This window comes from Chiloscyllium plagiosum, unplaced genomic scaffold (genome assembly GCF_037043375.1).
Source record: "Chiloscyllium plagiosum isolate Xiang-an unplaced genomic scaffold, Cpla_swu_hap1 HiC_scaffold_31, whole genome shotgun sequence".
NCBI lineage: Eukaryota > Metazoa > Chordata > Chondrichthyes > Orectolobiformes > Hemiscylliidae > Chiloscyllium > Chiloscyllium plagiosum.
Genome location: NW_028270169.1, coordinates 18,374,674 through 18,518,852, shown reverse-complemented (window position 1 = coordinate 18,518,852; position 144,179 = coordinate 18,374,674). Strand labels below are relative to the sequence as shown.

Here is a 144,179-nt window from a genome sequence, read left to right as displayed (position 1 = left end):
CTAGTTGGGGATAAACCAGCCATGGTTATCCAAGGAAGTTAAAAATAATATCAAATTGAAAGGAAAAAAACATATGTAATAGAGATTAGCAATAAAGGATTGTGAAAGTTGAAAAAAAAACAAAAGATGACCATATAAGAAAAAATGAACTAGGAGCCTCAACTAGTAAGCAATGTAAACATTGATTGTAAGAGCTTCTTTAAACATATATTAAAAAAAGAGAGGCAAAAGTGAATGTAGATCCCTTAGAGAATGAGGCCAGAGAACTAATAATGTACAACCTGGAAATAGCAGAAGAGTTGAATAAACACTTTCTTCAGCTTTCACAATGGAAAACACTAAATATAATTCTAAAAATATTAAATCAAGGGAGGCTGCATAAGTTCTTTGACGTGATGAGTTGTGTTCCAGAATATTAAAGGAAACAGCTACAGAGATAGTGGATGCAATGGTTGTAACCTTCTAAAAATGTTTAGATTCTGAAGAAAACCCAGAGGATTGGTAAACTGTCAGTGTAACACCCTTTTTCAAAAAGGGAGACACCTCCCTTTCTGCTAAAGTGCAATGAGTACAGACTGAACCTACTCAACCTCTCCTCATAATATAATCGTTTCATACTTGGGATCAATGTAGTGAATCTTCTTTGAATTGCCTGTAAGATACCCTGTAACACCCTTTTTCAAAAACTTGTAACTAAAGGCCTAACATCTGTCACTGGGAGATTGGCATGTTATATTTTACCTCGGAGAACTAATAGATGTAATATATTCAGATTTCCAAAAGGCATTCAATAAGGCACCACATATAAGGCTACTTCATCAAAGGTCAGAGCACATGGCATTGGGAGTAGTTATTAGCCTGGACAGAGGATTGGCTGACTAATTGAAAATAGAGTTAGGATAAAGGAGACATTTTCACAGTGGCACCTTGCAACTAGAACAGTGCCACAGGGATCAATGTTGAGGCCATAATTATTAACAAAATATATGAGACTTGGATGACGGAAGTTAATGTAACTTTGCTATTTTGTGGATGGCTCAAACATGGATGGAAAGGCAAGTGGTGAGGATGACACAATGAATCAATGGAAGTTTATAAACAGGTTGATTGGCCAAAAACCTGATAGATTAAATATAATGTGGAAAGATTAGAGGTTGTGCACTACGGCAGGAAGAATAGAGCTGAATATTGTTTAAATGAAGATGGCTTACAGAACTCTACGGCAAAGAGGGATCTAGAAGTCTTTGTGCATGAATTACAGAAAGCCAACACACTAGTTCAGAGGGTAATAGGGAAACCAAATGGAATGTTAGCCATTATTTTCAAGGAAATGGAGTATAAAAATAGGAGAGTCTTGTTAAAACTATACAAGGCACTAGTTAGACCACACCTCGATTATGGTGAATAGTGTCAGTCTCATTATATGAAGAAAGATACACTGGCACTGAAGGCAATTCAAAGAAGATTCACTACATTGATCCCAAGTATGAAACGATTATATTATGAGGAGAGGTTGAGTAGGTTCAGTCTGTACTCATTGCACTTTAGCAGAAAGGGAGGTGACCTTAGGAAACATACAAGAATCTTAGATGGCTCAACATGACTGCAGTAGAGAGGTTGTGTTCATTTATGGGGCAGTACAGAACCAGAGGGCATAATCTCAGAGTAGGGGGTTGCCACAACATATAGGTGAGGAGGAAAGTCCTTTCTTTGAGGGTAGTAAATCTGTGGAAGTTTTTACTCCAAAGAGCTGTTAAGGCTGGGCCATTAAGAGTAGTCAAGGCTGAGATAGATTTTGATCAATCAAGGAATCAAGGGTCTTGGGAAAGACAGGGAAATAGAACTGAAGATTATCAGATCAGCCATGATCTAACTGAATGGTGAGGCAGACTTGAATAGCTAAATGGCCTCCTTCTGCTCTTAGTCTTATGGTCTCATGGTCTTAAATCAATGAATACCCACTGTCGCATGAAGAAAAATTGAACAGTTTAGGCCTAAACTTTCTAGAATTTAAAGAATGAAGGGAGATCAAATTGAGGTATTTAAGGTGATAAAAGGTAAGTATAAAATAGATGTGGAGTGGATGCTTCCGCTTGTGGGCACTCTAGGACAAGAGGACGTAGTCTTAGGATAAGGGGTAGCAAATTTAAAACAGAGTTGAGGAGAAACTACTTCTCTCAAAGGGTTAGTGTGTAGAACATACATCATGAACCTGTAGTGAAGGAGGAAAAATTTATCTCTGAAAATATAGCAAATTACATATCAGCAAAATAGAGATAGAGAAAACTAATTCTGGCCAAAATTAATATTAATATTATGAATCTGTGGAATTTGCTACCCAAAGTGCAGTAGATACTGGGAGAGTGAGTAAATTTAAGGAGGAGTTAAAAAGATTTTTAATTGGTAATGAGTTGAAAGGTTATGTGGAGAAGGCAGGAAAATAGGGGTGAGGAGCATATCAGCCATGATCATAAGGCAGAGCAGACTCGATGGGCTGAATGGCCTAATTCTGCTCCTATATCTTATGAACTTACAGTTGGATGTGCAGTTGTCAAGATCTTGACAAGACTCTATCATGTGAAAATGCTGCAGATAATTAAATTGTTGATGTATACTAGACTAAAACATAGGCATTGGCCCAAGACAACAAATAAAATTCCTTATATCACAAAAGAGTTTCTTAAAACTCAATGATCCAAATGAGACAGAAGAAATATCCTAGAGCTTCATAAAGTCAAGTGCTGAAAGATAATTAATCAATATGTGGTCTTGGTGTGAAAGGAATTCATTTGTTTTACCTTGATTATCTGGGTGAGTGTCTGTGGGGAGGATTCTGCTACTAGGGCAATGAGCAGACATCTATGCAGCTCCCGAATGTTGGAAGCCAATGTTGCAGAGAAAGGTGTGAAAGCTCTCCGATGATCATTGGTGTCCTCTGCAACAGACAGGAACTGCTTAGATCCTTCCAAGATGGCTGATAAGGCTTGGAGAGCAGCAGCACGGACCTGACACAAAAACAAAATTAGTACAGTAGCTTATAAATTACTCTGTAATATCCAGACTTTCACCTGCTAGCTATACAGTATTGAAACATGTACCCTCAGGGGCCACATATAACAAGAACCTAGGAATACAGCAGCACATAACTCACCTCCTGACCTCCCAAAGTCTGTCCACCATCTCCAAGGCACAAGTTAGGAGTGAGATGGAAGACTCCCTATTTGTCTCGCTGAGTGCAGGTCTAACACTCAAGATACTTGCCACCATTCAGGACAAAGCAGTTCACTTGATTGGCACCACATCCACTATAACCCACTCCCTCCACCACAGATGCTTAGTAACAGCAATGTACTATCTACATGATGCACTGTAGAAATTCACCAAAGATCCTTAGATAGCATCTTCCAAACCCATGAAGGAATAGTAATATATTTCCAAGCAGATACATAGGAACACTCCCACTTTCAATTTCCCCTCCAAGCCACTGACCACCCTGACTTGGAAATATATTACTATTCCTTCACTGTCATCGGGTCAAACTCCTGGAATTCTCTCCCTAAGAGCATTGTGGGTCTATATACAGCACATGGTCTGCAAATGTTCAAGCAGCTCACCAGCACCTTCTCTTTCCATTAAATTTCTTTTTTTATTATTATATTATCATGAAAGAACTATTATTCTGAATTTTTGTTTTTCCAATTTATTACCATGATTTTGCATTTTTGAAGGTCTGTAACACAGGACTTATTGTTTCTCTTTCTGTACTCAAGAATCTGTAGTAGCTAGGGACCTTGGTACCCATGATGGCTCAGTAAGTGGTGACTTAGAAACTTTTCACTGAACTCATTGGAGTCCATGTGACAAGAAAGCTAATTCAATTCAACAGGCAATAAATGTTGGCCAGCCAGCAATGCCCATGAGTGAATATTAAAAAAAAAATTCCTTTTCAAATTTCATGGGATGTGAGCATGTGGTGGTAAAGGAAAATTATCTTGCTAATCCCATATTTCCCTTGAGAAAATAGTGGTGAATTGTCTTCTTGAGCTGTTGCAGTCCATCTGGTGTAAGGATATGCACAGAGCTATTACGGAAGGGGTTCCAGATTTTGAGCCATCAGTTAAAAAAAAAATGGTAATCTCATTCCAAGTCATTTTCGTGAGCTGAATCACCATTTCTATCAATTTATATCTACATCAACTTGCTTTGATCTGCTAATTTCAGAGTTCTCCAACAATGAAGCAATGGTGCTAAATTAACTGATCTCAAATTTCCAGATACACAGAATTCTAAGAGGACAAGCCAGCAAGGAAGAAATGTCAAGTACAACAAGGACAACACTGCCTTTGAGGATCAAATTGTCAGGGATCAGAGAACACAAATTGGAAATCCGACACTGTGGATGAATGGTTTGCAAAAACCAGGCAGGTCATGAAGGTTTCAGGATTGGTCCTTGATTTGTCCTGAGTCAATTGAACTCAGAGTAGCAGTCACAGCATGCCCGTTACTGGAAAAGAAAAATCAGTCAACGTTCCCACTCTTGAGCAGCATCCAGTGATCTCCAACTGGCGCCTCAGGCCAGCACAGCAAGATGAATATTTCCTCATTGCTCTTCATATCTTGGTATCTACCTTGAGATAGGGTTCAAACAACAGGATATAAAGGCAATACAGAAATGAAGTAAATCCCAAAGCAGTACAAATTGCTGTTCAGCAAATGAATGTGCAAGCCCCTTACCTTTGGTGATGGATCTTTCAAAGCAATTGTCATCAAGGAAACAGCTTGTGGGCTTCCAATGCTAGGGATATCTGCAATGAATGAAGACCAGTAGCCATATAAAACCTTCTTCTCCAATGACTTTATAGTTGAAAGGAAGCAGGACAAAGCCCCCTGGCGAACCTTTGCTTGCAGTGATCTATAATCAGAAAAGGAAAACTGTAGGAATACATATATATCATTTCCTCAATTCCATTATTTCCCCTTACACTTCTTTCTCTCCTGAAGATATGTAATGCTGGAAGCTCAACAGAGCATACGATGAGAATTCAGACATACAGTGCACTGAGTTGTCTGCTACATACTTTCAGCAGGCATGGCTCCTTGTCAGGAAGGCAAAGTTGAAAAATGGTCTGACTGATCGTAAATGATTAGTTGTTGTTATATGCACTTGTGGGCAGAACAGCTTTGGATCTCAAAAGACCTAATGTCCAGGTCATACAGTCAATGAGCTGTAGAGTTATCCAGCACGGAAACAGGCCCTTAGGCCCAAACGGTCCATGCCAACCAAAGTCCTCCTTATAGTCTCTAACAACGTCTGTCATATCAGTGTAACCTCCAACTGATGGTTAACAAGCAATAAACCAGTTCTTGTTCAATTGAGGAACTTCTTCTACTTAGACCAGAAAGTGGTCTTCCTTGACTAGGCAAGGCCAAGAAGGCCCTGTAGATCTTTACACTTCAAACTTAGTCTAAGGTGAGGTACAAACTTGGTTTCACTGCACAACACAACACTCACCTCAGTTTGATCTGGATTCCTCCCTCAGTATCCGAATACTCAGAATCAGAGCTATTTATTTTTTTCCAACTGGGATAGAAGGAATTTGAAAGATCCTTTCCATCTAAAGAAGGCACTATCTGATCAGAATTGTTCCATCCTTGAAGGAGGTTGAAAGTTGAGTCACCTCCTCTTTGCCTCCCACTGTCTGCTCCTTGGAGAACTTCTTGCTGCGTTGTCTCTTTTTGCTCTTCCCTTTGATCTTCCAATTGTTCCTTCTTGTTTTTGGATCGAGATTTCCTTTTCTTATGCTTTTTTAAGAACATAAAATTAAAATGTTTTTAAAATGGAAGCCACACTTGCTGTGCCTAATTGATATATCCTAAAATATTTCTTAAGCAGGTCTCTACTCTTCAGCAGGAATTTAAAATCCCAGCTATGCTTTGCACCCAAATTTGTTTCTCTTAGATTTGGAAAATGGATTTCCCAAGCACAAATAATCCTCTGGGTGGTAATCCTTAATTTAAGTGAGCTGACAAAAAGTATGGGGGAACCTGTTGAATGCTACAGAATTTAAAGTATCCCTGATTTTAAGCAGCCCACCTTTGATATCCACATTTTCATTTGCCCAGGCCTCAAAGTTTTCAAATACTCTCTCTAACCCTCTCCACCACCTTGCTTTCCCCCTTTAAGATACTCCTCAAAACCGACCTCTAACTCAGCTCTTGACAATCAGAGCTCATATTTCTTGGTATTATATTTTGTTTTATGATGCTCCTGTGAAAGCCTTAAGTTACTTTATTGCACTAAGAAGCTACTGTATATAAATATAAACTGTTTTTGTGCTGATTACTGCTATTGTCATTATTGTTGGTCAGCATCCTGATTGAGAATCCAGGCTGATTTCTTTCCCTCCCTCTGGTCTGGGCTTCTTAAAGTTAATTCTAGAGGACTCATTAATGACCTGAGATTGAGATCAACCATCCAAACACAGATCAGGGATCGCCCTGTTCTGTTGCATTCAGTTGAGTTTTTGTTGGTGACCTACCCATGGAGTCATTGGGAGAGCTCTATCATCACTTCTGGAGAAGAATTACTCATTAATAACCTCAGCTCTGATTTCACATTGATATCTTTTGTGAGTTTAAACATGGTTTTCCAATGTAATTAACTTTCATTCTGTACATCTTTTGTCAGATATGCTAAACAGTAGACACTGCCAGTTTAGTAATCCCTTGTCCGTCAAGAAATCCATCATCTGAACAAGGTAATCAAAGCTGACAGCTCACAAACCTTCTAGTTTACGGCACAAGTTTGTCTGATCTCAGAAGCTAAGCAGACTCAGGCCTGGTTAGTACTTAGATGAGAAACTACCTGGGAATTGCCAAGGGCAGTCAGCATTAGGGACCTTGTGGCATACCGGTAGTGGCCCTACACTAGGGCCAGGAGGCCCAGTTTTAAGTCCCACCTGCTCCATAGGTGAGTAATAACATCTTTGCATACATTGTGATTCTATGGCCGTTTCTAATCAATGTGGAAGCAGGCCAGTCAGCACCCTGACCGTCTGAAGAGCATCCCACCCGATCCTTGTAACCCGGCATTTCCCATGACTAATCCACCTAGCCTGCATGTTCCTGGACACTATGGTCAATTTACCATGGCCAATCAACCTAGCCTGCACGTGTTTGGACTGTGGAGGAAACCAGAGCACCTGAAGGCAACCCACACAAACATGGGGAGAATGTGCAAACTCCACACAGACAATTGCCTGAGGGTTGAATAGAATCCAGGTCCCTGGTACTGTGAGGCAAGAATGCTAACCTCTGAGCCACCGCACTGCTCCAAAATTATGTGCATAAAGAAAATTGATGGGTAGTTTAAATAAAGCATGGGGTGGCACGATGGCTCAACGGTTAGCACTGCTGCCTCACACACCAGAGTCCCAGGTTCGATTCCAACCTCAGGCGACTGTCTGTGTGAAGTTTGCACATTCTCCCTGTGTCTGCGTGGGTTTCCTCCGGGTGCTCCAGTTTCCTCCCACAGTCCAAAGATGTGCAGGTCAGGTCAATTGGCCATGCTAAATTGCCCATAGTATTAGGTGCATAGTCAGAGGGAAATGGGACTGGGTGGGTTACTCTTCAGAGGTCAGTGTGGACTTGCTGAGCCGAAGGACCTGTTTCCACACTGTAGGGAATCTAATCTACATATAAAAACTGTAGAATTACTCCCTACATCAATACAAAGTAGAGAGCACTGATACTCTTCGTATGGGCTAGGGTCACATGCAGCCCACTTGCATTTCACTTCTCAAGGCAGCTATAGAAGGTTTGATGATCCAATTGATCTCATCCTTTCAGTTGTTGATATCTGTCCTATCTGTACCCTTTTCATAAGCCTGAGGCCTTTCAATAAAATGGAGAAGTCCCTTCCTCAAAAGTAAAACTAGGCCTGACATTAGTTGAGAATACACAGGATTGAACTATGGGATGCTGCTCTCCATTTAAGGGCATGACACCCATAAAAACACCCTTCCCCACAGGTTCCACATTTCACACCTGCTTGGAAGATGGGGAGGGGGGGGGGGATATTGTGTACGCACAGAAACAGACCCTTTGGTCCAACTTGTCCTTCCTGACCAGATATCCTGAATTAATCTAGTCCCATTTGCCAGCACTTAGCCCATATCTTGTTGAAAAGAAATACCATTCAAGAGAAAAAAAAAGATACTTATGTAGCATCTTCTCATGTTTCTCAGAAAAGCTTCAAAGTACTTCACATAAAACATATGACTTTAAAGTGCAGTGCCTGATAATGTAGGTTCACAGTGAGAGGAGATAATCAACACTGAAAGGACTGACCACTTGTCTCAGGTTCCACCCTCTTTCTTTAAAGCATCAGCTACACATTTCAGCTGTAATTTTAACAATCAGTGACAGTATAAGAAGGGTGATATCATTTTAACCACCCTCACAATCAATCAATTCTTCATTCCATTGAAGTAAAAGGAACACAAAATTAACTTGCATTTATAATAGGCAACCAATTCAACATCATCCATTTTACACCAGTGCCTGCAGCTAAAATCAGCACTCTTGATGTTATACTGCTTAAATTGTAGGGATTCCATGCAGTAGGCACCACTTATCGAGCCATAGAGATATACAGCACAGAAACAGACGCTTTGGTCCAAATCGAACATGCCGACCAGATATCCTAAATTAATCTATCCCGCTTGCCAGCATTTGGCCCATATCCCTCTAAATCCTTGCTATTCTAATGTCTTTTAAATGTTGTAATTATACCAACCTCCTCCACTTCCTCTGGCAGGTCATTCCATACACGCACCACACTCTGCGTGAAAAAGTTGCCCCTTTGGTCCCTTTGAAATCTTTTCCTTCTCACCTTAAACCCTCTCGTTTTGGACTCCTGTACCCTGGGGAAAATACTTGACTTTTCACCCTATTAATGACCCTCATGATTTTATAAACTTCTATAAGGTCACCTCTAAACCTCCGACCCTCCAGGGAAAATAGCTCTAACTTATTCTGTTTCCACTGTATCTCAAACCCTACAATCCTGGCAACATCCTTATAAATCTTTTCTGAACCTTTCCAAATTAACAACATCTTTCTTATAGCAGTGAGACCAGAATTGCACGCAATATTCCAAAAGTGGCTAACCAATGACCTGTACAGCAACAACATGACCTCCCAACTCCTATACTCAATGGACTGACCAATAAAGGCAAGCATACCAAATGCCTTCTTCATTATCTGTGACTCCACTTTCGAGGAACAATGAACCGGCACTCCAAGGTCTGTTTGTTTGGCCACACTCCCTAGGACCTTAACGTTAAGTATATAAGTCCTAAACCTGATTTGCCCTACCAAAATGTAGCACCTCACATTTATCTGGATTAAACGCTATCTCCCACTCCTCGGCCCACTGATCAAGATCCCATTGTACTCTAATGTAACCTTCTTCACTGTCCACTACACTTCCAATTTTGGTGTCATCTGCAAACTTACTAACTATACCTCCCATATTCACATCCAAATCATTTACATAAATGATTTTGCTTACTCGAACAAAGATATCTCAACATTTGTAATGGCTTTCATCTTTAATCATATTATTGAGAAATGTTATTACCCCGACTTGCTTTGAAGAGTTTGTAGCACTTCCTATTTGCTCCTTTATGGGTGAGCTACCTTCATACTGTGGCAGAGGAGCTGGGTAAAGAACAGCAGGAACTTCAATGTTCACACCTGGAAAACCATAGAACATGTACGTCTGCGAGGAATGAAACACAGGAATAATAAGGTGGTAGGTTAGGCAATGCAGTAATTGCAGAGTGCACTGTAGGCTGATCTTCACCTTGCGGACATTCAACAGAGGGTGAAGGTAAAACAGACTTCCCTACAGTCACAGTTTCCTACAGTCACAGTTTCCCAAGAGGCTAACACTTGCAAATGGATAGATTGCAGGAGTCACTCCAATACCTTGGGTCATTCCAATGTGTCAGTTCCTTTTTAGATACAATAATCCTAATTAAGTTGCATAATTAAATAATTACGTGTGCATAAGCAACTTATTAAGGCTCCTCCAACAGCATCTTCCAAACCCACAACTACTACCACTAAGAAGGGAAAGGTGAAGTTACCATTGTCTGACCAGACCATGGGGCTGCTCTCTCATTCGAGAGATATGACTGATGGTGATTTAACTTAAGGATCGCCATACCTCAGATGAAGGCGAAGATGAGAAGAAGAATCCTTCATGTTAACAAGGACAAGTCCAGCAGATATATGGAAACACTACCAACTGCAAGGTCCCCTCAAAGCCACTCACCATCCTGATTTCACTGTTCCTACAGCACTGTTGGGTCAATATCCTGGAGCTCCCTCTCTAATGGCATAGTGGGTCCACTTACAACAACTGGACCATACCGGTCCAAGAAAGTGCTCCCCACCCCCTTCTCAAAGACAACGAAGGGTGGGCAATACGTGCCAGAGATACCCACTTCCTATAAATGAATTTTTAAAGAAGAACTGCCCAGTAATAACAAACAAAAGAACAAAGAACAAAGAAAATTACAGCACAGATAGGCCCTTCGGTAATGCAAGCCTGTGCAGATGCAGATCCTCTATCTAAACCGGTCACCTATTTTCTAACGATCTGTATCCCTCTGCTCCCTGCCCATTCACGTATCTGAAAAATGTGTTGCTGGAAAAGCGCAGCAGGTCAGGCAGCATCCAAGGAGAAGGAGAATCGACGTTTCGGGCATAAGCCCTTCTTCAGGAATGAGGAAGGTGTGCCAAGCAGGCTAAGATAAAAAGGTAGGGAGGAGGGACTTGGGGGAGGGGCGTTGGGAATGCAATAGGTGGAAGGAGGTTAAGGTGAGGGTGATAGGCCGGAGAGGGGGTGGGGGCGGAGAGGTCGGGAAGATGATTGAAGGTCAAGAAGGCGGTGCTGACTCCGAGGGTTAGGACTGAGAGAAGATGGGGGGAGGGTAAATGAGGAAGCTGGAGAAATCTGCATTCATCCCTTGTGGTTGGTGGGTTCCTAGGCGGAAGATGAGGCGCTCTTCCTCCAGGCGTCGTGTTGCCATGGTCTGGCGATGGAGGAGACCAAGGACCTGCATGTCCTTGGCGGAGTGAGAGGGAGAGTTAAAGTGTTCAGCCACAGGGCGGTTGGGTTGGTTAGTGTGGGTGTCCCAGAGGTGTTCTCTGAAACGTTCCGCAAGTCAATGTAGAGGAGGCCACATCGGGTGCAGCGGATGCAGTAAATGATGTGTGTGGAGGTGCAGGTGAATTTGTTATGGATATGGAAGGATCCCTTGGGGCCTTGGAGGGAAGTGAGGGGGGAGGTGTGGGCGCATGTTTTGCATTTCTTGCGGTTGCAGGGGAAGGTGCCGGGAGTGGAGGTTGGGTTGGTGGGGGGTGTGGACCTGACGAGGGAGTCGCGAAGGATGATACGATGTATCTGGAGGTTGGTGGGGTGGTAGGGGAGGACCAGTGGGGTTCTGTCCTGGTGGCGATTGGAGGGGCGGGGTTCATGGGCGGAGGGGCAGGAAGTGGAGGAGATGCGGTGGAGAGCATCATCAACCACCTCTGAGGGGAAATTGCGGTCTTTGAAGAAGGAGGCCATCTGGGTTGTTCGGTATTGGAATTGGTCTTCCTGGGAGCAGATGTGGCGGAGGCAAAGGAATTGGGAATATGGGATGGCGTTTTTACAGGGGGCAGGTGGGAGGAGGTGTAATCTAGGTAGCTGTGGGAGTCGGTAAGTTTATAGTAAATGTCCGTGTTGAGTTGGTCACCCGAGATAGAAATGGAGAGGTCTAGGAAGGGGAGGGAGGAGTCTGAGGCGGTCCAGGTAAATTTGAGGTCGGGGTGGAAGGTGTTAGTAAAGTGGATGAACTGTTCAACCTCCTCGTGGGAGCACGACGTAGCGCCAATACAGTCATCGATGTAGCGGAGGAAAAGGTGGGGGGGTGGTGCCAGTGTAGCTGCGGAAGCTGGACTGTTCCACATATCCGAAGAGGCAGGCATAGCTGGGGCCCATGCGGGTGCCCATGGCTACTTCTTTGGTTTGGAGGAAGTGGGAGGATTGGAAAGAAAAGTTGTTCAGAGTGAGGACCAGTTCAGTCAGTCGAAGGAGGGTGTCAGTGGAAGGGTACTGGTTGGGTCGGCGGGAAAGGAAGAAGCGGAGGGCTTTGAGGCCTTCGTGATGGGGGATGGAGGTGTATAGGGACTGGATGTTCATGGTGAAGATACGGCGTTGGGGGCCGGGGAAGCGAAAATCATGGAGGAGGTGAAGGGCGTGGGTGGTGTCCCAAATGTAGGTGGGGAGTTCTTGGAGGTATGCAGAGATGAGTTCGGTGGGACAGGAGCAGGCTGAGACAATGGGTCGGCCGGGGCAGTCAGGTTTGTGGATTTTGGGCAGGAGGTAGAAACGGGTGGTGCGGGGTTGTGGGACTATGAGGCTGGAGGCGGTGGATGGGAGATCCCCTGAGGTGATAAGGTTATGGATGGTCTGGGAGATGATGGTTTGGTGGTGGGAGGTGGGAACATGGTCAAGGGGGCAGTAGGAGGAGGTGTCCGCGAGCTGGCGTTTAGCCTCAGCAATGTAAAGATCGGTGCGCCAAACTACCACCGCGCATCCCTTGTCTGCCGGTTTGATAGTGAGGTTGGGGTTGGAACGGAAGGTGTGGAGGGCTGCACGTTGAGGGTGAGAGATTGGAGTGGCTAAGTGGGTGGACAGGTTGAGGTGGTTAATGTCATGGCGGCAGTTGACTATGAAGAGATCGAGGGCGGTTAAGAGGCCAGCACAGGGTGTCCAGGTGGATGGAGTGTGTTGGAGGTGGGAGAAGGGGTCGTCAGAGGGTGGGCAAGAATCCTGGTTGAAGAAGTAGGCGCAGAGGCGAAGGCGGCGGAAGAATTGTTCGATGTCTCGCCGTGTGTTGAACTCGTTAATGCGGGAGCGTAGGGGGATGAAGGCGAGGCCCCTGCTGAGGCCTGATCTTTCATCCTCAGAGGGGGAGGTCTGGGGGGGATGGTGAAAATACAACAGGGCTGGCAGCTAGGACCTGGTGTGAGGCTGGAGCTGGGAGTAGGGGTGGGGTTAGGCGTGGGGGTAGAGTTAGGCACGGGGGAAGAGATACATGCGGCGTGGTTGTTGTGCAGGTGAGTGACGTCACTGGGGGCGGAGGTAGATGCGGCAAAAACGGTGTTGTTCCCGGTGGCTGTGGACCCCGCGAAGGCCACGAATCTGTCGGCGATGGTCTTCCTGGCGATCGTGGAGGCGGTTATCTGGGCGGCGATCGCGGAGGCTGCATGGTCGGTGTGGGCGGAAGCCAGCTATTCATGTATCTGTCTAGCTACATCTTAAATGACGCTTTCGTGCCCGCTTCTACCTGCTCCACTAGCAACATGCTCCAGGCACCCACCACCCTCTGCATAAAGAACTTTCCATGCATATCTCCCTTAAACCTTTCCTCTCTCATCTTGAACTCGTGACCCCTAGTAATTGAGTCCCCCACTCTGGGAAAACAGTTTTTGCTATCTACTCTGTCTATACCTCTCATGGTTTTGTAGACCTCAATCAGATTCCCACCCCACAACCTTCATCTTTCTATTGAAAATAATCCTCATCTACTCAACCTCTCTTCATAGCTAGTGCCCTCCATACCATGCAACATCCTGGTGAGCCTCCTCTGCACCCTCTACCAAAAGGATGTGGATGCTTTGGAATGTGGCGACCAGAACTGTACGCAGTATTCCAAATGTGACCGAACCAAAGTCCGATACAACTGTAACATGACCTGCCAACTCTTGTACTCAATACCCCGTCCGATGAAGGAAAGCATGCTATACGCCTTCTTGACCACTCTATTGATCTGCATTGTCACCTTCAGGAACAGTGGACCTGAACACTCCGATCTCTCTGTACATCAATTTTCCCCAGGACTTTTCCATTTACTATATAGTTCGCTCTTGAATTGGATCTTTCAACATGCATCACCTCACATTTGGCCAGATTCTGGGCAAATCTGCCATTTCTCTGCCCAATTCTCCAATCTATCTATATTCTGCTGCATTCTCTGACAGACCCCTTCACTGTCTGCTGCAAATCTTAGTGTCATCTGCAAACTTGCTAATCAGACCACCTATACCTTCCTCCAGATCACTTATGTATATCACAAACAATAGTGGTCCCAACACAGATCCCTGTGGAACACCACTGGTCACAGTTCTCCATTTTGAAAGACTCCCTTCCACTACTACTCTGTCTCCTGCTGCCCAGCCAGTTCTCTATCCATCTAGCAAGTACACCCTGGACCCCATGTGACTTCACTTTCTCCATCAGCCTACCATGGGGAACCTTATCAAATGCCTTACTGAAGTCCATGCATATGACATCTACAGCCCTTCTCTCATCAATCAACTTTGTTACTTGCTCAAAAGAATTCTATTAAGTTGGTAAGACATGACCTTCCCTGCATAAAGCCATGTTGCCTATTGCCTGATAAGCCCATTTTCTTCCAAATGTAAATAGATGCTATCCCTCAGTATTTTATACAGCAGCTTCCCTACCACTGACGTCATGCTCACCAGTCTATAATTATCTGGATTATCCCTGCTACCCTTCTTAAACAAGGGGACAACATTAGCAATTCTCCAGTCCTCCAGGACATCATCCATGTTCAAGATGCTGCAAAGATATCTGTTAAGGCCCCAGCTATTTCCTCTCTCACTTCCCTTAGTAATCTGAGATAGATCCCATTTGGACATGGGGACTTGTCCACCTTAATGGATCTTCTCTAGATCTATCTACTGTTAACATACTCTGTTCAACAATGTTAAACTGTTGTTAATTTAGAAATATTTACCTTTAGAACTGCAAGGAGATTCCCTAGTTGATCAGTTTGCATCAGATTAATCCTCCCTGCATTCAGAATGGAATGGATGCCTTTCAATGCATTTTGCAACAACTGAAACAAGAAATACGACCATGTCAAGTTACTACCAGAGAATATGCAGGTATCCTAATCTTCACTTACAGGCAAAAGTCTGAGTACAGTAGCATGGTGAATTGATACACGAACACTTGATGCAACGGCAGTGGAAACATAGTCAGTGCTAACATTGTGACATTCCCAACTATTACCTTTACTTATGCGAAAGGTCAGGCACCACTCCAGTGAGGGGAGCATAAAATCAGAGCAAACATCACCAATCTGTCAATCCCCAGAAAGTGGCAGGGATCCAAGACTTGTAGAAGAAAATTAAACAGGAGACAAATTCACAAAAATCCTCTGCTTAAAAAGTCTTGAAAGAAATCCTTTCAAAATCTCTTTTGTGGCTCAATGGATAGATGTATCGTATGGTGTAACACTCACCAATATAAACATAGACTGGGAGGGGCAACAGATAGGAAGCCATGCTTCCAGGTCCTGATCACTTTCCAATGGCTTCTCTTGGAGAATGCTCATTCTATGGAAATTGGACTTAGAAAACACCAGACTCACACAGCCTTTGATATCTTCCACACTGTTTCAGAAGATAGAATCATGTAGAACAAAGTCTCCATTTTCATCTCTTCCAATTTTCTTACTGTACAGTGAAAATTCAGATCACAAACATTGGGTTCTTTGCAAACTGAATTTTGTTTAACAGGTTGTATGCACAATTGTCAACAGTCAGGAACAACTTAACTGACTTTGTGACCTGTAAGGTCTTGCTTCCTCACAAAAGCTACTTTTCTGTTGATCACATACAGCAGAACTTTGTTTCATAACAAATTCTGTCACTAGAGTCCTTGTGCATATCGGTAACCACATGATACACTTTGGAACATTATTATACACTAGATGCTTTTCATCACATCATGGACACTTCCCTCAATCTAAGGGAACAGAAACATTGTGACCAGATTGCTGAAAAGAAACAAACACAAAACAAGGGAGTTCACTTAGAACAATGCTGGCTGTTGAGACACTGTGCAATGTCAACTCAAAACCAGGCTGTCACATGGTGAACTCTGGCTGAGCAAAGCTATCACAATGAAATGATAAGCAGAAGGTCAGGTAACATCCCCACAGGAACACAGGTAATAATCAAAGGTCCAGCCACATCCCAACAGTTAACTGCGTGGTCTGTGTCAGAGCCTATGAGCAGGTTGCAGCAATGGGATTAACAATTAATTTAATTTTTATTATATTTGTTTGAATAATGGCAGCAGTCTTAACATTTAAGCTGTGCTACTTGCCAAGATGAAGAGCAGCAGAAAATAATACTCAGCAAGCAATACCCACGTCATTTTAATGGGAGCTAAAATAGGACATTCAAATCCCTGAGTCTGATCCACCATTCAGTAAGATCATCTGTTTGTATTCTGAATTCTACATTCCCCTCTACCCATAACCTTTTATTTCTCTGCCTAACAAAAATTTATCCACCTCGGTCTTAAAAATATTTGAATATTCCCTAGATGTCCCTCATTATCGAACATAATCTGGACATCATGAGCTGTTTGTGGCCATGAAATTGTGAATGTCATGAAAACAGCAACATGAGTTTTCATACTGTATGATATAAGGAAAGAAGAAAGACTTTGTGTATTGCACATATGTTATAGATACAGGGCCTTTCACAACCACAGGACAACCCAAAGCACTTTTCATCTTACAAATACTTTTAAAGTCTACCTGCTATTTTAATGTAGGAAATGAAGTGGCCATTTGGGCACACCAAAATCCCCCTAGCAGCAACAAACTATGGAACTGGATTTATTGTTTTACTTAGAGTCATAGACCTGTACAGCATGGAAACAGATCCTTCGGTCCAATTCGTCCATGTCGACAAGATGTCCTACATTAATCTAGTCCCATTTGCCAGCATTTGGTCCATTTCCGTCTAAATCTTCCTATTCATATACCCATCCAGATGCTTTTTAAATGCTGCAATTGTACCAGCCTCCATCACTTCCTCTGGCAGTTCATTTCATACATGCACCACTCTCCACATGAAGAATTGATTAAGGAATAAAGGTTAGTCAGAGAGAACGCTTTTGCTCTATGAATCATCCTCTGAAATCTTTTACATTCGCCCGAGAGGTCAATCAAAGCCTCAGTTTAACAATTCATCAGACAGATGGCACGTCAATTCCCTCAATTCTGTACTGGGTGTATCAGCTTAGATCATGAGCTCAAGTGTCTGAAACAGGACTTGACCCCACAATCTTTCTGTCGTGCTAAGGAATTAAGTGATAGCCAGATAATTCCCTACAGAAAATGAAATGAAAAATACAGGTAGTTCTGGGATATTGCATGTTTCAGCAGCGCAATTGGCTATAACTTCGCTGAAAAATTAGGGAACGGTATTTTGGTGTACGTTTACCTCTGTTGGCAATAGCACGATTCCAGCGGGGATCGGTTCGTGCGCTTCATTCTGCGCATGTGCCGATGATCTTGCCATTCTGCACATGTGCCAGTGTCTACATATTTGCGACGTTGGTGCCAGTCTGCATGCCATTCTGCACATGTGCTGATGTAAGCTGCCAACAGAGCAGCTTTCTGAGAGAGATACTGTACAAAGAGCAGCTTTCTTACATTTTATAAGTGTACTGTGTTAAATTTACTTTTGTTTCGTTAATAAATATCATTTCAACCTTCATTCAGGCTGTGATATACTTTGCGTTAGACTTCTGGGTGATTTTTGAATGACCATGGGTGATATTTTTGCTGGTCTGCCCCAATTTTCCCATAGGCCCCATAATTTCAATTAAGCGAGGTTTTGCTGGAATGCAACTACCATGTTATCGGAAAACTACCTGTAAAAGTCAAGGTGTTCTGGTTATTTAAATGCACCTCCCAGCAATTAGCTACTTAGCAGCAGGAGCTAAACTTGTATTGTGATTAGAAATAATTGTACCATCACACTTTATTAGTTACCTTACATACGGTGACATCATCAACATCAGGAGACCTTGGGTTCCGCATCACAATGAGAAAGGTTTGTAGAGCCACAGTTTTGTACGGTTCATCCAAGTATGGCTGTCCAGGCATACTATTAGCAAGAAAGTGAAATAATCCTTTAAAGTTTTAGTGCAATATTTGCATTAACAGCTCACATCTATCACAGATACACATTCTCAATTTATAATAAACCAATGGAAACCCATGAAGTGTAAATTTAATCAGCCCTTCCTAAAAGTAGGAGAATGGTTTAATGTACTATTATGTTATGCTTATGCTGTCAACGACATAAGTGCAACGACAAATCTGGCAAATTTACTTTGGCCAACTGCCATGAACACCCAGGGACCGTTGTTCCTCAGCCTTGAAAGGTGTTTCTATGGTGTGTCAGATGAAGGGGGTCACAGGAGAGTGGGGCCTGTGGGTTTGGAATACAGGTCAGAATCATACAGACTCTGGTCTCCATCCTATTGCCTAAACAAAAAGTTTAAGGACCAAAAATCAATATTGGTTGCAAATAAATGTATTTTCTAATTCCCATCAACTCAGAACATTTTGGTCAAACCTCCTTTCAACATTGCCTTGACATGCACAGTTTGTAACAGTCTACTAGATGCCTAGCCATAACTTGCCAAGGCTTCTTCCACAGCACCTTCCAAACTCAAGGCCTCTGCCACCCAGAAGGACAAAAGAAGTAGACGCTTAGGAAAACTGCCATTTCTAAACATCTTGTATCATCTTGATCTGGAAATATTTTGAAGTGTCTTCATCACCACTGGGTCAAAAGCCAGGACGTTCCTCCCAAACAAAAACTGTCGGAGTGTCTACATCACATGGACTGCAGCGGTTCAATATTACAACTTGACAAAACCTTTCCAAGACTAATTAGGGATGCGCAATTAATGCTGACCTCGTCGGTGATGCCCACATCAAATCTGGAAGTGAAAACTAGACTCGGACATAGCAACATGAAACTATCATCAATCGTCAAGAAAGCCCATCTGGCTCACAAATGTCCTTTAAGGAAGGAAATCTGCTATCCTTACCTGGTCTGGTCTACATGGAGAGTCCAGACCCACAGAAATGTAGTCAATTCTTAACTGCTCTCTGAAATAGCCCAGCAATTCATTCAGTTCAAAATGTAATTAGGAATGGGCAACAAACAAACATATCAGCAATACCCACATCCCAAGAAGAGAATTAAACAGTGAATTAATAATCTAATCAAAAAAGATATAAAATTCCATTGTCATGCCCTGAAACTGTAAAACCAACAATTTTTTTGTCATCAAACAATTCTTCAATTTAACTATTAGATGGAAGATTGCATTTTAACAGGACAGAGCAGTGCATTCCAAGTAGTGAACAGGTTGTTTCACTTTGCTACTAATTCATATCCTGTCAGCCTACCAGGGAAAAGCTTTGAAGATAAACTACTCTAAATCTTACCACCCTAGTGTCTTTCTCTTTCCTAAAATGGCACTAGCCAGTGAGGAATATAAAGGAATTGAAGTTTCAATATTTGCTAAACTATGAACAAACCTGGGCCAAATTACTTTATATTTGAAAACTTACCCAAGACAGAGATTGGCCATGCAATACACCGCAGCCCTCCGCAGGTCCACGTCTGGCTGGGTTGGTGTGCTAAGCTGAAGTAAGATTCCTTCTTTCCCCAGCAGGTCTGGAAGGAACTAGAGGAAAACACAAAATACAGACAACACATCTCAAAATTAACTGATTGAAGTTAATGACCTGCATGCCTCTCAGCATCACAGGGAAAAGCAAAAAGAAAATGCATATGAAAACAGAAACGTAGGAAAAGGCAGTGCTGTAGATCTGTCAGTATTTGCAAGGAATAAGTTCAGGTTGTCACTTTAGCCAGACACCTCAGTAGAAAGAAGCTTCCCAGAAGGGTTCGAGGAAAGGACTCTGCTGAGACGCATGACAGAATCTGGAGCAAAATCCAGTTTCACCATGTTCCTGCTCCCATTACTTTGTAAACAGAATCCAAGCTGGGAGCTACAGTATTTCTTGCCCTTTTCCTAATCGGGGCTGGCAGTGGTTTGAGGGGAGTGTCCGGGAGAATTTGTATGGCTTCTCTGGGAGTACAATCAGTTTCACACCTCGATGGGACCAGTCACAAAATGCCTGTGGAGAGCTGCAATATCACAGCATTTCATCACAGCCCCAATTCTTCAGGGGGAAAATAATCCAATTGATCTAATCCCACAGTTTCCCCTCTTAGACAACTGGAATGCTACTCCGAGGTTCTGCTGCCAACGCAGGGCTAAAGACCCAGGAACCTGCCCTTTTTAGCCAGATAGCAACATCCCCAGAGTTTGGAACAATGTCACCATGGAACTCTATCAATAGACAGAGGTTCCACCTCATTTTATACAACATAACAATGTCAGGAAACATAGCTATCTATGACTAGGTCCATTTCAGATAAAAGGCCTGAAACACTGATCTGACCTTTTTTCTCTTCAGATTCTAGTATTTCTGTAATTTTCTGACTTTACTGCAGATTTACATGAGTTCCTTCCAATTTATTTTTTCCATTTCCATGGTAACAGAGCAAAAAAAAAACTAATTCAATGGGAGTTCAGCAATATTCATTATTAACATAACCAAATGAGCTAAAATCTCTGCATCCAAAATGTTTGGAAAAAAAAATTATATTTCTCCCCTCTCCTCTAAATACATTCAAAGAATCACACAGCACAGGAGGCGATCACTTGGCCCAGCCCTTTGAACGAGCGAATCGATTCATCCGAGCAACCAATCCACCACCCACCTACCCTGTCACCCTACTCACACTCCATCACTCTGCACCTTTTTCCCTTGTTAGTTATATATAAATTGCCTTTAGAAAGCTATTTAATCTGAACCCTCCATCTTTTAAGGCAGCACACTCCAAACAGTTCCTCTCAGCATCACAGGGAAAAGAGTGATGTTGTCCCTCTTTGACTCACTTGACTTGCTGTAATGAGGTTTGGAACAAAAACTGAAATTCCTGGAACAACTCAACATGTCTGGCAGCATCTGTGGAGAGAAATCAGAGTTAATGTTTTGGGTTGAGTGACCCTTCCTCAGGCCTGAGGACCTTGAGGAAGGGTCACTCAATCCAAAATGTTAACTCTGATTTCTCTCCACAGATGCTGCCAGACCTGCGGAGTTGTTCCAACAATTTCTGTTTTGTTTTTGAGTTAGAGGATCCGCAGAATTTCCTTTTTTTAAAAAATAGGAAGGCTGAGCTTCCACTAGAGAGATTGCAGAGTAGATTCATCAGGATGTTGCCTGGGTTGGGGCAATTTAGCTGAGAAGAGAGACTAGATGACCGGTGATCTTACCTAAGAGCAGAGAAGGCCAAGAGGAGGTGTACAAATTCATGAGGGGCACAGATGGGGTAGATAGGGAGAAACGTTTCCCCTTCGTAGATGGGTCAATAATCAGGGGCAGAGTTTTAAAGTAAAGATCAGGGAGTTTATAGGGAAAATGTTTTCACCCAGGGACTAGTGGGCATCTGCAACTCACTGCCTAAAAAGGGCAGGAGAGGCCCGAACCCTCAAGATGTTTATGAAGTATTTAGCCAACGACTTGGAATGCCATAGCATACAAGGCTACAGACCTCGTGTTGGACAATGGGACCAGAAATAGATAGATAATCAACGTGGTTATGATGGGCCAAAGAGCCTTTTCCCATGCTATTAAAAACACTGACTCAGATCAAGGATCAAATCTGCATTTTGTATGGTCTGCTTGACTCTGCTCCACACTGAATAACCAACCGATGTGGCCTGCAACACAACATTTTCCTTTAAATAAAAAAGAAAGCAAACGTACCTTTTGGCATCGTGTCCCATTACCATAGACAAGGGCAGCCACTGCCTGTAGTATTTCCACATGGGTCCAGGAGTTACACTGCTGCAGTGCTCGGATGCAGTAGGAAAGTAGGAGATCCAAACTCTGTTCATCCACTGTCACCTTGGGACACAACAAAAATTAATTCCCCAAATGTCTTGACCAACATTCCTCTCTCTAAAAGCTCAACAGAAAACAGACCAGCTGGCCACCTATTACTAACAGTGGCTCCCTAGAAGAACATGTCATGTAATCTTCACCCTGTACCTTTAAAAACAGAAGTCTTAAAATACTTCTCTACATTTCTTTTATAAGCCATTAGGGAATATTTTGCACTGCCCCCAAACAGTTTCTGTTAGAGTATTCAATGTCTCAGCAGCCAATTCAAGCAGACCAAATGTCATTGGATCTCCCTTATCGGGAGATGTTCTTCCTGATTGCTGTTCTCCAGCTATCCTTATCACTTTGATGAAGATGAACTGATCAGAGAGAACTTGTAGTGATTGGTGGAAGGTTATTTTGATGTAAATAACACTCCACAAATCACAACTAGTGATCTAACTTGGTTAATTTTGTTTTGAAGAGTTTTGCTAACAAAGCTTATAAGGCAGTGTCCATTTTTTTAATATCAAATTCCAGAAGCCTTTGATAAGATTCTAAACAAGAGATGCTCACATAAATGAAAGAGTGTGGCATTGGAGCCAACCCTCAAGTTGGAGAACTGCTTAGGAGTCAGGAAACAGAGAGAAGGGATAATGAGTATGTACTCCAATCGGCAGGATGTGACTGATGTTCCCCAGAGTGCTGTACCGGGGTCTGTATTTATCACTGACTTAAATAAAAGGAAGCGAGAACTGTCCATCTAAGTTTGCTAACACCACCAAGTGAGGTGGTGACATGGTAAACAGTGAAGGTAAAGCAGTAAGAATAATTGACAAGTTAAATGAGTGGATAAACTGTGACAAATTGAACTTAATGAAGGGAAATGCAAGGTCATTTTCTTTGGAAAGATAGGTCTGAGTATCTTCTAAACTGTAAGGAACCAGGAACCGTGGAGGAGCTGTGAGGTTTAGGGATCAGTATTCAGAAGTTACTAAACACTAGTGGACAGGTGCAATCTCAACAGGAGACAGTAAGAACTGCAGATGCTGGAAGTCAGAGTCAACAGACGTGAAGCTGGAAAAGCACAGCAAGTCAGACAGCATCAGAGGAGAAGAAAGTCAACATTTCACGCTGAAACCCTTCGTCAGGACTGGGGAGGGGGATGGAAGCACAGAAATAAAACAGAAGGGAGGAGAGTGGGGCTGGGGGGAAGGGTCGGTGGAATGGTGATAGGTGGATGCAAGTAGGAGGTTACTGTGATTGGTCAGTGGGAAGGGTGCAGCGGAATAGGAAGCTGGGCAGGTTAGAACAGGTCAGGGAGGTGAGGAGGAGGGGAGGGGCTAGACATGGGATAAAGCTGGAGGAGGAGGGACTTTGAAACTGGTGAAGTCGATGTTGAGGCTATTGGGCTGTAAGCTTCCCAGGCAAAATACAAAGTGCTGTTCGTCCAGTTTCAGTTTTGCCTCACTCTGATGGTGGAGGAGGTCAAGGATGGACATGTCACTGGGGGAGTAGGAGGGGGGAATTAAAGTGGATGGCAATTGGAAGTTAGAGTTGGTTAGTGTGTGCAGAACACAGATGCTCCACATACTGGTCCCGGAGACTAGGTTCCATCCTCCACCAACTGGTACTCCGAAGCATAACAGAATTTTAAAGGATATGGAATCAAGAGGCGGCATGATGGCTCAGTGGTTAGCACTGCAGCCTCACAGCGCCAGGGACCTGGGTTTGATTCCAGCCTCAGGCAACTGTCTGTGGGTGTTTGTACATTCTCCCAGTGTCTGCGTGGGTTTCTTCCAGGTGCTTTGGTTTTCTCCCACAATCCAAAGATATGCAGGTCAGGTGGACTGGCCATGGGAAATTGCCCATAGTGTTAGGTGTATTAGTCAGAGGGAAATGGGTCTGGGTGGGTTATTCTTTGGAGGGTCGGTGTGGACTTATTGGACCAAATGACCTGTTTCCACACTGTAAGGAATCTAAGCAGGTAAGGGGCATTAAGATAAAGTGGTGGAACCCATTTGTCCAGTTGCAATCATTGTTCCCAGTTTCCATTATTAAAATTCTTCATCTTAGAACAGAAGAGACAATATTTTTCAACACAACAACTTCGTTATGGTTCATAGTGGCCTCAGTTCTGGTGCTATGAAGTGCTGTTCTACATATACTTTTCCATTTTACTACCTTAAGGGCCCATGAAATAACCTCCTAAAGGTCTGTGTTCAAGACCAAGAAGCCCAAGTCTTTCTTTAGTCTTCAGTCTTTGGGTACTAACTTATAACTTCTATTTGAAGCACTTCTGAGTATTGGAATATGGTTTTGCAAATATCCTGCTCATTGATACTTCTATCAAATAGCTATATTTCAAACACAATCTGGAGATGGGAAAGGCAAGTGGCACAACAGCAAAGCCCCATCACGTCCTACTCGACATCTTCACACACTTTCCACTAGGGTTCATAAGAGCAATTTCTTTTTCCTCTTCTTCTGAGTCCAGGCTTTAAATGTTAAACTTCTGCCATCACTCCAGCCGATTCAAGCCCATGGTAGGGATTGAAACTGTGATGTTGTATGTCAGATGGTTTAGTACCCCAATGCTACCTATTCAAACATTATGATACTCTAACTCCATTTCCTATCACAGGAAAAAGACTTAACCATTCAGCCCCTTGCACTTGTTCTCCCATTCAGTTAGTTAATGTTACTTTTTTTTTAAATCAACCTGTTCAGGAATGTTTTGACACATCTCTGGCGCAGGTGGGATTTGAAACTGGACCTCCTGGCACAGTGGTAGGGACACTAACACTGCTCCACAAGAGCTGAACATATTGCTTTATAACCTTTGATAATTGTAACCATTCCATTCACTACTGTTATCTGAATAAGATAGGCATTTACTAGACTTTTTAATGAAACAAATAGATTAGTTCAATGTGTCTGAGTATAAGTACTTGAAAACAGCAGTTGGAAGGGAATTAGAAACCAGTTAAATGCAAACAAAAAGGGACTATAAATAGCAGGGATTATAAATATAGTAGTTTATGTAGGTTCCTACCTGTAAGCGGTTAAGCAAATGATGGATTAGTTGACACATTTTGTTTACGAGGTGCTCCTGGTTTAACTGGACAAGTCGACAGGCTTGGACAAGTAAGGAACATACGTGCTGCAATTGAGATATGAGAAAAATAAGATGACTGAGACTTCTCAAAGTTCATCCTTCATCCAAACAAGCTTTCAATTAATTCATTCTCATGGTTGAAGGGTTATTTATAATTTACAGTGATAAAGATTCAGAAACCTGCCACAATTTAGATAAGGCCTGATCAAACAATTCACCTTACATATTAGTCCTGTAGTAAAGGATTTCTTGCACTTTCACGTTACATTTTGTTGACATCACATTGGGATGATTTACATCACTTGCCTTCCAACAGTTTATACCTGTATTCCATGTCATGATTTAAATTGCAATTTTCTGATTTTAACACTTCCATATCAGTTCCTATCTTAAATACTCGCAGACATAATCCTCTTAATCACTTCCTTCAACATTGCAGCTCTTGTAGTGCGATGACATTTAGAATTTAAAATTTACTTACTTCTATTTAGCCAGCAACAGTGACAAGCCACTTTCTGCTGAGTCTCCAGATATGCCACAAAATCCCTGCCCCCTACATAGCTTACTAATTGTCCTGATTCATTTTGGTGCCCCAGTGTTCTTACACTGGGGTGCAGGTTTGCATTACCAGGCATGGGCTCTCCAGGCCATTGTTTTATTTTAAAGACACAAAATATCGACTTTCCATTACTGCAAAAAAAAAATGCCAGTACGAGCTTCCACTAGTTCAGTGTAGGGCAATTAGAGGATGTTAATTTGAAAAACTGAGATCTGATTTCCCCAAAAGGGAAACTCTCCACTTTCTAAACTGGCATTCTCCAATGGACCTACACCAAACGGAGGCACTGGACAGTATAAATTCACAAACTCTGTATAGTACATGCCCCTGTGGACCATATTCATGCACTGACAGTATATGTTTAGACAAATAGATTTACCTTTTCTAAATTGAAGACCTCTGACTAATCTGTAGTGACATACTAACCACAGATAAGGAAGGACAGTACTCTCAAATGAAGGACGAGCATTGCTCTCTCAAAACCCAGTTAAATATAGAAGTGCCCTTAATAATAAATGAAGACCAGAAATAGATATGAAGTTTTTTTAAAGGAATGGCTTTTTTAATTCTGTGATATCACCAGTTTAGTTACTGTACTGCCATCAAGGCAATGTAGGGAGAAAATATTAGACCCAAACCAGTCCATCTTAAAATCACGATTCTTGCATGATGCTCTCAAATCAATACCGCAACAGTACTGCTAGAAGCAAGCTTTTATTCACCATGTCTGATGTTGCAATTATTTTATCTTTTCATAGGATGTGGACATTACCAGCAAGATCAGTACAGTGCTAAACTCTTCTGCTGTTCGTGCAAAATACTCTTTTCAGGTACAATACCATTTTACAAGTCCAGCATTTATAACTGTACCCAGATTATGTGCACAGTTGACAGGAGAAATATAAAGACTTCACTTGTTGACCATTCACTTTAATGAAATCCAAGTGAAAACATTCCAAGTGAAATGTTCCTAGCTTTATGTGAAATAAGATCTCTGCATTATGTCATTGTCATGTATATTGTTGAATAGTCCTAATAATAATCCTGCTCTTATAAATAAGGTGTTGACCTCCATTCCACACAGCTGAAATACCATGCTGATATGACTTTTATGACACTGGCCAGTGAGTTTAACAGGCAAGCAGTTATTAATCCATGAGCATTGAATTTCAGCACTGTATTACTATGTTAGCATATATCAATAATAATATTTTCCAATACTAATATTATATATTATATGAAAGTGACTGGAGTTAGCTCAGTTAATTGAATGATTGGCTTGTGATAAAGAGGAATGCCAATAGTGTGGATTCAATTCCCGCATCGGCTAAGGTTACTATTAAGAGCTGTCTCCTCTTGCCTGAGATGTGGTGACCCTCAGGTTAAACTCACCATTAGTCTTCTCTCTCTAATGAGAGAGTAGCCTCATGTCCCCTGGGACTATGACGACTTTACCATCATTGCAGAGACCTAAAACTTCCCAAGATCTAGTTGGAATATGCAACTGGATCAAAATGTTTCATGGAACATCTATCAAACTCTTACATGGAGAACGAGAGAGAAAAGCACAGCTATTTTGATTTCACTTTAAACTGGTTTTATGAAATGAGAAAGACCCCCAATTCCTGAAGCATTTTTGAAAGTCAACTGCTTAAGGGGAAATTACACAAACAGGGCAGAAAGTGTTTTTAATATTAAATCCTCTTTCAATAAGAAAAGCAGGAAAGGAGTAAGTAAGCAAGTGTAGAAAAATGTAGAATGCAGAATTTACAAGATGTACTCTCCACGTGCAATATTTCCAAACCCAAATCTGGTGACCCTGTAAAACATTCAGAGATGCCAGAAACAAATTTGAAAACCAATACACTCGAGAGTCTATAATGGATTTTCCACAATTCTCAACTTATTAGTGATATGGCATCTGCTCCTGCTTTATGGCTGTCAGAAATAAATAAGGAGATACAAGCGTACCAGTTGTGTTGCATTTGTATGGCAGGCCATAAATTCATATTTAATTGTATCTAATCATAGTTTTGCTTCACATTGAAGCTCTGGCTAAAATGCAAGTGCAACTAGACGGTGGAGGAAAGCAGAAATAGTCCTGAACGGCAGCACTATAAACATTTCAATCATACCAGGGTGATCATCACCAAAGGCAGGTTGAGTGGTCACTCATCTATTTCTGACTTTTCGTTCAGCAGTTGTTGGTGTCACTTACTGGGTCAGCATCCCATCCCTAATTGCCCCTTGAACTGACTGTTTTGCTAGGTCATTTTCAGAGGGCAGTTAAGGGACAAGCACATTGCTGTGGGTCTGGAGTCACAGGTAAGCCAGACTGGGCAAGGACGACATATTTCCTTTGCATGCCTGCTCCCTGCAGTACATCCCTCTCCCCCACGGCATACACACAATCCACTGGATTGGTCTCTAACTTTTCAATGAGTGGGATCCCATTAAGCTAGTTGAAACTGATACCACCAGAATGCAGGTCAGGTACAGATAATAAAGGATGAGAACTAACAAGAAGTTGCAGTGTTGGGAAAAGATCAATTACAATGAGACAATAAAAACAGCAACAACACCTATCACACTTTTAATGTGGATAATGGCTGAAGCAACAGACCCAATGACAAGGCTCTGGTGACTGTCTGAGAAGTTATACTCAGTAGCTCTCGAAGTCAACAACATATTTAAGAGCCTTGTCATTTGTGAGTTTTGCACTGCTACTTCAGCTTCCTAATATCTTAACATCTTGCTCTTTAGCCGAATTCCATTTTTGCTTTTGCTTTTTTAAAGCACTTGGATCATTTTTCTGCATGAAGTGCAATAGAAACACAGACAGTTATTTGTGGAACATATTTTCCACTGAAATGTATTTGATCTTCTCCTATCACTGCAAATTTCTGATGGACTCATCCTATACCATCTGCACCTGACCCTCAGTCTTAGTGTAATTGTTCCAGCGAGCATACTGGAATTTATTTTTAATTCACTCATACAACTTGGGTGTTGCTGGCTCAACCAGCATTTACTGCCTACCTCTACTTGTCTTTGTGAAGGTGGTGCTGAGCTGCCTTTTTGAACCACTGCAGTAGACCCACAATAATATTAGGTCTAGAGTTCCATAAATTTGACCCAGCAACAGTGAAGGAAGGTTGTTTCTTAAGAAGATGATCATTACCTTTCTTTTGTGTGACATGCATTGAGCATCAGTAAGCAGGTTAGTGTTAAGCAGGTGCTGTTTGACAACACTTTGATAACACTGCTGATGGTACCTTCCATCACGTTACTGATGATTGAGGCTAGACTGATTGAATGGTTGGATTTGTCCTGGTTTTTGTGTATAGACACACTGGGGCAACATTCCACATTGTCAGGTCGGTGCCAGTGTAGGGTACCTGTACTGAAACAGCTTGGTTAGGGATGTGGCAAGTTCTGCAGCACAAGTCTTCTGTGCTATTGCAAAATGTTGTCAGGACCTATTGCCTTTGCAGTAACCGTGCCTTCAACAATTTCTTGATATCACTCAGAATTAAATGAATTGGCTGAAGACTGGTATCTGTGATACCTCTGTAAGGCTCCCACAAAAGATCTAATCATTGATGGACATTTATGCAGAAGATGCTGAATACAGACCACAGGATACATCATGATTTTGGCTAATGCCCACAAATTGGTTTCCAATGCACATTCTCTACGTGGAAAGTATAGGACATGAAAAAAAGCACAATGTTAAAACAAAAATGTTTCTTTTTAAAACTGCACACATACCAACAAAGTGAAAATGAAATACCTTTCCCAAAAACAAATTAAGCCATTCCTGCAATCATTACAGGATAGAAACAGCTAAAAGAAAAATCCAAGATAGGTAGCTTTACTTGGACTGTAATAGCCTTAATCCTCTTTTATATAAAGCATGCTGAAGATTGCTGATGGTCAGTTTCATGTATTTGACCATTAACAGTGTATTTTTCCAGGCTACATCATACAGAGTGTGGTGAGGCAGCACCTGAAGTACAGTAGTCCCCTCCATACCCACAGGGGATACTTTCCAAGACTCACTGCGAAAGCCCAAAACTGTGGATAGATGCGAACCCATTCATTTAAATAGGAAATTTACCTTCCCAGCAGCCCCTGGCCCCTGGTTCTGGAACGTTCTCTATAATATGGTCAGGCCATGATAAACTGCGGATATCTGAAACGGCTTTAACCGGACCCACACTCTGTGCAATCACCCAGTTTGCCACCATCTGTTAATCAGGACTCTAGAAGAAAGATAATCGCCGATAGCTAAAGGAAAAGAATGGCAACAGAAAGACCAGAAATTGAAGGCATGGTCAGGGAACAGCAGGACATCACAGGCAGCACAAAGGGACAGGGGGTGCAAAAATGAGTTCAATTTTAATGCTTATCCTGCTAATATTATGGACTGTACTGTCCTCAGCTTTGATCCCCACATCTGAGAAAGAATAAATTAGCACTGACTGGGATTCAAAAGAGATTCATTGGGCAGATTCCTGGGATTTTATGGAGAATGACTAAATAGTTTAGGCTATTAATCATGAGAGTTTAGAGATATGAGGAGATACCTTTGTCGAAATCTACAAGATTCTGAGGAGGCTTGACAGGCTGGATGTTGAGAAGCAGTTTCCTCTAGTGGGGGAATCTCGAAAGGGGACATTGCCACTTATTCTGTGACTCTCATTTAAAACTGAGATGGAAAGAATCCCTTTTCTCAGGTCGTACTGAACGTCTTGAATTCTCCACTCCATAGAGTTGTGAAGGCTAGATACTAAAATTATTTAAATAGATTTTTGAATCATTAAGTGCGATGTTCTTAAAGGATGTAAAAAGGACGATGAGCAAGAATAAACTAAAATGGTTTATCTGTAAAATTTCACAGATATTTTGATAATATCACACAGGCTGCACAGTAAAATCTCAGTGCTGTTGTGCATTGGAGCAAACTTAAGAAGCTTTGAATCAGCTGCTGACTCGGAATCACCCAGTTTGCCACCATCTGTTAATCAGGACTCTAGAAAAAAAGATATCGCCGACAGCTAAAGGAAAAGAATGGCAACGGAAAGACCAGAAATTGAAGGCATGGTCAGGGAACAGCAGAACAGCACAGGCAGTATAAAGGGGTAGGGGGTGCAATTGTGAGTTCAATTTTAATACCTATCCTGCTAATATTATGAACTGTTTGAAACCCTTAAAAATCAAAATTGTCCACATCTGTAGTCACGAAAGAAGATCAAGGAATGCCAAGTAAAATAAGTCAGGTTTGCTGCTCCGTCCTTAATTGGTAATAATTAACTGCAACTGACATGGAGAAACTACAATCCGGAAAAGTTTCTTTTTTGTTTGAAAATACATTCGCAAAAGGCATATATTATACTAATTATACACAAATACCAGCTGTTATTCTCCATAGAATGAGATCTTGTTTTTGCCCCTGTATGCCAAACTAATTTTGTAAACTGGCAAGCATGAGACAATATTATAAACTATATAAGTCTGACTTGATAAAATTTAAAATAAGGCTTCCTGTTAGGTAATATATGAGGACAGTACAAATTAGTACAAAGTTCTTATAGACATAATGACTGGGTATGATAATCCACCTCATGATGACCCAATTTTAAAGCTAATTTATGCCACACAGAGAGTAGAGACTACTGGGCAATGTCTGTAGCCATCCTTAAAGCCATTTGGGATTAGAATATGGTAAATATGGATACCTAAAAATCAGAGTTAAACAATTATTCAGTAGTGTAGGCAATTAGTCTTATAACCATTTGGAATTGGTTATATTATCATGCAGTACTGAAGTTATAGCTCAAAGATGAAACTCATACTATCTCCTAAAAGTGACAGTCTAACCACTTGTCCTTGATATTCAATTGTACTACCATCAAGCACCACCAACAGTCTCGGAGTTACCACTGTACACGAGCCTTACTGGAAATTCTGCAGTGAATAACTTGCTACCTGATTCTCCAAAGCCTTTTCACCAATTACAAGGTACATGTCAAGAGTGTTATAGACTACTCTCCTCTTACCTAGATGAGCGTAACACCTGCAACACTTAAGAAGCCCAAGAGTTTCAAGACAAAGCAGCCCACATGATTGGCACCCCATCTACTATCTTCACAGGAATTCTCTCCCCACTAATGCACAGTGTTTCTAGCATCTACTATGTACACGGTTAACCACAGCAACTTGTTTAAGATTTGCTCGATGGTGGTGGTGGGTTGTTTTTCAGACTGGAAGCCTACGACCTGCAGTGTGCTCCAAGGATCAGTGCTGGGTCCACTGCTGTTAGCATTTACATAAATGATTTGGATGTGAACATGGGAGGTATGGTTAGTAAGTTTGCAGATGACACCAAAATTGACAGGGTAGTGGACATCGAAAAAGGTTACCTCAGAGTAAAATGAGACCTTGAACAGATGGGCCAATGGGCCAAGGAATGGCAGGTGGAGTTTAATTTGGATAAATGTGAGATGCTGCATTTTGGTAGGGCAAATCAGGGCAGGACTTATACATTTAATTCAAAGCGTTGCTGAACAATGAGACCTTGGAGTGCACGTTCATAATTCCTTGAAAGTAGAGTCACGGATAGTCAGGATAGTGAAGAAGGCGTTTGGTATGCTTGCCTTTATTGGTCAGTGCATCGAGTATAGGAGTTGGGAGGTCATGTTGCGGTTTTACAGGACATTGGTTAGGCCACATTTGGAATACTGCATGCAATACGACAGGAAGAATATTGTGAAACTTGAAAGGGTTCAGAAAAGATTTACAAGGATGTTGCCAAGGTTGGAGAGGTTGAGCTGTACGGAGAGGTTGAATAGGCTGTGGCTACTTTCCCTGGAGTGTTGGAGGCTGAGGGATGACATTATAGAGGTTTATAAAATCATGAAGGGCACAGACAGGGTGAACAGACAAGGTATTTTTCCTGGGGTGTGCAAGTCCAAAATTAGAGGCATGGGTGTAATGTGAGAGGGAAAAGATTTATAAAGGGGCAATTTTTTTTCATGCAGAGGGTGGTGCATGTATGGAATGAGCTGCCAGAGGATGTGATGCAGGCTAGTACAATTACAATATTTAAAAGGCATCTGGATGGGTATACAAATAAGAAGGATTTGGAGGAATATGGGCCAAATGCTGGCAAAGGGGACTAGATTTATTTAGAATATCTGGTTGGCATGGACAAGTTGAACCGAAGGGCCTGTTTTCATACTGTACAGCTCTAGGACGCTATGATTCTATGACATCACCTTGCAAACACATGATCTCTTCCTTCTAGAAGGAGAAATGCAATAGATGCATGGGAATAACACCATCCTGACTTGGAACCATGTCACTTCCTTCACTGATGGATCATGATTTTGGAGCTACCATTCATAAGGTCTGTGTAAGTTATTTAATCATACACACTACAGCAGTTCAAGAGGACAGCTTATCACTAACTTCTCAAAGGAAATTTGGAAAGGGAATCAGCAAAATACACTGGCCCTGCCAGCGATGCCTATATCCTGTGAGTGCTGTTAAAAAATGACTATCAGACTCTGATAAAATCTGACAGTGTTTCAGATGTTTCAGTGAATGATGTGCTGGACTGCAACCAATAAAAAAGGTGATAATGGTCTCTATGGTCAGGTAGAAAGAAGATCCAAGAAGGATATCATGCAGCAGGAATATCACATTTTCACTTCTGTCCTAAATCGACAAAAACACCAACCAAGCCTGTTAATTGTGTGTATTCCAATATTATGCAATCTAACTATGTCAGTGGGTTTCCGAGTGTTCCTGGAATGCATCCAGGCATCAACACCTGCCATCAACCAGATTATGCAAAACATACAATCCCCTAAAGACTCTAGAAACTGATGAGAATGAGCGAGGGGAGGGCAACATCTGCAAGGAGTTAATTGTTACAGACCCTCACTTCTATTAAGAACCTCATGATTGACTCAGTTGATAACCACTGAGTTTCCCTGCTTCTCTGCAGCACACGTTCTATTAGTAACCTCCAGCATCCCATCACCCTTCTTGGAGATAATAGTGGGCTCTAAAATGCAGCACAGTTGGGTGGGAACAACTGACCTGAAGGGAAAAGAAAAACATACAACTTATGTCCTGATATCATACATGCAGGAAAACTGCAGTGATTGGCATTTGGAGAAAAGTCAAATGAAGTTCTGACATACTCGTAAGTAGTACTTTACATCTATCTGCACCAGATATTGCAGTATTTGGTTGTTGAGCAGTCCCTCTACTGGACTAATCTTCATGAGGCTCAGGCTAATAATCCAGGCAATGGGAGTCCAAGAATTTGAATTGAGTTTGAAAAATTTAAAAACAAAATTTCAGTGCCAGTAAAAGTTGGCATTGGCATTAAAACCCAACTGGTTCTCTCATCTCTAGCAGGGAAGGAAACCTGTCCATCCTCACCTGGGCTGGTACATGTGTACTTTAAGTGTAAGCAACTCTTAACTATCCTCTGCAGTGACCTTGAGAGTTACACAGTTGTCTCAAACTTTCCCAGCACAGTCACAGGTAGGGAACAAATACCATCCTTAACAGTGACAGTCTCATCGGGAGACTGATTTGGGTAGACGTGCAGTATTTTCCAATGATTCATATTGCATAAGCAGTGGTTTCATAAAACAAACTACACTTTACACTGACCAAGCTGCTGGAACACCAGTGATAAAATCCCTTTTTCCCTCAGGGGGTATGGTTAATTCTGCAGTCATCCTCTCCTGGGCCAGATTAATAGTTTACATTATACATAAAAAGGTATCTCAGAGCCTTTTTATCTTTGAGAAACTAGTTTCATTTCTCCTTTGTCACCATTTTGAGATTCCTCATGTATCTCTTGCAAGCTGGTAGCAATCAATGAGTTATGGTTTTTTTTTAAAAAAAAAAAAATCAAAAAGCAAGGCTGCTTCAAGATTGATCACAAGGATTTCCGATGAATACCTCAGTCATACCTTGGTTTCAGGCTGGATGGACAGCAGTCACTTTTAAATAGCAGAAATTATCCAAGTACGTCATGTGATTGTGACAATAGTTCATGAAACAGGGAATATTAAAATGCGCAAGTCTTATAACCCAGTAGTTAGTGTTCCTGTCTCTAAGCCAGTAGCTCTGTGTACAAGTCCAGTTCCAGGACTTGATAGCCATGGAAGATGTATTCATGGTGTAGTCAAAGTAGTTGATTATCAATCCACAAATACTTTCAATATATTTACAGCAGGCACTAAGAGCAGAGAGTCTCATGGTCAACAAGTCATGTGGCAGCCACAGGCTGCCCTCCAAAGCAAGTGTTCCCCTCATTTCTATGTACAACCAGAAGGAGAACTTGAATGCAAACAATATACAAGATGTACCAAAATAGCACACTAGAAAAAAAAAGCCTGTCAGAACTACATAATCAAGTGGATATTCAATGGAAAGTGCTGCAGCTCCATAACAATCCAGCCCAACTAAAATCAGTTCTTCTTTCCCAGTCACATTCTTTTGAAAGTCCTCCTGTAGACAGATGCATAATTACAACAGTTCCACTCCACAAAGCTTACCAAAAGGCTTTGTACAATTATTGCGTGAATACAAATCTTTAGTGTTAGAAATTATTGGACATTTCCTGCAATGTTTTTCCGTGGTGCCAAATCAACAGAACTTCCTTTTTTTAAAAAAATCAATGAAGATATTGGAATATTTATAATCAGTTCTTCTGTGCAGTTTAAATTAGAAACATATTTAAATGGATACCATTATTTTGAAGTTTAGGACGCAAAGTGGGGAATAGGTCAAGTTCATTGGACCTGGCAAAATTACTTCTTGCAAATTGCATTGTTATTACGTCCCATTATGTATATCTGAGGGCAGTGAGCAGAATGAGAAGTTTAAGATTTTCCCCAGATAATAGCTGTTCTGCAGTACATGCCTCTTATTGATCCATCCAAGGTTAACTCATCTATCTCCCTAGAACATTCAATCCCATTTCTAACCAAATGACTGAAATCAATTTTAAGAATCATTAGTACAACATTACCTTTTAAGGAAGTTAATAACAGAAGAGAATAAGACATACTACACATCATGCATGTCACGATGATTCCTTGCTATTTTGTCCCCATATTTCCTGAGATGAACAAGCAAGCATATTGTAAGCATGTGAAACACTTCATATCCAACAAATCACAGTACTGCGAGACAATTTAGTAGGTTAAAAGCGCCATAATTGTTATGTTGTTAAACTGAATTTGTTATGTCAACAAATACAACAGCCTACATCTATGCAGGAACAGAAAAGATCAGGCGATCCATCTCACCACAATTCATCACTTACATACAAAACCTTAAAGATGCTGAGGTACAATTCCTTGGTGCTGACTGCCCTCAAACAAATTGTGCAACTTTATCATTCGTCATTTCTTTCATTGACTGAACCACAGTCAAGTTGACAATGCTTTTGGCACAAGAACAGAAGCTTCGCTGTGTGACATAAGACTTGGGCCATCCAGCCAGTTGTTTTCCAAATGAGCAAACAAAAATTAACAGTGAGTTACTTTGTACTACACAGTGCAGTACTGTACCACAACCAAGGAACCCAAAAGGTTAATCTCCAATTTATACTGCAGTGAGGTTGGTAGTACAGACTCTACAAGTGATCTTGGGAGTTCAGGAAAGCAGAATAAATATTTACCAAGGAACCATGTGACAATACTTTGGCTTTAAAAGATGTATTTTATCCTTTTTTTTTAAATGAAGAAAGGTTGAGACAGGTGACAACCAAAGCCAATAAAGTAAACAGATTGTGAGGCCTTGGGATTATTTTTTAAAGTTGGATCAATAAAAGTAGTCTGAATGGGTAGGGCCAAGCTCCCACAGAACCAGGAGTTTTAGTTTTAACTTTCTGCAGCTGCTGGGGTTCTGAGGCTGGATGTAGAAACTCTTCTCCATCTCTCTGTTACAGCTAAAACCTGGGGCTCTCTTCCTGCTGCATGTGAGACAATCTATTTTGCTGAATTTGCCTTTGCCAAGGGAATGTTTGTGGAATGTTACTATATTGGAACAGTTAATTAGTCATAGTTAAAACATACATCATTTCGTTAAGCATTTTAATAGAGTTACTGTTAAACCAATTCTTATACGAGATATTAGACTAGAAAAGATCGAGGTTAGTTACAAAGAGGTGTTATCAATTCTAGAAGGAGTGAAAGTAGACAAGTCACCTGGGTCAGATGGGATTTTCTGAGGATTCTCTGGGAAGCTAGGGAGGAGATAGCTGAGCCTTTGGCTTTAATATTTGAGTTGTCATTGTCTACAGGTATAATACCACAGGACTGGAGGATTGCAAACGCTGTGCCCTAGTTCAAGAAGGGCAGTAGAGATGACCCAGGTAATTATATACCAGTGAGCCTTTCTTCTGTTGTACGAAAGGTTTTGGAAATGATTTTAAGAGATAGGATTTATAATCATCTAGCAAGCAACAATTTGATTTCCGATAGTCAACATGTTTTCGTCAAGTGCAGGTCATGTCTCACAAACCTCATTGAATTTGTTGAGAAGGTGACCCAGCATGTAGATGAGGGTAGGGCATTTGACGTGGTGTACATGGACTTCAGTAAAGCCTTTGATAAGCTTCCACATGGTACGCTTTTGGAGAAAATGCAGAGGCATGGGATTGAGGGCGATTTAGCAGTTTGGATTAGAAACTGGCTTTCTGAAAGAAGGCAGTGAGTGGTGGTTGATGGAAAATATTCAGCCTGGAGTCCAGTTACTAGTGGTGTGCCACAAGGATCTGTTTTGGGACCATTGCTGTTTGTCATTTTTTATAAATGATTTAGATGCAGGCATAGGTAAATGGGTTAGTAAGCTTGCACATGACACTAAAGTTGGTGGAGTAGTGGACAGTGTGGAAGAATATTGCAGGTTGCAGGGGGACTTGGATAAACTGCAGAATTGGGCTGAGAGGTGGCAAATGGAGTTCAATGCAGCTAAATGTGAGGTGATTCACTTTGGGAAGAATAACAGGAAGGCAGAATACTGAATCAATGGAAAGATTCTTGGTAGTGTGGATGTGCAGAGGGTTGGTGTTGTTAAGAAGGCATATGGTGTGTTAGGTTTCATTGGTAGAGGGATTGAGTTCTGGAGCTGCAACGTCATGCTGCAATTATACAAAACACTAGTGTGGCAGCACTTGGAATATTGTGTACAGTTTTGTTCGCACCATTTCAGGAAGGATGTGGAAGCATTTGAAAAGGTGCAGAGGAGATTTACCAGGATGTTGTATGGTCTGGAGAGAAGCTCTTATGAGGAAAGGCTGAGAGACTTGGGTCTGTTCTCATTAGAAAGAAGAAGTCTAAGAGAGGATTTGATAGAGACATACAAGATGATCAGAGGATTAGATAGGATAGACAGTGAAAGTCTTTTTCCTAGGATGATGACGTCAGCTGGTACGAGAGGGCATAGCTACAAATTGAGGGGTGATAGATTTAAGAGAGATGTCAGAGGCAGGTTCTTTACTCAGAGTGGTAGGGGGGTGGAATGCCCTACCTGCCAATGTAGTTAACTCAGCCACATTAGGGAGATTTAAACAATCCTAGGAAAGCACATGGATGATGATGAGATAGTGTAGGGGGATGAGCTTAAAATATTTCACAGGTCGGCGCAACATCGAGGGCCGAAGGGCCTGTTCTGCGCTGTATTGTTCTATGTTCTATTTTTATTTCGTCTCTATTTTAAGTACACAATCCTTTATGTAAAATTCTGAAATCTGAAGTGTCTTTCATGAAGTTCTTTTCTATATAACAAGGTTGTTTTGGCATACAAAAATGTGACCCAGCTCCACACCTACTCAACTCAAATCACTCAGATGTGATGTGGCGGCGTGGCCCCAGCACCAGCAGGAGTCAATTGTGTCTCAGAGCTTGTACTAGTCAAAAGTGGGTCTGCTGTTTGGTAATACGTTTTTTATTTCACTGTGAAAATGTCATTCATTCTGAAATCTGAAAAATTCCAAAATCCGAAAAACAACTGGCCCCCAAGGATTTCAGATGAAGGATTGTGCAACTGTTGTGTAACAATAAAGTGTGTTTTGCTTAAAGTCGAGTAGTTTGACCAATTGAATTATATCTGGAATGCAAACTCTTACACTTACACTGAAAATAAGAAAAAGTTAGGGTTTGGGCTATCTTCTCAATATATTTTGAGGGGGTTTGTTCTGGTCCTTAACAATCCATTCATAATTATCAAGCAGACCTTGTTTAAAAACATGTGTACTCGCAGACAGTGGATAATGATGAAGTGGCATTCACCTTCTCAACATCCAAATCATTCTAACAACACTCACCGTCAAAGACACAATGGCATTTGTATAGTGTCTCCAGATATTCCAAAGGGCTCTCCAACAGACGAAGCATTTCTTTTAAATAAGTAGTAACTGTGAATAAGTATGGCAGATTCGACCAGGTTTTGAGCAGTGAGTTCAGCAAGAAATGGGATGAAAAACTTGTGTTTGAAATGGGGGAGGATTACAAGATTGTGCCCCTTTAAATATGCCAACCAATAGACCAGAAGGACAGAGTTATAGAGATGTACAGCATGGAAATAGACCCTTCAGTCCAACTCCTCCATGCCAATCAGATATCCTAACTTAATCTCATCCCATCTTCCAGCATTTGGCCTATATCCCTCTAAACCCTTCCCATTGATATACCCATCCAGATGCCTTTTAAATATTGTAATTGTACCAGCCTCCACCACTTCCTCTGACAGCTCATTCCATACACGTGCCACCCTCTGTGTGAAAAGGTTGTCCCTTTTAAATTTTTCCCTTCTCACCCTAAACCTAGGTCCACCAAGTTTTGGACTCCCTTACTCTGAAGAGGGGAGAGGCAATGCTTTTTTTTTTAAAAAATTACCCATTTTTCTAATCAACCTGTTGAGCAATACTACTTCACACCTCTGGAGCAGGCGGGCCTTGAACCTGGGCCTCCCGGTCCACAGGTAGGGACACTACCACCGCACCACAAGAACCATTATACAACTAAATCTGAACAGTTGCTTCCCAGATGAAACGATTTGCAGCAAGAGGTTGCGACATGACTGTATTTTGGTGGCTGTGGCTGGGAGTGACTGTCACTTACCCCAGACCAGAGGCAGCAGGGCTCTGCCCCCACGCCTGTTCCTTACCTCGCGGCTGATGCTGGGATCGTTGAGGTAGTTTTCCGAGATGAGCTGATCGAACACCAGGTTGACCTCGGTTTTAAAATTCTCGTCGTCCGAGGCCCTGATGGTGGAGAGCTTGGTGTAGAAGCGGTGGAAGCCACAGTCTGGCTGAGGGTAAACCGCTGTTCTTCCCCTCTGTCCTTCCTCAGCAGCCATGGCTCTTCCCATTGACTCACTTCCTTCAATTTGAACTCTTCTCTATGGCAACAACTGTACACAACCAACGACTTCCTCCGGGTTAAAGGGCACACCTACATCAACAACTGATTGCTAAAGGTCTCTTTCTTCTCTCGATTAAGAGGGATTCAGTGCTGTGTTTGTGAACCCTAAGTGTTCTTCCTGGCAGAGTTAACGAGATTATTTGAGTCAAGATTCGAATCATTTGGGCGACTTTGACAAAGGGGAAACTTAATGGAAGATTTTTTTTCATGACTGTGAAGAGTTTTTGATTGTGAATAAGGATTAGTTTTTCTGTTTGGGAACCTGAGTTAGTAACAAGGTTTACTAATAGATCATTGTCACTTTTATTCTGTTAGGCCTTTCTTTTTTAAACCTTTCGAGTTTCGGTTCTTTAACCATATTTTTAATAATATAATTCCAATTGTTTTCTGGTTACAAAAGTAGTTACATTTATAGTATACACTATATGTATACACAGTGGTAACAAGTAACCTTTACTGAGTGGTTGGCATTGTGAATTACTCCAGGTGGAGATAGTGGTGTTGGTATGCGCTATGTTTCCTTACAGTTACACTGTACGAAGCCAGATAGATTTGGATTGTTACTCTGTAGCAGACGAGATGGCGTGTGTTGAGTGCTCGGCAAGTAACTTATATGGAATGATAATTTGATCTATGAAAAAAACTTAATTGTACACCAGAAAAGGGGATCTCATTTTGAATCCTTTCCTGTTCAATTTTGGAAAGTACATTTGTTTTCACAAATTTTAGCTATTTTTCATCTTGGAAGTTCATAATGTCTTTAGACAAGCTTCCTTACAGTCTTCAATTCTAGCAAAGACTTATGTCAAAATGTAACTCTGCTTTTTACTTTACTGTTGGAAAAGCTGTGTTTTTTCAGCATTTTGTTTTAAATCTCTAGAGATTTGTGTTTTTGTTGCCTTTTGTCAGGCCATCTCTCATTAATTACATTCAGCATCCAAACGTGGATAGGGTCAACATCTTGGAATTAGCAACCTAACGTTATCATGGGAACATATCAGCATAAAGTCACCACCAACTTTAAAACTGCACATTCAGATGATGGTGGCTTCAACAGCAGCAGAACTTTATTCCATCAGAATCTGTAACTTCATGGCCTGGCATATATCTGACTCGAACATTATTATTTGCAAGCCATGAGGCTAATCCTGTTTCAATTAAGACGATAGCAGAGCCCATCAAGAGCAGCACCAGGTGCTCTTAAATATGAGCTACCAACATGATGCAGCTACAACGGACTGCAAACGTGGTAAACAACTGAAGCCCCATAGTATAGATATAGCTAAACAATCCCACAAACAATGGATCAGACTAAAGTGTTGTCCTACCATTTCTGGTTATTTTTTTTTATTTTTTTTTTATTTTTTTTATTAACCCCACACTACCGCTTAACTGCGGTAGTGCTTAACGCTTCTGTTTATTTTTTTTCTTTTATTTAACCCCCACACTACCACCTAAATGCGGTAGTGCTTATTTTATCCCCAGCACCCATGGTGTGTGTGTGCAGGTGTGAGACACAGTGAAAGACACAAGGTGCACGAATCTTTATTCAATTTCCACCACCAGGAAGATAGGAAAACACCCGGGTGGCCAGTGACAAGCACTGCCCTTCACATCAAGAGACAGTGCTGTGTGATCAAAACAGTGAAGGGGAGGGTAGGGACTAAATCAAAATAGAATTGGAGGGAGAAATGATGCACTCCACTCCCTGCGGCGCCCACCTCTCCCTGAACAACGCCAGGGTGTTGGTGGACACCGCGTGCTCCTTCTCCAAGGACACCCGGGCTCTAACGTAACCGCGGAAGAGGGGCAGGCAGTCGGCCCTAACGACCCCCTCCACGGCCCGCTGCCACCATTTCTGGTTATTTTTTTTTTTCTTTTTTTTTTCAGTGAAGGGGAAGGTCCCCGTTTGTTTTTTTTTATATTTTAACCCCCACACTACCACCTAAGTGCGGTAGTGCTTATTTTATCCCCAGCACCCATGGTGTGTGTGTGCAGGTGTGAGACACAGTGAAAGACACAAAGTGCACCGATCTTTATTCAATTTCCACCACCAGGAAGATAGGAAAACACCCGGGTGGCCAGTGACAAACACTGCCCTTCACATCAAAGGACAGTGCTGTGTGATCAAACAGTGAGGGGGAGGGTAGGGACTAAATCAAAATAGAGTTGGAGGGAGAAATGATGCACTCCACTCCCTGCGGCGCCCACCTCTCCCTGAACAACTCCAGGGTGTTGGTCGACACCGCATGCTCCTTCTCCAAGGACACCCGGGCTCTAACGTAACCGCGGAAGAGGGGCAGGCAGTCGGCCCTAACGACCCCCTCCACGGCCCGCTGCCACCATTTCTGGTTATTAATGGTGATGGACAATTAAACAGTCAATGAGAGGAGGAGACTCTGAATTTCCCCATGTTCAACAATGGTGAGGGTATCGTGTAAGCATAAAAGGCAAGTCTGAAGTGTTTGTAACCACTTTCAGTCAGAAGCAATGAGTAATTGATCCATCTTGGTCTCTTCCTGAGAACTCCACAATCACAGATGCCTGTCTTCAGTCAGTTTCTCTCACTACATGTAGTATTAAAAAATGGCAAAGTATACAAATGCAGTAAAGGCTATGGGCCCCAATAACATCCCAGGTGCAGTGCTGAATACTGATGCTCCAGAACTAGCTAAGCTGTTCCACTAGAGCTATACAACACTTAGCTGAAAGAAAATGAAAACTTCCAAGGTATAGTTAGTTTAATCAATATTTTGACACACTACCAGGCAGGTAGGATCAATTAACAGTATTTTAATGGAAGGTGTAATCAATATTTTATCAAGTAGCATTTCGTTCAGCAATATTCCATTTGGGTTCTACCAAAGCCACTCAACTCCAAAGCAGTTACAGCCTGAGTCCAGAATGGGTCAACACAACTGAATTCCAAGGGTGAGGTAAGAACAGCCTTTGCATCAAGTGCATTTGACTGAGCGTGGCACCAAGAGGCCTGAGTAATTTTAAGGTCGTTTTTTGTGAAAGAGAATCATTTAATAATTTTATAGCAAATAAGATCCAAACAGGCTTACCAAGTTAATCTCCTAAGTATCTGAATCAGGCAGACCAGCAACGAACCCTAATCTCTGCTCCAGTAGCTGATCCACACAGAATAAGGAAAAACAGACCACAGATTTTGTTCCTAATTGTATTCAAGAACTCATTCTTAGCAGTACATCATAATGGACTTTGAATTAAAACAGAATCTGCATTAGTAACGATGCCTTCACTATTGAATATCCTGCTGATTTCCATTAACATTCATCATCAATGCTCACATATTGAAGATCAGCAACTTGGATGAAGTCCATCACTAGAGGCTGACCTATTCCCTGCATACTATAGCCAAGCATTAGAGCCTCATCACCTTAAAAATAGGAAAAATAATTATGGAAAAGTTGGGCATAGAAAGCACAATTTTCACCATTCCAGTTTTGAATGCCTTTAATCTTGCTGGGGTGTCGTTATATTGGCATCAGTACTTTTTAAAAATAATTTATTCACAGGATGTGAGTGTCACTGGCAAGCCCAGCACTTATTATCCACTACTATGAAATTGTAAAGCTTTCTAGGATGTTTCAGAGGACAGATATGATTTAACCACAAAGTTGTGCGCCTGGAGCCATATGTAGGCCATACCTGATAAGGATGATAAATGTTGTTCTCTTAAGCACCACCTTATTTTTAATTTTTTCGTAATTATCTCTCTGCCTCAATTAATCGGATCATAGGTCATCCCTTCACTTGCAATTCAGCTGTTTACATTTTACTCACACCATCTGACATTTTGATCACTTGCAGCGACTTGCTATTTAGTCTATCAACACTCCACTCACATCATTTGTACCATCTTTTGAACTCTGCCTATAAATTCTGTGCCTGTGTGCTTCTCTTCACTTCACCTGATGAAGGAGCAGCGCTCCGAAAGCTTGTGACTGCAAATAAACCTGTTATAACCTGGTGTTGTGTGACTTCTGACATTCTCTTAAGGACATCATGAACGATAGGAAAAATAATGCAAGCTCAAATGAGCTGAATCTAGTCTTTATTCATTGTCTATGTCTTTCAACCGTGATGATTTGATAGATATGAATGAGCCTAACTCCTCTCTACAACTCAGGGATGCAGAAATTGATTTTAGCATTCCTGCTTCCTCCCTGGCTGAGAACCACAGAGAATGATGATTGAACCTAGAAGCTAGAATGTAACCTAGTCTAATTCTGACCAAAGGTCATTAACCTGCAACATTAAATCTGTTTCTCTCTTGACAGGAGAATGCCAGGCATTTTCTGTTTTGATTTCTGGCTTCCAGCAACCCAAGAATTTCATTTTTGTCCTATCTGGTCTCTTTGGCTTATCTCTACACTTTGTAGTATTGTTGTGTACAAAAGCATCGGAGTTCTGAAATGACCTAAAGATTTTACTATATTTTTCCAAGTTTCTGAATGACAATGACAAGGCAATATTAATTTCCCATCCCGTTGTCCTAGGGTGAGGTTGGTGTTACATGTGAGGCCTTCTTCTCAAAGACAGCAGTCCTAATGATGGTGCATTGGAAATCGAAGGAGTATGATTTCTGGCCATTTCCAGGTAGCATGTGAATTGAAGAATTTAAAAGTTATGGTTTTCTCATGAGATTGATGCTTTGGTACTTTTTGGGTAGTACAGTGACTGTGGTTAGCACTGCTGCCTCAACACCAGGGACCAGGGTTCAATTCCAACTTCAGCCAACTGTTTGTGTGGAGTTTGCATATTCTCATGTCTGTGTGGGTTTCCTCCCACAGACCAAAGATGTGTAGGTTAAGTGGATGAGCCATGGGGAATGCAGGGTTACAGGAATAGGATAAAGGGGTGACATGCTCCTCTTCGGAAGGTCGGTATGGACTTGATGGGCCAAAAGGTCTGCTTCCACACTGTAGGGATTCTATGATTCTCAGTAGTCAAGGCTGCAGGGAAGGGAGATACTGTCAAAGAAGCTTTGTTATATTGCTGCAGTGAACCTTGCCAGACTTAGGAACTCTAGCCACAGTACACCAAGTGGTAAGAGGGATGCATATAAATGAAGGTGACCGGGGTGCCTTAAATACACTGAATTATGTCAAACACCTTCAACATAGCTGATGCTGCATTTTTCCAGGTGGGCATTAAATCTCACAGATGGTATGTAGGGATTTATAAGTTCGGAGGTGAATCATTCATTGTGAACATCCAGATTTTGGTGATCTCTGATAACAGTAGAAGCCTTTGTGATGGTTGTGTCATTGAAGGTCATGGAGAAATGTCTGGAACTTCTTTTGATTAACTCATTATCCATGTCCTGCTGACAAGGATTACTTCATTTTTGAAAGAGGTGCGGATGCAGTTGAACACTTGTGGACTCATCAGCACACACCACTTCCGACCTCACAACTGAGTGATGGTCATTGATGAATCAAATCTGGATACATCGTGGTCTGGGGCTGCAATACCATCTTCCTGTTTGACATGTCCTTTTTGTAGCCAGTGGAGGATTTGGCCCTATTGAATTGTTTTGCTTGGTGCCATAGCTGGTTGAATCCTGTCTTAAAGTCAAGGGCAAGTACTCTAACCTCAATATTAGCATTCAGCTCACAGTGCTGGATCAAGACTGTGATGACATCTAGAGCTAAGCTGTATTAATGAACCTGATTTCACCATTAAATCATCCAAACTATTGATGACCCCTTTCCCTATTGGACTGAAGACGGAGAGGAGGCTGATATGGCAATAATTTAGTGGATTAGATTAAATTTTCCTTTTTAAAACAAAGTGTATAACTGGTCAATCATCCATATTGTCAGTAAACCGAAAGAGTGGTTATTTCTGTGTGGATTGTCAACATTAGTGACTGCACTTAATGTTGCATTTATAACATTATGATATGGATGACAAGTCATTGGGATGAGGCTGAAAGGGACCACACACGCTGTCTTTCTGGTTCAAAACAGTTAGAATCATTTCATCTTTGTCTTTCACTCCCAGAGTGCCACATTGGTTGAGGCTATGAATATTCATGCATGTTCAGCTCTATGCCAACTGCCATTTTTAACCTAAACACGATTGGACCAAAAAGGTATACAGCAAACTTTAGAATCCTAAAGCTGTTTACAACATGCTACTTCTGGTGACTAATGGCTTTCTAAATAATATTGCAAGATTATTTTCAGTATAACTAGCACATCCTTCCATTCTGAAACACTATTTCCTGCCTTGCTTATAAACCAAAACAAGGTTGTGCCAAGCTGTTAAAACTGATAGTGGCATACACTTCTTGTGCTGATCCATTAATCCAAGGTGGCCAGTTTTTCCATGAAGATCTGGACTTTCACTAAGGGCATTAAGTGAAGTAAACTACATTCATATGCTGAGAATTTGTTTGAGTCTAGCACCACATCTGCATGACTTGGACAGCAGTAGTACCACTAAACATTGAAATCCACATCTAGTTTCCTCAATGGTGAAGAACATTGCCATATAGAGCAATAGGAGCAGGTTATGTAGCTCTTTCTACTTACTATCGCTGAAGTAGATCATGGTTGCTCCAAACCTCAGCCATCCCTAGGACAGTGATGATGGCCATTGGGTATGGTAGTTTATTCTGGTTTATATTATAAACAGAAAAGTCCTAATTACCTCAGCCTTTTGAAAGGCCACTTTTCTACTGTGATCATTTTAGGTATTATGGGAATTAAGAACTGTAATGGCAGAAGGTGAGATATAAAGTTGGTATTGCTCCTGTAGGTTTGAAGGACCAAATTACTTCCTCCAACAGTTATAGGACAGAAAACTGAAGTACGTTTGCCCATATGGTCCACTCCATTTTTATTTCAATGGGATTTCTACATTCAAACAAACTCACTACAGCACTCGGGTAATTGTGCCTTTGCAGTGCAGAAACACCAATATAAAGAAAGCTAGTTTGTTAGTGCAATTAAGATTTGTTATTAACTGGCTAATTATTAAACTAGTTCTCAAATGCAAATTCATAAACTTTTGTTAAAAACAAAACAAAACTCCTTCTCCTGAACCCCAAATGAAAGAAAAACACTCACCATTAGTCCTAGCTGCTACTGAACAATGTAGTTTTAAAGAAGTTTCCTAAATAGTACAAACTAAGCATGATAGCATCAAACACTGTGGTCTTCTTTCTCTTATCACCCTCCTTCCTGCAAACCTTAATTTCTATTCTCAGGATGTAGAATTTTGTTTTTCCTTTTCTTTGCAAAGCTGGTCATTGTTTGAACAATATTTAAGAATCACTCAAAACCAATTAGATTGACAGGACGTGTTCAATGTTATCTTGATTCTTTGACCCAAAGCTTTGGAAGTCATGCTCCAGTCAGTATATTGGAAAGACTATAGAAAAAAAAGTTAGGAGTTTAACTTATTTTCTTTGCTCTATTCGTATGGACAAGTGAATAACTTTTTTTTTAATATTTAAAAAAAAAGCTTCGAGGCTAGTCCTTCAGCTACTGCTTTCCTTCAAAGTACATTGAGTTACATCACCAAGATGATCCAAAAAAATCCAATTGCACAATAAAAGGCCTTAAAAGGAGCATACACACAAAAATATTAGTTTATAAACTAAGTTAGAAGAGAGCTTTACTCAAAACCTAGGTGCAAGCACAATGGTCCACTTGTGCTCAGTTGTTAAATTTAATACAAATGGATAAAGAGTTACTATATGGCATAGAATTCAGCACAGTCCAAAGGGCAGCTCATTCATAAGATGGTATCCAGATACAGTTGTCATTCCAATGAGCAAAAAGCAACAATGCACTCGTTTGCACATTCAAGCCCTTCATGATCAAAGAAAAACATCAAGACAGCTTTCATAATTGACAGAAGTCTGACACTTTCCATTTATTGGCAATTACATTAACAGTTAGCTCATTGACAGATTATGAACAAGGAGTGAAGCTATTCCATGCTTTAATCACAAGCTATGTAGTCTAAGTACATACACAAGTACAGGTATGGAGGGGGGGGGCTGGGAAAAAAAGTGGGGATCAAAATTCTCAGCAGTTTAGATTTGTTTGACATCATTTGGGAAGACTAGAAAAAAAAAAAATCAATATAAGCACCTTTAAAGTATATAGTTTGCTTATAATAATAAGGATAGCTTATAAAGGTTTAAAATGGTTTTTGTAAGGGATAGGTTTTGAAAATAAAAAGACACCATGTTACAGACACTTTGGAAAACATGCAAACAAAAAAAAACACATGATCATGTACAAACTGCCTGGTAGCATCTGTACATTTTACAGCAAGTCAGAGCAACTTCAGCTGTTGCTGGTTTGATGATGACCTTGCACAGAATTATAAGTATTGAAAGTTTCTCCACTCTTGGCAGATTACAGCACAAGGGGGAAAACACACTGTTTTGCCCTGCTTAAGGTGCAATCAAGCCTTCCTTGTCATTCTGGTAATCCAACAATTTCGTGTTTCTATGTAGCGGATTTTTAAATAAAGTCTTACTTAGCCTCAGAACAGTGGTGAATCAAATTCAAATTACCTTTTTATTTTAAAAAAAAAAGGAACATGTTGCTGATGGAATTCAATGCAATAGCAATTTTGCTATTAAAGAAATATAGCTTAAAAAAAGAAAGCCAATACACCCAACATCTCCAGTACAACTGCCCTCTCTTCCAAATAGAAAGAATTGGAGAAAAATAGGATTGGGGTTGAATTGAAAAAAACCTTTGCTTCTGAAGAGAAGTCCAGTGATCCAATCTTCAAGTAAAACCATTCCAGTTTATTCTTTTAAAGGCCACTGTTAAGCATTTATCCATTTCAAATCGAATACAAAGAAAAGAAAACCTTTCTGGGCAACTAAAGCAAGTTTACTGCTACATATACACAAGATAAAGTCCATGCAGCTGTTTAGCCATTAAAGGGACTGTGGCTCCAGCCGTCAGTGCATTAGTTCATTTTTTAAACCCCTTTCTCCTTTTAGCCAGACTTGAATAGAAGAATTGCAACCTGACCTAGGTAAAAGTAGATGAAATGCTTTGTTTCATGTGTGACATAACTACCGAAGTTTCTGCCAACAATGCAGTGCCATGTTGGATTGTACTTCTTGTCAAATTCCTGCAAGGAAAGAAGGTGACAAGCTCAATCATTCATTCATTGAAAAAAAAAACACGAACATCTTCCCACATCAGTATAGGTCAATCCCGAATACAAATACAAATGTTTATTTTTGTTTAAACCAACAGTTAGTAAAGTTAAAAAATTGAAATAGTACAGTGCTAGAGATACAAATCAATGGAGTCCCAGGTTTAGTGAAAGGGGGTTGTAATGAAAAAAATTCTGGGGTAAAAGTAAATTAGATTTGGTTATATATTACCCATCTTTGGAAGAAGAAGAAGAAGAAGAAGAGAAAGACATTTCAATTGAAATGAGGGTTTTTAGACTATATGGAGCTAAACTAGCATGACTTGATTAAGAATTTAAAAAGTATAAAATGTACACGCTGTCTTAAGACTTCACAAAGTTTCCCCTATTGTTCATTCAGGGTACAAAGTCCATGGTTTGTGTTTGGCAGAGGACTTTTCTGCTCCAATATTAGTTTTCCCAGGTGATTTTAAGTTACACTATACAAGCACACTCCACATTCCTTTAGAAGATGCTGATTTTGTGGACCTCGACACAATTATCTGACACTAAACGTCAAGGATAAAACCCTGCAACAGTTGCACAATATTCACTCTATCTCAAGATCCTGATAAGCCAGGCAAAGTTCTTTTATTGCAGAAGAGCATGAGTGAAGTCTGATCTTATGATTTTGAATTCAATTTCAAATGGTTGAATGTTGTATTGGAATAAAAGCAGAGGAGGAGCGATAAACAATACAGGTGCTGCATTACAACAGCACAAGGGTAACTGCACGTTATTGTTAACTGGCTCCTGCACACAGTTTTGGTAACCAGCTCTTCACCTGAAGGCTATACCCATTTAAAAGCAATTGTTAAAACGGAAAAGAAAATAAGTATACCGCAAGGTACCTTTTTGATAAAGGCGGCAATGTCCTTTTCAATGTTGTACTTTTCCATGGCTTGTGTTGCACAGTCTACTGCATCTTGCTGCATATCTTCAGACATGTCAGCATTTTTGATCACAGCCTTCCTGTCGGACATCGTGCTTGCTTAATAGGGGAAGACAGAAAAAGCAGCACACCGTGATTTAAAATTGTACTAATCTGAAAGCACGATTATAAAAGGCTACGTACGGGACTGTTGGCTTTCAAGAAGAACGTGCATCTAGGAGATATAAAGACTTGATCGTAGTTGAACTTCCAACATTAAGTCGGAATTTTAAAAAAACACAGACACGAAAACACATCCTAAAACTTCCCGCTTTGAAAGAGCGGAAGAATTTAAGAAGTACGAGCACTCTGCACGGATGCAGCTCATTCATCTGGGATTTATAGCGCCCTCTCCCCATTAGACACGCAAGTCGAGACGGGAAAGCCTCCATTTGCACAGAGAAAGAGAGAGACACACACAAAAATAGAAAAATAATTACACTGGTATGACAGGAAGCGTTACCTCCCCCCCCCCCTTTAAAAACTTGGCGTTTCAAGCTATGAAAAAACGAGATTGTCTCGATACAGATTAATATCGGGGTGGGAACGCACATGAAAAAAGGGAGAGCAAAACATCAGAAATAACACTTTGGGTACAAAACAGACTTTTTGAAATATATAGCATTTTAAGATTACTAGAGACAATCAACTCCTCCCCAGCAGGGTCACCATTCTCTCGCACCTCTCTCCCGACACACCTCCCACCATAAGAAAATCCACCGCTATAAAAAAAAAGGTCCGATTAATTATTTCGAGATTAGGCTATGTGTTTGAAGGTGGAGCCCATTTATCTCTGCAGATATTCCAAATCAGCCCCTTACATCCGCGAAAACATAGTCACCATCACGTTCTGCCTAATCATCCACTTTACAAATTATAGGAATGCAACTCCGACTAAATTTATACTGTTCACCCCTTCAAAAGAAAAGCACCAGTCATTCACAGATTGAAAAAAATTATCATATATAAAGCCAATTGGGTTTCCAAACACACAATGTTATGTTATATTTTCCCCATCCCGAATGGGAGCTGCAGCAAATACATGCATTAGCAATGATGCTTTGGAATCGTAGCCACTTTATAAGGGAAAAAAAAGAGCTTAGGTCATTTAAAGGTAACTGAAAATCGTGATGGTATCACATTTTAAAAAATAACATACATATATATCTCTAGCCTTGCAGGAGATGATCTCACCTTCCAGATGTTAATCTGCCAGTCTATGTCCAAGCAAAGCGGCTCGCTTTACCACCTCCTTTTTCCCCTGTAACCGCTTTTCCCTGATGCGATCCGCTGTTTTTTTTGCGACAGTCCTCCTCTCCCCTCCCTGCCTGCCTGAAATACCGCCCAGTCCCCGCAATGGCTGAGCCGCCTGCCACGTTCATTGGCTCGGCGCGGGCCGTGCTCTCCGCCTGTGCATTTTCCTCTGGCCTCATTGTGCCCACATCTTATTTCAGCCCACAATGCAGTGGGCTGAGGGAACCCTGCTGCTCATTACTGATTGGGCTACAGTGTTTTAAGGTACACACACACATACACACTGATAGCAGGGGGGGAATGGCACCTCGGTAACAGCAGGAGGAGGAGAAAAAGAAGAAAGATTAGAATGGGTGCAGTGGATGATGTCTACCCCTTTCCTATGAAGGCTCGACATGTTAACTCTATTGCTTTCTGCACTGATGCTTCCAGACCTGCTGAGTTTCTCCAGCAAGACCTGTGTGTTTTGTTGATTTCTACCCCTCTTCACCCACCCGTCTTTTGTCTGGTCTCTGTTTCTATTATCACAGTCTTTGCATCTAAACATGAGTGATTGTGTACCTCGATTGAGGGAAATTGACGATGCCTGGTGGGAAGGGCGAGCGTTTGGCTTGCGCCACTCCCGGAGCTTCAGTTGCTCTCTGCAGGGGTGTGTGTGTGTGTGATCACTTTGTTAATGTCTCTACTTGTCTATCCAATGGTGATGCACCGAGCGGCGCCTTGTGAAAGTTCACAGCCGAATCCCAGTGTCCCCTTGAAAGTGAGGTACTGAAATTCGATTGGCCAGTACTGGAATTTTAGTTATATTTTTTAGAAATCAGTTTGTATCGAGTGAGGAAATAATATATTCGTCAGCAATACTCCCCCGCCCCATTTTTTTCACCAACTGTTCCCATCTGCCTTGAACACAAGGACTATAAGTTGGCTCCATGCACAGCGTAAACGTCAAGAATAACCTCACTCAAAAGAGCATTTATTTATTCACGCGAGAAATAGACTTCTGCTTTCCACTGGGACTTTAGGAACTTTTAAGGGTGTGCCAGAACACCTCGCAGACAATGAAGTACTTTTACAAGAGTGCCCGCACAGTGGTTTAAATCTTTAGTCATAGAGTCACAAAGCTGTACAGCATGGAAACAGACCCTTCCGTCCATGCCGACCACACCAACACACGCCTTCACAGTTTTCAAGATCTTCATCAGGTCATGACTTCATGTTTTTCCTAGAGGAAAGAACCTCAGCCATTTCTCTCTAAACTCTCAGTTCTGGTTTAATTCTAGCAATTTTTTGTTTTGCAATTCCTAATGCCTTGTTATGCTTTTTACAATATGGAGACCAGACCTGTTCATAGTGTGGGTCAACCAAGGCTTTTACCTCTTCTCATCCTGAGGCAGGTCTGACCCACAGCACCTTCACTATGAATAGGGCAAGGGGGAGGGTCGTGAGTCCAACAAAATGAGAACAGGGATCAAATCCCAATGGCACCAACCTGACCACACTGGTTGTCCAGTTAGCTGAGCCAAATGGCCCTACAAAGCAGCTGGGTGGCTGTGGTGACAAATACCTTTATGTGCATGTTGTAATCTGGAGTTATTGATACTGATGGAAGAAGCTCCAAATTTCATTCCATCCCGGAGCTGACCAGAAATCTCTCCCTATCTTCCTGCTTATAATTGGTATGTTAGGACTCACAAGTTGACTCTCAACTTATTTGGCTAGATTATGAATGCACCTTCTTTGGTAACCAAGTTCCTGCAATCACAGAATTGTAACAGCGCAGTAGGAGGCTATTTGGCCCATTATGTCTATCTGGCTCTCCAAATGAGTATCACATCTTTTGCCATTCTCCCATGTTCTTCCTGTACCCAACACATTGTTCCACTTCAATTAATCATCCAATTCCCTCTTGAATGCCTCAGTTGAACTTGCCTCCACCATGCTCTCAGGCTGTGCATTCCAAACCTTAACCAACTACTGCGTGAAAAAGAGTTTCCTCATGTCACTTTTGCTTCTTTTAACCTGTGCTCTCTTGTTTTCAATCCTTTAGAGTGGGAAGATTTATTCTGTCCATACTTCTCATTATTTTGAAAACTTCAATCAGATCTCCTTATAGCTTTCTTTACTTCAAGGAGAGATAGTTCTGTCCTTCCAATCTATATTCATATCTGAAATTCCTCACCCTAGAACCTTTCTCTTAAATCTCTTCTGCATTGTTTGTAATGTCTTCACATTTTCTCTTAAGTGCAGTCCCTAGACCTCTGGATGCAGTACACCAGCTGTGGTCTGACTAGTGCCTTATATAGTTTTAACAAAACAGCTCTACTTTTATATTCCAATCCCTTTGAAATAAAGACCAACATTCTCTGTGCCTCCCCTATTCCCATTGAACTTGGATGCTAGCTTTTTTGTGATCCTTGAACAAGGCTTCACAATTCCCTTGTTCTGTAGCTCTCTGCAGTTTATCTCCAGTTGAATAAATATTCTTCTAACCTCACATTTTCCCACGTTATGTTCCATCTGTCAAGGTTTTCACCACTCACTTAACCTGACTCTATCCCTCTGCAGACCTTTGTGTCATCTTCACCAATTGCCTTCCACCTATTTTTGTGTCATTGCAAACTTGGTTATAAGGTTAGATTAAATTACTTACAGTGTGGAAACAGGCCATTTGGCTCACCAAGTCCACACCGACCCTCCAAAGAGTAACCCACCCAGACCCATTCCCCTACATTTACCCCTGACTGATGCATCTAACACAATGTGCAATTTAGTGTGGCCAATTCATCTGACCTGAACATCTTTGGATTTTGGGAGGAAACCAGAACACCCAGAGGAAACCCGCGCAGACACGGGGAGAATGTACAAACTCTACACAGACAGTCACCGAGGCTGGAATTGAACCCGGATCTCTGGTGCTGTGAGACAGCTTTGCTATTCACTATCCTCATCCAAGCTATTAATATATATTATAAATAATTGTGGCTAGCACTAATTCTTGTGACACTCTACTAGTTATAGGTTGTGATCCTAAAAAAGCCTCTATTATTCAAACTCTCTGTTCTATTAGTTAGCCAATCCCATATGCATGCTAATATATTACCTCCAACACCATGAGCTCTTACTAAGTAGACTACTATGTGATACCTTATCAAACACTTTCTGTAAATCCAAATATTTACATGTACTGCTTCCCCTTTATCTATCCTGCATGTTACCTCAAAGAATTCTAGTAAAATTGTCAGGCATGATTTCACCTTCATGAAGCCATGCTGACTCTGCTTGATCATTTTATGTATTTATGAATTTATAGTCTATTATAATAGACTAATGGTTTCCCAATAATAGCTGTTAAGCTAACTATAGTTGTGTGATTTTTATCCCCCTCCATGTTTGAAAAATGGTGTTACATTGGAAATTAGCAATCAGATGGGATTGTTACAGAATTTAAGGATTATTACAAGATTATGACAAGTCAATCCATTATCTCTGTAGTTACTTTCTTTAATATCCAAGGGTACATCTTATTAAGTTCAAGGGACATATTGTCTTTAGTTCTATAATTTTCACTGGCACTTTTTCTCTAGTCATACTTGTTTAATTCTCCTCCTCCTTTTACCCCTTGATTGTTTAATAATTTTGCAAAGCTATTAATGTCTTCTACTGTGAAGACTGGTGCAAAGTATTTATTCAACTCCTCTGCCTTTTATTTCCCCATTATTTCCTCAGCCTCTTTCTTTAAGATGCCTATGTTCATTTTGGCTTCTCACTTCCCTTTTATATATTTTATAAGCTTTTGTTGTCTATCTTGGTTTTACTTGCAAGTTTAACTTCAAACATTGTTTTCTCTCCGTTACTATATTTTGGTCATTATTTGCTTGTTTTTAAAACTTTCCCAGTCCTCTGGCTTACCACTAATCTTTGCCATGTTGTATGTTTTTTTTTCAAGTTGTTGCTATCCTTATCTTCCCTAGTTAACATGGTTGGCTTACCCCCTTATTAGTATCCTTCTTCCTCACTAGAATATGTCTTTGCTGTGATCCACAGACTGTTTTCTTGTATCCTACCACTTTTCCTCAACAGCCTTTGCTGGTAAACCCCTTTCCTAGTCCACTCCAGCCAACTCTGCCCTCATTCATAGAGTCATACAGTACAGAAACAGACTCCTTGGTCCAATTTTTTCATGCTATCTGAGTTTCTCAAACTAAACTAGCCCCTTTTGACTGTGTTTGGCCCATATCCCTCTAAACGCTTCTGATTCATGGACTTGTCTAAATGTCTTTTAAATTTTGTAAAATTTAAAAGACATTTTGTAAAATTTTTGTAAAACTTCCTCTGGCAGTTCATTTCGGGTCCCTCTTAAATCTTTCTCCTCTCACCTTAAAATATGCCCTCTAGTTTTGCACTCCCCAATTCTGGGGAATAGAGCCTTGCCATTCCCCTTATCCATGTTCCTCATGATTTTATAAACCTCTATAAGGTCACCCATCAACCTTCTACACTCTAGGGAAAAAAGGCCCAGCTCAATCAGCCTCTCCTTATAACCCAAACCCTCCAGTCCTGGTAACATCCTTGTAAATCTTTTCTGCACCCTCTCCAATTTAGTAATATCTTTCCACTAGAAGGCAACCAGAACTGTACACAGAACTCTAAAAGTGGTCTCACCAATGTCTTATACAATTGCAACATGATGTCCCAACTCCTATACTCGATGATCTTTGCAATGATAGCAATTGTGCCAAACACCTTCCACACCACCCTGTATACCTGTGATGCAACTATGAATTAACTTTGTACCTGAACCCCTTAGTCTCTCTGTTCTACAACACACCCCAGGGGCCGTACTATTAACTGTGTAAATCTTCCCTTATTTGTCTTACTAAAATGCAACACCTTTCATTTATCTTCACTAAAGTCCATCTGCCACTCCCTGGCCCATTGGCCCAATTGGTCAAGATCCCTTCCTTTGCAATTACCATTTTGTGAGCTTAACACAGTTGTTTCTTCCTATCAAGCTGAATGCTGAATTCTACTATATTATGGTCATTGGTTCCTGCAAGACCTTTTACTGTGAAATCATGTATTAAATCTGTCTCATTGCACAAAATAGATTGATCTCCAGTTGGATCCACAACATATTGTTCTAGGAATCTGTCCTATGTATACTCAATGTGTTCTTTCTCATGGCTTTCTTCCATCTTTTTACCAAAAATCCTTTCCCACCACCCTTTCCTTCCTTTTGTCTTTTTGAAAAATCACCTTCACCAAAATTATCTAGTCTGGCCTTCATGGGACTTGAGAGCCACAGCAATGAGGCTGACTCTTAATTGCTCTTGCAAATGGATCAATAAGCCACTCAGTTCAAGGACAATTAGACGTAGGCCATTGCCAATGATGCTCACATCAAAACTTAAGAATAAAGAAAAACGAAATCAACAGCATTGCCCTGATCAACCCTCCTGGACTAGGGCTTGAACCTAGAGCTACTGACTCAGAGGCAGATACACTATCACTGTGCCACAAGACATAAATTTGACATAACGTTTCTGCATTCCAGATCTGTCCCTCCAGAAATGAACTCCAGGTTCATTTAAATGGTCAAATTAACCTGCATCGTATTGTTTAATGCTTTTTGTACCTGTAACCCCAAATCACTCTGTTGCATTTAGAAAATTAAATATGTAGAGTTTATGTAAATGGTGAACAACAATGATCTTAACACTGATGTTTATGGAACATAACTTTCCACCTTTTGCCCAGCCCTTAAATCTGTTTTGTAGCCTCTATGCCATTCACACTCTTACCCTATCCACTGACTCAAGTTCTGAACATTCGCTCATGCAAACCAAAACAGCGTGATCATATTCATTTATAATGCTCTTTCATGTATACTTTGTAGTACAGCCACCAGACAATGGCTTGTTTCTTCTATCTCTAACCCAGGGATGCTGAAGACTACCATACCAAGTCTATTGTCAACCTTCCGAGATCAGTTTTCTCCTAGAATTGAACCTGTGACCTCTTGATCTGTGCTGCCAGCTACTCTTTTGAAATAGGCACTCAGCTGATTGTGAGAAAAAAAGATCTACAACAGTTTGTAAAAGCTTTTAACTAAAATGAATAACTGAAATGTCAAATATTTGGGTTCTCATACTTTTGCCATGATGTGAAGCATTTTAAATAGGAACAATGATCTTAATTGAAGTTAGTGTAATGTTTAATCTGGACAGATTAGATTACTGCGCTGTAGTTCCTTCACGTTTTCTGGCAGCCAGATGCATTTCACATCAATTGAAACATAAATAATGTACACTCTTTTTGTACAGGTATACATGGAGAAAGTGAGAACTGCAGATGCTGGACATCAGAGTCGAAAAGTGTAGCGCTGGAAAAGCACAGCAGCGTCCAAGGAGCAGAATTGATGTTTCGGGCATAAGCCCTTCATCAGCAATTGTGGGGGGGAGCTGAGAGATAAATAGGAGGATGGGGCTAGGGCTGGAGGAAGGTAGCTGGGAAGGCGAAAGGTAGATGGAGGCAGGGGGTGATGGAGGAGGGGACCTTTCTGGGACACATGCACCAAACAACTCCACCGCCCTGTGGCCGACCACTTCAACTCCCCCTCCCACTCCGCCAAGGACAAGCAAGTCCTGGGCCTCCTCTACCACCTGATACCTGGAGGAAGAATGCCTCATCTTCCATCTTGGGACCTTCCAACCACACAGCATCAATGTTGATTTCACCAGTTTCCTCATCTTCGCTCTCCCCACCTCATTCCAGATCCAACCCTCCAGCTTGGCACTGCCCTCTCGAACTGTCCTACCTCTCCATCTTCCTTCCCACCTATCCGCTCCACTCTCCCCTCCAACCTATCACCATCACCCACCACCTCCCTCTACCTATCACCTTTCCAGCTACCTTGCCCATCCCTACATTCACCATCTTTATCCCTCAGCCCCCTTTCCTTCGCTCCCCACCCCCCCTCCCCCAACACCATATTCCTGATGAAGGACTTATGCCCGAAATGTTGATTCTCCCACTCCTTGGATGCCGCCTGACTTGCTGTGCTTTTCCAGCACCACACTTTTCAACCATATGTGTACCTGGCACATCAATGATGTATATACTATGGTAGACTATTATATTTGTTCCTCTGTTCTGCCCCCCGCTCCCCTCCCCAAATTAAATCCTAATATCCATCTACCGGTTGAGGTGAACATAAAATACTAGAGCAGTATTCAAAAAAAGAGCAGGGAACTGCTACTTAGTGCCGTAGTGAATATTTATGCTTCAATTGGTATCACTAACACATAAATCTGGACATGGTCATGCTGCTGTTTGTGAGAGCTTGCTGCATGACTGTGCTTCCTACAGTATAACAGTGACAGCATTACAAAATTACTTAATCAGGTGAAAACTACATAACAATATCCTGAAGTTATGAAAGTAATTTTATTAATATAACGGAACATTTTATTTTAATGGCACTTGAAAGGGTCAATCCTGTAATTAGAACCTCCGTAATCTGGTGGCTGTAATCTGATAATATGACAGGTCCTTTCATGTCACCCAACAAAATTTAGAATCCATTTAAACCATGAAGGGAGAAAAATCTATTGAATTTGCTAAACTTATACGAAACTATAAATACTTAAGAAAAAACAAATTTTTGTCTGGTCATATCGAACTTGTATGTTGCTATAAAGACACGTTTTGACAAAGCTTTTAATCTTCCATTCATCAGGGCAATTTAGAAGAGCATCAATTTAAGAGAAAAAAAAGACATTGTATGAGAGGAGTTTGTGGACCTGGCATCCTTACTGTCATGGACAGATTAAAAATCTGAAGTAATACATAACACTCTATGTGTTTAGAGATGGTTTTAAAAGCACCTTAAATAGCCCACCATAGATGGCTACTATAAGCACATAGCTTTGAGCAGTGAGCGTCCAGACGTTTCGGAAGCCAAAATTAGCCAATCAACACCCCATGTAGTCCCAGATGATACTGGAAGGTTAACTGTTATGACACAATGGGGTCTCTAATATATTTTAAAATTCTATTTAAGTTGAATTGCATGTTTTACCTCTCCTGTAGGAAGACTTATAGAGGTTTACAAAATTATGAGGGGCATGGATAGGATAAATAGACAAAGCCTTTTCCCGGGGGTGGAGGAGTCCAGAACTAGAGGGCATAGGTTTAGGGTGAGAGGGGAAAGATATAAAAGAGACCTAAGGGGCAACTTTTTCACGCAGAGGGCAGTATGTGTATGGAATGAGCTGCCCGAGGAAGTGGTGGAGACTAGTACATCGCAACCTTTAAAAAGCATCGAGATGAGTATATGAATAGGAAGGGTTTGGAGGGATATGGGCCAGGTGCTGGCAGGTGGGACTAGATTGGGTTGGGATATCTGGTCGGCATGAACAAGTTGGACCGAGGGATTTGTTTCCGTACTGTACATTTCTATGAGTCTATGTGTTAATTATTTTCCACTTACCTTCTGAGATAGGCCACAATTGTTTTTTCTGCAATTCAACCTTTTGTCTAAGGCAAATAGGGTTATGGAAAATCCAAAGGGTTTTTATAATTAAGGACAAAAGGGTAACTAGGGAGAGAATAGGGCTCCTGAAAGATCTGCAAGTCATTCTATGTGTGAAGCTGCAGGAGATATTAAACAAGTATGTTGCATCAGTGTTTTACTGTGGAGAAGGACATGGGAGATATAGAATGTGGGGATATAGATGGTGACATCTTGAAAAATGTCCATATTACAAGGAGGTGGTGCTGGATATCTTGAAAAGGATAAAAGTAGATAAATTCCCAGGACCTGATCAAGTGTACCCTAGAACTCTATGGGAAGCAGGGGAGTAATTGCTGGGCCTCTTGCTGAGATATTTGTATCATTGAAAGTCACAGGTGAGGTGCCAGAAGACTGGAAATTAGCTAACGTGGTGTCACTATTTAAGAAAGGTGGTAAAGAAAAGCCAGGGAACTATAAACTAGTAAACCTGACATCAGTAGTGGGCAAGTTTAGAACTCAATAAGATTTGTGAAGCATGACCTGCCCCTCACAAAGCCATGCTGACTGCCTTTGATCACACTATGCTTTGCCAAATAGTCGTAAATCCTATCCCTCAGAATTCTTTCCAAAACTTTGCTGACCACAGACGTAAGACTGACTGGATTGTAATTGCCAGGGATTTCCCTATTAACCTTCTTGAAAAGAGGAATGACATTCGCCTCCTTCCAATCCTCCAGTATGACTCCTGTGGAGAGTGAGGAGGCAAATATCCTCGCCAGCGGCTTAGCAACCTCCTTTCTCACTTCCCGGAGCAGCCTAGGATAAATCTGGTCTGGCCCTGGGTACTTATCAATCTTAATGTTTTCCAAAATTTCTAGCACATCAACTTCACCAAATCTTGATTTTGTCAAGATTGTATCCCATCTCCTCTAAGTTTTCATTTACATCAAGTTCCCTTTCTTTGGTGAAAACCGAAGCAAAAAAACTCATTTAGGGCTTTTCCTATCTGCACAGACTCCACGCACAAGTTCCCTCCGCAATCCCTGATCAGCCCTACCTTCTCCCTGATCATTTTCTTATTCCTCACATATGAGTAAAATGCCCTTGGGTTGTCCCTAATCCTTCTTGCCAAGCCTTTTCGTGCCCCCTCCTGGCTCCCCTCAGTCCATTTCTGAGCTCCTTTCTAGCAAGCCTGTAATCCTCTAAAGCTGTGCTACATCCTTGTTTCCTCCACCTTATGTAAGCTGCCTTCTTCCTTTTGATATGAAGTTCCTCTGTTCTCGTCATCCAAGGTTCCTTAATCTTACCCCTTCCTCCTTGTCTCAGAGGAACAAATTCGTGTATTACTCGCAACAACTGCTCTTTAAATAGTCTCCGCATGTCTGCTGTGCCCTTTCTGTGGAACAATTGCTCCCAGTCTTTACTTCCCAACTCCTGTCTAATAGCGTCATAATTTCCTTTTCCCCAAATAAATATCTTCCCTTGGTAACTGCTCCTTTCACTCTCCAAGGCTATGCTAAATGTGAAGCAGTTGTGATCACTTTCAACAAAGTGCTCTCCCACCATGAAATCTGACACCTGTCCTTGGCTCGTTGCCGAGCACCAAATCCAAAATGGCCTCTCTCCTCGTTGGTCTGTCTATATACTGAGTAAGAAACCCCTCCTGAACACACCTGACAAAAACGGCTCCATCCAAACCATCTGCGCTTAGGAGATTCCAGTCGATATTGGGAAAGTTGAAATTACTCATAACAACAACCCTGCTACTTCAGCATTTTTACAGAATCTGCCTGCTTATAAGATCTTCAATCTCTCTACTGCTATTAGGTGGTCTGTAGAAAACCCCCAATGAGGTAGCTGTTCCCTTGCTGTTCCTAACTTCCACCCATACTGACTCAGTAGACAAACCTTCCTCAACAACCTTCGTTTCTATAGCTGTAATGCACTCTCTGATTAGCAATGCTACACCTCCTCCTCTTTTTCCACCCTCCCTGTTCTTTTTAAACGTTCTAAACCCTGGAACATCAAGCAACCATTCCTGCCCCTGTGAAACCCACGTCTCCATTATGGCCACAACATCGTAGCCCCAAGTACTAATCCATGCTCTAAGTTCGTCACTTTTTTTTGTAAATATATTTATTTGCAAATTTTTTTTAACTTTACAAACATATAGAATTATTGACAAATACAATCAATAACAAATATCAGTATAATAAAAAAGAAAAAAACACAAATTACAATACAACTACTGTCTACTAACTATTAACCTACCCTATAATACAAAACAAACTCTAACACTGTGCAAAGCAACACCAAAACAAAAGAAAGAAAAGCAAAAAAAACCCACAAAATACAGAACAGCTATGCTTGGCGTAAAGCTCCCAAACAAAGGAACGGGAGCATTGTATATATACCTGTATTAACTCAGGAGACCCCAGGACTTGACAAATCTAACCATCCTGGTTAAACAAACACCCTGACAAATCTACTTCCAAATATCTCAAGTAGGGCTGCCATGTATTATAAAAATGGTCTGTTGTGTGATGCACCATGTTTGTAAAAATGTCCAAGGGAATGTGCTCCATAATTAATTTCTGCCATCCCAGCAAGCCCAGCGGGTTTTCAGACACCCAATTCATCAGAATATTCTTCCGTGCACAGTATGCAACAATATTAAATAGTTTCTTCCCATGCCCATCTAAAGGTGGCAAATTCGGTAGACCTAAGAGGAGAGATATTGGGTCTACTTTGACTTCAGTCCTCAATACCCACCCTATCTCTCCTGCCACAGCACTCCAATAAACACGGAGCCTGTAGCACGTCCAGAAGCAATGAGCAAGAGTACCCACACTTATTTTACATCTGGGGCACTGAAGATGCCAGATGGTCTGGTGCCAGGTGAGCCCTGTGCAGAACTTTTAATTGCATAGCACATGTCCTATTACAGATTGAGATCTTTCGAGTATTCTCCAATATGTTCTCCCATGTTTCAGAAGAGATCTCCACTCCCGGCTCTTGCTCCCAGACCTCACATAACTGGTTAATATTCGACAAGACCCTGCCACCAAGCAGACGATTGAGGGCACTAACTGAAAGGGTGCTTGTGGAACGTAGCAACAATCTCTCTGTATCAGGCTTATAGGGCTTAGTGAGAAGCGTAGTCTTCTTCTGGATGAAATCCCTAACCTGAAAAAAATGGAAAAGAAGGTTCACCACTCTTATTTCGGACACCGGGCACAGGTTGTTGGAGGGAATCCTGAGATACAGGATTTACATGTATTTAGAAAGGCAAGGACTGATTAGGGATAGTCAGCATGGCTTTGTGCGTGGGAAATCATGTCTCACAAACTTGATTGAGTTTTTTGAAGAAGTAACAAAGAGGATTTATGAGGGCAGAGCAGTGGACATGATCTCAATGAACTTCAGTAAGGTGTTTGACAAAGTTCCCCATGGGAGACTGGTTAGCAAGGTTAGATCTCATGGAATACAAGGAGACCTAGCCATTTGGATACAGAACTGGCTTGAAGGTAGAAGACAGAGGGTGGTGGTGGAGGGTTGCTTTTCAGACTGGAGGCCTGTGACCAGTGGTGTGCCACAAGGATTGGTGCTGGGTCCACTACTTTTCATCATTTATATAAATGATTTGGATGTGAACTTAGGAGGTATAGTTAGTAAGTTTGCACATGACACCAAAATTGGAGGTATAGTGACAGCGAAACTTACCTCAGAGTACAACATGATCTTGATCAGATGGGCCAATGGGCTGAGGAGTGGCAGTTGGAGTTTAATTTAGATAAAAGTGAGGTGCTGCATTTTGGGAAAGCAAATCAGAACAGGACTTAAACACTTAATGATAAGGTCCTGGGGAGTGTTGCTGAACAAAGAGACCTTGGAGTGCAGGTTCATAGCTCCTTGAAAGTAGTGTCACAGGTGGTTAGGATAGTGAAGAAGGCATTTGGTATGCTTTCCTTTATTGGTCGGAGCATGAGTATAGGAGTTGGGAGGTCACATTGCGGCTATACAGGACATTGGTTAGGCAACTATTGGAATATTGCATGCAATTCTGGTCTCCTTCCTATCAGAAGGTTCAGAAAAGATTCACAAGGATGTTGGCAGGATTGGAGGATTTGAGCTGTAGGGATTTGAGCTGAATTGGCTGGGGCTGTTTTACCTGGAGCATCGGAAGGGGTGACATTATACAGGTTAATAAAATCATGATGGGCATAGATAGGATAAATAGACAAAGTCTTTTCCCTGGGGTGGGGGAATCCAGAACTGGAGGGTATAGGTTTAGGGTGAGAGGGGAAAGATATAAAAGGGATTAAGGGAGCAACATTTTCACACAGAGGGTGGTGCGTGTATGGAACGAGCTGCCAGAGGAAGTGGTGGAGGCTGGTACAACTGCAACATTTAAAAGGCATCTGGATGGGTATATGAATAGGAAGGGTGATATGGGCCAGGTGCTGGCAGTTGGGACTAGATTAGGTTTACCCTTCCCTCAAGGACTCTATAGTACTGAATCCAACTGCCTTTTAACCATGCAATTTCAAAAAAGCAGACCTCAATTCTAGTTCATGCACTATCTACTCACGTTATGAAAACCCCGAACTCTGGGCAAAAAAATGAAAAAGGCTTCCGTAGCCAGCAAGTTTTATTTGTAATTTCTGTAAACAATGCCAGAAGTCACACCAGACTTCACCCGATGAAGGACCGGCACTCCAAAAGCTTGTGATTTCAAATATACTTGTTGGACTATAACCTGGTGTTCTGTGACTTCTGACTTTGTCCACCCCAGTCCAACACTGGCATCTCCACATCTGTCAACAATCAACTTGTGTTTGCCAAAACAGTGAAATAGAAATTACATTGCAAAAATAACTTCCACAGAAGAACTTCAAAGAGATTTTTAGAGAGAAAAAAATGTGCACAACACCTCAACTGCCAACTAGCTAATTCCATAAAGGAATTGCAGACTACTCACTTCAGTTTTGGACATTTGGACTCCATCTTCAAAGCAAGGACATTGATTATCTGCTATCTCTTGATTGTTTTATAATCAATTTGTGCTGATTGAATTATCTCTTTATCTATTTCAATTTGATTTTACTTTGTGTGTTTGCAAGCATGCGTGAGTTGAAAAGTACTCTTCCACAGTTAAGAGTCTGTGAAATAAACCCTATTTCTTATTTAACAGTGTTATTGTGGTCCTTAAGGTACAGGTTGTCAAACAGAGGAAATGTAGAAAATATGTCTTTTTTTTCAATAAAGGGAGGAAAATAAAACCACAGTTTAATTATGGACAGGTAATGAGAATAGGGGACAGAAATACCTTTAAAATCATAATCTGTTGATAACATTTCTCAGTTTGTCTTGCATATGACCTCTGGATACAGTAACCACGGTTTACGCTTCTCTGTCAGGACTTAACAAGTCACCAAATTGTATTCAAGAAGGTGATGCCCAGTAGCTGAAGGACAATTCAGAATGGGCAATAAATAGTTATTAAAGATTTGCCCAGTTTAATAGCTTTTCCACTGAAGTTAAATACCATTCACTGTAAATAATGTGATGAAAATTAGGCATATCCCAACTTATTGAGTAGGTAAATAGGAAGAGTGTCCTGTAATAGGCAACATGTGTTGATCAAGAATTGCAATCTTATTTTAAAGTCTCAGCAAAAAACAATGGTAAAATTGAGAAAGTGCAATTTTAAAATTTTAAATGAGTGAAATTTAAATAACTTTTTTGTTATTATTTTACATTTAGATTCGCTCCTCTCCTTTAACGAATGAGTTGAATTCTTGTTGGTATATTATTCCATAGGAACCACTTGCCCTTATTTCAAGGGGGTTGGAGTACAAGAATAGGGAAATCTTATTACAATTGTACAAGGGCTGGTGAGACCACATTTTGAGTCTGTGAGCAGTTTTGGTCACCTGTTTTAAGATATAATTTCTTTGGAGGCAATTCTGATAAGGTTCATTGAGATGATTCCTGGTATGGAGGGCTTGTCTTATCAGCAAAAGTTAAATAAATTGGGACTCTGCTCATTGGAATTTGGAAGAATGAGAGGTGATCTCATTGAAGCATATCGGATTCTGAAGGAGCTTGACAGGATAAATGCAGAGAGGATGCTTCCCTTCATGGGAGAGTCCAGAACCAGAAGGCATAGTTTCAGAATACAGGCTGAGATGAGGAGGATTTCTTCTCGTAGTAATTTGTGAGTCTTTGAAACTCCTTGCCACAGACAAGTGTGGGTGCGCTGTCTTCATTCAAGTTTAAGGCTGAGATAGATAGTTCTTAATCAATAGGGGAATCAAGGGTTATGGGGAATGGGCAGGAAAATGGATGTGAAGAGTGTTGTTTCAATAATGATCCCATTAAATGGAGAAGCAAGCTTGAGGGACCAAATGGCCTACTCCTGTTCCGATTTCTTATGATCTTTGGAAAAGCTACAGCTCTTCACAGAGAATTTTCACAGTAAAGGTAAGCATGTTGTTTAATGCTGCGATCATTATGGTGAAGTTCCATTTTTGCTTCACATACGTGCATGTATCATTTCACAGAAAACAATCAGGATGGTACCTATGATTGGGAATAGGAGCCCTAGTTGATTTTCCCCTCTCCCCGACCCCTCCCGCTGAGATCATCTGATAGAACTGGGATCTCTCTTTGGGTCAGCTGTCACTTGTAAGCCAACTGTGCCATTGGTGGCACCTAAATGTTACACTTTTAAATAAGTCTTTGAAAAACTGTTCTCAAGTGGGCCTGCAATCTTAACTGGCACATTCAGGAAATTAAAATGTAGTAAACAGAGTCTGGAGAAGAAATATTTAAAAAAAGGATAACTGAAACAGAACATACAACATCCATTTTTAACTTACTGAAAGGATAGATTAATAAAATCTGCAATAAATAATGTATTTCCCCCATCTGCAAAATCTCTTGGTGAATGATGGTGAAACAGACATGACCGTAAAGAGAAAAAAGGTTGCATTTATCTGATACTTCTCATAAGCTCTTCAGGACATCCCAGAACAACTTTCAATCAAAGAATCACTGATGCCATGTTGTAAAGTAGGAATGCAGCCGCCAATTAACAGTTAAGTTCTCACAAACAACAGCATTTAAAAAAAAGATAACCTTTGTTTTAGAAATTTGGTTGAAAGATAAATGTTGGTCAGAACATTGGAAGAACTCCTGTATATATGTTTTGGATATGTCCAGTAACCATGTACTATCAACAATCTGTAGACCGGGATGACTTTGCAAGAATTAATAGTAACGAAGAAATTGATGCATCAATTGAAAAATGAATACATTACAGGTACATTGTCTTCATACAAAGACTTTAGTGCAAGCTGGCAAATAGTATACAGACATGTCATCAAAACATTGTGAAGTGATCTGTCTGCAATACTATTTCAATGAAACTGATGTACTTTTACAGTGCCCTATCTTTCAAATAAGACAATATTTTTACTTTTGTTTTCTCTTGCAGTTATTAACTGATATTCAAATGTTTATTTCAGGCAGTGGCAACACTCCAATACCATGGTCCAATGGCTATTTGTCTTGTGGAGTCTTATAGGTAATGGTGTTACAGACTATTTAATATGAAGACATCAGAATTCAAACTCCATCAAGCCCACAGATGTACATTTTTGAATAAGTTGCCACTGGCCAGGAGACAGGAAGGTGATTATAAGACCAAGATGTGATGGAGCAGAAGTCAGCCATTCAACCCATTGATGTTCTCTCTGCCATTCAATGAGATCATGGCCAATCTGCTAATCATCAACTTGATTTTCTTGCTTTTACCCCATAACCCTCGATTCCCTTAACCCCATAGCCCTCGATTCCCTTAACCCCATAGCCCTCGATTCCCTTAACCCCATAGCCCTCGATTCCCTTACGAAAAACTTTTCTATCTCAGACTTGAAATAAACTTAATAAACTAGAATCAGTAGCTGTCCATGGGAAATTATTCCACAGATTATGTCTGACTCTCCCTGCTGCAGAGATTGGGTGACAAATGCCAATTGTTGTGAATCTTCTGCTGCTCCAGCTGAGATAATGCATCACAAACCAGGGATCATAGTAACTTCCTGTTCTTTATGGCTTCAAACCTTCCATATGGTGATCACTGGGTGGTCAGAAGAACAAAACAACACCTCCTTAATTACAAGATAAATATGGATATAGGAGTTCATCTTTAGTTCATCTTTGTCATCCATAAAAGAACTACAACACTCATCATGAATTTGAATTCTTCTTACATATTCCTTCCACCATTGCTCTTCCTCAAAGTCTTAAGTAAGTGTTGATTGGTTTTAGAGTGAAGAATTTAGAATTTTTCCTTCCTCCAGTTAGAATTTTTTTCAATGTAATGTCCTCCTCAGTTGTTTCTTTTAAGGCTGAAAAGCTCCATATTCTTCATAGTGACAGCCTAGATGAGAATATAGATGACTTGGTCGAATGGGTGAGCATGTAACAGATGAAAGTTAAAGAAATGTGAGGTAATATATTTTAATGCAAAATGAAGTCCGAAAAAGGATACAATTCAAAACTGGGTGCGAGATTGGAGCAATAATGAAGTCAGCAGGGTAGGTAGAGGCATACCAAAGGAAAAAAGTGATAATGAACATTTATACATGCAAAAGTAGAGGCATACCAAAGGAAAAAAGTGATAATGAACATTTATACATGAAAAAGGAGAAAACTGGAAATACTAAGCAGGTTTGGCAGCATTTGTAGAGAGAGAAAATGAGTTAACATTTCAAGTCTGGTATGACACTTCTTCAGGACTGTGCTTGTTTCGGATTTCCAGCATTTTACTTGTAATCTTTACAAACACCGATTAAGCCTCAGCTGGAGTATTGTGTTCCACACCACACATTAGGGAGTATGTGAAGGCATTCGTATGATGCAGAAAACATTCATGACTGTGGTTTCACAAATGAGGGACTACAGTTCTGTGGATCAATTACTTGGGTCTGTTATCCTGAGAGAAGAGAATGTTTAGAGTAAATTTGAAAGAGTAGTTCAAAATAATGAGGGGCCTGGACTTTACAGAATAAATAGAAAATCTGTCCCCAGTAGCAGAAGGTTGAGAATCAGGGGATATCAATTTAAGGCAAATAGCAAAATCATTAAAAGCCAACTTGAGGAAAAACAGATGACATGTTGCCAACCCTGAGATGGGTGGTAAAGACAGCCACAGCCGCAAATGGTACTGCTGTCACATGGCTACAATAGAGGGTGCATTCACACAGTGTGAATGGCATCACTGGTTCAAAGAACCCCTGCTATCCTCACTCCACTCACAGCTCTGGTATTTGGTCCTCCTTCCCTCAGCTCTCCCACTTCCCACTTGCCAGTCACACTCTGCTCTCCATTCAGCAGTGATGTATCATCGATAGTCACAGGTGAGGTGCTGGGAGTCTGGAGATTGGCTAATGTGGTGCCACTATTTAAGAAAAGTGGTAAGGACAATAGGCCGGGTGCTGGCAGGTGGGACTAGATTGGGTTGGGAAATCTGGTCGGCATGGACAGGTTGGACCGAAGGGTCTGTTTCCATGCTGTACATCTCTATGACGAGCCAAGGAACTATAGACCAATGAGCCTGATGTCCGTTGTTGGAGGAAATCCTGAGAGACAGGAGTACATGTATGTGGAAAGGCAAGGACTTATTAGGGATAGTCAACATGGCTTTGTGCATGGGAAATCATGTCTCACAAACTTGATTGAGTTTTTTGAAGAAGAAACAAAGAGGATTGATGAGGGCAGAACTGTAGACATAGAACATAGAACAGTACATAGGGCGACCAGTATTCCAAGTGCGGTCTAACCAAAGTTTTATAGACATGATCTATATGGACTTCTGTAAGGCATTCAACAACGTTCCCCATGACAGACTGGTTAACAAGATTAGATCTCATGGAATACAGGGAGAACTAGCCATTTGGATACAAAACTGGCTCAAAGGTAGAAGACAGAGGGTGGACATGGAGGGTTGTTTTTCAGACTGGAGGCCTGTGACCAGTGAAGTGCCACAAGGATCAGTGCTGGGTCCACTACTTTTTGTCATTCATATAAATGATTTGGATGCGAGTATAAGAGGCATAGTTAGTAAGTTTGCAGATGACACTAAAATTGGAGGTGTAGTGGACAGTGAAGAAGGTTACCTCAGATTACAATGGGATCTTGACCAGATGGGCCAATGGGCTAAGAAGTGGCAGATGGAGTTTAATTTAAATAAATACGAGGTGCTGCATTTTGGGAAAGCAAATTTTAGCAGGACTTATACACTTAATGGTAAGGTCCTAGGGAGTGATGCTGAACAAAGAGACCTTGGAGTGCAGGTTCATAGCTCCTTGAAAGTGGAGTCACAGGTAGATAGGATAGTGAAGAAATATTGGTCAGAGTATTGAGTACAGGGGTTGGGAGGTCATGTTGCGGCTGTACAGGGCATTGGTTAGGCCACTGTTGGAATATTGCATGCAATTCTGGTCTTCTTCCTATTGGAAAGATCTTGTAAAACTTGAAAGGGTGCAAAAAAGATTTACAAGGATGTTGCCAGGGTTGGAGGACTTGAGCTACAGGCAGAGGTTAAATAGGCTGGGGCTGTTTTCCCTGGAGTGTCAGAGGCTGAAGGGTTATAAAATCATGAGGGACATGGAAAGGATAAATAGGCAAAGTATTTTCTCTAGGGTGGGGGAGTCCAGAACTAGAGGGCATCGGTTTAGGGTGAGCGGGGAAAGATATAAAAGAAACCTAAGGGGTAACTTTTTCACGCAGAGGGAGGTGCGTGTATGGAATGAACTGCCAGAGGATGTGGTGGAGGCAGGTACAATTGCAACATTTAAGAGGCATCTGATGGGTATATGAATAGAAAGGGTTCGGAGGGATATGGGTTGGGTGCTGGCAGGTGGGACTAGATTGAGTTGGGATATCTGGTTGGCATGGACGGGTTGGACCGAAGGGTCTGTTTCCATGCTGTACATCTCTATGTTATATGCAATGCAACTGGTTGGGCAGTGAGTGCATCCTCTTAGCAATAAATGCAGCTGAGGAAAAAGAAAATCTTTGGCATAGATATCTACGGCGAAAGTGAAGACTGAGCCCTTCACCACTACTGCGAAGCCTCTTCCAAGGATGCAAACCTTGAAGAAGGTCTCCTCTCTCTACGTTCATTCCTGAGGAAGGGCTTATGCCCAAAACGTCAATTCTCCTGCTCCTCAGATGCTGCCTGACCTGCTGCGCTTTTCTAGCACCACACTCTCGACATAGATGTCTACGGCACCAGATTCAGTCATGACTTTCAAATAGGATCGGGATAGTTATCTATAAAGAAATTAAATGCAGGACTCTGGAGAAAGGGTGAGGGAGAGAATAAGCAAATTGTTCACAGTGAAACAGCATTAGGCAGAACAGTCTCCCTCTGTGCTATAATTTTCATTGCAGCTCTTCTCTAAGCAATTCCCTTGTGTTTTGGAACTCAAAGCTACAAACTAGAAAACTCTGGTTACAACTTTAACCCGTGCTGACTGTTTTGGTTTTTCAGTTTCACTTTAGCGTTACCCCTATTTTGGACTTGAAGGCAAGCATGTGTAAATTTATTTATTTGCTTTTGATTGCTGCTTAACAAGTCAAATAAACTCTTCCGCTCCTCGGATGCTGTCTGACCTGCTGTGCTTTTCCAGCACCATACTTTTTGACAAACAACCTTATTGCCAAACTCATCAATTTTTTTTACTCATTCACAGATATGGGTTTTGCTGGCTCGGTAGTTCAGCGTTTATTAATGCCAAGCAGTTGTTTTGCCCTTGATGGTGTTGAGATTATTTTGTGTGCTGCACTCATTTCAGGCAAGTGATGAGTATTCTGTCTTCCTGACCTTAGACTTGTAGATGCTGGACAAGCTTTGGGAAGTTAGGAAGTATGTTACTTACCACAGAACTCCCAGTCTGCTAAACTGCTCTTGTGCCATAGTAGTCACATGGTCGGTTCATTTTGGTTTCTGGTCAATGCTAATCACAGTATGTCAAGAAGGATTCAATGATGATAATGCCATTGAGAGACAAGGAGAGATGGTTAGATTATGTTTTGTTGAGGTGGTTATCGCCTGGCACTTGTGTAGTGCAAAAGCTATCTGCCCCTCATCAGCCCAACACTGAACATTGTCCAGGTCTTGTTGAATATTGATATGAACTGCTTCACTATCTGAGGGGTCATAAATGTTGGTGAACACTGCACAATCATCAGCAAACATTCCCATTTCTGACATTATTTTGGAGGGAAGGTAATTGATGAAGCAGCTGAAATAGTTGGACCTAAGAACTGGAACAGGTTGATTAAAAATATCTACCATGTGGAACTGCTCCAGAGCTATCCTACTACTGAAATGACTGACTTACAATAACTACAACAGTCTTCTTTTGCGCTAGATGTAACTCAAACCACAGAGGGTTTCTCCACAATCCCAATGAACTCTTCAATTGGTCAAATTGGTCAAATGTAGCCTTGATGTCAAGGGCAGTCACTGTCACCTTATCTCTTGAGTTCACCACTTTTTCCATATTTGGCCCAAAGCTGCAATGAGATCAGGAGCCGACTAGCCCTAATGGAGCCTAAACTGAGTATCAGTGAGCAAGTCATTACTGAGTACTTGGCATTTGATGTTGATGATTAGAGGGCAGACTGATGAGGCTGAAACTGGTCAGGTAGATTTATCCTACTTTTGTCAACAGGATATATACCCAGACAATGTTCTACATTGTTGCATAGAAGACAATGTTTAGCTGTATTAGAACAACTTGGCTAGTAGCACGGGTGGTTCTGGAGCACAAATCTTGAGTAGAATGCCAGAATGTTGCCAAGGCCAATTACTTTGTATTATCTAGTGCCGCCAACAATTTCTTGATATCAGGTGGAGTGAATCAAATTGGCAGAATAGTAGCATTTGTGATGCTGGGCACCTCTGAAGGAGGCGGAGATAGATCATCCACTTTGCACTTCTGGCTGAAGATGGTTGGAAATGCTTCATTCTTTTCTGACGTGTTGGACTCTCTCGTCAATGAGGATGGAGATATTTGTGGATCATCCTTCTTCAGTTAGTTGTTTAATTATCCACAACCACTCAAGATTGAATTTGGGGGGACTGCAGAGCTTAGATTTAATCCATGGGCTTTATCTCGGTTGATCAAGGGTTGCTGATGCTGATTAACATCCACTAACCTAGATCAGTGGTTCTCAACCGTTTCTAATTGAAAAACTTTTTTTAAATTGAATCAATGATCTCTGATGCACCAGGTTTAACTCAATACTATACAACACATTGGCAAACATGTATTTTGTGCCCATTCTTTGAGTTTAAGTAGCACAGAACTTTCTTTTCTCAAATGAGGCTGATCTCACCTGTGAGTCTACCTGGCAATTGACACTATTCCATGTGGATTTCCCTCTGCGATGAGACAGCCAGGCCCCTCTGCTCAGACACATGATAGCCAAGCTTCTATCCCACATTCAACCCACCTCCAGCCACCATTCATGCAAGTATTCTGGCAAGTGTCACAAACCACCAAGGTCTGTGGATCTCTGAGAAACATTGAAGTAGCCCAGAGAAATTTTAGGAACCTTAACAAAACAAGCAAATTATTTGTCGCAACAAAATCACAATATTGTGGTGTATTAACATACTAAACCAGATATGCTAACTCCACCAGAAAAATGCAGTTCAATTAATCTTTGTTCACATATGAAGAATAACCAGTTTAATGAATCTCCAAAGGTGGACAGGTGATCCTATCCGAGTCATCAGTTGACTGGTTATAAAGCAGGACATTTTGAGGGCATAAAAGATTATTTAAATGCAGTCTACTTCTTTTATCTTTGTTTCAAGAGAGAAAATGAAAAGACAAAATAGTTTGGAAACAAGCGGGGGTGGGTCCTGACAACTACGTGCCAAGGAACAAAACAAATCTATTGGGGTTTGGGTCTGGGACTTTATCTGCCAGCATCTCTCTAGGATGAATTTCTGAACCATCTTTTATGAACAGTTTTAGATTGATGTTAATTTTGTTTGCTAAACATCAAGCTACTGAGTAATCTCTTTCTTGCCAAACCATTCAATGTTTAACAGTACAATATGCATATGTTGAATACGCAGCAGAAGATTCTCAAAGAGTTTCAAGGATTTTATTGTAAATCTGTAGACATAAACATCAGTTTTCATCTTTTCCCTGTCCAGAAGCCAACTTCCCAACTGGGAAGAACCCAGCTCTTTTTATTAGATTTCTAAAAAGCCCCATATAGATGATATTACACACCTCTGAAACAAGTGAGACATGAACCTAGGCCCCGTTGCTCAATGGTAAGGGTATCTCTGCTGCACCATAAGAGGCCAAGGAACGCAACTTTTTTATTTTTAATTTCTTTTTATATCCAGAAGTGCTCTTTTCAACCACCAAATCACCCATGGTACTTATATCTACCAATGGCTGGTTTGCAATGCAGAATTACACCAACAGCGTGGCTTCAATTCCTACACTGGCTGAGATCACCATGGAAGACTCTCCTTTTCAAATTCTCCCCTCGCCTGAGGCAGAGTGACTCTCAGTTTAAAACACCACCAGTCATTTCTGTCTAATGAGATAGCAGCCCTATGGTCTGGCAAGAGTATGACAACTTTACCTTTACCACCACCACTAAATCACCCTATTTCCTATTAATCAATTTATGTGCAAAGCCCATTAAGGGAAATTCATTACCACCAAGGGAGAGGTAGGATGAGAGGGCCAGGTCTAAATCAAAATGGAGTTGGAAAGGGAAGAAGAACAGATCTCTATTTCTCTTTTCTATTGTTTGCAGAAGTGTTATCACAAATAACTGAACAGCTTTTCTCCTATGCCCAAATCACCCATGGTATGTTTCCTCTATTAACCACCACTAAACCCCATGTGTTCCAATTGATTAATTTACATGCAAAGCCCATTAACAACAATGCAATAACACCAAAGTTGAGGGAGACGTAGGGAGAGAGGGAGGTGATAAAGCATGCCATTTTCTGTGGTGCCACCTTTCTTTAAAAGCATCGAGAGTATCAGTGGACGAACCCATATACTTTACTTACACACATAACCAAAAGACTTTCCATGTCCATGGCAGTCCATGTCCAAATGCCGCAAAACCTGGGCAATAGCCAGGCTGGAGTTGAAAAGTGGCAAGTAACATTTGTACCACACAAGTACCAGACAATGAACATCCTCAATAAGAGACAATCTAACCATCACACCTTGACAATCAATGACATTACCATCACTGAATCCCCCATTATCAACATCTTGGGGTTACCAGTGACCAGAAACTCAACTGGATTCACCACATAAACACAGTGGCTACAAGAGCAGGTGAAAGTCTAGGAATCTTGCAGTGAGTAACTCACTTCCTGACTCTCCACAACCTGTGCACTATCTACAAGGCACAAGTCAGCAGCGTGATGGAATAGTCCGACTTGCCTGGATGAGTACAGCTCCAACAACACTCAATAAGCTTGACACTATCCAGGACAAAGTAGACCCATTTGTTTGACATCACATCCACAAACATTTAGTCACTCCACCACCAACGTTCAGTAGCAGCAGTGTGAACAATATACAAGACGTACTGCAATAATTTGCCAAAGATCTGTAGATGGCATTTTCCAAACCCATGACCACTAGCATCTGGGAGCACAAGGGCAGGAGGTACATGGTGACACCACCATCTGCAAGTTCCCCTCCAGGTCATTCTGACGTGGAAACAAAATCACTGCTCCTCCACTATTACTGGGTCAAAATCCTGGAACTCTGTCCCTAATGGTATGGTCAGTCTACCTACAGCATGTGGACTGTGGTGGTTCAGGAAAGCAGCTCACCACCATCTGCTCAAGGGCAGCTAGGGACAGGCAATAAATGTTTGGGTGAAGATTTGTAGCTCGGGTGCTCGTTGTTGTGGTTCTGTTCGCCGAGCTGGAAATTTTTGTTGCAAACATTTCGTCCCCTGTCTAGGTGATATCCTCAGTGCTTGGGAGCCTCCTGTGAAGCGCTTCTGTGGTGTTTCCTCCGGCATTTATAGTGGCCTGTCCCTGCCGCTTCCGGTTGTCAGTTTCAGCTGTCCACTGTAGTGGCCAGTATATTGGCTACTACAATATACACGCAGACGACAAGCAACATGAATTAGACTGGGACAACACTACCATTATAGGGCAAGCCAAACAAAGAACAGCCAGGGAATTCCAAGAAGCATGGCACTCATCCACAAACTCCATCAACAAACACATCGACCTGGACCCAATATACCGGCCACTACAGCGGACAGCTGAAACTGATAACCGGAAGCGGCAGGGACAGGCCACTATAAATGCCGGAGGAAACACCACAGAAGCGCTTCACAGGAGGCTACCAAGCACTGAGGATGTCACGTAAACAGGGGACGAAACATTTGCAACAAAAATTTCCAGCTCGGCGAACAGAACCACAACAACAGGCAATAAATGTTGACCCAGTGTCACCCATGTCCCATGCGTGAATAAAACAAATTAATGAGCAATGGGTATGGGCCACACCACACAAGCTTATAACCAGAAAAACCGCAGGCCTCGGCACTGGTAGATGGATCATACTGTTAGGCCTGATGGAGATACGCATGTGTGGGAACAGATGAACCCAGGGAACAAACTATTCTGGAGGGAGAAAGCAGTAAGAAAATGTGCAATACATGGAAATATGCATACTGTTCATACTGAAGCTCTATTTTGAAGTATGTACAAATCAGGCCAAGGTTTAATCATTTTTCCTTCTGGGCCTTTATGCCATTTTAGAGATTACCCCATTGGCCTCTTCAATGAGATCTCTCAGTTTTGTTCCAATGAACACGTCCTAGTCACCTTTCTCCACTGTATAGGCCACCATGTGGTATCGGCCACTGATTGGCTGGCAGCTCTCTTGAGGCAGGAAATCTGCCCTCCAGTAGGATTCTCAAGGTCAATTTCCTCTCACACCTGGCACTTATCAGATTAGTGGTCTCATGTCTCCAGGAAACTGCCACATCAGGGTTGCCACGAGGTTTCCAGCTGATGGTTAGCCTCTCACCACCACTTTCTACCAAGCAGGCCCTCCACCCTCCTAAGCTGGAACCATTATGTTCCACCCACAGTCATTATTTGGTTGTACCTTCAGCTCCAAAGATTGCCACTTTTCTGAAGTTAGAAATCACACAACACCAGGTTATAGTCGAACAGGTTTATTGGGAAGCACTTTGTATGCCCCGATCCAACACCAGCATCTCCAAATCATCACTTTTCTTATGAAAGCCTAATTCATTTGAAGCTCCAAGTTGTGTTTAATGAGAGTTCTTGCAGCCAAGTTGCACAGTAATATTTAAACTCTAATTTTAAAAAAAGTGCATCCTATTAGTTCAGGCATCCTTTTAAATATCTGCTGCAGTTCATACACGCCACCTCCCGCTTCCTCCAGCTTAGAAAATACACTTTGTGCAAATGAACAACACACACACAATGTGCAGATTATTGAAATAAGTGATCCTGCAGATGCCACTCTATTTGTTATTTGATGCTGGCCATTGTTTAGTTGCTGGGCACCAGTTAGTGTCTAAGTGGAAAATCTTCGTGTCTCTGCCAAAGACATTGGCAGGCTATCCAATAACTGGGAACACTGCAGCCAAGTTCAATGCCATCTTTGCCCAATGTCAAATAAACACTCTCTCCAGCTGGGCTGATGATAATAATTAGGCACATAAACATTGCTTGACACTTTTTTTTGGACTTTTACCCAAAGCTTGATGTCAGTTTCAGCATCCCTACCATCCCTGTGATTTGTCAGAACAGGGCGTATACAGGTCAATGAGTCTTGCTGACACCATTGCCTCTCATTCTACAGCATCTTTACTCTTTCCTTTGGCCTCTGTGTCAAAAGTGTTGGTGTGAATGAGGTGGTCAGTGATATCTGCAGCAGGGAAGTGTACAGAAAGCATGGAGTCAATGGATTAGGACGTTCAGGACTTTGGGACTTCACAGGACTGTGCCCTGTACAGTGCATGGGTCTGTCCCGAATGATGTTTCCAGTGCACTCTGCAATGCAAGTCTGTGCTTCCTGAGCATTTGCAAGTGTATCGGAGAAATGCCTTGGTGGTTGTAACGGGGTTAGCAAATGTCAGATGTCAATGTCTGTGTGGGGAGGGATATTCGTGTCGCTTGTACCCATGCATTATGCTGAGATGATGTGTGATTCTGAGCAATATGAAGGCTGTTTGCAGCCAGTACCAAACTGACGTTGCCAGGTACCTGCTCTGATTTTCATGTTAATAATTCTCAATGTCTAACTTGTTTGGTAAAATAGGAAGCTGGATATTAATGAGGCAAGTTAGGCTGGTTAGTAAGGCATTTTCACCAGCTACAATCACCGCAGCTGACAACTCACAGCTTGCCTAATGAAAAACTTGCCTTGCCACTCGGCAAAGCCTGAAAGATGCAACAAGATGCTCCTGAAAATGAGACAGGCCTCACATACTTATCTGATTATGCCACAAATCTTGCAACAGCCCATGTTGCTCAGACCCCAAGAAGATTGCACATTATAACCTTAATGGTTATAATGCTTAATGCTTGAAAATTTCAACAGTGTTCCAAACTTTTAAATTATTTATGATCATCCTGCTACAGCACTTTACTGAAAATTAGTTATAAAAAGTTGGATTTAGGAAAACATTTTCTACTTAGGAATGCTCCATCTATTTAGTTATCAGGCAATATTCTGTCAGTAACATTTGTAGATGTATAATCTTTTTAATGTTTGACTTTGTATGGGACAAATATACTAGCTTTTTAATATATAATTATTGGCAACAAAAGACCAAATAACACTGTCAATAACAAACTGTCCAAATATTGAAAGCATTTACCACATGATATCACAGTAATGTTATCTCAAAGAGAGGCCTGCCACTTTTCATCAGCACTGTCATGTCACAATTCCACAAATAATTGTCTACACTACAGTGTAATATAAGGTTACAAACAGCAAAGCAAGAGTGAAGATAAGTCTCTTTGCAAGAAAGACCTGAGCTAGTAACCTATCACAAATATTATTATTATTAGCATTATCTTACTGCATGGGTCTCAAGCGGTCTGTACCACTGAAACCGGCTAGATAAGGCATAATAGTCTTTTCCCATTCTATATGTTCTCATGTAGCCTTATTCAGTCAGAAGGAGAAAGTGAGGACTGCAAATGCTGGAGATCAGAGTCGAGAGTGTGGTGCTGGAAAAGCACAGCAGGTCAGGTATCATTCGAGGAGCAGGAGATTGACATTTCGGGCATAAGCCCTTCATCAGAATGGATTTGTACACTCCAGTCCAACACCGGCATCTTCAAATCATCCCTCATTACAACTACATTTTGATTTTAACCTTACTGCGATGCCTCTTCCAAAGATTTTACTGTACTCAAATTTCATTCCGTGTGCAAAAATCTTCATGAGCGAAAAGGTACCGCACAGTGAAAAGAAGATAACGTAGTTGCTTAATTAAAACCCACAGTTGTACGCTTTGTTTCCCTTCTTGCTCCACTCTTTATCACTCAACAAAAACTTGAGTGTTGGTACACAACAGTAGCAGCTCAAACAGTATAATACACGACAGTGTGAAATCCCAAAAATAAAAGTTCGTGAGTGGGGAGATGGGAGGGGATAAAGTGGTGCAAAAGGAGCGGATAGAGGGGGAGGGGAGGGAAGGAAAAGGGGAAAGAACGAGTGGTAGAGGAACAGTGGGTGGAGGAAGAGAGGTGAGTGAAGGGGTATGTGCAAAAGGTCCTAAGTGCGCGCGAAATCCCGTGACGTCAGCGCCCCATCGCTTCCGGCAGGACGCCTTGTCCCTCCGCCGCTGATGTGAATCATCCGACGCGGAGGGAGAAGTGCGGGTTCGAGCTTTGGGGCGGAGAAGCGAGAGAAAAGAGAAAGGAAGAGAGGAGCGGGAACAGCGCGGTTGACCCTCGGTTCGTCGATGTAGCTATACGCGGAGACTCAGGGGGAAAGGACTTGTTGTGTCGGAGGAAAGAGGTGAAGAAAGGGGTTGGTGGAACTCTTTGTCGGGAGGTATGGGCATGCGCAGTCGCCGCGGTACTACTTGGTGCCGTTGGTTTGTGTGGAGCGAGGTGGGCGCCATTTTAATCTGGTGTCGGGAAGGGGCGGACAAGAGTTGGGGAGATTCCTTCCAATCATATACACAGCGCCTTTTTAGAAAAAAAAAGCACACACAACTCGCATTTTATTCGACATCGATCTTTCTGCGGCGTGTGTTGTGTCTGTGTGTCCACTGGCAGGTTGAGCGCGTACGTTGTGCTTCAAAAGAAAATCGCGCCAATCCACTTCCTTCGTCGTCCTCCGACATTTGCGATTTTTTTTATCCGAAAATAACCACTCCGTTTGTCTACGTTTATTTTGGTTTAAATTTCTCCCTCAAACCAAACGGTTTTTGATTTTACCCCCCACCGTGACCCCTTTTTTGAGTCTCGCCAACCGTCGGGCTGGAGGGTAACGGGATGCAGAACCACAGCGGCGTGATCCGGGGCCCGGCGGGCAACAACGACTGTCGGATCTACGTCGGCAATCTACCGCCCGACATCCGCACCAAGGACATCGAGGACGTCTTCTACAAGTACGGCAGCATCAGGGACATCGACCTGAAGAACCGCCGCGGCGGCCCGCCGTTTGCCTTCGTAGAATTCGAAGACCCGAGGTACACGCAAAGACTGAAGACGGGGACAGACAGACAGAAGCAAGCCTTCCCCACCCCCACCCGTCGCCCCATCTCAACCTCCTGCACATCTTTTCCCTCTCCCTTCCCCCACTCTCTCCCCCCCCATCCACACTCTTCCCGCCCCCCCATCCACACTCTTCCCCCCCCCATCCACACTCTTCCCCCCCCCATCCACACTCTTCCCCCCCCCCATCCACACTCTTCCCCCCCCCCATCCACACTCTTCCCCCCCCCCATCCACACTCTTCCCCCCCCCATCCACACTCTTCCCCCCCCCATCCACACTCTTCCCGCCCCCCCATCCACACTCTTCCCCCCCCATCCACACTCTTCCCCCCCCATCCACACTCTTCCCCCCCCATCCACACTCTCCCCCCCCATCCACACTCTCCCCCCCCATCCACACTCTCCCCCCCCATCCACACTCTCCCCCCCCATCCACACTCTCCCCCCCCATCCACACTCCCCCCCCATCCACACTCTCCCCCCCCCATCCACACTCTCCCCCCCCCATCCACACTCTCCCCCCCCATCCACACTCTCCCCCCCCATCCACACTCTCCCCCCCCATCCACACTCTCCCCCCCCATCCACACTCTCCCCCCCATCCACACTCTCCCCCCCCATCCACACTCTCCCCCCCATCCACACTCTCCCCCCCCATCCACACTCTCCCCCCCCATCCACACTCTCCCCCCCCATCCACACTCTCCCCCCCCATCCACACTCTCCCCCCCCATCCACACTCTCCCCCCCCATCCACACTCTCCCCCCCCATCCACACTCTCCCCCCCCATCCACACTCTTCCCCCCCCATCCACACTCTCCCCCCCCATCCACACTCTCCCCCCCCATCCACACTCTCCCCCCCCATCCACACTCTCCCCCCCCATCCACACTCTCCCCCCCCATCCACACTCTCCCCCCCCCATCCACACTCTCCCCCCCCATCCACACTCTCCCCCCCCATCCACACTCTCCCCCCCCATCCACACTCTCCCCCCCCCATCCACACTCTCCCCCCCCATCCACACTCTCCCCCCCCATCCACACTCTCCCCCCCCATCCACACTCTCCCCCCCCATCCACACTCTCCCCCCCCATCCACACTCTCCCCCCCCATCCACACTCTCCCCCCCCATCCACACTCTCCCCCCCCATCCACACTCTCCCCCCCCATCCACACTCTCCCCCCCCATCCACACTCTCCCCCCCCATCCACACTCTCCCCCCCCATCCACACTCTCCCCCCCCATCCACACTCTCCCCCCCCATCCACACTCTCCCCCCCCATCCACACTCTCCCCCCCCATCCACACTCTCCCCCCCCATCCACACTCTCCCCCCCCATCCACACTCTCCCCCCCCATCCACACTCTCCCCCCCCATCCACACTCTCCCCCCCCATCCACACTCTCCCCCCCCATCCACACTCTCCCCCCCCATCCACACTCTCCCCCCCCATCCACACTCTCCCCCCCCATCCACACTCTCCCCCCCCATCCACACTCTCCCCCCCCCATCCACACTCTCCCCCCCCATCCACACTCTCCCCCCCCATCCACACTCTCCCCCCCCATCCACACTCTCCCCCCCCATCCACACTCTCCCCCCCCATCCACACTCTCCCCCCCCCATCCACACTCTCCCCCCCCATCCACACTCTCCCCCCCCATCCACACTCTCCCCCCCCATCCACACTCTCCCCCCCCATCCACACTCTCCCCCCCATCCACACTCTCCCCCCCCATCCACACTCTCCCCCCCCATCCACACTCTCCCCCCCCATCCACACTCTCCCCCCCCATCCACACTCTCCCCCCCATCCACACTCTCCCCCCCATCCACACTCTCCCCCCCCATCCACACTCTCCCCCCCCCATCCACACTCTCCCCCCCCCCATCCACACTCTCCCCCCCCCATCCACACTCTCCCCCCCCATCCACACTCTTCCCCCCCCTCCACACTCTTCCCCCCCCCTCCACACTCTCCCCCCCCCCTCCACACTCTCTCCCCCCCCTCCACACTCTCTCCCCCCCCCTCCACACTCTCCCCCCCCCTCCACACTCTCCCCCCCCCCTCCACACTCTCCCCCCCCTCCACACTCTCCCCCCCCCCCTCCACACTCTCCCCCCCCCCATCCACACTCTCCCCCCCCCCATCCACACTCTCCCCCCCCCATCCACACTCTCCCCCCCCCCATCCACACTCTCCCCCCCCCCATCCACACTCTCCCCCCCCCCATCCACACTCTCCCCCCCCCCATCCACACTCTTCCCCCCCCCCATCCACACTCTCCCCCCCCCCCATCCACACTCTCCCCCCCCCATCCACACTCTCCCCCCCCATCCACACTCTCCCCCCCCCATCCACTCTCTCCCCCCCCATCCACTCTCTCCCCCCCCCCATTTATTTTAAATGGATATTTTGTTTGCAGATTTTTAACTTTTGGGAATGTTTTTTGCTTTTGTTATTCTTCAACGGGCATTTGGAGCCGTTTTTTCTAATTTTTGGGGCGAGATTGTTCTTGCTGCGACGAAATGTAATTCTGTGTGCCCACTTTAAAATTGTACCGATCTCTCACATCCTCCCCCAAAATATTTAAAACTACGGACAAGATTGTAAGGTGCAACTATAAATTCTTGGACGGGGGGGGGGGGGTTGTGGTGGAGAATTGGAATTGCAGTTTTGTTTGTTTCAGTCCGGTAATTATTTGCCACTTTATTGGGGAAGAGAAAATTCAATCTCGAGTTTTCTTAACGTGTACGTATATTCTTGGTTTGGAATCGAACGGTTGCTGAACGAGCAGAAATTGACCTAATTGAAGCACCGCGGCTCCCTTGCACCGCAGTTAGATTTCTGTGACGTGAGCTTGTTTTCGAGTGAGTACTTTTCGTATTTGTATAAACTGGCTGTTTGTAAATGACGGCAACTGTATCTGATCGCCATTTTGCTGCAGAAGGAAAGTACGCCACGCAAGCCCTTTGTTTGGCAGGTTTTTACTGTGACCAGTTTAAACTGGAGGTCTCAGCGACATGTGTTTTTTTTCGGGGGCGAGGAATGTTCAAGCTGCAAATCAGTATATCGGGGACAGTAGGTGGTTCGCATTTGTCGGTGTTTTACTGTGGCTACCCTGTTCGTGGACTTAACGTCTATATTGTTACAAAATACCTCGGCTTCAAATTTATCGATTTGGTTTCAGTCCGTGTGCCAGAGTCGACTTCATGGCGGAACTGTATTTACTATTTTCCATAGCTATGACATTTATCTCCTCCCCCAACCCCATTTGATTTAAAATTGGATGCCACACGTGGCCTGAAAGACCATGTGGTCTACTAACGTTCTTGTACTTTCAGGGATGCCGAGGATGCTGTATACGGTCGAGATGGTTACGATTACGATGGTTACCGCTTGCGTGTTGAATTTCCACGGAGTGGTCGAGGGACTGGAAGAGGGGGTGGCGGTGGTGGAGGCGGTGGGCAGACACCTCGAGGAAGATACGGCCCCCCGTCGAGGCGCTCTGAATACAGAGTGGTAGTTTCAGGTGAGACAGTCAGTGCATTTGTGATTTTTCATGCTTTCTGAACAATTCTAGAGATCTCATAACACTTCTCGTTTCAGGGCTTCCTCCAAGTGGTAGCTGGCAGGATTTGAAAGATCACATGCGGGAAGCAGGTGATGTATGTTACGCTGATGTTTTCCGTGATGGAACTGGTGTCGTGGAGTTTGTTCGCAAAGAAGATATGGCCTATGCAATGCGAAAACTGGATAACACAAAATTTCGATCTCACGAGGTATGTGACCTAATTCTGAAAGCTTTACAGATGATGACTAAGAGCCATAACTTAACTATTCATTTGGAGTTTCAGGTAAGACAGTGGTCAAGAAATTGAGAAGAATGGCTCATACAAACTTAGGTTATATTGTTGGCTAAAATCTGAAGGGTGGGGAATGTAGTCCAGTTGTTTTAATTGTTTGGGTGAAAATACAATGCTGAACTTGAGCTAAATTTCTTTTTTATTTCTTACTGGCAATTTTGGGATTGTAATGTTATATGGTGAAAGTGTCCAGTTGAGTGACCTAAGGACCTTTTCAGCAGAAAAGAAAATAACGAAGTACTAGCCTTATTCACTGGCTTTCCTGAATAATGTTTGAAAGTAGTGAACATTTCTCTTCACGTATTCAATAGGGAGAAACAGCATATATTCGTGTGAAAGTTGATGGTCCAAGAAGTCCAAGCTATGGAAGATCTCGTTCACGTAGCCGCAGTCGAACCAGAAGCCGTAGCCGAAGTCGCAGCAGAAGCCGTAGTTACTCTCCCAGACGAAGCAGAGGATCTCCCCGCTACTCGCCCCGTCATAGCAGATCACGTTCGCGTAGCTAGATTGTAAATCCATTGATGGAATTCCTTGTAGTGCACCACCGCTTTTTCCCTAAATAGAACGGATTCTTTATTTTTAAATCCACGTTAACTTGTTTTATTCAAGTTTAGAACACAATTTAAATTGATATCCATATAAAGATGGTTGCTTCTCTTCATTGTTAACATTCCCTCATGTCATTACTGAAATCTGATAATTGTATAGACAGAGTAGGTTTGGAGTCTGGGAAGCTTTCAAAATGGTGTCAACATGACTTGGAATAACAGTAAACTTGCGGTAATTTGTTAATGTTTATAGTTGATTTTCTTTCAATTGAATAAATCCTAATGTGAGAATTGTAGGAGACTATGTAGATAGGACTGTTGTGAAACATTTTTGTGAAAACCTTGTGTTGTACCTTATCTTACCTTTTCATGTATTTTCCTATAGACATATCACAACTGAGGATGGATTAAGCATTCTTTGGATTAAAGGATTGTGGAGCTCATTTCAGTCATATTAGGAATGTCAAATCGTGTCTAATTGGAGGAGGAGGAGGAATCTTGATCATTTATGGAGGCAATGGTATGACTCCAAGTGCTATTGTCACAATTAAACTTGGCAGTATTGAAGTTGTGCTTCTTTTGTACAAATGGTTGTATAATCCATGAGCTATGGTGTTACTGTGCCGGGTTACGAAGTTCTGTGCGGCATCAATACTGCTGAGCTTGCATGTTCTGTGTGACTAGTCTGGCATTGGTTTTCACCATTTTGAACAGATGTCCTTATGATTAGAACTTGAAATTGAAAGAATTAAAAAGTAAAATGGCTGTCTTTCAGCACAGTTTCATTACCTGGATCAAAAATTCATCAATCTCTAGTTTGTAACAGTTAAGTGGTGAATTACATGTACAGTACAACTCAATTACTAGATTCACATGGAAATGAAGGTGTCAATGAAAGTAAATATTGCACCAGTAAATTTTGTGCTAACTGACGTGCGTGTGTAGTAATGCTATCAGGGCTTGAATTGATATCCACTAGTCCAACATCTTCTTTCATGTACATCCTAAATAAACTAAGCAGTATCTTGGACATACTTTAATGTAGTTAAGTATGCTGAATGTATGGCTTCTATCATGTGTGCCCATTAGTGGACTACTATGATGTTGGGTTAGTGAATACTTAACTACAATAGTAAGTTGTCATTTTTTAATGGTATTGTGGAATAAAGTTTCTTGTTTAAAATATGTAACAATGTTCACATTGACTTTGGGGGTGTGGATGCAGTTTATGCTGTTCATCTGTCAAAGCGTCTGTACATATTGGCCAGATGAGAGCTATAACTGTCCCACCCTGTATAAAATTGTTGTTTGTTGTATCTAACATTTGCCTCCTTTTTTGGTTTTGCTGGTTATTAAAGGTTTGGATTGGAGAGGGCTCATTGGATCCCAATCCTTGGAGCTGGATCTATGGATTCAATTCATTGTGAGGATAGGATAGGGAGGATCATAACATGGATTCATGGAGCGGGATCATATTACCAGGAGCTGTAGGAGTGGATTCCTGCCCCAGTCAAACCGTGTATTTGTGGATTTTTTTGTTTTTTTGTTCTCTCTTTTTTTTTTTTTTTGTTTTCTTCCCCACCCCCTACCTACCCCAAAATCCCAACCCCATACCCACAATTGGTTATGCCAAAAAAAAATGCCTTTCATTTTTGTCAGTTGGAGTCCAATGGATACCCCGTGGGAATGGCTTTTTTTTTTTTTGCATTTTTTTTCGCAAACGGAGTGAACCAGGACCGAGAGAGGTACGCTGGAACAATCTCCTTGGATGGATTCGGCATTCAGGATTTGGTAACAATTTAAGCAGGGTGATATCGTAACTTTTTGTAACTATGATTAAGGGGTATTTTGTTAAAATTGAAGTCTGAATTGGCTGTGCATACTAAAATTAAGGGAATAGATAAACTTGATTAATTTTTGGCCCAAAGCATTACTTTCTATTCATAGCTTAAATGTTTAATCTCCATTTTGACAATAAATTCTTTTTTAATTGTATGTTTGAGTTTGTGATTTTATGAACAGCTGGTTGGCTTTTATTTTAGTGTAATTTTGAGGAGTCTTAAGTAATCCTAAAACTGTTCACAACAAAATGCTGTATGATGTGCATTTTATATATTCCCATTCATTCGCAAGTTGCATTGCCATGTTGCTTATGCAACTTTCGATCATTTTTTATTAGCTACTGCACAGGGTTTTCTGTGGCTGTCTTTAAGTTTGCATTGCTGGTATCTGCCAGGAGCTTCCTAATTGAGTAACAGAATCTAATTAAAACATATTTGCCTGAATTATCCAGATGTTTAGATTATTTAGAAAGTGTTTAATTCTACAAGTAAATTTTAGCCAATTAGAGAAAAATGTTTTATTTCAAGGATAGTAGAACGTGACAGAACTTTACCAATTTATTTTTTTTACAAAGCCTTTACCACATTTCCAAACCAAAAGCTGGGGATGACAGTTTTAGGATTTATTTGGTTTTTTTTTAGCTTTGTGCTCCAAAAGTCGGCATAATTTAATAAGGAAGCAGAGCATGTTGTCACTAATTGCTCCTAAAGCACCCACTTAGTGTAGAGACATTTTGTGGTTAATAACATTTTGATATTATATGTTTTGACAGTGCAGTCACTTCTATTTTGTCCAACACTCCCGAACTCGTTAGATAACACGTAACCTGATGAGTGTAATGACTAAAGTAAGACAAAGAATGTTGTGAATTTTAATAAAGGATAAACAAACTCTTTGCCGTTTTGTTTTCCACACTTGATTTGCAGTGGAGTATTTTCTGTCCTTGAGCGTTGATCTACATATTTCCCGTATCAAATATCGCAGTGTGGCACATTCTTATTAGCAATGGCCATGTCCACCACTTCTGCTCAGCACTTCGGTCTTTCCTTGCTGTTACTAACTAAATATATTTAGACATTGATTTCTGCCACCTCTGTCATGATTTGCACAGCAGAGTTTTGTAGCCTGAATATCCTGGTAAGTGAACAGAATTGGATTTATTTCTTCCTGTGATACACTATATGTGACAGCACTTATAACTACAACAATATGCCTAAGTACACCCAGGCTGTTAGTTGGTATCCAAAAATAGATTTCAGTTTGATTTCCAGTGATGGCTGGTTTATATAATTTGGTTCACATTAGTCATTTAAGAATCATTTATTGATAGTTGGAGTTGCAGCCTAGAAATGCCACCTCCCTTCCCCCTCTAGTAATCTGTGCTTGTAAGGTGCATAGAGCAGGCACACATTTTCTCTGCAGTTGAGATTGTGGACAAGTTACCTAAGTGATCTGTTTTATCCTATCACCTGTATGCTATAGCTGGGTTTCTTTCTGGTTTGAAGTATAGTGTATGTGAATTTTGACCTTTTCATTTGGTTATGTGTAGCTGACCCAGTTTTGGTCTTGCAAGTGCTGCCTGTTTTAATAGACCAGCACATGCGCCCTTGCACAACTAATGACTAATGCACCTAAAAGCAATGCAAGCGGCAAGGGCTTATGATGGTAATGTTTTGATGGATGGTGTTAAACCTGTGCTTCCAAGTTTGTTTTTGGTGTCACTTTGAGGCAGTATTAAAATCACTGGGAGGAGAAAGATCCAACAACCATGTTGACAAAATTGTGGATGTTTTGGGGATGTATGTGTAATAATGCTTTCAGATCAAACTAAAAGGTCTTTTCAAACTATTTACCTACAGTATTTTGTTTTTGATACGCCTTTATTTTGCTGCAGCTCTTGTCTTTGATCCCAATATAGTCATGGGGAATGGATTGTAGTATGATTAACCTTGCCAGTTGTGGAAGGGAAGTCTCTACTTGAGGCTTTTAAGAAACGGTGTCCATACATTCTCATGATGGCCATTAGTGATAATGTAGATCAAAGTATTGGAATGGATTCTTGGTTTTCTCTCTTATTGTGGCCATCTGTATTTTATGCAAAGTTAGCAACTTAATCTTGTGCAAAACAAGATTGCACTCTGACCTATAATTAGTGTTCAGTTGGGGGGAATGCAGAATGTGAACAACAGTTAAAATAGTGTTCTGGCTTTTGTAAGTAACTAAGTTGAAGAGAAGACATTAAATTGTAATATATTAAAATGCTAGTGACTTGATAATTTTAGATTTAGTTCTAACTTTCCCGGATGGAATAAATTTTTTCTGACTTATGGCATCCCAAATGAGTGAGCAGCCATGAATGCTATGCAATTTTATCCTCCAGTACATTTCTTGGAATGGGATGCACAAAAATATGTGTACATGCGGAGGGGGTGGGCCAAAGTTTGTTTCGTAAATGTTCAACTGTTAATCACAAGGCAATAATCTTGAAGGTTTATAGCTAACATCAATGAAAAAATTGTGCCTTTGAGTTGTTCAAGTGTGGGCACTTCAGTATATGATGTGCTGTCATTTTATTCTGTTTTGGGACTTTTTTCTTTACAGGTGACATGGATGGTGATGGCTATTATGCTCCATATAGTTGTGTGATGTCGTCAACACTGAAGGATTTAACAATTGTGACGTGATTACTGCAACTTGAGTGATTTATCAGTTCATTGCCAGAAATCAAGCACATGCATCCAGAATTGTGTTAGCCCGATACATTATCTCTTGGTTCTGATGACATTAACACTGTCTGAACCCTGAGATTAATTTTGGAATTTAATTTGTGTAACAGCTTAAATATTGAGATTTTTACATCAGAATTGTCAGATTTCTTGACTGTTTAGGATCCATTCTAGAAGGGGAGTGAATGTCCATTATTAACACATCCTGATATTACATTAATAGGAAAAATTGTGATGACATTGACATAAGGTGCCTGGAAAATCTGATGTATCGCTACGTTTGAGAGTAGTTGAAGCCTATTTTATTCTCATTGTAATTTTGGAGTGCCTTTTTCCAAAGTGAGTCTGAAATATGTGCCTTAATCGTCATGAGAAGAACATCAGATTTGAAACTATTTTAATAAATTGATTTCTCCAAGTTCAAAACTGTTCAATTGGCGTGAGCATTGTAGCTGGGTTGGGCAATACTAACTTATAGCAAATTATAGTGAAGTTTCCTAAATGTGGACAAACTGTGGAATCTTGGAGTTAATGCAAATGTTAACCTTGACAGTACAGAATTCTAGAAGCCAGTTTAGTATTGAGTTGCATTTGTATACTATTATTAATGACTGTTGGAATTGTTAACTTGATTGTGGTTGTCTGGTTAGGCTAATGTTTATTACCCTTGAAGGAGCTGCTGAGTGCTGCGTCAAACTTTTGCATTCCACGTGGTCTAGGCACACCATTCTGTTAGGGACCAAGTCTCAAGACTTAAGCTCTATTCCTGCATTGTGCCAGAATTAATTGTATGAAGTCTGTCTGGTGTGTTGAATGGAATCTTGTTAGTGATAATGTATCCATGCATCTGCTGCTTTTGTCATTGCAGGTGGTTCAGCCATAGATTTGGAAGGGGGTAGAGTGGGTTGCTGCATTGTCTCTTGTAGCGGAGTCTAGATTAGAGTGGTGCTGGAAAAGCACAGCAGATCAGGCCGCATCTGAGGAGTAGGAAAATCGACGTTTCGGGCAAAAGCCCTTCATTAGGAATGAATAGGCTAGTCATGGTATGCCAGTGATGGAGGCAATGAATATTTCAGCTTATCATGGACCTTATAATGGATTAGGTTTGGATTTTACCATCAAATTCTGCAATAACTCTTTCTTTATGAAAGTTGAATTTTAAATGTCAGTGTTCAAATTTACAATTATCAGTAGTGATATGATTCTTTTGGGCACCAGAGACATTGGTTTTGCAAAGGAATCATTTATACAAACCTTGCACAAGTGCAGATTTGGTTTTCAGCAGGTTTTGCATCAGAACTTAATTTGTATACGGGGGTTTCATTTTGTGCTACTTCTTTTGTAAGTAATCAATTATAAAATGAGGTAAGTGCTTTCTGTGATGAAAGTCACGTCTGTGCCCCTGCAGTAAAACAAATTACTGAACTCTTAACCAGGGGTTGCGTGGTGAAGCAGCTGAATCCATTTTTGACTGCGTCATTAACCTGTATAGTTGAAATATTTCATTCATGTTATCATTTGATATAAAATTTTGTAATCAAACTTTGCTCTTCCATTTCAGTGACTCTTCCTCCAATTCTCTCAAAAGCTACATGTGTTCCAAGAAACACATTCTGTATACAATTCTGTACACTAATGTGCTGGATATCTCCATGCTTTTATGCAACAATATTAGAAGAACTTAATTTGTTAGAACAGTTAGACAGTGATCCAGTAATGGGGTGTGTTCAAACAATACTTCCAAACCTTGGCAATAAAAAAAGCTTTTGAACGCATGTTCTCTGCTCTCATGTTTGCAAATTACTTCGGCTTCAAGAAGACTGTTAACTGGAGGAAGTCATTCTTTTTTTGTAAAAAAAAACGCTAGTTTAAACAGTTGCAGGTAAATGCAATATAGCCTCTGGCTCCATGAAATATGGTTTGGTAAATGGTCAAATTTATTAGGACAAAATAAGTAGGTGTAGACATTGATTTTGTTAACATGACTTTTGTTCTAATTAGTAGATGCCATCATGAAATACTATGATGTATGATGGCACTGGTATGAAGTGGGTGATTACATATTTAAATACATTTGGGTACTGTTTGTTTGCTCTTCAAAATAAAATGCTGTTTGTGTGAAACATTTGAAATACTTCAATGCAGAATTATTAAGACTAGAAGCTCAAGTTGAATTTTGTATGTGTGCTTTGACACTGCCCCATCTGACAAAATCCTAGCACTCCTTGAATGTCACTGGTAGGCTTTGTAAGAATTGTTGGTTGTGGTGGCTTTTCAAACAGCAGTGGGGTTGATAAGAGTTTGGCAGTTGATCAGGATTGGAGGTCAGTGAGTCATTGAAGCTACTTCTGGGGAGGTTGGAAAAATCCGATGCTGCATGCCAGCATTGCAGGTGATCACCGTGGAAGGCAATGAAGTTCAGTGGTGCTGTCTATCTGGGAGATGCAAATTTAGAAAACTGCACTTGGTCAAAGACAACGCAAAATCAAATGCACAATTCCTGCTGTGTGTACTGCATTCACACTAGCATAGATCATGGTGTGGTCATTGGAGTTGATTAGTTGTGCCATGAAATATCATGGGAATTAACGTATAGTGACTTGGTCATTAGTGTAATTGTGGATTTTTAAACTTTACTGGGGTTTGTCACTTAGTGCAAATTAAATAAATTTTTATTATTGCATACTGTCAGTTTCATGTAGGTAGTGCTCTGGTCTCAATCGGATCTAGACTCCATACCCTGGAAGCCTATATTTTTGATTCCACTGAACAAACAAACTTGAACTATATTTTGAATTGTAATGTGAACCATGTAAATCTATCATCTCAGCAGCTTGATCAAATTAATTAAGTAACGGAGTGTTAATTTGTGGTTTAATTGAGATTTCCTTTTCATAGCACACCATTTTAAGAGAAAAGCAAGTACGAAGGCTTCCACAATCTCGATCTGCAGACACTTGATACACTTGCTGACAAGGTTTTGAAATTTGTCCTGTAGTTTTCATATATTGAAACCATCTTCAGAAGTCTCAATGCTAATACAACTGTGAAATTGTACATGCTGCATTTGATCCAGTTGCTTGATTCATGGTCATGTCAAAAACTGGCTTTGCTAAGATAGCAAGACTAAAGCTCAAATGTTTACAATTTTTGTAAAAAGCTTAATTGATTACTGAAAATAGTGGGGGGGAAAAAATGAAGTTTTGGCTAAAGAATAGGTTGAGCAGGGAATGATCAGTAAATTCACAACATCTTGATTCACTTTGAATCATGAACAGATGTCAGTTTTATTTTGAATATTTACATGTGAGATTGGGATAAAAGAATGAAGGAAAATGATGCTTTGTTTTGGGTAAGATTTCTGATCATCTAAGGTTAGTTTTTAATTAAGCTCAAAGTTTTTTTGAAAATATGCTTTCCTTAAATACCCACTTCAGGTAAACAGCAGTCAATGGTCAAGACTAGAATCACCAGATGAAACAGCAATATAAGTTCATTTAAAATCTTTGCTGTTGTGATCTCAGAACTATGACCAAACAAAAGATTGGGTAGTCGAGGTTAATTATGTTTACTGATACATGGCCTTCCATTGATGCCATTTTTAAAATTCCCTCACCCACTAACTTTTTTCCTTCATTTCCAAGTGGGTATTTTGCAACCATCTGGGAAGATATTGATCTCAACAATGAGATTACGAAGGCTTCTATTGATTGGGAGGTACTTGTATCATTGTTTACCATGTATATTTCCTTGATCACTTCTGTTTCCCAAGTGTCCCTTGTCTGTTTCCCCCATTCAGTTAAAGGTGAACTAAAATTTTTTTCCAGGTCTGACTAGGTTAATAGATTTGTCTTTCACCGATTAAGCCCAACTTGCTGAGTGTTTACAGCGTACACAATACTTGCAAATCTGGGTATTACTATTATTCTTGGCAGTCTGTATGGTTTTAAAAATAAACCCATTTACACAGTCAGTTGTTAACTCTTAACAGTTGTTTCCAAACCAATATGATTTTCTGAACTCAAGCTGAAACTATTAAAAAACAAGATTGGAAGAGGGATGAATGAGCACACTTAGTCCTCTGCATGTTGGTTTTGGTAACACTGCAAACTCCTAAGAATGTGGGTTCATAGTCCCCCCAGGACTGGAGCACATAGGTCATGGCTAACATTCTAATGTTTTCATAGCAATGCTCCATTGAAGTATTAGCTTTTACATGACATTAAAATGAAGACTATTCCTTCATATATGTAAAATACATGGCACTTGCTTAAAGAGCTGGAGGTTTATCTGTCTTGGCCAATATTCATCCATCCAGCATTACATATCATCTGGCCATTATCACACTGCAAATTGGAAATTCTGTGTTCAAACAGGCAGTGTCTCTTGGGAAGTGTGATGATTTGCATTAAGTATTCAACTACTTGATTTGTCCTCTAAGTGAGTCCAATGTTATATTATGCTAGCATGTAAATAGTTAACATATGCTAGTATGTAAAGCATGACTGAGAATATTTTTTCATTGTATCAATACTTTCTGAAGTGCGTCGTAAATTCACTATTTTGTAGTGAAATCATTAAATGTGAGCTTTCACTGAAATGCAATCATGGAACCAACAAAGTTAAGTATAGCCATATGTGCCTGTGACATGTAATGTACAGATTATTTTGTAAATCTTGAGTAAAATGAATTGTTCACCATAAAAATAATCGACATTTTAATGTCATGGTCAATTGAACAGCATGGAAACACACTTCAGTCCGACTTTTCCATTCTGATCAGATATCCTAAATTAATCTAGCCCCATTTGGCCCATATCCCTCTAAGCTCTTCCCATTCATGTACCAATCCTGATGACTTCTATGTTGTGCCAGCCACCTCCACTTTCTCTGGCAATTCATTCTATTCACGTATCACTGAAAAAGTTGCCCCATTGGTGTTTCAAGTTTCACTTTAAACCAATACTATGTAGTTTCGGGTTCCCTTACCCTGAGCAAAAGACCTTGGATAGTCACCTGCTCAATGGCCCACGTGATCTTATAAACCTCTCTCACCCTTTAGCTGCTGCAGGAAAAATAGCCCCAGCCTCTTCCTGTAATTGAAATTTCCAATCCCGGCAACATCTTTGTATATTTTATGAACCCTTTCATACTTAACTGCAAACTACCTAAAGCAGGGAGACCAAAATTGAACACACTTCCAAAAGTTGCCTAAGCAATGTCATTTATTGCAGCAATATAGATGTCTGAAGCCCTGTTAGCAATGCACACCAAAAGCTGTCTTATCTACCTGTGACTCCACCTTTTAAGAAAGTATGGACTTCTCTGGTGACATTCCCTGGGACCCTACTCTATATATCCTGCCTTGGTTTCTTACCAAAACGTACCTCACACTTCTCCAAATTAAATTGTCTTCTGCTCCTCGGCCCATCTGATCAAGGTCCTATATAAAAATGGCTGTTTGAAAGTTTATCAATAGAATCTGAGTGCTCATTATAACCTAGCTACCATGTTTTCAGGTTTATTCTTCTCGTAACAGCAACAGCAGCCGAGTCATTTGCTTAAGTGAACCTTGTGTCCTGTTCTGTAGTGTTTAAGTTACAGGTAAGTGAAAGCAAATCCCAAGGATCCTTATGTATCAAACACAATATTCGGTCTGCTTTCTATACTTTGTCTTGCATATGCATCTCATCCTGCCTTGTACTTAATTTCAGCATAACATTTCACTGCTACCTTCTGTAGTTACATTCATTTAAGAGAAAGCTAGTTAGGATATTCATCTCAAGTATTCTGTATTGCAACTATCCTGGATAGGAAAAGTTGAATTTCCAATTGAATTTGAGTGGCAATCTGATGCCGAGTTTTTGATTTTTTTTTCATAACGAGGAACGTTTTCTTTTCCACCTCCTACTCTTCTCTGCCCCTTACCCATTAAATTGGATTTACAAAAAGGTGTGTTAAATGATCATATATTTGGTTTCCCAATTTGATCTTGGCCAGTAAATGAAAATCCTTTTCATGGTAAGGCATTACGCTGAATATAAATTGAACATTGCCTTAATATGTATCCTGCATGCGTTTCAGGAGCCAACTCAGTAACTATTAAACAATGTATACTGAATATACATGTGCATAAAAATTCAGTACCAGTTATTTTGTCACTGATTTACTGATATTAGTTTGATTTGAAAAGTTGAAATTATAAACTAATCAAAGTGCCCAATTAAGTTAGATGTGAATGAATAAAATATTTTGACTGAATTGAAATCGGTGAATGCAATGAGAAAATCATAATATAGTTAAGGTTCTAAAGAAGCAAGTTAACAAGTTTCAGGTTTTTTAAACGAGGAGAATAGAGGGAAGCCAACATATAGTATATTTTGAAAGGCATTTGACTCAGGAAGCAGAGTGGGGATACACAGGACATTTTCCTAGAGGCTCTTGTGGTTCTTACTTCTAGCATGCTCTGTAAACTGTCAACATTCTTGGCAGTGAAATGTTGGTAACATTTCAGCTCCATTTTAACCAATTTTTGAATGTGATAGTATTTTCCATCTGCCACTGCCTGTGTTAGAATGTGTTGTGGGATTTTCCAGGCTCAAAGCTGCTAATAAGAGACTTCAACTACAAATCCCAGAATGCATATAAAATTTGGAAATGTTGGCAAGGGTACTGTTTTTAACACCTGGCTGTTGTCATGGGTGATAGTGAAGTATTGCAATATTTCAGGATAGATGAATATTCATGAAAATATCAAATTTGAGATTTTTAGAAAAGTCAATGTTCAGTTTGTTCATAGCAATTTGATTTTTTTATATAAATAGCCCTTACATCTTGTATCACTGATTAACTTAGAACGCCAGTAAGGTGTGTACAAAATGTTTTCTCATACTCATTTATACGAGAAACTTCCGCAAGCATCTCATGCAGCCGATTACCTCAGTTTTCAGGTTAATGGTGAATGCCAAATTGCTTACATAGCTGTTTGTGCTGTTATGCAAATAATACTTGAATATCCATATCTTCAGATTGTTGCAAATTAATATCTATTAAATTGAATTAATAAAAGCTAAAGCAAGTAGTAGGTTTCGCTGAACATAAAGAACGATTGCACTTAAATTTTGAAACACAAAATTTTTGAACTTTTCCATTGTGCTAATTACCACGAACCAGTGCTGCAATACACAAACTTGAATGGAGCATCAAGTGTCGGTGTTTCCTAATTGTTATTAGCATTGTACTCTGACATTGTCTTGATGCAAAATTAGCACCTAGGACTTTGATTTTTAAAATGCAGTTGCATTAAGAATTGATTATCAACAATAGTCCTTGTGATACAAATGTGGAAACTTCATGTATAGGGCCTATGATTGGCTTTGCAAGGAAAAGCCAGGCTTTGAGAGCTTAATGGGCAACTGCATGTAAAGGTATATATGAATGTATTGTAGATATTTACTCAGTAATATAACCAGAAATTAAAGCAATACGTTTTTGAGTAGTTTTTTTCTATACCATTATGCCTCCATATCCAAGTGAAGTTTTGGGGAAAAAAAATTATTGAAGTTATTTAAAATTCACTGTACCAATCACTATATTTACATGCTACCTGCCAACAGATGGAACAGTCATTAAATAGTCCGGCCTCACAAGTGTACAATGTAGATAATGGGCGTGCAATTGTTTAATTTTTATCTCAATTTTTAAGCTGAATAAGCTCATCTGTTTTTATGCAGAGAAATACCACTCAGACTTGACCTTGAACTTGAAACTAGATGTTGGATTTATTTGAACTCAAAATTTATGTAGTAGCAAAGGAAAACAGCAATATATTATTTGTACAAGCCACAATGATCAGTTGGTTTGAGGCAATCCACAACAGTTTGACAACCAGCAATAGCTTTGTAGAGAAGGAGAAAGTGAGGTTCTAATTGAAGGTCAGCTATGGCTGTAGTGAAGAGCCATGGATGAGGCATGATGGCCTTCGGTTTAAACCACCACCAATTATCTCTGTCCAACGAGAGACCAGTAATGGGTTCAGACTATAGCGATATTACCTTTTTATTTGTTAGATCCTTAGGATGTCAGCATTAAATAAACGTAGCTGACGGTTCAAAGGTGTGTGAAGTAGCGTGGATGTGTTCAATATTTGCAACAACTTTTGGTTGACCAGCAGAAATGAAGCAGAGATAGGAAAGCACAATGATTTCAATCAAAGATCACCTGTCAGCAGTTAATAAGTTTACCAACCTCAGCAGAACGTATTAGGCAGGCTTCAAAGAGCAAATTTGCTTATGCAATGAATGCGAGACTTGGCCTGTAGACTAACAGTATTCTCAAGAAGCCAACAATTTTCTATTTAACTGCTTTCCATAGTTTCTGCATTGTGCCTGAGGGACAAAATACTCGTGCGTTTGCTCAAGCTGGAAGGCTGAGCACCCAAACCATGTTGAGGGTGTCACAAGTGAACTGGGTTGGTTATTCAGCCAGTGTGCCTGATACTAACCAAACTCTGAAGCGCTTCATGCTGAGACAAACTCATGGCAACATGACAAGGAATGACTCTTGGGAATTTTGAGTCCTAGGGAAAAGCCTGCCTAAAATTGTTTCAGCTCGAAAAGCATAGAAGCAAAATTGTACCCCTTTCATAAGCAACTGCACCACACACACAACGGTGAGGAAAGTAAACCAGACACAGTAACCCATCAACCACTCAATTGACTGTCCTGAGCTATTTGCAGCAGAATCAGGTTCAGACCAGCCAAGTTGTCATCTTTGTACGTATTGGAGCATTACCAAACAGCTAACACCACCATCTTCGCCTCAAACATGTTGTTCCTTTGATATTAAACAAAATCAGAAATTGTTGGAAAGGCGCCACAGGTCTGACACCATCTGTGGAGAGAAATAAGAGTTAACATTTTGGAATCGGTAAATCTCAGTAAAACATGGAGATATTCCTTAAATTCCGTCAAATATTCTTGTCTGCAAGTGGGAAATTTGCATATGGGGGTTGCAGAATATCGGGCAATCAGTATTACTATATCTCTAACTTGTTTTGGAGATGCTGAACAGTGAAATTTGATTTTATCCATATTCATATATGCCATATTTCATATATTATAGCAATGATCACACTTCAAGAGTGCTTTTTTGGCTGCTTGCTTTGAGGCGTCCTGGCCATAAAAAAAGCACAGTTTTCTCATTCTCTTGACATTGTGGTCACTGCACGATAGATAGGATGCAATCGCACTAGAGAGGGTGCAGAGGAGATTCACCAGGATGTCGCCTGGGCTAGTGTGTTTCAGCTATGAAGAAAGACTAGATAGGCTGGGGTTGTTTTCCTCAGAAAGTGATGGCTGCAGATGCTGGAGATCAGAGTCGAGAGTGTGGTGCTAGAAAAGCACAGCAGGTCAGGCAGCGTACGGGGAGCAGGAGAATCCTGATGAAGGGCTTTTGTCCAAAACGTCTATTCTCCTGCTCCTTGAATGCTGCCAGATCTGCTGTGCTTTTCCAGAATCATACTTTTGGCCCTTGTTTTCCTCCAGAGCAGAGAAAGCTGAGGGGGATCTAATTGAGGTCATAATTATGAGGGGCATAGATAGGACTAGACAGGGCGAAACTTTTCCCCTTAATAGAGAGATTGATAACTAGAACCATAAAGAGCAAGAAGTTTAGAGAGGATTTGAGAAAGAATTTCTTTCATTCATTGTGGTGGCTGTCTGAAACTCCCTGCCTGAAAGGATGATAGTTGGATGATCCCTTGAAACGATCCCTTATGGAGAAATTGAGGACTGCAGACGCTGGAGATGAGGGTTGAGAGTGTGATTCTGGAAAAGCACAGCAGGTCAGGCAGCTTTCAAGGAACAGGAGAACCAACGTTTCGGGCATCTCCTCATGAAGGGCTTATACCCGAAATGTCGATTCTCCTGCTTCTTGGATGCTGCTTGACCTGCTGTGCTTTTCCAGCACCACCACATTCTTGATACAAGATTATGGGCAGTGTCCTGCGACTAGACCAGATAGGTGCTTGAGGATTGGTACAGACATGGTGGTCTGAAGGAGCTCTTTCTATACTGTAAGACAAAATATAATGAATGTTGGAAATGTGAAATAAGAATAAAAACTGCTGTAAAATAATCAAGTGACATTTATTGAGAGAAACAGAGTTAATGTTTCAGGTCGCTGATCAAGGTGCCTGACCAGTTCTCCAGGTGTCTTAGTTCTTTTAATTATAAAAAGAACTTCTTAATAAAAAGAAGTAAGGTGTTTATGAATTTCAGGAGTTCTATTTTTCATTCTCATGCATTTGAGCATGTGTTTTCTTATGGGAGTAGAAGGTGGGTTCAATTTGAACTTGCCACGTCCTGAAAGTAGGGAGAGAGGACAGAATGAAATTAATTCACAGTTGTTTGGAATGCTTTACTGCAGGGAGATAGGGGCTGGGCAGCTTTTTAAGTGAAAAGTAATTGGATAGAATATTTTCAAGTAAAGGAAGATTTCCCGATGATGGGTTTATGCCCGAAATGTCGATTCTCCTCCTCGGCTACCTGACCCGCTGTGCTTTTCCAGCTCCACACTGTTTGACGAAGATGTAGAATTGTGTGGAACGGGGGCAGGAGTAGGACAGGGTGTTGGTTCGAGTTGCCTTAAACAGTCGAATACTGCAGATGCTGAAAATCACAGAAATGTCGTGGTGCAGAAGTCCTTTGGCCCTTTTACTGAGCATTATTACTGAGTTTCCCAAGTTATCCCACACATTGGATAACTGTGTCTATTTAAGTAATGTCCTCATGAATGCCTAAAACAAAATTGAAATTGTAAGAAAAACGGAAGATTCTGTAAAAGAAAATAAACCAAACCTGCTGAGACCCTCACACAGTTTTTCTTTATTTCAAATTAAGGCACAAGGGTTTAGAGCTAGGGACTACAGTGAATGGATACTGAAACAGAAAATGCTGGAGAAACTCAGCAAGTCTGGTAGCGTCTGAGGAGAAAAAAAACAGTTAACATTTAGGAACCGGTGTATGCCATTCAGCCCCTCGAGTCTGCTCTGACTTTCAATGAGAGCATGGTTGATCTGTGGCCTAACTCCATATGCCTGCTTTGGGCCATATCCGTTGATATCCTTGCTTAATAAAAATGTCTATCTCGGATTTAAATTTAACAATTGAATTCGCATTGACTACAGTCTGAGGAAGAGAGTTCCAAACCTCCATTACTCTTTGCAAGTAGAATTACTTTCTCCCATCTCTCCTGAATAGCCTGGCTCTACTTCTTAGACAATGCCCCTGGTTGTAGTATCTTCAACAAGTGGAAATAGTTTATGTCCTCTGTCTTTTGCTGTTATTATCCTGAAGACCTCAATTTGATCATCCTTTAACCTTCTAAATTCTGGAGGATAAAGGTCTAATTTGCATAATCTTTCCTCATAATTTAAACCCCTGAAGTCCTGGTATTATTCAAGAAACGAAAACAGAAATTGCTCGGAAAACTCAGCAGGTCTGCTCGCATCTGTTGGTAGAGATAATGTCTCGGGGTCAGTGACGCTTCTTCAGAACTAGACACGAGGTGAATAAAAACAGAAACTGCTGGGAAAACTCAGCAAGTCTGATCGCATCCGAGGAAAGAAATCAAGAATTAACATTTTGGCTCCAGTGACTCTTAACGTTAACTCTGATTTCTCTCTACTGCTGCTGCCAGACCTGCTGGGTTCCCCCCCAAGCAATTTCTTGTTTTGGTTTCTGCACCTGCAGCTCTTTGGTTTTTAATGCTGTTATCATTCTTGTAAACCTTCATTCAGCTCCCTTCCTGAGGGGTTTTGTGTGTGTCCATATTTGCTCACAGTACTCTCAGTGGGGTCTAACGCAGAGCGAGCTGTCTGTGGATCCAAGTTGCAACATGTAGCTCTTCCCATTGTATCGGACACCCCCGTACTCCTCGGCACATGGTTGCTCCCAGATGCGCGGGGGGAGGTGAAAGGTGACAGGAAGTGGCGGCGGTCGCCATGTTGGTCCGAGTACAGTGTTTTCCGCAGCTTTGTTGTGGCCTCCTCTCCCCGTCTGCTCCCCGTCCGGAGGCGAAATGGAAGCGGCCTGGGGGGCCTTCATATTTCAGGTGAGGGTGTGGGGAGAGTCGGCGGGGACCGGGGCTCCGAATGAAGCGTCGGAATTTGAAGCCCGAAAGTCGGCATTTTTTGAAGTGAAGGATCGGGCAAGTTGTTTTTTCCCCCCTCTCTTTCTCTTTTTCTCTCTCTCCCTCTTCACTAAAGGGTTTTAGCTGCAGGCAAACCCAGCCAAGCTGCACACTCATATGCAGGCTTCCAGCTGGTTTGTAACCCGGTAGTGCTTCATTCCCTGAAATAAACCACTTCTCTTATTCAAGACGAAATGCAAGAGGGTGCGTTTTTGAACATCTGGCTATTACACATAAACCACAGCCAGCAATGTGCAATCCCTGTCAATCCAAGGGCATCTGGAATTTAGTTTACGATTGAGCCCACCTATTGTGCAGTAAATTTACGAGGAAGAATTGTCACTAGACTAACCCAATTTCCCTGCCCTATTTATTATTTACTTTCAAAGAGAAGCACCTGTTCCTTGCATGTAGTTTTGTGTCTTTTTTTTAGAAATCGGTTCCCAAGCAACTGATTATTCAATAGTATGCAGTTTGTTTAGTTTAAAGCATATGTTTTGGGCCCCATATCTCAGGAAGGATGTACTGATTCTGGAGTGGGTTCATGAGAAGGATCTCAGGAATGAAAAGCTTAACAAATGAGAAACGTTTCTGGGTCTATACTTGATGGAGTTTAGAAGATTGAGGGGGATCTAATTGAAACTTACAGAATACTGAATGGCTTAGTCAGAGTGGATGTTGGAAAGATGTTTCCAATGGTAGGAGACACTAGGACCTGAGGGCACAGCCTTAGAGTAAAGGGAAGATCTTTTAGAACGGTGATAAGGAGGCACTTCTTCAGCCAGAGAGTAGTGAATCAATGGAATTCACTGCCACAGAAGGTTGTGGGGACCAGGTCTTTGAGTATATTTAAATATGAGAAGTTCTCGGTTGTCAAGATGATCAAGGGTTACGGGGAGAAGGGGGTTGAGAAACATATCAGCTATGATTGAATGGTGGAGCAGACTCAATGGGCTGAATGTCTTATGGTCTCATGTTTTCAAGCTACTCCTATCAAACACAAATGTGGTTAATTTTCAGATCTTTTAAATACATAGATTTGACATAAAGCAGCACGTTGTGTTACACCTGAATGTCTTTTTAAAGAAAAAGGTGTTGTGACAGTCTGGCAAAGCTGTTTTCTCAGAAGCAATTCCCTGAGAGTTGTGAGATTTGTACAGTGAAAGTGTTATGATTTGAAGGGTTTAGAATTTGCGGCAGTTTTAGTCAAATAATGACTCTGCATCCCAGCTATGGTATGTGCTGCAAAAACTGCATTATATTTTTTAAAAGTGCAACACACGCAAGTTACAGTGTAATAGGAGAATGATAAATAATAGACATGTATTGCTGCTAGAAAAATGTCTATTTATCATTCTTCTATTACCCTGTAATTTGCATGTTTTGCACTTCTTAGGCATGTTTACGCCATGTACGATTGTGTAGTATGTGCTATCCATGTAGCACCCTCAGTCCTGGTGGAACGCTGTCTCGTTTTTACCATATCAGTTGAATATGGTAGAAATGACAAATAAAAGCTTATCTGTCTCCCTCTGGCCATCTGTGTGTCTCGCTCTCTCTCCCCACCACCGTCGGTCTGTCCATCTTTTCTCTCTCTGTCTCTATAAAATGAACAAACATCTAAAATGAACAATATTGTGCCACATAAGAACATAGGGAACACTTGGAGAAGATGATGGGCATTTGGTTCTCAAAACCTTCTCCACTCATTAATGCACTAATGACTAACTATCACCATTATCCATCATGTTCAAAATTCCATCAGTCTGTGAGTGGAATATCTTCAATGACCAGTGTGCCCTGGAGTGCAAAATGCTTCTTCATCTCCATCTTAAATAACAGACTACTTTAATCTAAGACTGTAGTTGAAACTTTATTGCTGGAACAGCACAGCAGGTCAGGCAGCATCCAGGGAACAGGAGATTCGACGTTTCGGGCACAGGCCCTTCTTCAGGAATCCTGAAGAAGGGCCTGTGCCCGAAACGTCGAATCTCCTGTTCCCTGGATGCTGCCTGACCTGCTGTGCTGTTCCAGCAATAAAGTTTCAACTTTGATCTCCAGCATCTGCAGACCTCACTTTCTCCTCTAAGACTGTAGTCCCTAATTTCTCCATCAGCGATAACAGCTTTTCAGTATTGAATCTATCAAATATTTTTTTAAAATTATGCTTAAAAATTGGATGTTTTTCAATGAGATCAGCCCTTGTTCTTCCAAAATGTAATGCACTGCATGCCAGACTATTCAACTTTTTGCGTGAGAATCAGTCTCATGAACCTTCTTTGCATTTTATGCATTGTGTGGTTAGGATCTGGCATGCAGTGCCTGAGCCTATGAAAGAGACCTTGAAAAGAGAACTGAATAATAATGTGAACAGAAAAATGTTTAGAATTGTAGGGAATATTATGGGAATTGGACCAGGTATGCTGCTCTTGGAGAGAGCCAGCACAGATAAACCTGGCTGAGTGGCTTCCACGTGCACTGCAACTGTTCGATATGCATAATAAGCTTTTATTTATCAATGTATACATTCAGCTTGTAAGTCCTGCTTTCTGTTTGTGTGTCTTAGTCTGTTAAGGTAGGTGGTTCTTTTTCTCAGGTTGGTAAATGGGGTCCAAATCAATGTGTTTGTTGATAGAGTTCTGGTTTGAATGTCAGGCCTCTCGGAATTCCTGTGCATGTCTGTTTAGCCTGTTCTAGGATGGATGTATTGACCCAGTCGAATTGGTGTCCTCCTCCATCTGTATGTAAGGGTACTGGTGATAGTGAGTCATGTTTTTTGGTGGCTAGTTGGTGTTCGTGTATCCTGGTGGCTTGATTCCAATGTAGTCCTTGCATAGTGTTTTGTAAATGACATTTGATTTGCTCGTTGTTGGTATAGGGTCCTTTAGGTTTATGTTTAAAGTAAATAATTGTTCCAGCACAGCATTCATATAAGATCCTGCACATTTCTACACTTGCATAATGCATGATATTTGTCAGTACCACTGAGGTCATGAGCTAAATTTTTGGCATTGCAAGATCTGAGGAGGAATGGCTGCTATGGAGCTCCAGTCAAGTTTCTACAGTCGAGCTTTTGCTCGAATAGGCCTTCACTCTCTCTCATTTCTCACTGAGGCTTACGACAGTTTTCAAGCCTAAAAGTGAGCTGACAGTGGGGAATAAATTTGGAGAGCACTGCATTGATAGAACATAAGAACTAGGAGCAGGAGTAGACCGTTTGGCCCTTTGAGCCTGCTCACCCAATCAATAAAATCATGGCCAATCTTTTTGTGGACTTTGATGTCTGGTTACTGCTGTCGGAGACCGTGAAATTGACTTCTGAGGAAGCTTGAGTGCTCTGTGTCTCATGTTTGTCCCAACCCCAATATTTATGATTAATTTCAACTGAAGTAGGGACTAGTGGAGAGTCTCATTGCTCCTGAGTTAGAGAGGAGAAAACTATCGGGGTTTCAGTGAAACCTTATCCAGCATTTCCTGATAAGCATGCACCCATGTGTATGCAGTGAGGACAGAATTGGGCTTATTAGTGATTTTCCTTATGAACCGATAGCTTGCTGACATCTCCTTTCACAGCCCTAAAAGAATAACTGCTGTCACATTGAACCACATCTCAGCAAGAAATAAAATATTCAACGGCACCTTGTGTCTTTAATGCAGTAAAGCCTCCCCAAGATCCTAACAGGAGTGATTAGCAAACAAAACTGGACATTGAGGCACCTAAGGTAAAACTAGGACAGGCTGGTCAAAGAGGTAGGTGTTCAGAATGAGTGTCTGGAAAGATTCATGGAGGTTCAGGAAGGGAATTCCAGAGGTTAGGATCTTGACAACTATGGGGCTATAACGATCAATGGTGGAAGAATTAAAATCAGGAATGCTGAAGGGGTCAGAATTGGATTAGTGGATATGAGGGTTGCAGAGCTGGAGGTGATTACTGAGATATTGGAGGGATTATACAAACCATGGTTGTATTCTCTGGAATTTAAAAGATTCAGATAATTTGAGAGTTTTAAAGATTTTAAGGGGAGCAGATAAGGAAACTATTTCCACTGACCGAGAAGTCCAGGTCTACGGGCTGGACTCGACATTGAAGTCAAGCAGCTCAGGAGTGAAGGATAGGATGAAACTAGGCTGGAACTCTTCAGCTTTTAACTTTAACTGAGAAGTTTAAAGTTGGGTATGTGGTGTGAGGTTGTACACCAATAGTAATGGTATTGAATGCCAGAGGTTCATGTTTGAGGGGCTGATGTCTTTCTTCTGTTCCTAATATTAGACAACCCAATCAATAGTGCAACCATACAGGTAAAAATGGGTCAAGCTGAACAACTGTTCAGACGGCTGGCAAGCAATGGGAGAGAGGAGAGCTGGGATGTGAATGAAGAAGATGATGAATAGAAGTAGAGAGATGGGGGAAGAAGAAGGGGCAGGACAAGGCTTGAAAGAGCGAGTTGGGGCATGTATGACAGGAAACAGGGGTTATTCAGGGTGACCAGGTCTTGAGAAGACTTTCGCTGGCTAAAGTTGTTTGCGATTTTTATTTTTAAAGGAAGGAAATAAAGTGACACAAGCAAGGCTTAGGTAGAGGACTCCAAAGTGGAAGCTGAAAGTCCTGCTACTGATGAGGGAGCACCATTAAAAGGTGAATGGTGGTTAGACCTGGCGCACCGATGTGTCTGTGATGATAGAAAGATGTTAAGTTTGGTGAGGGGATGGAGGTTTACTGGGTGGTGACTGCCTAATTTGTCATGTTGCTGGCAGTAGTATTTTACACAATTTTGGCTTTATTATAGACTTTAGAATAATGTTGTGAAAGAAGTTGATTACTGCATTAAGAGAACAAAAAGGTGTTCCTCTGTTAATTGGTCTTAGTTGTCCTATTGATGGAATAGGCTACTTAGCTTTTGGTTGCAGCAGGTGACTAGGTTTCATAATGTTGCTACTGTTCATTTTAAGAGCTTGATGCTGTCCAATTTTATGGCACCTTCTGAAGGTTGTACTGAGAGCGCTTGGGATACGGTTTCATACAAGTTGTCCGGTCTATGGTACCTCATCCAAGTTGCCATGTTTCATCTGAGCCTGATTGTCTGTATCAGCAGAGTGCATCACTATGCTTGAACCCAACAGCTTGGTACATTTGGGTATGGCACAGCAAATGGTAGAATTTGAATTCAGGTTAAAATCTGGAATTGGGAGTCTAATATGAGCTAAGTAAAAACAATGACTGCAGATGCTGGAAACCAGAGTCTAGATTAGAGTGATGCTGGAAAAGCACAGCAGTTCAGGCAGCATCCGAGGAGCAGTAAAATCGATGTTTCGGGCAAAAGCCGTTCAGCAGGAATACAGGCAGAGAGCCTGAAGTCTAATATGAGCATCAGTCCGTTGTCGATTGTTGGAATAACCCAATTGGTTCACTAATCTCGTTTAGGGAAGGAAACTGCCATCCTTACCTGGTCTAGCCTACATGTGACGCCAGATCCACAGCAATGCTGTTGACTCTTAACTGCCCTCTGGTCAGTTAGGAATGGGCAAGAAAGCTGACCTAGCCAGGGACTTCTGCATCCAGTGAATAATTTCTTTATTTAAAAAGTAAGCGCTCTGTGTTTAGAATTCTCCACGAGCTGGAACTTTTGTCAGCTTGTTTCTTTTAAATGCTAGTCATTTGTCAGTGTTAGGTTTTTTCAAATAGCACATTATTCAAATAATAATCCATTCCCCATCAAGGAGGTGGGTAACATAGTTCTAATATTATTGGCCTAGTAATCTATAACTCCAGGCTAATGTTCTAGGGACTTAGATTGGAATCTCACTTTGGCGGATGGTAAAATTTGAATTCAATAAAAAAACCTGGAATTAAAAAGCTAATCTAATAGCAACCACATAACTACTGACTGTTGTAAAAATCCATCTGAATCACTAATGTAATTGAAGAAAGAAAATCTGCCACCCTTACCTGGTCTGACCTCCATGTGTTTTCAGACTCTGAAAAACATGGTTGACTCTTAACTGCTGCCTGAGCAATTAGGGCAGGGTGTTAAATGCTAGTCTAGCCAATGATACCCACATAAAGTGAATAAATTAAAAGTTCTACTCAACTGTTAGAAGTTGTCAAACGTATGGATAGCAGTTATCCGTGGTACTGTGTTTCCTCAGTACCCCTTGCTAGATTCCCACACTCTGCACCCTCACTGCTTGCAAGATCTCAACACCCAGCTTTGTGAACGATCACCCAGGATTAATTGAAAATACACAACTTTAGGTAACTCATTTTTGATTAACTGGCATCAGCTATTCTGTGTGCATGCTGAACAATAAAGATTTTACTCTACAAAGATGCTAAAGTTGATAAAGCATTGCTGGAAAAGGCACCACAGGTCAGGCATCATCAGAGAAACAAGAGAGTCAATGTTTCAGGCATAAACCTTATTCAGGACTGGGCAGGAGGCTGAGACATAAATTTGGGGGTTGGGGGCTCGGGGAAGGGTAGGTGGGATAGCAATAAATGGGCAAAGGTAGGAAGTGATTGTGATTGGTAAGTGGAAGTGTAGAGCTAATATGTGGGAAGGAAGATGGACAAGTGAATGAGGTCAAAAGGGTGGATCTGAGTTAGAGGATTGGATCTGGGATGGGATGAGGGAACAAAAGTTTTGGAAACTGGTGAATTCAGAGTTCATGCTGCGTGGGTGAAAGATGAGGTGTTCCTCCTCCAGTCTGTGGGTGGCCTTGTGCAGGAGGCCCAGAATGGATATGTCTGGAGGAGGAATACCTCATCTTCTGCTTCTGGAGCCTACAACCACATGGCATGAACAATGAATTCACCAGTTTCCAAATCTCTTCTCCAGCCCCACCCCATCCCAAATCCAACCTCTTAACTCAGATCTGCCTTCTTGATCTGACCGAGCTGTCCACTTTCCTTCCTGCCTATCTGCTCCACACTTCTACCAACCTATCACCATCAGCTCCTACCTTGGTCCACATACTGCCAAACCACTGAGCTTTCCCCTAGCCCCACCTCCCTTCCCCCATTTACCCCTTAGCCCCCTTCTCCCTGCCCGGTTCTGAAGAAGGATTATGCCCAAAGCATTGAATGTCTTGCTCTTCGGATGCTGCCTGACCTGCAGTGGTCTTTCCAGTACCACACTTTATCAACTCTGACTCTCCACTACTTGCAGTCATCAGTTTCTCAAAGATGCGAAAGTACCATGCATCAATTAATTATGTCAACCTCCCATTCAGCTGTTTAGTTTAATTCAGGATAATACCTTCAGGTGAGTATTTAGTGCCAACTCATTAATGCTTGTTATTTCTTTTAAAGTCAGGGATGAATGAGTGAGTGTAAAATTTTTTTTGCTCATCAACATTTTGTTTATACATCTAATCTTTTGGAGACCACTATGATATTTAGTTGTATGCATGAATGTGCACAAATTTAAAGACTTTTTGCCCTGTAGAGAATTCCCTATCCTGAAGATGTTGGGTTTTTGTTTGCTGGCTCTTAACTTTCTAGTATTATGACTTTCCAGCCTCAGGTGACGGTCTGTGTGGAGTTTGCTCATTTTCCCCGGGTCTGCGTGGGTTTCCTCCGGGTGCTCCAGTTTCCCCCCACAGTCCAAAGATGTGATGTGCAGGTTAGGTGAATTGGCCATGCTAAATTGCCGATAGTGTCAGGTGTATTAGTCACAGGGGAATGGCTCTGGGTGGGTTACTCTTCGGAGGGTCGGTGTAGACTTGTTGGGCCGAAGGGCTGTTTCCACACTGTAGGGAATCTAATCTAATCTCTCTCACCCAAAAAGTGGGATTTTATTCTCATGAAACCACCGAATCCAAGCCACCCGACGACATGGAAGAACAAAGAACAAAGAAAATTACAGTGCAGGAACAGGCCCTTTGGCCCTCCAGACCTGCACCGATCCAGGTTCTTTTTCGAAATCTGTCACCTATTTTCCAAGAATCCGTATCCCTACCTATTCATGTATCTGTCTAGATACATCTTAAATGATACTATCGTGTCTGCCTGTATCACCTCCACTGGCAACGTGTTCCAGGCACCACCACCTTCTGCATAAAGAACTTTCCACACATATCTCCCTTAAACCTTTCTCCTCTCATCTTGAACTTGTGACCCCAGTAATTGAGTCCCCCATTCTGGGGGGGAAAAAACTTCTTGCTACCCATCTTGTCAAACCTTTCATGATTTTGTAGACATCAATCAGGTCCCCCCTCAACCTCCATCTTTCTAATGAAAATGTGAAGGTGTTTGGTATGCTTTCCTTTGTTGGTCAGAGTATTGAGTACAGGAGTTGGGAGGTCTTGTTGTGGCTGTACTGGACATTGGTTAGACCACTGTTGGAATATTGCATGCAATTCTGGTCTCCTTCCTTTCGGAAAGATGTTGTGAAACTTGAAAGGGTTCAGAAAAGATTTACAAGGATGTTGCCAGGGTTGGAGGATTTGAGGAATCCAGACATATGAGTGTTATCTCTATTGAGTTGGAATTAAGGCCAAGGGACAGATCTTTTCATTTTTAGTTAAATGGGTCTGCATGTCAGACAATTACTTATGTGACTTCTAGAATTAAAATTAATTTTAGTTTGTACTCAACTGTGGGATATTAGTGCAGGGAAAATGAAACATTTGTTTTAAATGTGAATTGTTACTATTTCAGACGTGTTAAGTAGTCCCAGATTAGTGTAGCTAGATACAGCTAGATATTGAGTTAACCTATTTGTCCCAGTGAGGTCATATCTTCAAATACAAGAGCAATCCTACTCTTCTCGAGCAGTATGTTGTTCCATTTCACAAGCAGTAGACTGGGTGTCCGTTTGGGAGCCTACTCCAAGGCTTGAGCACAAAAATCAAGACTGGTTTACATATTGGACTTCTGGGCAAGATGTTAAATTGAGGCCTGACTTGCCTCTTGTGTGGCCGTGAAAAATGTCATGGTCCTACAGTATTTCAAAGAAATAAAGGGGAGTTCTCTGTGTCCTGGTCAACATCTGTTCCTCAAACAGCATCAACAGCAAACAGTGACAGATTATCTGGTCATTATCACATTACTGTTTGTGAGAATTTGCTGTGTGCCCCTTAGCTGCTGTGTCTCTGACAAGTGAGACTACACTTCAGAAAGTACTTTATTGCTTGTAAAGTGTTTGGGCATCTGGTGATTACGAAAGGTGCTGCATAAATACAAGTCTCACAAATGATGTATGAAGGTAAGAAGTGTTGACACTTGGGTAAGCAGGATATGAAAAAGAGGAATTTTATCCTGTGCACTTTTGAAGTACAAGGTGTAGCTTGTAGTTTAGTATGTAGGCAAATGTGGGAGCCATTTCAGAAAGACTATAGTCATGTATAAACAATAATGAGATAAATGATTCTTTAATCTGCTTTTGATTTGGCTGTTTGAGGGAGAAGTGTTAGCTGGCCTTTCTTTACAACTTCAGATATTGTCAGGGTATTTTAATCGTGCTGGAAAAGCACAGCTAGTCAGGCAGCATCTAAGGAGCAGGAGAATCAACATTTCGGGCATAAACCCTTTATCAGGAATGTCTGTCAGAATAAACATAGAAAGCCAACCTTAGCTTTATGTTTATCTGATAAACAGCACCTTCAGTAACACAGCAATCCTGAGAGCTGCACTACAGTGAAACTGGCAAAATACATTAGCAGCAACAATAACAGTTTGGTGTGTATTGCATTCACACCTAGGAACTGAACAGCTATTCATTGTAGAAATATCTAGTTTGATGGTAATGTGATAAATTCCCTGATGGTTCAGTACATAACTACCAAGATGCATCAACAAAATATCTGAGGGACAGTGATTTGTCTCTGCTGATCTCAGCTGGGCTGATCAGTTGGAACACTCCAGCTGGACTCGGCAGAGGGAAACATTTCCCAGCCAGTCCTGAAAACAGCTTTGTGTAGCTGTCAGTGAGAGAACATAGAACATTACAGCGCAGTACAGGTCCTTTGGCCCTCGATGTTGTGCTGACTTGTCATACCAATCTGAAGTCCATCATCTAACCTACACAATTGCATGTACGTCCATACTACTGTTGCAGGCAAAGCATTCCATACCCTTACTACTCTGAGTAAAAAAACTACCTCTGACATCTGTCCTAACCCCCCCCCCCCCTCCCCCTCCCAAATTTAAAGCTATGCCCCCTCGTACTCGCCTTCACCATACTTGGAAAACGGCTCTCCCTGTCCACCCTATCTAACCCTCTGATTATCTTATATGTCTCTATTAAGTTACCTCTCAACCTCCTTCTCTCTAACGAAAACAGCCTCAAGTCCCTCAGCCTTTTCTTGTAAGACCTTCCCTCCATACCAGGCAACATCCTAGTAAATCTCCTCTGCACCCTTTCCAAAGCTTCCGCATCCTTCTTATAATGCGGTGACCAGAAATGTACGCAATACTCCAAGTGCGGCCACACCAGAGCTTTGTACAGCTGCAGCATAACCTCATGGTTTCGGAACTCGATCCCTCTAAAACACTGTACGCCTTCTTAACAGCCCTGTCAACCTGGGTGGCAACTTTCAAGGATCTGTGTACATGGACACCGAGATCTCTCTGCTCATCTACACTACCAAGAATCTTACCATTAGCCCAGTACTTTGCATTCTGGTTACTCCGACCAAAGTGTATCACCTCACACTTTTCTGCATTAAACTCAATTTGCCACCTCTCGGCCCAGCTCTGCACTTATCTACGTTTTGTCTCGACTCTGATTTCTTTGTGGTTTGGATGCCTTGCTATCTGGGTGAGGAATGACCCATTCAGGGGCGATATTGTAGCAAGAGACTGCAACAGAAGTCAGAACGTTCAGTGTAGAAGAGAAATGAAAGAAATAGCACAACTGGTATACTGTGGTTGCACATCATTGTGAAGAAGGGTCATTGGACTCAACATTAACTCTGTTTTCTCTCCATGGTCACTGTCAGATCCACTGAGTTTCTCCAGCAATTTGTTTTTGTGTACTGACATTGTAGTTTGGCCTTTGGATGTAAAAACCTGTGCTTTATTCTCATAATTTAATCTGAACACTTCAACTTGCTATTCTAGATGCTTTTACGACCATTATTTGGACTTTCTACATTTTTTAATACGAATTCTGATGAGTTGCAGTGCTTAAAGTTTGAGACTGAGCATGTACGAGTTTTCTTCAATGTGTCTGATGTTTATTTTTGTATTTGCTGTGAAATTGACTTGGTTGCTGTAGAAAGCAGTAAAGATGTTGTGAAACTTGAAAGGGTTCAGAAAAGATTTACTAGGATGTTGCCAGGGTTGGAGGATCTGAACTACAGGGAGCGGCTGAACAGGCTGGGGCTGTTTTCCCTGGAGCGTCGGAGGCTGAGGGGTGACCTTATAGAGGTTTACAAAATTGAGGGGCATGGATAGGATAAACAGACAAAGTCTTTTCCCTGGGGTGGGGGAGTCCAGAACTAGAGGGCATAGGTTTAGAGTGAGAGGGGAAAGATATAAAAGAGACCTAGGGGGCAACTTTTTCACGCAGAGGGTGGTATGTGTATGGAATGAGCTGCCAGAGGAAGTGGTGGAGGCTGGTACAATTTCAACATTTAAGAGGCATTTGGATGAGTATATGAATAGGAAGGGTTTGGAGCGATATGGGCCAGGTGCTGGCAGGTGGGACTAGATTGTGTTGGGATACCTGGTTGGCATGGATAGGTTGAACCAAAGGGTCTGTTTCCATGCTGTACATCTCTATGACTACGACTCTACATACTGTAGTTTTGGGCATTACAAGTTGTCAAGATACTCTCAAACAATGAATACGTATACATTGGCTGACCAGTTTGTTGACCTGAAGCACACAAAAACAGAAATTCCTGGACAAACTCAGCAAGAAGATCTTTGCTTTTCACCTTATCCATTGGCCCTCATGATTTTTATAAACCTCTGTAAGATCACCCCTCAACCTCCAGAGCTCTAATGAAAAAGGTCCCAGCTGATCCAGTCTCTCCTCAAAACTCAAACCATCCAGTCCCAGTAATATCCTTATCAATCTTTTCTGCACCCACTCTAATTTAATAATATCCTTCCAGGATGATCAGAATAATGCACAGTACTCCAAAAGTGGCTTCACAAACGTCCTGTGCAACTGCAACATGATGTTCCATCTCCTATTTTAAGTGCTCTGAGCAATGAAGGCAAACATGCCAAATGCCTCCTTAACTGCTCTGTCTACTTGTGATGTAACTTTCAATGAACCATGACCCCTGAACCCCTAGATCTCTGTTCTACCACACTCCCCAGGCCCCACCATTAACTGTTAAGCACTGCCCTTGTTTGCCTAACTAAAATACAACACCTCATATTTATCTAAATTAAACTCCATTTGCCACTTCCCAGCCCAATTGGTTAAGATCCCTTTGTGGTTTTAGATAACCTTCTTTACTGTCTACAACACCACAAAGTTTGGTGTCATCCACAAATTTGCTAACCATGCCTACTATATTCTCATTCAAATCCTTCATATAATGCCAAATAACAGTGAACCTAGCACCAATCCCTGTGGTATGACTCTGGTCACACACCTCCAGTCGAAAAAAACAGCCCTCCACCACCACCTTCTGTCTCCTATCATCAAGCCAATTTTGTATGCAGTTGGCAACCAAAGGGTCTATTTCCACGCTGTATAACTCTATGACTTAGTCTGGCAACATCTGTAGAGAGAAAAGAGTTAACATTTCGAGTCAAGTGGTCTCTCTTCAGATCTTTTAGAACTAAGAAAAAGTGGTCTTTATGCTGATGATGCTGGAGTGAGGAAGGAATGGGTATGGAGTGAGCAGGTAAGTGGAGATGGATCCTGGAGAAGAGAGGGAATAAAAATTAGGCAGAGAAAGAATTGTTGATGCTAAGCTGGAGAAGCTGGCTAGGTGACTGTATGCATTAGAATTTATTTGATTCAGATGTGTTGAAAGAAATTCTTGATTTTTCCTTGATTGGCTTTGATTTTTTTTAATTTATAATTTTATTTGTGTTCAGTTTGTACAGTTTTAACGTTTCTGAATTCTCTAGCCTAGCCCTGGCTTAAATTTGCTACATAATGTTTATTGTTTGGTCTGAAACTCTGTCCAATTAACTATCCTTTGAGAGGATCATTTTTTTGTTCACTGGATTTTCTAGGGAAGATCGAACATATTTGGACAGCTGAATGTTGTGTTAGGCAGGGGAATGAACAGTATTTTGATAACAGAAATGCAAACTATGCAAAATCCACACACACTTAGCAATACTAGTAAACAGGAAAGTCTTTTTAGATGGATATCCCAGTGTAACGTCAGCTTTCCAACTCTTTGGCAATGTCATTATATATAAGCACTGGCTGTTTACCAAGTTAATGTAGTTTCGTTGTGACACAAGTTCACTGACTCAACTTGTGTGCAGATTGTTGAAAAACTCACATATTCTCTTGATTCCTCCTGTTGTTGTTATGAAAAATAGTAAGTTATCATATTGAAAGTTCTTGCACACAGGTTAAAACTACTTCATTGCATAAGTGCAGGAGGATTATGTCAGGTTTCTTCTCTCAGCCCCAGGCTTGGGCAATGCTGTAATGGAGCACTTTAAATTGCTTAGAATATCTTGGCACAAGTCAGAAACCTGCATTCCTCACTTGTGATTACAGGACATTAATCTGCACAAACAACTTGTATTTTTCATAAGAGTAACAGCTACAAATCTTAATTATGTTATGACCAAGCAAGATTCTTTAAATAAAAAAAAAATTGCTGGAGCAATTCAGCAGATCTGGCAGATCTATGGAGAAGAAGCAGAATTCTGGTTCAGTGACCCTTCAAAACTTCTAAAGGTGTGGCATTTTCATGGTCAAAATTATACTTTGTTTGCTTCATTCTATTAATGTTGTCTAGTAACATGAAGCATCTACTGGTCTTTTCTCCATACAGGGCAGATGTGTTTGTATTTGGACTTCCACAAGGTATTTGGCGAACCTCACAAAGGTTAAGTTATAAGACAAGAGTCCACAGTGTTGGCGGTAGTATATTGGCATGGACAGAGAATTGGTTTGTGTGCAGGAAACGAGTGGGGTAAGAGGTTCTTTTTCAGGTTGGTGATCCGTGAACAGTGGGGTTCCACAGGAGCCAATGCTAGGATTGTGATAGTTTACAATATATATAAATGACTTGAAGGAAGGAAGTGAAGGTACTGTAGCCAAGTTTGTGCACAACATTAAAATAGATAGAAAGGCAGGTTGGAGAGGGATACAAACAGTTTACGGAGAGGTATTGATAGATTAAGTAAATGGGCAAAATGTTGACAATGGGGTATAATGTGGGAAAATGTGAAGTTGTTCATTTTGGAAGAAAGAACAAAAGAACAGAATACTATTAAAATTGAAAACAACTGCAGAAAACTGCGACACAAAGGACATGGGGTACTTACACATGAAATAGAGAGAACGAGTGTTAAGTTTTTTTTCTTGAGCGATTCTTACACACTTGATGCTACTGCAATTCACTAACTTCTGTGAACAACAACCAAATTTTATTAAGCCAATACGATACAAACCTTGGAGAAACTCTTAACACTCTTTACTATGCTTGCAAAGCATGTCGAGAGGTCTCTCTGAAAAAAGGAAACAGTTCTATTTTTATACAAAATCTTTAACTCACAGCCAGTAATGCCCAAAAGAGAACCCTCAGTCACATGCCACTCAAGACACAATGCAGTGACCATATCATTTCCAGAAACAGTATAATGTAACTCATCCCTTAATGGTCAAATCCGTTGTGAATCGTTTTGTTTAACTACAGGGAGTAGTCAAAATTGCAACCATAATGTTCTTATTAATTTCTGAATAGGGGATGAAACTGTAAGGAGTAGGAGATGACAATGTAAATTGGCTTCTGAATAAGAGGAAATTCCAATGCAAATGGCTTTGAATGGCAAGGGATGGGAATGTAAATTCCTTGCATTCTATCTGTAAGACCGAGACATCTCACCTTAGCCTCGGGATATTCAATTTTCTGTAGGTCAGCAGAGATAATTAACCCTTTAATATCTCACGAGGACTCAAGTTCTGCAAGTAATCAGAAGGCAAATGCAATGTTGGCTCTTATTTAAAGGAGTTTGGAGAATAGGAATGGAACATAGAACATTACAACGCAGTACAGGCCCTTTGGCCCTCGATGTTGTGCCGACCTGTGGAACCAATCTGAAGCCCACCTAATTTACACTATTCCATTCTCGTCCATATACCTATCCAATGACCATTTAAATGCCATTAAAGTTGGTGAGTCTACTACTGTTGCAGGCAGTGCATTCCGTGCCCCTACCACTCTCTGAGTAAACAAACTACTTCTGACATCTGACCTATATCTATCACCCCTGAATTTAAAGCTATGTCCCCTCATGCTAGCTATCGTCAACCAATGTAAAAGGCTCTCACTGTCCAATTTATATAGCCCTCTGATTATCTTATATGCCTTAATAAAGTCACCTCTCAACCACCTTCTCTCTAATGAAAACAGCCTCAAGTCCCTCAGCCTTTCCTCATAAGGCCTTCCCTTCATACCAGGCAACATCCTAGTAATTCTCCTGTGTACCCTTTCCAAAGCTTCCACCCTTCCTATAATGTGGTGATCAGAACGACATACAATATTCTAAATGTGGCCACACCAGAATTTTGTGCAGTTGCAACATGAGCTCAGGGTTCCGAAACTCAATCCCTCTACTAAAATAAGATAACACTCTGTATGCCTTCTTAACAACCTTATCAACTTGGGTGGTAACTTTCAAGGATCTATGCACCTGAACACATGTGTCTGCTCATCTACACTACCAAGAATCTTAGCATTAGCCCAGTACTCTGCATTCCTGTTACTCCTTCCAAAGTGAATCACCTCACTTTTCTGCATTTAAACTCCACATTTGCCATCTCTCATCCCAGCTTTGCAGCTTATCTATTTCTCTCTGTAACCTACAATGTTCTTTGTCACTAGCTACAACTCTACCAACCTTAGTGTCATCCGCAAATTTACCACCCCATCCTTCTGTGCCCTCGTCCAGGTCATTTATACAAATGATAAACAACAGTAGACCCAAAACGGGGAAGTCTTACTGCCAACTCTACTGCTGAGACCAATCTGGAGTACTGTGAACAGTTTTTTTGCAGTGGTCTCCTTATTTAAGGAAAGGTATGATTTTGTTGGAGTCAAGACTAAGGTGGTGCTGGAAAAGCGCAGCAGGTGAGGAGCATCCGAGGAGCAAGAAAATGAGACCTCATTCCTGATTAAAGGCTTTTGCCTGAAATATCTATTTTCCTGCTCCTTGGATGCTGCCTGACCTGTGCTTTTCCAGCACCACTCTAACCTTGACTCTAACCTCCAGCATCTGCAGTACCCACTTCTGCCTATCATTTTGTTGGAGGCAGTTCAGAGAAGGTTCACTGGGATGCTGTCTGGCTTGGAGGGATTGTCTTATGAGCAAAGGCTAAACAGGTTGGGGCTGTAATTGTTGGAGTTTTGAAGAATGAGACGTGATCTCATGTAGGATATTATAGTAACATATAAGATTCTTAAGGGACTTGACAAGGTAAATGCTGAGAAGATGTTTCCCCCTCATGGGAGAATCTAGCTCCAGGCAGCATTTCCTCAGAATAAAGGGATGCCAATTTCTGGGAGTCTTGGAACTCCTTGCCACAGAGAGCTGTGGAGGCGCAGTCCTTGTGTATATTTAAGACTGAAGTAGTTTCTTGATCAGTCAGAGAACCAAAGGTTGCGTGGAAAGGCCAGGAAAGTGGACATAAAGAATGTCGGATCAGCCATGTTTCTATTGAGCGGCCTACTCCTGCTCCAGTTTCTTCGACAATGGTTTTATGGCCAGCCTTCAAACTCTCGTCAAAATAAAAACTGTTTCTGGAGTGCGTTTCCACAAGTGCTGGCAACTAATTGTACCATATTTGAGTGTTTTTACCCCTCTATCAGCTTAGATAATGAATGTGAGCCAAGCTGTTAATGGGTGCAATACAGTAACACCAGTTTGTTAGATCATAAGATACAAGGAGAAGGAACAGACCATATAGTTCCTTGAGCCTGCCCTGCCATTGATTAAGGTCATGGCTGATCTGATAGTGGTCTTCACTCTATATTCCTGCCTCAAATCTCTCCCCAACCCTCGTAGGTCAGAAATGTGTCTTAACACAAGCCTGGATATATAAAAAGGAAAGAGAATTCCAAACACCAATGATGCTGAACAAAGATATTCCTCCTCATCACTGTCCCAAATTGGAAATGCTTTATTATAAACAATGCCCCCTAATCCTGGATATCTGCCACAAGGGGAAATAACTCCTCAGAATTTGTCATGTCAAACCCATCAATCTTGTTTTGTTCTTGCATACCATGTGTACCTTGTATCATAATAATGAGCTATGTTCATGGCTCCTAACAAATCTGCAGCCCAATGATCCTGAAAACATTGTAGCACCGAAACAGGGACTGAGCAAGTGTCTACTGATAAAAGCGTCAATCTCATTGAGTAACATTCTTCTATTTTCTGTAAAAAGAGCTGATGTTGTTGCAACAGGTTCTATGACACTTGAGGAGCAGAACTTGCATAAAAGGGCAATTATGGATTGCCAAAAATGTTGACCTTGTAAACATCCCTCACCTATCAGGAACAATTGATTTAAAATCTCCTGCAACACTGCCATTTCAATTATTAATAAAATATTATTTGAATACTTATACTTTGATTTTGGTTGCAGCTACATTACAACATTTTCATTCTGATTTGTATTTTGTCAACATTCAATGATTGTAAGTCACTTCACCTGCTTAAAAGGTTCATGTTGGAACTCACTGCAGAAAATAGTCATTGCAAGTGGGAAATGAACACATTGACACAACTTTTAATGGTGCGAGCCCCTCTGTCCCCACAGTCTACTTTTATCATCTTTTGCTTTTCTGCCTACAGTGGTAAGTGATGTTGGTCGTGTAATAGTTTGACATGGCTGATGATTCTGTAATAACAACCAGCACCTTTCTTATTATGTTATGGGTGGCCTTTATACAGCATACTGTCATCAACTTCCAACATACACATTTTGTCGTAAATAACAATTAGCAATTTACTGGCCTCCAGAAAGATCCGTCATATAGATCTGCAGTGGTACATTGTGATGGAAGCGACCTAGAGAGTCATCAACATCAAATTTCATGGCTTAAGAAAGTTGAGAGTGTGTGCTAGAAAAGGACAGCAGGTCAGGCAGCATCCAAGGAGCAGGAGAATCGACGTTTTGGGCAAAAGCCCTATATCAGGGAAGCTTCCGGACGTATCTCCCTCCCCTTCCCAATCCAAGTTGGAAATTATTTGCTCAAATCGCTGAACAAAGCATGAGTAGAAACTGTACTCTACTGGGATACCTCAGTGTTTACCACAAGAAATGGCTGCAAAAAGCAACCATTAACAAGGTAGTGAAGGACATTGCTGCCAGTCTGATGCAGGGCTAGCCATGAAGGAACCAACACCAGGAAGTAAGGAGTTGCTTTATTCTTAGCTTTTAAAGACCCATTATATCCACATTATTATTGGTGAAAATGACTCCCACACAGTTGTTGAGGACGAAATTCTCATCTTCGCTCTGAGAGCACTGAATGATTATTTTAAACTATGCCACAGCTCCGTTGCAGCCTCCAAATATCTTGTTCAAGTATCCATACTTAGTATATTCTGGTGATAATTTACGGTCTGAAATCAAATGTTAGAATATGCTCCAGAACAGAATCTGCTGCTTTGACAGTCAATTAGAAAAAGAAAATTTAAACTCCTTGTTCGTCCTTCAAGGTGAAGATGCCCATGTTCCTCAGCTAGGGTGTTTGGTGGGGTTCTTTTGGATACATAAGTGTCTGCTAACATTGATCTACACTCAGAATTGAGCATAGTCTCAGAATTAAGGGGCACCAATTTAATATTGAGGTGTGAAGGAATTTCTTCTGAGGGCTGAATGCCTTTGGACTGCTTTGCCGCAGAGAGCTGTGGGGGCAGAATCCTTGTGTATATTTAAGGCTGAGACATATTCTTGATCAGTCGGGGAATCGACGACGAAGGAAAAAGGGCAAAAAACGTGATTTGAGGAATGTCCGATCAGCCATGATTCTGTTGAATGATGGGGCAGTTCAAGGGGGTGAATGGCCCACTCCTGTTCCTATTCCTTATGGAAGGTTCTATTGAATTTTTAAAACTACTTAAGTTAAAAAAATTGTTTTGGGCTGTGAGTATCAAGCCATAAAATACAAATAACTGCAGTATTAAACTGTGAACCCTCTGTTGATTTCATTTGATAGAAAAGATTTTGACAGAATTAAATTGAGTACCCTGGTCAACATTAATTCCTTAACCTCCAGCAGATGGACTTGTTTTAGTTTATTTCATTGTTTGAAAACTTGCTGTGGACAAATTGACTCTATTGTTTCCCTACAGATCCTTGATGATACTTCAAAAGAACTTCATTGGTATGCTGTGTTGAGTACAGCCTGAAGAAGCAAGACATTACATTAGGAAATGAATAAACTTGTATCAGTGTACGTCAAAACTGACGGCATTCCGTTGAGCTTTTATCAATAATTACAGGTTTAGGTATCCCAAATCCATAGGAACAGGTATTTTCCTAAGTGTAATCATTCATCTGAAAATACCAGTGGGCAATTAAAGTGGGGAAAATTCAAAGCTGTTAGCAATTGTGGAACCAACATAAGAGAGTTTGACCATAGATTGTTGATCTCTGTCTGGGAAGTAATTGAGTTTTCATGTACAATAAAGATTTATGATGACGTTTGACTAATTTTCACTGTTTTATAGGCAGCTGATATCTCTCAACAGCAGCACCAGCAGCATGTGCAGAACACCCTTCTGCCGATATTGCATTCAGCGACTGAGCCACGTGAGCAAGCGCCGATAACAACTCTGCCTCAGGCTCCGAAAACCCCTGACCCCAAAGAAATACCCAAACCTACAGTAGAGAAGAAGGAGAAGACCAGAACACCTGTGATTTGCAGTTACTGCAGCAAGGCTTTTAGAGACAGTTATCACCTCCGGCGACACGAATCATGCCACACTGGAATCAAGTTGGTGTCAAGGCCCAAGAAAGTGCCAACCATGGTATCGCTGATGTCGTCAGCGCCTGCTGTTAGTGCCACTACAACGTTAGTGTCAACTGTCGCAGGGATGCTGACTTCAACTGATGCTTCCACCTCCACTGTCACCAGCAGCACCACCTCGAGTGTAACGACCAGTAAGAACGCCAATAGACGAGTGAAAAAGAATCACGGCTGCGAACTGTGCGGAAAAGCATTTCGTGATGTTTACCACCTTAACCGGCACAAACTTTCCCACTCGGATGAGAAACCATTTGAGTGTCCCGTTTGCCAGCAACGCTTCAAGAGGAAGGACCGTATGAGTTATCATGTGCGCTCACATGAAGGCGGCATCAACAAACCATACATCTGCAGCCTTTGTGGAAAAGGATTCTCCAGGTAAATTTAAACAAGGTTTGGAAAATGTTGAGAAGGTGTAAGTAGAAAAGAGAACAAATTTATGGGGGTATTAGAATGAGGAAAATGAACAAACCTTTTTGTTCATATAGTCGATAGTTTTGCTTTAAGGGAATTGATCTAGCTGTTGTCGATGACATCCTAATATGTATGCACAATGTAAGCTAAACAGAAACTATCTCCTGCAATTGTTCAATTGCTCACTTCATTTTGAAAACTGTGCTTTTCGCTGTTCTTGTTGGTTTTTTAAGAATTGATATTGTGAAAACAATATTTTGACTGTAAGCTTTGGAAGTTTGACATGTAGTTGACTGCCAACAACATAATTTCTCTAATTGTTTTAATTTTTAACTGACTTCCATAGATATTAGAGTAAATAGATTTTCAGAATTAAATCCTGAATGCTTGTTACTTTGAAACAAGTGTATCCAGTTAATGCAAAAATAAATCACTTGCATCAAAAATCAACATTGGCTTTCATTGTGGTATTTGAAAGCAAGAATGGTGACTGTGCATTCACTGTGTTTGCAGTCAAATTGCAGTCTTATGCCATCACTTAATCCCACTGTTTTATTTAATTCGTAGCTACTCTAGATTGTAACATCAGAGGATTGCTTTTGCTCCAGGGTTGTTCAGTGTAGATTTTCTTCTGTACATAAACCATGCCTCAGTTGAATATGAGAATAATAGCTGATTATTGGACTGCTCTTTTCTCCACAAGAAATTTTGTGCCTCTGGCTGCAAAATAGATACATAGTTCAGAGTAATGTTCCTGCTGTGTGTGCAGCCAGAGCAGGGACTGACTACCTATGCAGGTTGGAGAGTACTGTCTAAGCTACAGCTCTAGTGTCCCTTGGAGTCCAAGATTCGATCCCTGGCTATTCAACCCTGCGTTCAGTTTTGTTTGCACCCGTGTTCCTTGCATTTCTTTGTACCATTTGAATTTTATGAACCATGCCACTTTCACAATGGTTGTTTTCAGTGGGTCACATTAATAAACATTTACTTGTGGTACCTTGATGCAAATTGATAGGAAAATAAGTGTACACTTGATAAGGTTACCAAGGATTCTTCGAATGTGGTCAATAGCATTCTGACAATTGGGCAGCATTGCCTGTGTTTAATCATTTAACTTCTACCTTTGTCTATATGGGTGTTGATCAGAATTTTTGGGCAATAATCTGAAGCTGAATCCTTGACTGACATTCCTCCTGTTCCAGAGGAACTGACGCCAATTATAGCAACCCCATAATGCTGTTCTGACTGAAATCTGCTAACAGTGCAGGCTGATGGTTTGGAATTTTCTGGGTTGTGTCCCAGATTGTCCTCCCTGATTCATTATACTTATGGACCCAGCAAGGATGTATTGTACTAATAAAGAAAACACTACTACTGTTTCAATCTAACCCATGACCTTTCTTTCCACTCCAGGCCTGATCATCTGAGCTGTCATGTCAAGCATGTTCATTCCACAGAGAGACCCTTCAAATGCCAAGTAACTTTCTATTTTTCTGTTTTAAAGCCAGTTAAGGGGTGATGTTCACATGGAGTATAGTTCAAAGTTTGTTGTTTTCAAAAATGTCAAGATTTCCAAAACACTTTATGTAATTTTCTTCCTGGGTACATCTACTGTGCTTATTGGAAGAGGATGGAGTGGTCCTTTGCCAAGTGCTGCCAGTGTAGCTCCTCCTGTGACCTGACAGTGTTTTTGAGGTGTGCAGGAAATGTTCACTTGATGATAAAAGCAGAGTACGACAGAAACTGGAGATCAGGGAAAAAAAAAATTGTTGGGGGAACTGTCTGGCAGCATCTGTGGAAAGCAAGAGTTAGGATTGAAGCCGATAATGATTGCTTCGGAACGGAAAGATATTTTTGGTCTTTGTTCCACTTAATCCTTCCCCCCCCAGGGGGTGGGGGCGGGGGGTGGATATAAACAGATTAAACAAACATGTGACTCACAATTGCAATGGTGATGTATTTGGTGAAGCGATCTTGAGTTTCAAATTGGGAGGAGAATAAACAACTGGATGTTATTGTGAATTTGTAGGTAAGTGATATTTTGTGAATTAGTTTTCCCTCTGATTCCGAAGCCCTAAAGGGTTTTTTGAGGTGAAGTTGATTTGAGAAAGGAGAGAAAATGGATTGTTGTGAACGTGTTTGACCAGTTTAAAGGAGAAAGGTAAGAACGTATGTTCGTGTAAGAAAAACCAACGAATAGTGTTAAGCACTCCGCTACCCAATAAGGTCAGAATATTTTTGCATGGATTAGTTTTTATATTTGCAGTTCTGTTCTATGTCTAGTCTACTATTGCACAGTTTATATTAGTTTCCATATAGTTGAGAGAGCGACTCAGTTGGCAATAGTTCTTAGAACGTCAGTGTGTGACCTGAAAAGTCATAATTTCTGCTTTGAATGGCTTTGTCCTTGACTAGCTTGCAATTTCCTTTGATTGCTGTCAAAGATGGAAACAATAACTCCTCCATAACCTTTAAAATTAGAACCATGCTGTTCAGGAATGATGTCAGAAAGTTTATCTTCACTCTCATAGGAATCTGTTGAGGCTAAGTCAATTGAAACTTCCTAACCTGAGATTTAAATTGTGGCTCAGTATGGATAAAACCTAAAATAAAACAAGAGCAAATTTGCCCATTAATGTTTGACTGGTTAGGAAGTTTGGATTACACAGGATCCAGCCAATTGGATGCAAAATTGGCTTGAAGGTAGGAGACAGAGGCTAGTTGCAGAGGGTTACTTTTCAGACTGGAGGCCTGTGACCAGTGATAATGCCACAAGATTCTGTGCTAGGTCCACTGCTTCTCATTTATGTAAATGATTTGAATGTGAATATAGGAGGTTTGGTTCATAAGTTTGTAGGTGACCCCAAAATAGGCAGTGTAGAGGACAGTGAAGAAGACTATCCCAGAGTACAATGGAACCTTGATCAGATGGGCCAGTGGGCCAAGGAATGGCAGATTGGGTTTAATTTTAGATAGATGTGAGATGTTGCATTTTGATAAGTCAAACCGGAGTGATACAGTGGCTCGATGGTTAGCAGCACCAGGGACCCAGATTCATTTCCCGCCTCGGGTGACTGTCTGTGTGGAGTTTGCACATTCTCCCTGTGTCTGCGTGGGTTTTCTCTGGGTGCTCTGGTTTCCTTTCACAATCCAAAGATGTGCAGGTCAGGTAAATTGGTCATACTAAATTTCCCATAGTGTTAGGTATATTGGTCAGGGTTACATTTAGGGTTAGGGGAATGGGTCTGGGTGGGTTGCTTTTCAGGGGGTTAGTGTGGATTTTTTGGGCCAAATAGCCTGTTTCCAAACTGTATGGAATCTAATCTAATCTAAAGGATAGGACCTGTGCAGTTAATGGTAGGGCCCTGGGGTGTGTGGCTGTACAGAGAAACTTAGGGGTGCAAGGGTCACAGGTAGACAGGGTGCAGAAGAAGGTGTTTGGCATGCTTGCCTTCATTGGTCAGAACATTAAGTATAGGAGCAGGGATATCATGTTGCAGATGTACAGGGTGTTGGTGAGGCTACTTTTAGAATACTACATACAATTCAGGTCGCGTTTCGATAGAAAGAATGTTGTTAAAATTGAAAGATTGCAGAAAAGATTTACAAGGATGAGAGGGTACTTGCACACATAAGGACATGGCCAGGATTTGAGTTATTGGGAAAGGCTGAATAGGCTGGGGCTTTTTGCCATGGCACATGGGAGGCTGAGGGTGACCTTTATAGAAGTTTATAAATCATGAGGGCTGTAGGGTGAGTAGCCAAGAGGCTTTTTCCTAGGATGGAGGAGTCCAAAATCTGAGGGTGTAGGTTTAAGGTGAGAAGGGAAAGATTTAATAAGGACCCAAGGGGTAACTTTTTCATGCACAGGGTGTGTGTGTATGGAATGTGTTGCAAGAGAAAGTGGTGGATGAGGATACAATTAAAACGTTTAAAAGACATCTGGATGAGTATAAGAATAGGAAGGGTTTAGAGGGATGTGGGCTAAGTGCTGACAAGTGGGATTAGATTAGTTTGGAATGTCTGGTCAGTGTGGATGAGTTGGAATGAAGGGTCTGTTTCCATGCTGTATGACTGTTTGACTCTTCAAAAGAGGTGACACAAATGTAAAATCCAGCTCTCGTTTTTCTCTTGTAACGCCACAGTTTTCTTCTCCTTCCAGCATTTATCCAACTCCATTCTGAAGGCTGCGGTTGAATCTGTGTTTGCTACCCTCTTGGCGCATTCCAAATGTTAACCAACCTGTAAAGAATTTTTTTCGAACGTTTCCTTTGCCTCTTCTATAGTGACATCAAGTCTGTGCCCTGATTGACAGCCCTTAAATCTTTGGGAGCCATTTTGTCCAAAATTTATCCAAACCCTTCATGATTTTAAACATTTCCTTCAATTCTCCATTCAGGTTTTTCTGTTGTCAGGAGAACAGCATGATCTTTAGTTCATCCATATGACTTGTAATTGCTGGAACAATTCTCCTAAGTTCTCTCCAAAGCCTGTAAAACTTTCCTAAAGTGTGGTGCTCTGATTTAACTGTAATGCTTTAGTTGAGGTGAAATGCTGTTTCAAATGCTGAGCATTATTTCCCAGTACTCTCAGCCTCTAGTTGTAAACCCCAAGATTGTGTTTTTTGAAAATCGTTCGTTGGATGTGAGCATTAATCACTGGCAACTGTTGCCTATCCTTTCTCGTTGAACTAAGTATCTTGCTAAGTCATTTGAGGACAGTCAAGAGTCAAAGAACAAAGAAACTTTACAGCCTAGGAACAGGCCCTTCGGCCCTCCAAGCCTGTGCCGATCCAAATCCACTGTCTAAACCTGTCGCACAATTCCTAAGGATCTGTATCCCTCTGCTCCCTACCTACTTGTGCATCTGTCCACGCACCTTAAATGAATCTATCGTGCCTGCCTCTACTGGCAATGTGTTCCAGGCACCTGCCACCCTTTGTGTAAAGTACTTTCCATGTGTATCCCCCTTAAACTTTTCTCCTCTCACCTTGCACGTGTGATCTCATTATTGAATCTTTTACCCTGGGGTAAAGCTTGTCTCTATCCACCCTGTCTATACCCTTCATGATTTTGTAAACCTCAAACAGGTTCCTCCCTCAATCTCCTTTTTTCTAATGAAAATAAACCTAACGTACTCAACCTCTCTTCATAGCTAGCACCTTCCATACCAGGCAACATCCTCATAAACCTTGTCTGCACCCTCTGCAAAGCGTCCACATTCTTTTGGCAATGTGGCGACCAGAACTGTACAGCGTATTCTAAATGCGGCTGAACCACAGTGTTGTACAATTTTAACATGACCTGCCAGATCTTATACTCGATACCTCTTCCGATGAAGGTAAGCATATTATATGCCGCCTTGACCACTCTATCCACCTGCACAGCCACTTTCAGGGTACAATGGACCTGAACTCCCAGATCTCTCTGCTCATCAATTTTTCCCCAGGCTCTTCCGTTTACAATACGCTCTAGAATTAGAACTTCCAAAATTCATTACTGCTGTGGTTTGGGGTCATGTGTAGGCCAGAGCAAGTAAGGAAGACAGATTTCTGGCTCTTTACGGCTTTAATGAACCATTTAACCACAGTTGATGGTATTTTCATAGCAATATTACTGACATTAGCTTTGTTACATTATTCATTGACTTTAAATTCCAGTTGCTGTGGTGGGTTTTGAACCGCAGTCCCCAGAGCATTAGTTTGGACTTCTGGGTTACTGGTCTAATATTTCCTCCATGCCACCACTTCTTTGGTACCACCTCTTTGCTAAAATGTCCTGCATCTTAAAAGATTTGTACATAAGAACTCAAGGTCTTCCTGTTTTTAAAACATTTAAAGCTTGCATTATATCTCTGTAAATCTTCCAAATAATATAGGTCACTCAACATTTTTCAGTGTTGAATTTCATCTGCTATGTATTTGTGCATGGTGGTAATTGGTTATATTAGATTTGCTCTGTGTATTGATGATTACTAAAAGGAAGAGGGTAAATTGGATTTGTCAGATACATCAGCCATAACATAATTGAATAACAGAACATGCTCAAGGCTCTGAGTAATTTATTGTCATCCCTATTGTGATGGCACTGAGTGACTGTTCCACATCTGACTTGAACAAAGTGCCAAAGTAGTGTGGCATCCCAAAATGACAGAAACCATTTTTAAAAAAGAAAGATCTGTTTCAAAGAAGGGTTTTTGGACTCGATGTTAATTCTATTTCTCTCATCACAGATGCTGCCAGACCTACTTTGCTTTTTGAGCACTTTTTTTCATTTTTAATCATGGAGTCTTGCTGCTCACATGGTTCTGCCAGTGCTACTCTAACCAGCCTTGAGGACCAACCTCATTTTTCATTTTATTATTTCTCTCTGTTAAAACATGTCTTGTTCATGTGCTCTGTTTCTTCTTGACAATGCAGTTGAGATGAGGAGCTTGTCTTGAGGGGAAATTGCAAACATGGAACTGTACTTTAATTGTCATAACACAACATTGTTGCTTAAAGTACCCACCTGTGCCTTGTCTGTTAAATACTTGTTGTATATCAATTGCACAGTGTATCAATCAAGGATTTTGTGTGCACAGTTCTATATATGAAAGTGCAGAGTCCTGAAGAATTAGTGGAACGAATGTAAGGATTTGTTTTTGTCCCATTAACCAAATTCTAAATAATATCTGTGGAGTGTATTGTCACTTCTGGAGCTAAATTTAATGCCCTAGGTATAAATGAATTGCCTTAGAAAAGAAAGAAATGATGGATTATTCAGTGGGTCAGACTGTTAAATATTCTGACATTTCTAACTAGTTAGTATTTTAATTTGAAAAGAAAGCTGTTATAATAATTTAAGAAAATGAAATATTGATGCCTGACTTGTATCCTTTTAGACATGTGATGCAGCTTTTGCCACCAAAGACCGTCTGCGTTCACACATGATACGTCATGAAGGGAAGGTGTCCTGCCACATCTGTGGTAAACTGCTGAGTGCAGCTTACATCTCTAACCACATCAAAATGCATAATCACAACCAAAATCACAACTGCAATGTTTGTAACAAAGGTATGGGTTTTTTTGCAGAATTTCAGTATAACTTGAAAGGCATATGTGGTTTAATTAGTAACACGCAAGTATAAAAAAGGTGAAAATATTTTGTGCTAAATTTATTTCCCTGTTTGTTGCATTGCGCAAACAATTTCTGTTTGCAAGCTTTCTTCACATCTGTTTTCTCAGTTAATCAACCTATTAAACTGTAGCAGTTTAAACTGAGAATAGCTAAAAAAACATCACCCATATTTGCAGCTGTAATGCAGATACTTCTTTAAACAAAATGAGCCCAATAAACTCTCACTATTTGATATGGAGAACTTCTAATCAATCACGACACCAGTTGAATCTTTGAGATATTTCTAATCAACTTGTTCAGCTGTTTGATGGCAAAGCTGTGGAGCAGGTGGGACTTGAATCTGGGCCTTCTGGCTCAGAAACACCAATGCTACCACTGCACAATTGGAAGTCTCAGTAAAACTTTGAGCCTGATGTGATTTGAATGTGCACCATTCTAATCTGGAGTGGGGTAATGCTACCATTGTGCCACAAGCACAGTCAATTGAATATTTTACACTGTGTTATAAGCATAATTCAGGAAGATGTGAAGCAAGATTGGAGAAAAGATATAAACTTGATTCTTCTATCATTGCCACTTATAACATCAGTAATTAGTTTTATTATCCACCTGTCTCCTGGCATCCTTCAGTCAGAAATTGGTGAAATGGAAAACATTTGAAAGAGATTTAATTAACAGTGGTGGCTGTTTCATTTTTTTATGGAATAAGTGGAGTGTAACTAGAAAAACAATTCTTCCTTCTCTTCCTTCCTTGCCCACACTATGAAAAACCAAATTCTAACATGCTGATGTGAGCAATGGACTACTTAGCTGGTGTCTTGCAAATTTCATTTTGGAAACCTGTTGCTGCTGCTCTGTTAAACACCATAATTGTTGTTCTTGCCAAACTATTTTACTTTCATCTTTGAGGAGCAATACCGACAATACCCAAGTTGTTTTGCAGAGGTTTGAAATCCAAACAAAAGCATTTTTTCCCTGAATATGAAAGATCAGTAATGAGCATTGTGCGAGAAGTGTTTTTTCCTCAAAATAAATTCGTCTTTATTCCAGTCCCATATATCTATTTCTCTTGCAATCTCAAGTTCAAGTATAAAAATCCTGTCCACAGAATTGTTCTATACCAATGCTGCACCTTTATGACAGGTTAAGGTATGCGTGCAGCTATCAGAGCCTAGTGCTTAAACACTAGGTGGTACAGATCTGTAAAAATCAAGAAATTCCTGTTATTTCTGTTCTTACTGCTGAATTAGCTAACCATTTGTTTAATTTTGTAAGGCCATGGCAATTGGTCTTAATGTGTAATAAACTAAGGAATAAGAAAGAAAAATGTATTCGTCAGGTCTTGATAGCTATTCAGTGTGCTGCACTCTCAAGTTTGCAAATATATACCCATCACAGTTTGATAACCTGTCCCCATTCACTTCTCTGCCCTAAAATATGAAGGATGGCAACTTGAAGGGAAGACTGGAGAGCCAAATCCTCCTCCATGCTGACTCTGGTCAGATGGTACTTATCTTAAAAACCCAATCACTGTCTCTAATGAATTATACTCACTTTCCTACAACCAATCTAAAACTGACAGATCTCACTTTTCGAGTGTACTTCTCCTCCAGTCCTAAATAACGGAGCAATTTTCCAATCAAATCACGAAGATTTGAAACATTACTGCAAATGCAATTTAAGTTTTCTCACCTAAAATCATCAGGCCTTAAGATGTATCTCATTCCTCCATTATAATTGTTTTTAACCTGTTTTAAGTCCGCAAAGTACTTAATTTGTTTATTTTGTTCCTTTGCATGTAGTTTCACTGTTGTTTCCCGATCCTTGTTCCACCTTTTGGTAATGTCCCTTATGTTATTAAATTGTAATTTGCAGATTTTTTTTTCAAGCTTCTGCCTTATTTCCCACAGATGGCAATAACAGTTATTAGGATATACTTCCATACATATCATCTGACAGATTTTTCCAAATGGTCATTCTTCTTATGTAAGTTTGGACGTTCAGTGTCTGAACAGGCTGTTCAATTGTGCCAGACATTGCACTTGAGCCCAATTCTATATTCGCCTGGCACTTGTCAGTCAACTGTTGATCAAGAGTGGGATTGCTAGCCATTTTTCTCTCCAACTCTCCCCAACTTCCTAGTTCAGGATCAGTAAATTTTGACATAGCTGCATGAATGTTATAAATGCTTTGATGATAAGGTTGCTCGCCGACTCCGTTTTAAAATGATTGTGCTGCTGTATTGTGCAATTTTATGCAATAAGAGGCAGTTTAATGAAGGAAATATTGGGTAATAGCTGATAATGCTTTTTTATGCAAACAACTGAATAAGGTTTCTAAAGAATGTTGCACGTAATTTTGTAATGTAATCTTGAAATGTCTTGTGATGAAAAGTGTTAAGTTTGAGTTTTATCTGAACAAAGTCAGTCAGACTTTTAATGTCCCAGATTTATGGATATGGAGGTGTTTGTGCTTATTTTGTATCACCTGAAATCCCTATTTTTGTGTAGGTTTTACCACCGCTGCCTACCTTCGGGTCCATGCTCGAAATCACCATGGTGTCCATTACAAGTCTCAAAGATTTGTGTGTGATCAATGCGGCTTGCAGTGTCAGTCCCACAATCATCTGATAGGCCACAAGAAAAGTCACATGGGAGAGACCCCAACTTCCAGTGCCCCCTCTGTGGCAGCAGTAGCTTTAAAAGGCAAGCATCTCCTTAACCCGAACCTGGAGAATGCTCCACTCCTACCAGGTCATTTTGTAGCTAAAGCCTTTCCTTCTATTGGGATTCTTACATCTTGAGGATATTGTGGAGTTGGGAGTGTGGGGTTGGAGGGGAGGTGGTGTAGTGTAGTTTAAGTTATATATTTAATTAGAGATACAGGTCTTAATACCGCCACTTTCCAAAGGGGAGTTTCATTTTAACGTAATGAGAGTGATGCAGATCTGAAATACAGTAAATGTGCTGGAGCCATAGAGAAATTTTAAAATCATTTATTTAATCGTTGTGTAAATATCAGAAGCCATTTAAGCTTTGCAATCAAAAGGATTGGATTGCAGAGTTTACTTTAAATCTCAAATGATCCATCATCTCTTTGAGATAAATTTGTAATTTATGAAAATAATCCTCCAGTTATATGGAGCATTAGCTTCAGAATTGAGAGATTTGCTGCCCTGTATCTCAGATTTGGTATTAACCCTTTACAGTCTTGAACTTAAAGTAATATACAATCTTGCTGACCTTTTGGCTTATAACTGGTGATTACTTGAAAGCAGCATGACCTCAAGCTACTGAAAACTCAACAGAAAAGCACTTCTACTGAAAAATTGATGTCTTTCTATCTCTGCATTTACTTAAAACATAGTTTTAAGTAAATTATTAGTGCTGACCACCAACAAGAACGCCGAGTAGAGCCCTTTTATGTACTTAGTTGATGATATTACCTTTCAGTCAGTGAATGACTCTGATAATGTGTCCTCAATAAGCTATCAAATGTATAAGGATAAGTCCATTACATTGAAAACTTTTCCAAAGTAATTAGTTAACAATTATTACCACATACCATACTTTGACAAACAATGTACACTGAGACTAATACAGTACAGAACAAGCACTATGATTATCAGTCGTTTTGATGAGCTGTCAATCCAAATTTCTTGCTCAAATAGAATATTTAAAAACAAGCGTAAGACAATATTCAGATAGGAGGGTGGAGATCTTCAAGTGTCCTGCTAGTATTTCTCTTCCAACTCTCACTAAAACTGGTTGTCATCTTTCATGTATTTGAGGGGTTTGCTGTCTGCTAATTACCTGCTACATTTTCTTACATGCAAGTGGGTATATTTGAAAAGTAATCTTTTTGTTAAGTTATTTGGGATCTTCTGAATTATTTCTTCCTTCACTGGTACTGAGTTAACCTTAAATAAGCATTTAAAATAAGTTCCAGTAACTAAAGGATGTTGTTCACATCGAATTTCTGAAATTGTCTGCATAAGTCAAGCTCTTCAGTCAAGCCTGGTTCTGTTTTAACGCTAAACTCTGCGTTCTAAGGTTAGGGAATCAAGTTTCACTTTAGGGCTTGATCATTTGAGGAAGCAATTGTATTCTTTGTAAGATGTAATACCAAGTCCCTAGCTCCAAGTATCAGTCATTCAGATGATGTTTTACATCCCAGCATTCAAATGTGGATGTTTTCTAGTGTGTACCACTGATAAAACTGATGAGTTCTGTCATTACCTATGGTGGAATCTTGTGTGCAAAATGACCGCTTAGCTTTTTAAAAATAATAACTCTGTTTTGAGATTGCATTTGTGTTTCTGAGAACTAGAGTGAGGTGCTACATAACGTCTTTCACAACCAGAAATATTAGACATCCTTGGACTTGTAATTAGTTATTTTGGTAAGATGGGATTTTATAGTTTCACAGTTGAATGGCATCCTATTTTTAAGTGTCTGTTAACAGTGAATATTTTAGTTTAAAGCTACAAGTCTCCTTAGTTTTTCAGAATCAGAGCTGCAAAATCTTTAATTAAATGCTTCTTTAAGGACGAGGAGATGCTATAACCTCTCTGAAGCATCTACTATAAGATTATAACTGTGAATAGTTGGTAAGAATGTAAGAGGCTTTGGGGGTTACCCTTCTATTGGTGAATAACCTGCTTATAATACTCTGGCAAAGTTCATACAAAAAGAATGACCACTTGAGCAAAATACTGAGAAATGGCCCTTCAAGAAAGATCAAAAGAAGCGTAATAGAAATTGGTCGTAGCCAGGTTCATAGTTCCTTGAAAGTGGAGTCACAGGTAGACAGGGTAGTGAAGATGATGATTGGTATGCTTTCCTTTATTGGTCAGAGCATTGAGTAGAGGAGTTGGGAGGTAACGTGGCTGTACAGGACATTGTAAGGCCACTTTTGGAATATTGTGTGCAGCTCTGATTTCCTTCCTATCGGAAGGATGTTATGCAACTGGAAAAGATTCAAAAACAATTTACAAGGATGTTGCCAGGGTTGGAGGGTTTGAACTACAGGGAGAAGTTGAATAGGCTGGGGCTGTTTTCCCTGGAGCGTTGAAGCTGAGGGGTGAGCTTATAGAGGTTTATGAAATCATGAGGGGCATGGTAAGGGTGAATAGAAAAGGTTTTTTTTCCCTGGGTTGGGGGCATTCAGAACTAGAGGGTATAAGATTAGGGTGAGGGGAGAAAGGTTCCTTTTAAATCTAAGGGACAACTTTTTCACACTGACAGTGTTGCATGTATGGAATGAGTTGCCAGAAGAAATGATGGATGCTAGTACAATTACAACATTTAAAAGGCATCTGGAAGGGTACATGAAGAGGAGGGGTTTAGAGGGATATAGATCAAGTGCTGGAAGATGGGGCTAGATTAATTTAGGATATCTGGTAGGCATGGACGAGTTGGATTGAAGGATCTGTTTCTGTGTTGTACATCTCTATGACTCCATAAGTGATTTAAATTCACTTTTGGGGTAATGCTGTCTTGACATCTGTTCCTTTGGTGTATCAAATTCAATCATCTAATGCATTCAGTATTTCACTGCGGTTCCTAATGCCCATTAAGAAAGGATCATATGATCTTCACCCAGTCTGGCCTGTCTGTAACTGCAAAACCTCAGCAATGTGGTTGCCCTCTGACACAGCCTAGCAAGCCACTCAGTTCTACTCAGACCACTGTGACAAGGGCAGTGATTCAAGAAGGTAGCACACCAACACCTTGAGAGTATTTGGAAGTTGGCAATATATATTAATTATGCCAACGAAAACCATATCCCACGTGTGATTGAATAACAAAAATTACACATTTCCTGATCCAGTCCTTTTCATATTCTGTTAGAAATTTTGAAGAAGGAAATCGATCCTCCTTTACCTTCTGAGTGTATTAATATTAATGTCTATACCATTTTTGCTCTATGCACTTAAAAACTCAAGTATCAGAGGGCTTAGTAATTGAAACTGGCACATGACCTCCAGGATTGTAAGAGTCTGTGATGGATTTGGGACTGTCCAAAAATGGAATAATATAGTTTGAGAAAGTTATCCAGTATTGGGTACCTTTGTTCAAATGGCAATTTGTGAGACTAAATTCTGTATGTTGATAAGCCTATCCACTGTTATGGCATCACCAGTTTTCACAGCTCTCTGGGCATGAGGACCTACGTAGAACCTGGGTGAGCATTCTGACCACAGCTCTAAAAGTAGGGGCTCGTGTCGCATTTCATCATCCTTAAGCTTTTCTAGTTGGACATTGTTGAATACTGTTCCACAGAATTATGGAATTCTGTAGCAGTCCGGGAGGTCATTCATCTAATCACATGTATTTTAGATGAAGCTTCATTCAATGCCCTGCCGCCAATGCCTTTTTACCCTGTCAATTTTCAAACTTTCAATAACTACTGTCTACTTTTTTGAATTCTACTATCACTATTTTCATGTTATAAAATTTCTCCCATCTTCACTTCCCATCTTTAATTCTTTCATGGAAAATTTAAAATTATATACCTTTGTTACCACTCACTAGCAATCATTTTTCCCTATTTACTAATTACTCTTAACCTTGCTTTTGTGCAAAAAACCCTGGATTATCTTTTTTCTCATAATCATAAACTCTTATCCCCGATATCATCTTAGCAATGCTTCCTACAGGTGTGACGTTTTAATTCTAAGTAGGATGCCCCAAAATTTAGCCCTCAGACCAATTCTGGTCTAAATGGTGACTTTTGTTAGATATAACATTAAACCTTTGAACTTGATGCTTCTGTTTATAAAGGATGTGATCTTGTGCTTTTCACATTGAGTGGAACTCCTTTTAGTTGTATAATTCTGCTTAATCTTTAGAGTAAATGTATATCACACTTTAAGTACCATCTGCTGTTTTGCACTGTTGGCATATACTAGTGTTAAAATTTGAATGGCCAACAGTATTATGGTGCAGCATATTTGAGTTTGAACATAAAAATGCCATTGGGAAATGAGATGGTGATTTACCCTCCTCATTTTCCTTATGGTGTCTTGCCAATCTCTGCAATCCTAATTGAGAAAAACTGAGAGGATAGATTTGCCACACACAGGAGTGCTACTTAACAGCCACAGAGAAGCCTGAGGGCTGATCACTTACGGTGTGGCTATTGAGATAGAAAATTGATGTCTTGTAATATGTTGTCTGATAGGACTGAATAAGGCATTCAATTTTGGATTGGCACACTGTGCTTTCATTTTTGGGCATTGATTTTAGAGTCCACCCTGGACTGATTAGAATGGAAGACTTTAATTCTCTTGTGGTCATAAAGATCCTACATGAAATAATTTCATACAATCTCATCACAGTTCCTTGTGGGTTTAAGATAGCAGTAGGGAATTGCTCAGAATTTGACACTTCAGCAACGATGGTCAATGAGTATTTTTCCAAAACTGGAACAGAGTACGGGTGACTTTACCTTGATATTGCATCAGATTTGGAGTGCTTAATGCAAGGAGCTAAAAATGGGGTCAGGCAGTTTGTTTAATGAAAACACTTGAAATTGCAGCCATTTAAAGTAGCAGTCTTGCTATAGTTTCAGGCTGTATGCCTGTAAAAGAATATTGAGGCAGAAGTAAAATTGTGGGATGAAGTTGTACTTGAAGTTTAAAACTATGCTGTAACACAGCAGTCCTGCAAAATGCCAAACTCGTGGGCAGGAGCAAAAATTACTATGAGCTATTGAAAATGTGGTCAGTTACTGAGTTTTAACTTTGCTACTGATGATTCACTAAAACTTAAGTAACTTTGATTAAAATGGCAACATTATAATCTGTCAATATCCTGTCATTGGCTAACTCAAAGGAGTAAAAGCAAAAACACTTGGGAGGTTTTTGATATCCAGGGACTACCTGTGGTTTTAAAGAAAATTCAACCAACTGCTAAATTTGTACAATGTATGTTGGTGCTCTTTCGCTCATAGACTGTAAAGTGTTAGTTACTTGGGAGTACTTTTGATAAGATTTTATCTAATGCAAGGCTTCAAAAGTGTCCTGGGAGTGGCAGCGTTGTCCTGGTATGAATATGTTGTGTACTAATCTATGTATTTTACTTTTCTGTAGAATGTGTTTTTATTAATATCTAGGTTTTATATTTGATAACTACTATGTGGCAAGGAATCTTTTATTAAGAGTTAAAGATTGGTCTGTTTTAGGGTTGGCACATTTGATTTCATGCACTTTTACCTCAAATGCTGTCCAGTAAACATTTGAACTCTAGCTCGAAATTTCCATTCACTGACATCGGTGCAGACATTACAACTTAAAATTTTTGCTGCTTATTTTGTTAGTAATATGACAAACCTTAATAGTTTCAACTGCCTGAGTTTGCTTTTTTAATTTAGATTTTCCTCCCATGGATGCCACTTTTTCCCTCGCATCCCCCTTCAGGGGAGGACTTCACTACAGCTACTGTCAATGCCACTCCACAATTGGCCAGCAGGAAACGCAATTGAAATGGGGAGAGTTGGATCCTGCCTGCTTTCCTGCCACCTCACCCCACCTGACATGGAATGCCTTGCTACTGCGTGGCGCTTCATCTAGCAGCCCAGTTGAGAACTGACAAAACTTACCAAACTGAGGCAAGTGAGTTGGAGTGACAGGCAGCCTTGGGACTCAAAACTTGCAAGCTTCGTTTGCAAGGCTATTGGGTTGCCTGTGGTCTTTTTGTTTAAGGGGGGGGGGGAGTGAACTTACAGAAAGATTGAGGGGTTATATCTGGCAGTGTTCCTGCTAATACTGCTTAATGATGTGCATTTCAGTGGCATTTAATAAATTTGAGGGGAAACTGCTGGTTGTTTACCTTACTATGATAGTATCTGCCCAGCATTTCCGTTTGAGAGATCCCTGTGCCAACTTCATTAATTGCTAAATTTTACTTTTATATTTTTATTTGAATTATTCAATGGAGATTTCTTTGACACAATTTCAATTTCTGTTAGTTCGATGATCAGTTACAAATCTGTCTAAATTCTGATTTGCTAGTTTTTACTCAGCTACTTCTATTTTTAAAAAAAAGTGTAACTATCAATCTCCATGGTGTTGCACGGGATGGTCAAACAAGTCTTCAGGTGAATCAGAAGTTGATGTGGGTAATTGGAGCACGGTACGCAGCTGTAATTCAGTCACCATTTCAAAGTTATCTATTTGATCCTTATTTTTATGTTTCTGTGATAAATGATTGTGCTGCAAAATTCAAAATGCAACACGTTCCAAAAGTATAATTCAAGCGTTACAAGTTTGCATTAGCAATTTTGTTATAAGTGTGACTGAACATATTTATTACAGAGAAGGTTGATAGGAAATTTGTGCAGGTGTAAGATTTTTAACACATCATAGATTATACCTTTTTATACCTGCTGACTCTGGTAAATTGCACTAGTCGCCTCGAGACTTTCATAAGCTCCAAAAAGCTGCAGATCCCCATAACTGTACTTGCAACAGCACAGAGGAATTTTTTCTTTATGACCTTTCATAGCAACATCTTTGGACACCCACTGGTGACTGAAAATAAACTCAGCTGTGTACCTGCTAATAGAATTCAATTGTGAAGTTAGCTGCTGCTGTGATTCTCTCAAACTATTGGGAGTTTCACATCTTTGCCAGTTCTTTTAAAAGGTTTTTGTTTGATTCAAATATGGGGACAAATGCTGATGAGAAAATGTAGAACGAAAGTTAGTCGTCCTTGTAATTCTTCTAATTCCACCCAATGTTGAACTGTTTCAAGCTTTCAGTGCCCTTTGCAACTCCCTCTTTGTTGCCCCTTCCAATTTTTATTTTGCTTTACCCCAAATAGAAAAGTTTTTTTGTTTAACGCCTTTGTTCTATATCTTCATTTACCACAATACCATAAAATAATTACCTGACTTTTGACCGCTCCATGAATGGCTTTTTGGTTGCAAATATCTAATTTATTACTACCCCTCATTTCTTTTACTTCAGTGAATATTACTTAATTTCCTGAAGATTTTGTATTTGTCCCTTATTGACCTAAAAAAAAATTCCACGTTTCCTCTCTTTTATAAAGTTTAACATTAATATGTCATACTGTTCACCCTACCATAATGTTTCGGTATTACAGCTTTATCTTAAATAATGAAAGCAGTTTACCTAAACTCTAATTATTTATTTATATTGATGAATACGGTTAATAATTCTTAGTGCCCTATTATTAACTGGCACTTTGTGCTAATTACTACTTTCTTGTACAACTATGTGATATTGATTTCCACTTGTTATGTGCACTGTATCTGAATGGAACTTTTTTTGTGCATAGTTCTGCAGGGACCAATTCCTCAAGACATTTGGAATTGAAATTGTTAAAAGTGGATGTGAGCTAAACATTTTATTCCAAAAAGATAGAAATGTTTGTCAATGGAATTGTGTACATAATGTCAGTTTACTTTTCTGCCAAGCTTTGAATATTCACACTGCTAATCAATATATTTGCATATCTGAAACACTTTACTAGTTGGTTAACTTTAATATTAGTAATGAAAATGCCAAGAAATAGTCTTCATTATTACCAGAATCTAAAATTTAGAAACAAGAACTGTGATGCAAGTCTGTTTATCTTAATTTATTTGGGATGGAGAAAGAAGACCATCTTTAAATATTTTTATTTTGTACTGTAAAAAGCTTTAAATTTTTAAAGACTACTCGTTTGCTAATTTTTCTTTTCACTTTTCTCCTTCAAAATCCTTTATTCTTCCAGACACTGCTGAGGCTTGCCACACTCCAGCACCTGCTGTAAGTCCAATGAATATAGTTAGGCCTGTGGAGAGTGTGCCTTTTCTGTCCCAGGTCTTGCCAACATCTCCACCATGGTGAAAGATATTGGATGCAAGTGCTACTGTGTCAACAGCTGAATTAGGATTTTATTACCCAGTAGGTATGCTGATGCCTAAAGTGAATTAAACCCAGGATCTTCAGTTAATTCTACCAAGAATATGAAGAGATGTTGAGCGGTCTTTCTCCAAACAGGGGGAGAAATCAATTTTGTGGTTTTTCTAACTATGTAAAATTATGGTCTAATGTCCAGACTCTGGATTTATTGACTAGTTAAAAGGTAGATTATACATATTTTTGTGTCATTCCTATACCTCCTGGGTTGGTGATATGTGCTGAAAAGTGGACACACATGCTAATGTCTAAATACGTACATAGACAAAGTGATTCTATTAATGGATCCCATTCTGTCAGAGCAAGAACACAAAATTAATAAGGCTGAGGAATTGTCTGTCACTTATTTGGTTGCATATCCTCTACTGCTCATTGTTGCATCTGTTTGTACAATTTGAACTGACTACACTGGGGAAGGACAGACTTCAAGAAAAATTAACAGTTCTGAGGTTGAAAACCTGGAATGTGCTGGTATTTGACATGTTACATCATATGTGCGCTTTTCTCAGAACCTATAAACCCACAAATTATTTCCTATATAAATTAGACTAAAGTTGTAACCTTGTTTTAAAGAATGCTTTGAATCACATTGGTGTTACATTGCACTAGTGTATAAGTTGTTCCCCTATATTAATGAGGGCTGGAAAATGAGCATCAAATATAAGCAGGTGCTGTTTCTTACTGTACTGTTTCTTCTGTGATTATAGTAATTTGGTTTTGCTCCTAAGTTGAAATGTTATAGAAATATTATCTATCTTATGCATTTTATTTTGGTCTTCAAATGTGGAATTTGAGGTTTTTTTTAAAGATGCAATATTAGGATCTTGTTTCTCTGGCAAACATGTATGGAAATTACTACTTGTCCTGTCTCCACAGACTGTTAATTTTGGATCCAATCAACAGACAATGTTCCTACAAAAAAAAATAGTAGGTCATTATGTCACATTAACACTCAGGTGGAAAGGATGGAGAACTTGAACCATGTCAATTAAACCCAGGTTATAAATTAGTTTTCTTTTTAGAAAGGAAGTGGTAATCACAGTTTTAGCATTGCCTCTCCTGAAATTATTAATATCAAGGCAAATGAAAGTGATCATCTCTCAGTTTGTACAGGTCCCTTGGTATCTCATGTAATTGAAAGTACAGAATCATGACTCTGTATTTGGATTCATCTTTCTGGTTAAATTGCCGAGAAGATCGTTCCTTCAATGCATGCTTTCATTGTGTTGGATTGCTATTTTGCTTCATGATGATATTTGCAGAGCCCTCCGAAAACCTATGGAAACTAGTAAATTTACAAATATGTTTAAAATATTTTGTGGATTTAGTGGGTAATTAACCTTTACAAACCAAGAAGAAAGGTGTTAGGTAACGGAGGCAAAACAAATAGGCAGACTTCCCATTCCTGATTTTTATTCAGTTACCTTCAGTAGGGAATATGTGGATTGGGACTAGTGACAATATTGAGCTTGGAAATAGTGTCAAGGTACTCTGTGGTGGGATAATCAGCTGCTGTCCATGGTCTCCGGTCAAACATGAAACTTGGACAATTCACTGAGGTACCAAATGGAATCCATTACCTGCAAGTATATGGCAGTAGGTGTCTTTATCTTATCTCCAAGAGAGAAACTTTATAAAGATTAAAAATATAAATTTTTTGAGTTGTGCACTTTATTGAATTGCTCATTTTTCTTTCCATAAGTGAAATATTATTTGGTTTTTGTCATTCTGCCAGCATATGATATACCAGCTAGTGTAAGAAAAGCACCTGCCCAGGATTTTACTGTTGGATGTTTAATGGCCAGTCTGTGGGATCTAAAGCCAGATGTAACTTTTTATCCCTTTCAATCTTAAATATCCAGGATTTTGGGAATAATTTCCTAACTATACATTTCCAAAACACAGCTTAACACAATTCAAGAAATTCTGGTTTCACAGTTTGGCTTTTTACTTTGTTTTTATCTCTTTGGTAATATTTTTAGTAAGGTACTGTATTAGGCTGCAATTTAATTACAAACCACAGCATTTGGATATCTAACTAGTATCTAATTCTAACACCAAAATTGTACTATATTCATGAACCATGCAATATTATAACCTATTGTTTAATTTGGCAAAGAACTGATTTGCCTCCTATTTTAATGATCTCAATTCCCATTTATGGAAATTCCCTAACTGAACATTCTCTCAAGTGTACATGTTACCTCTTCAGTTTACTCACCCATTCCTTTCCATGCTACTGATTTTGAATATCCACAGCTCATAACTATATTTTGATAAATGTACTACATTAGTGAATTTTAATGTCAATTTTACCTTGATTGCCATTGACATTGTAGTGTATTCCGAATCTGTTTTCTAGCCAAAACAGGGCTTCCTCTAACATCAGCCCTCTGGCCAACCCTTTCCCAATTCTTCATATGGACCTTAGCAGATTATGGTACAGGAAGTGAGATCAATTTTCATTTTTTTTTAGAAAGGTGCCTTTTGGGGGATGAAGTACAAATTGAAGCACATTGCTTGCTTTAAAATATTGCTTTTACTGGAATTGTAAAATTTTGATCAATTTGTGTGAAGAAAATTGAAGTGCTTTGGCTTCAAATCACTTTAAAAAAAATATATAATTAACGTTATGGGAAGAGCCAGTAACCAGAAATGGACAAGATTTCATATTTGACTTTTTTTTAAATTTTAAAACTAAAGTTTTGCAGCATCTTCACGTCTTTTGTGCAATTAATGATTATGAAACAGAAGAATAAGTTCCATTTCCCAATACCATTTGCTTTTCACGCATGCATGTTGAAAAACTGTTTACAACTGCGCTCTGTACAGCAGTGCTGCTTACTACCTCTACACTTTTTCCACATTGGAAAACAAAGCACCATGACCAATTGTACATTTTAGAAAATCGTTGAAGAATTATGCATCTATTGTAAATTTAGGATATTCTCAAACTTACTATTTTTGTTAAAATTATGCATTGTGTATATTTGTAATGCATTGACTTAAGCTTTATTTTGCTTTTCTTTATTACCTAGCTTTACAATTAATCATGTACTAAAAAATGAATACTTTTGCCGTTTCTGTGACTGCAAGATACTGTCTTATTTTCCAAATTAAAGTATCAGTTTTAGGTTCTTTGATCTCTTTTAATATAAAGAAAAGTCCAGTATGTATAGGGAACTAAAACCCTGTTCTATACCTCCTAGACATGAGAAATATTTTTAAAATTTACAATAGCAATTAAATAATTGAAGCCACCAGTTTGTTGCACTGTTTGTAATGTTTATTAGATGTGGCATTGTTGCCAGTACCTCAAAGTAAGATGGGATTATGATATCTCAATGCAAGTTCATTTACCAAACAGTGATTTAGCAAAGGTTGATTGAGAACTGATAACATTAAGCTCTGAATAGTTGTCAACTAATTGTGGTAGATATTTTTCATGTGTAGATAATGCAGGAGCAGAGTGGTTACATGACTGGCTGAGTGATCTAAAGGCTTCGTTGTTGATCTGAAGAAATTGATTCAAATCATGTCAGCTGGAAGTATAATTAAATAATTATTTTTTTACACTGTTTTATATAGAC

The 144,179-nt window shown here is 40.9% G+C and overlaps 4 protein-coding genes across 9 annotated transcripts in view; 2 read left to right on the top strand and 2 right to left on the bottom strand.

Annotated features, from left to right (window-relative positions):
* Window positions 1-40,021, bottom strand: part of heatr6 (HEAT repeat containing 6) — a 71,990-nt gene extending 31,969 nt beyond the window's left edge. Inside the window, exons 1-10 of the mRNA XM_087977304.1 lie at window positions 39,818-40,021; window positions 24,988-25,095; window positions 21,816-21,956; window positions 19,545-19,660; window positions 17,946-18,060; window positions 14,883-14,984; window positions 9,644-9,784; window positions 5,513-5,802; window positions 4,735-4,912; window positions 2,799-3,005 (exon numbers count right to left, since the gene is read on the bottom strand). Coding sequence (XP_087833430.1) covers window positions 2,799-3,005; window positions 4,735-4,912; window positions 5,513-5,802; window positions 9,644-9,784; window positions 14,883-14,984; window positions 17,946-18,060; window positions 19,545-19,660; window positions 21,816-21,956; window positions 24,988-25,095; window positions 39,818-40,021 — 1,602 coding nt within the window. The remainder of the gene's footprint in view (window positions 1-2,798; window positions 3,006-4,734; window positions 4,913-5,512; window positions 5,803-9,643; window positions 9,785-14,882; window positions 14,985-17,945; window positions 18,061-19,544; window positions 19,661-21,815; window positions 21,957-24,987; window positions 25,096-39,817) is intronic.
* Window positions 40,022-47,958: 7,937 nt separating this feature from the next.
* Window positions 47,959-51,554, bottom strand: LOC122563976 (dynein light chain 2, cytoplasmic). The gene is made up of 3 exons (XM_043718358.2): window positions 51,410-51,554; window positions 50,136-50,275; window positions 47,959-49,218 (listed from the first exon to the last, which is right to left on the bottom strand). The coding sequence occupies exons 2-3, from the start codon at window positions 50,265-50,267 to the stop codon at window positions 49,081-49,083; spliced, it is 270 nt and encodes an 89-aa protein (XP_043574293.1). The 5' UTR covers window positions 50,268-50,275; window positions 51,410-51,554; the 3' UTR covers window positions 47,959-49,080.
* Window positions 51,555-80,188: 28,634 nt separating this feature from the next.
* Window positions 80,189-91,568, top strand: srsf1b (serine and arginine rich splicing factor 1b). Of its 2 annotated transcripts, XM_087977303.1 has the most exons (5): window positions 80,189-80,777; window positions 84,156-84,343; window positions 84,421-84,593; window positions 84,989-85,186; window positions 85,611-91,568. In XM_087977303.1, the coding sequence occupies exons 1-4, from the start codon at window positions 80,581-80,583 to the stop codon at window positions 85,181-85,183; spliced, it is 753 nt and encodes a 250-aa protein (XP_087833429.1). In that variant the 5' UTR covers window positions 80,189-80,580; the 3' UTR covers window positions 85,184-85,186; window positions 85,611-91,568. The 2 variants fall into 2 exon arrangements, with proteins under 2 accessions (XP_087833429.1, XP_043574292.1); XM_043718357.2 differs by having other exon boundaries at window positions 80,190-80,777; window positions 84,989-91,568.
* A 10,214-nt stretch (window positions 91,569-101,782) lies between these two features.
* Window positions 101,783-142,258, top strand: LOC122563974 (vascular endothelial zinc finger 1-like). Of its 5 annotated transcripts, none has more exons than XM_043718353.2 (7): window positions 101,783-101,907; window positions 121,829-122,502; window positions 123,952-124,015; window positions 129,421-129,592; window positions 132,167-132,361; window positions 138,033-138,269; window positions 140,402-140,535. In XM_043718353.2, the coding sequence occupies exons 1-6, from the start codon at window positions 101,875-101,877 to the stop codon at window positions 138,248-138,250; spliced, it is 1,356 nt and encodes a 451-aa protein (XP_043574288.1). In that variant the 5' UTR covers window positions 101,783-101,874; the 3' UTR covers window positions 138,251-138,269; window positions 140,402-140,535. The 5 variants fall into 5 exon arrangements, with proteins under 5 accessions (XP_043574288.1, XP_043574289.1, XP_043574290.1 ...); XM_043718354.2 differs by having other exon boundaries at window positions 138,033-138,273; window positions 140,402-140,530; XM_043718355.2 differs by lacking the exon at window positions 138,033-138,269 and having other exon boundaries at window positions 140,402-142,258.
* The last annotated feature ends 1,921 nt before the right edge of the window (window positions 142,259-144,179 follow it).

Bases quoted from the DNA above. Each gene is read 5' to 3' on its own strand.
- LOC122563976 (XM_043718358.2), bottom strand. From the start codon at position 50,267: ATGTCCGACAGGAAGGCTGTGATCAAAAATGCTGACATGTCTGAAGAT. The intron at 49,219-50,135 runs GTACCTTGCGGT...CTTTCCTTGCAG, and splicing joins TTGCCGCCTTTATCAAAAAG to GAATTTGACAAGAAGTACAA.
- srsf1b (XM_087977303.1), top strand. From the start codon at position 80,581: ATGCAGAACCACAGCGGCGTGATCCGGGGCCCGGCGGGCAACAACGAC. The intron at 84,344-84,420 runs GTGAGACAGTCA...TTCTCGTTTCAG, and splicing joins ATACAGAGTGGTAGTTTCAG to GGCTTCCTCCAAGTGGTAGC. The intron at 84,594-84,988 runs GTATGTGACCTA...CGTATTCAATAG, and splicing joins CAAAATTTCGATCTCACGAG to GGAGAAACAGCATATATTCG.
- LOC122563974 (XM_043718353.2), top strand. From the start codon at position 101,875: ATGGAAGCGGCCTGGGGGGCCTTCATATTTCAG. The intron at 122,503-123,951 runs GTAAATTTAAAC...TTTCCACTCCAG, and splicing joins TGTGGAAAAGGATTCTCCAG to GCCTGATCATCTGAGCTGTC. The intron at 132,362-138,032 runs GCAAGCATCTCC...TTTTTAATTTAG, and splicing joins GGCAGCAGTAGCTTTAAAAG to ATTTTCCTCCCATGGATGCC.